At 46.3% G+C, this 126,818-nt stretch overlaps 7 protein-coding genes, 6 non-coding genes and 2 pseudogenes across 17 annotated transcripts; 9 read left to right on the top strand and 6 right to left on the bottom strand.

Annotated features, from left to right (window-relative positions):
- Positions 1-7,797: 7,797 nt before the first annotated feature.
- Positions 7,798-8,134, top strand: LOC123809510 (annotated as a pseudogene).
- Positions 8,135-17,108: 8,974 nt separating this feature from the next.
- Positions 17,109-25,372, bottom strand: ODF4 (outer dense fiber of sperm tails 4). The gene is given in 5 exon segments (XM_045824703.1): positions 17,109-17,161; positions 17,164-17,283; positions 17,452-17,586; positions 23,332-23,578; positions 25,289-25,372. Coding segments are annotated over 5 exon segments (639 nt in total).
- Positions 25,373-27,497: 2,125 nt separating this feature from the next.
- On the bottom strand, positions 27,498-28,840 carry LOC123809508 (thymosin beta-4, Y-chromosomal-like). The gene is made up of 2 exons (XM_045824702.1): positions 28,711-28,840; positions 27,498-27,565 (listed from the first exon to the last, which is right to left on the bottom strand). Exons 1-2 carry the CDS (start codon positions 28,838-28,840, stop codon positions 27,498-27,500), a joined length of 198 nt encoding a protein of 65 aa, XP_045680658.1.
- A 2,544-nt stretch (positions 28,841-31,384) lies between these two features.
- On the bottom strand, positions 31,385-42,303 carry ARHGEF15 (Rho guanine nucleotide exchange factor 15). Of its 2 annotated transcripts, none has more exons than XM_045824626.1 (16): positions 42,215-42,303; positions 39,613-40,274; positions 38,986-39,318; positions 38,687-38,741; positions 37,769-37,827; positions 37,475-37,686; positions 37,216-37,376; positions 36,940-37,092; positions 36,671-36,800; positions 35,279-35,353; positions 35,082-35,174; positions 34,835-34,995; positions 34,591-34,743; positions 34,355-34,437; positions 34,140-34,244; positions 31,385-33,366 (listed from the first exon to the last, which is right to left on the bottom strand). In XM_045824626.1, exons 2-16 carry the CDS (start codon positions 40,223-40,225, stop codon positions 33,221-33,223), a joined length of 2,532 nt encoding a protein of 843 aa, XP_045680582.1. In that variant the 5' UTR covers positions 40,226-40,274; positions 42,215-42,303; the 3' UTR covers positions 31,385-33,220. The 2 variants fall into 2 exon arrangements, with proteins under 2 accessions (XP_045680582.1, XP_045680583.1); XM_045824627.1 differs by lacking the exon at positions 42,215-42,303 and adding an exon at positions 41,677-41,709.
- Positions 42,304-50,752: 8,449 nt separating this feature from the next.
- SLC25A35 (solute carrier family 25 member 35) lies at positions 50,753-54,473 on the top strand. Of its 2 annotated transcripts, XM_045824558.1 has the most exons (5): positions 50,756-51,724; positions 52,591-52,656; positions 53,094-53,246; positions 53,575-53,709; positions 53,881-54,473. In XM_045824558.1, exons 1-5 carry the CDS (start codon positions 51,350-51,352, stop codon positions 54,052-54,054), a joined length of 903 nt encoding a protein of 300 aa, XP_045680514.1. In that variant the 5' UTR covers positions 50,756-51,349; the 3' UTR covers positions 54,055-54,473. The 2 variants fall into 2 exon arrangements, with proteins under 2 accessions (XP_045680515.1, XP_045680514.1); XM_045824559.1 differs by lacking the exon at positions 52,591-52,656 and having other exon boundaries at positions 50,753-51,724.
- On the bottom strand, positions 54,446-56,224 carry RANGRF (RAN guanine nucleotide release factor). The gene is made up of 5 exons (XM_045824560.1): positions 55,680-56,224; positions 55,474-55,590; positions 55,118-55,274; positions 54,942-55,027; positions 54,446-54,716 (listed from the first exon to the last, which is right to left on the bottom strand). Exons 1-5 carry the CDS (start codon positions 55,754-55,756, stop codon positions 54,593-54,595), a joined length of 561 nt encoding a protein of 186 aa, XP_045680516.1. The 5' UTR covers positions 55,757-56,224; the 3' UTR covers positions 54,446-54,592.
- Positions 56,225-66,513: 10,289 nt separating this feature from the next.
- On the bottom strand, positions 66,514-87,721 carry PFAS (phosphoribosylformylglycinamidine synthase). The gene is made up of 28 exons (XM_045824521.1): positions 87,607-87,721; positions 82,084-82,242; positions 81,863-81,998; positions 81,302-81,407; positions 80,320-80,509; positions 80,103-80,208; positions 79,611-79,751; positions 79,369-79,493; positions 79,067-79,195; positions 78,414-78,545; positions 78,153-78,281; positions 73,164-73,237; positions 72,889-73,045; positions 72,533-72,594; positions 72,218-72,379; positions 71,871-71,996; positions 71,596-71,727; positions 71,101-71,331; positions 70,748-70,928; positions 70,581-70,664; positions 70,185-70,340; positions 69,901-70,020; positions 69,422-69,567; positions 69,115-69,322; positions 68,889-68,980; positions 68,695-68,809; positions 67,819-68,142; positions 66,514-67,720 (listed from the first exon to the last, which is right to left on the bottom strand). The coding sequence occupies exons 2-28, from the start codon at positions 82,223-82,225 to the stop codon at positions 67,410-67,412; spliced, it is 4,017 nt and encodes a 1,338-aa protein (XP_045680477.1). The 5' UTR covers positions 82,226-82,242; positions 87,607-87,721; the 3' UTR covers positions 66,514-67,409.
- A 5,086-nt stretch (positions 87,722-92,807) lies between these two features.
- CTC1 (CST telomere replication complex component 1) lies at positions 92,808-113,246 on the top strand. Of its 3 annotated transcripts, none has more exons than XM_045824495.1 (23): positions 92,808-92,941; positions 96,376-96,539; positions 101,499-101,736; positions 101,877-102,088; positions 102,350-102,503; positions 105,428-105,718; positions 105,820-105,948; positions 106,518-106,750; positions 106,872-107,049; positions 107,145-107,345; positions 107,796-107,922; positions 108,485-108,599; positions 108,739-109,066; positions 109,154-109,243; positions 109,484-109,677; positions 110,518-110,606; positions 110,692-110,866; positions 111,141-111,218; positions 111,634-111,778; positions 111,870-111,934; positions 112,182-112,347; positions 112,451-112,577; positions 112,733-113,246. In XM_045824495.1, the coding sequence occupies exons 1-23, from the start codon at positions 92,909-92,911 to the stop codon at positions 112,870-112,872; spliced, it is 3,672 nt and encodes a 1,223-aa protein (XP_045680451.1). In that variant the 5' UTR covers positions 92,808-92,908; the 3' UTR covers positions 112,873-113,246. The 3 variants fall into 3 exon arrangements, with proteins under 3 accessions (XP_045680451.1, XP_045680450.1, XP_045680453.1); XM_045824494.1 differs by having other exon boundaries at positions 102,347-102,503; XM_045824497.1 differs by lacking the exon at positions 96,376-96,539 and having other exon boundaries at positions 92,831-92,941; positions 102,347-102,503.
- Positions 113,247-113,960: 714 nt separating this feature from the next.
- TRNAI-AAU lies at positions 113,961-114,034 on the top strand. Its single transcript has one exon. It is a non-coding gene; the product is annotated as a tRNA-Ile (tRNA).
- Positions 114,035-114,482: 448 nt separating this feature from the next.
- On the top strand, positions 114,483-114,564 carry TRNAS-AGA. The gene has a single exon. It is a non-coding gene; the product is annotated as a tRNA-Ser (tRNA).
- Positions 114,565-114,892: 328 nt separating this feature from the next.
- Positions 114,893-114,966, top strand: TRNAT-AGU. The gene has a single exon. It is a non-coding gene; the product is annotated as a tRNA-Thr (tRNA).
- Positions 114,967-118,066: 3,100 nt separating this feature from the next.
- TRNAP-CGG lies at positions 118,067-118,138 on the top strand. Its single transcript has one exon. It is a non-coding gene; the product is annotated as a tRNA-Pro (tRNA).
- An 815-nt stretch (positions 118,139-118,953) lies between these two features.
- TRNAD-GUC lies at positions 118,954-119,025 on the top strand. Its single transcript has one exon. It is a non-coding gene; the product is annotated as a tRNA-Asp (tRNA).
- Positions 119,026-119,228: 203 nt separating this feature from the next.
- Positions 119,229-120,109, top strand: LOC123809507 (annotated as a pseudogene).
- Positions 120,110-122,630: 2,521 nt separating this feature from the next.
- Positions 122,631-122,702, bottom strand: TRNAG-UCC. The gene has a single exon. It is a non-coding gene; the product is annotated as a tRNA-Gly (tRNA).
- Positions 122,703-126,818: the final 4,116 nt, after the last annotated feature.

Here is a 126,818-nt window from a genome sequence, read left to right as displayed (position 1 = left end):
CCTGGCAACCACTGTTCTGTGCTCCGCTTCTATGTGTTTGACTATTGATGTACCTCACATAAGTGGAATCGTGCAGCACTTGTCATTCAGTGACTGGCTTATTTCATTTAACTCGATGTCCTCAACTTTCATCCATATGGCAGCATTTCCTTTTTAAAGGCTGAATAACATTCCATTATATGTACACAACACATTTTCTTTATCATTCATCCTTCAGTGGACACTTAGGTTGTTTCTACATGTCAGCTATCGTGAATAATGCTGCAGTGAACATGGGTATGAAAATATCTTTTTAGATCCTGATTCCAATTTTTTTGGATAAATATACAGAAGTAGGGTTGCTGGATTATATGATAATTCTATTTTTAATTTTTTTGAGGAACCTCCAGGCTGTTTGCAATAGTAGCCACATCCTTTTACATTCCCACCAACAGTGTACCCATCCAAGATCCAATTTCTCCACATCCTTGCCAACACTGTTATCTTTGTTCATTTGTTTTTGATAATAGCATTCCTAACAAGTAGGAGGTGATATCTCATTGTGGTTTAATTTGCATTTCCCTGATGACTAGTGATTTTGAGAAATATCCATTCAAGTCCTTTGTCCAGTTTTAATTGATCTGTTTTTTGTTTTGTTTTGTTTTGCTATTTAGTTGAAGATGTTCTTCATATATTTTGGATATTAATCCCTTATCAACTATATCATTTGCAAATATTTTCTCCTATTCCATAGGTTGTCTTTTCACTCTGTTCACTGTTTCCTTTGCTTTGAAAGAACTTTTTAGTTTGATGTCATCCCACTTGTTTATTTTTGCTTTTGTTATCTGTGCTTTTGGTGTCATACCCAATGAAGCAGGAGACAGCATAGGAAGAACTCTGAGACTGCAATACTGTCACTGGCCAGCATTTAGCACCCTGGTTGCCAGGAAACACCTTTTACCAATTAGATAGAATAAATAGTAAAACAAGGCAGGGAGGAGGAAGGAGACAAGTCTCACATGCTAACTCAGCAGTCCTAAGCCTGGTCTGATAATATTGCCAGGTGTTCCAACATCACAAGAAACACTATGTTAGCAAGAAAGAAGAAAAGTCCTTAAAATTCTATGTAACATTTCCACTATCTGGGAAAAAGCCTTGAAACTGCGTTTTTATCCCAAGGCCTGAATGTGGGAGAGGGTCCCCAGTGCCCAAAGAAAGAGCCCATAAAACAACTTTGTGTCAGGATGGGCAGGGTAGGACAAAACAGTGGCTGGACTACAATTAATCATGGCGGCTGAACTATAACCCAGAAGAGGTGGCTAACATCAAACCAAGGCTCGAGGGGAACCACCAATGATATGTTGCCACTTTGTTCACAAAGGACCAATCCCCAGCTCCCACGGACAACCAACCCAAAATAAAACCCCGCCATTTTCCCTGCTTGGTGGGGCTTTCTTGGTCCCACTGTGCAGACGGGGAAACCTCACCCGGGAACGCAAATTCCAGTAAAGCTCTATATTGCCTAACTTTGTGGATGATTATCACTTATTTCCTCGGAGGAGCCTAAGAAAACCTTTCACTTTGGTTAATTGCCTACCTCTGGTCACTATCTGTTTTACGATGGAGTCCCTGATGCTTACAGAAAGAGCCCATAAATAACTTTGAAAAGTGCCCCAATTTTAATTAACTGCCTCCTGTCATGTATTTGTTTTACAACAAGATGACCTAATATAGTCTGGAGCAAGATAAAGAATTCAGGCTAACAGACCTCCACACATCCCTAAGTTTGGGTAATCACATTACACCAGGAAAGCTAGCGCCACATTTACCCGTAAATAAATATGTAACTTTTGTCCCCTCCTATCCCACCAACTATATAAGTCCTGAGAACAAAGGACTCGCTCTCGCTCTCAGGGGCTCAGGGTGCTCTTGGCTCTCAGGCCACAGGGCCTCTGGCCACCCGGCCTCAGGCAGCCCCGGGGCCTGCCACCCTGGTCTTCAGCCTCTCTTGCTTTTCTCACCCTGCTTTGCCCTGAAACTTTGCCTTTCACCCCCTACTCTACCCAGTCCTGTTCTCTTCCATGGGAACGGGCCACTAATAAACTGATTACATGCTACTAGATTTGCTGATATGTAATTCTTTACATGTGTCAGCAAGAAGAACCAGGTCTCTCCCATCAACACCAAGAAATCATTGCCAAAACCCATGTCATGAAGCTTTTCTTCTATGTTTTCTTCCCAGTTTTATCATCCCAGGTCTTACATTTGAGTGTTTAATCCATTCACTTCTCTCATTAATAGAGAAAAAATAATACATTTACTTTCTAGCAGGACTTTCCATCCCATGTGTGTTAGTGTTTTAAAAACTCCAAAAGGCTCCACAAATGCTGGGTGATGCATTGCTCTCTGAAAGGTTGCCAGCCACCCCATTTGTTAAACCCAATGGCCCAGTGGCTTTTTCTTAGTCCTAATCCAGCTTGACTGTTTTGTAATGTTAAATGCACTTCAACCCCCACCTCAGCCCCTTTTTGGTTTCCATAAAACCGAATTTGAGTGTTTTTCTTCTACTTATGACCACTCATTCATTCCTCTCTTTCTGCCACTCCCTCCTCCCTCTACTGAGATAATGTTTTACAAGAATTTTTTCTCCCTTTCTCATCCTTAACCATTTCTTCTAGTTGTTTCAACAGAAAGAATCTTTTTGGTGAAAGACTCCCTTAACCCTCTGCTGAGCCCCAGCCTTCTAACTATGTATGGGCTTCTGAGTGCCAATAATGACTGCAAACACACTGTTAAAAGGTAAAGTGAAGCACATTAAAAGTATTGAAGAGTTTATCTGGGCAAACCTCACTTTAGGCAGCAGGGCGGGGCCAAACTGATGGTGGTTAGGAGCACTCCGCCAATGGGAGCTGGGGGTAGGTTTTACAGAGAAGCTGCAGAAGCAAAGCAGGCACATTATTTGATTGGAAAGGCTCATGAGCTATTTGTGATGGTTGTTCTTAAATGTTATTTTCTCGGGTTCGAGTTCATTGACTCCTTTGCTTATGTAGGCTACCAAGGCACTAGAGCCCCCTCAGTCTAAGGGCTTCCTTGTTTAAATACTTTAACAAGACCCTTACTTCTGTGTTTCCCAATTCTTTGAGCGGCACCATAAAGTCACCACAGCCAGGAACCTCAGCCTCCCTCAGTGCCTCATTCTCCCTCACTGCCTGCCCATAGTCAATCATTTTCTAAACCCTGCCGTACTTACCAGTGGCAGATTACACTTTTCAAACAAGGATGTGCCCTGTGTCTCTAACACATGTCCTTCTGGAGTCCCATCAGGAGATGGGGTTTTCAATCACCTCTCCTTGAACCTAGGTAGACCTTTGTTCCTGCCTTGACCAACAGAGTACAGAAGTAGTAATGATGTTTGCCTCCTGAGCCTAAATCACAGATATACCCCCTTTCAGTCTTGGAATGCCCACTCTTGGCACACCACCACCATGCTATGAGGAACCCAACACAGCCTGTGAAGGGGCCACACGGAGAGGAACCAAGGCCCAAGCCTTCAGCCCTGGCTAAGCTGTTAGCCAACAGCCAGATGATGTTGTGTGGATTAGAGATAAGCCCTGGCTGAATCAAGATTCATGTGAAAGATACTAAGGTCTTACTAAGTTGTTTTAAGTTACTAAGTTTGGGGGTGATTTGTTATGCAATAGATAACTGATGTACTAATTCTGAAAAGTCTCTTAAATCTATTATATCTCTTGATTCTCCCAGGTCAGGTCCTTGTTACCTTACTCAACTGGGAAAAGCCTGCTTATAAATCTTCTGAAAGTAAAACTCTGCTCAAAATAATAGTTAACACTATTGAATCCTGATTTATTTCAGTGCTAAATGTTTTAAATTCCTGAGACTATTTAATCCCTACAATTCTAAATGGTTTGAAGCTGAAGAAATTAATTTAAATAGGTGAAGTAAGTTAAGGAATTAATATCCCTTTTTTATAGAGAAGGAAATGATGTTCAGAAAGTTTATTAACTAGCCCCAGATTCAAATCTAAGTCTCTCTAAGTCCACGGTCAGCATTTGTGAACACCTTCCCTGCTCAGGAATTTCCACTGGCTCCCATTGCTCACAGGATAACTACTGAACCCTGATTCCACATCTGATATCCAGTGGGTTAGAGTTTGGCCCCAGCTGCCTTTGCAACTTTGGTATTGTGGCCTCAGTTCTTGGCACATGAATTTTCTAGTCATACTTGTTTTCTGTGAGTGGTAGAAGAAACTGAGGCTCTCTGTTAAACTAGGCCCTGCCGTAGTCACTTACTCTTTTCAGGACTTGGTTTTCTCCTCAAAAAATGCGAGATGATTAAACAGCTCATATTAAAATTCTCTTCCAGAAATAACTGCGGAGTGTGGAAACTCTCCTGTACTTTGGTGCTTCCTGCTTCTCCTAGAACCCCAGCACCTGAGCCCCTCCTCAGGGCTATGTCCGCACTTCTGGGAAGGTGAGAGAAGATGGGAGACTCGGAGATTGGTGCTTTAGTGAATGTTCTCCATTTATCACATAATCAGAACTAGCTTTATGTTATGGAGTAGAATCTGTTTTTCCAAAACTCTAAGAGAAGAAGGAACATTTTCTTCTGATGTTCCTGAGATTCTGTTCCCAGTGGTTTTTTGAGGCTGAGCATTGGAATGTCATTAGTTAGCACTGAGAGTGGGAGTGTAACCGAAAAGATGTCACTGCCAAACCCAATAAGCAATGACAGCAATTGAATCTTTATAAGCGCTTTATTCAGATGGCCTGTGATCTGAGAAGATGGTGGGTTAATACCCTAACAGACCATCTTTTCTTTTCTTTCCAGGCCAGACCTTTTATAACAGTGGGGGGTGGAGGGGATAAACAAGGTGCAGTGAGGGCTTTAAGATTCAGAAGCTGCAACATTCCTGTCCTGGGCAGTTAGCTGTTCCCAGGGGAGGGTGGTCTGTCTCTCCCTGGAACACAAAGGCCTGGATGCCTCCAGTTGTCCCCAGGAGGTAATCTCTAGCAGCACCCCAGGAGGTCGGCTGTTTTCCTAGGAGCCAGGATGGGCCTTATCTGTAGTTTCTGAAACAAAGCTTTAACATACACATTACTTACTTGCTAGACTTATAACTTTTTTCCTGAACTAAAACTTTCCAAGTCTTCAGTCCCCTATTAGGGAGAGGAGGTATCTAAGAAGCTCAGACTCACACTCTTGCTTCCAAAATATGCATTTTGCATGCTTTCTGGGCACGGGCGCAACAGATCATTAAATCATGATTTGCCAAGGCCAGGTTTAATCACTGCATGGGTCAGTTATGTCTGCACACTTAACCTTAACCTTTTCAAATTCAGTGGCTTTGGGTTGTACAGTTTTAAGGGAGAAGGGGAGTTATTTTTAAATATGTGATTTAGACATCTTTCCATTTGTTTTGTGGAAGTTGTACAGAAATTGATTGGAAACCTGAGATATTCTTAAATATAAAAGAGAAAGAGCCCTGCCCTGACCTGGTGACTCCATTGCTTGAAGCATCTTCCCATACACACCAAAAGGTTGCAGTTTTGACCCCTGATGAGGGTGCACATGGGAGGCAACCAATCTATGTTTCTCTCTTTCTCTTTCTCTCCCCTTCTCTCTTTTTTCCTATCTCTCTCTCCCCCTCTCTCTCAATATCAATTTTTAAAAAAAATGTTAAAAAGAAAAAAAGAGCAAAAGCCCTCCCAGGATTCTGTTGTTCAAAAAATTAACCAATGGCAGAATAGATTTACACCTAGAATCTTCTTCTGGCCCTGGCTGGTGTGGTTCAGTGGATTGAGTGCTAGCCTGTGAACCAAAGGGTCACCAGTTCAATGCTCAGTCAGGGCACATCCCTGGGTTGCGGGCCAGGTCCCCAGTAGCAGGCATGTGAGAGGCAACCAATTGATGTATCTCTCACATATTAATGTTTCTCTCCCTCCCTTTTTCCCTCCCTCCCCTCTCTCTAAAAATAAATAAGTAAAATATTTTTTAAAAATATAAAAAAGAATCTTCCGAATGTTGTCCAGAATTCTGTTCCTTTGAATTTAATGAAACTTGGTCTCTATTTTAGTTTCCAGTTCTTCATTATTATTGTTATTTTGGTGCTAATCTTTGTTTACCCAGGTTTTGACATTTTTACCCCAGAATTAATTACCCCAGATGGTCTGCTCTACTGTGTTTTCCAAGCAAGCAAAGTGGACAGGAAATAGGAGCTTCCTGAGCAAACCGGCTTTCCGTTTTAATATGAGACTTTTCCTTTTAGAAGGTTGTTTATCTTATGTCTACTTATCTTATTTCTAATTGATTAAATACTTATTTTCACAGTTTGGATCTAGTTAGATATTACCTTTTTCCATGTAAAATTTGGTCCTGATATTTTTGCCTTTTGTTTCTCCAAGTCTCCTTTGTAGAATCCATTGTTCTATTTATTTTGAATTGTTAACTCCTTTCTGTTGACTAGCTCCTTGCTCAGAATAACCTCACCCACGGAATTTGGCCTAAGATTTCTTTTCACTTGTAGGCACTTCTCTTCACATTGCCAGGTGAGTGTTAGCAGATGAGCTCTTGTGAGCCTTTCCCCTTGGAATTTTGCAGACAGGTAACTCCACACTTTGGCAAGTCATTCAGTGACCAGATGTTTCCCTCCTCCCCCAACTCCACCTCAGTACTGAGTGTGCTGTTCTTCAAAGGATGTCACCTCTCTGTGTGCTTATCTTCCTCCTGGGAATTGGCTCCCTTAAATAGGGGAACCTCTAGGACAGGGGTGTCAAACTCATTTTCACCGGAAACCACATCAGCCTCACGGTTGCCTTTAAAGGGCCGAATGTAATTTTAGGACTGTATAAACGTAATTACCCTTTAAGCGAGAGCTCAGCGCTGCCTGCCGCAGGATAGAAACAGGGTGCTGGGCCAGATAAAACCAGGTGGAGGGCTGGATTTGGCCCGCAGGCCTTGTGTTTGCCACCTGTGTTCCAGGATCTTACCTGAACACATAACCCAGATCACCTGTAATAACCCAGCTGCTTTCCAGGCCTGAAACACTGCCTCACTCCTTGGAGAGGGGCGGAGCCAGTCCAGTCCCCTGGAAGCTGCCACCCTTCCTCCTCTCCAGATTCAGGTACTGTCTGTACCAGGAAGAGAGGCTCCTTATTGAGAAATCTATTGTCAATCTTGGGTTTCCCCATCCATCTCTCCTCAGCCACCCACTTCTCTAGCCTATCACTGTCATTCACTCACTCACCATTTATAAACACCAACTCTGTGCCAGGCATGGTGCCTGCCTTTCGGAATACCAACAAGCAAAATGCTGAAATAGGGCAGAAAGCAAAGTCTTCTGAGTCTGTAAAGGGGTGGGCAGTGAGAATGCTACACAAAGATCCCTTAAGCTGAGTTTTGAAGGACTATTTGCAGTTCACTGGCAAACATTCTCCATGCTGCCTCCTTCGTATTATTAGAGGACTTCTTGCAACAGAAATAGACTTGGCAGGATCCTCAGTAGAAAATCTGGCAGACACTACTTTAACCCAGTGGTCAAATTCATATCCCCAGTGTTGACCTCCTGATATGATGCACTGAGAAGAACATAACATTTCTGTGCTATTTCTACCAAAAATGCATTATATAAATATAATTACGAAGAAACAAAAGACAACCCCAGATTAAGGGGAGTCCTATAGAATAATTATCTTGTACTCTTCAAAAAGTCAATGTTATACAATGCAAGAAAGACTGAGGAATTGTTCTAGTTACAGTAGACTAAACAGACATGACGACTGGGACACCCCAGACTCTACGATGATGTCAGTCCTACCACTGAAGGAGAAGCTCATGGATGTCAAAGTAGGGGAGCCACCAAGCTGGATACTGATGCACTGCCAGAGCGTTTCAAGGAAGTTACTACTACTATTACAACAAGTATGTCAGTGTGAAGAAAGGGAGCCTTGGGAGCATTCCTGGGGTTCCTGCAGTGCTGGCAGCTTACATGATTTTCGACTACTGCTGTTCTTACAAGGAGCTCAAACATGAGTGGCGTTGCAAGTACCATGGAAGAGGGTCAATGTGGTGCCTGACCACACTCCTGACCATGACCTTTGCCCAGCACCTCCTAATCCTTTCATATTGTAATGAATAACTAATGAAATATATCTGGTACTGGGGTGGTGGGGAGAGAGAAAGAGAGATATGGCAACTGAATGCAATGCATGATCCAAGATTTTCTTTTGTATAATAGGCATCATTGGGACAATTGGAAATGCCTGAATGTTGTCTGAAGATTACAGTATTGTATCAATGTTACTTTCTTGATCTTGAAAATTATACTGTGGTTAAGAGAATGACCTTGTTTTTAGGAAATACGCACTGAAGTATTGGGGGGATACCCCTATTGTAAAGGGGTATCATGTCTGCAACTTATTCTCAGACCGTAGAAGGGAAGTGTGTGCAGAGGAAGAAAGGGAGGGAGAAAGGGAGGGATATGAACAAATGTGATAATGTCAACATTTAGGGAAATCTTGGTGAAAATATGAAGGAATTCTTTGTACTGTTCTTACAACTTTTCTATAAGTCTGAAATTATGTCAAGAAAAAAATTGAAATAGTGACACCAAAGAGGAAAGACAGCTTTGCCTTTCAGTGACCAGTCCCTTCAGCCTCAATACCTGTGGACAGGAGAAAACAGGGCAGCACCTTACAGTTGGCCTTGTGCCTGCAGGGGCAGGATTCCGTGCAAGCAAGAATCACTTGCCTCCGCCCTGGCATACCCCATGTTGCAGATTTCAAAAGGTGCTGAAAGTTCCCCAGTTCTGTGCTGTTTACCTTTCTGTACACGGGAATATTCCAGGGACTCAGTAGAATACAGTGGCTGACAAGTCCCTGCTCAGCTAAAGACACACGGAGCCCCAGTTTCTCACAAATACCAAGGACAGTTTCTACCCCACTGACTGGCTCCACCACAAACAGTGGTCCCATGCTGAGAATCATTCTTCCTTCCCATTAGTTGAATCCCTCAGTGACACTCCTTATTGCAAAACAGGGATTCTTAGCCTGTAATTGTCTAATGCTCTGTGAAGGCAGAAAATTATGAGTTTTGTGTTTTCCCCCTTGTAAAAAATTAAACTCTGTAGTCTCTTGACACTTGGTTTTTCATTTTTTAATTAATAGACTTTATTTTTGAAAGCAGTTTTAGGCTCACAGAAGAATTGAGCACAAAGTACAGAAGTTGCACCTGTGCACACCCCCACCCCACTGCAGGCACAAACAACCAACCCCACCATCCACATCTGGTGCCATTTGTTATAATCAATGAACCAATATAGATACATCATTATCACCCCAAATCCATAGTTTTCATTGGAGTTAACTCTTGGTGTTGTACATTTTGTGGGTTTGACAAATGTAAAATGACATGTATCTATCATTTTTATATTATACAGAATAATTTCGCTGTCCTAAAAATCCCCTGTGCTCCACCTATTCATCGCTCCCTCACTACTCCCAAATGCCTGCCAACCAATAATCTTTTTACTGTCTCCATAGTTTTGCCTTTTCCAGAATAGTATATGTTCGGAGTGATACAGTATGTAGCCTTTTCAGACTGGCTTCTCTCACTTAGCAATATGCATTTAAGTTTCCTCCAAGTTTTTGTGGCTTGTGATAGCTCATTTCTTTTCATCACTGAATAATATTCCATTATATGGACATACCACATTTTATTCATTTGCCTATTGAAGAACATTTATGTTGCTTCCAATTTTTGACAATTATGAACAAAGCTGATATAACTATGTGTGGGTTTTTGTGTGAGTGTAACTTTTTAATTCATTTGGGTAAATACCTAGGAGAATAATTCCTGGATTGTTTGGCAAGAGTATGTTTACTTTTGTAAGAAGCTGCCAAACTGCCTTCCAAAGTGGCTGTACCATTTTGCACCTCCACCAACAATGAATGAGAATTCTTATTGTTCCACATTATTGCTAGCATTCGATGTTGCTTTGGATTTTAGCCATTTTAATGGGTGTACAGTGGTATTTCTTTGCTTAACTTACAATTGCTTAATGACATGATGTTGAGCATCTTTTCATATACTTATTTGCCATCTATAACATATTTGGTGAGGTGTCTATTCAGATCTTTTGTCCATTTTTAAATTAGGCTATTCATTTTCTTATTGTTGTGTTTTAAGAACTATTTGTACATTTTGGATAACAATCCTTTATTAGGTATAAATATTTTGTATTTATTGCAAATATTTTATCCCAGTCTGTGGCCTTTCTTCCCATTCTGTTGAGGCGCCTCGTTTGTATTCACCCTATTGCTATTTCTGTTTCAGTGCTGGCTGCTGATTTTGCCAACAGACAGAGACTATAAGTTTAACCAGCAGCCCTGGCAGGTAAGAAAAAAATAAAAAATAAGTGTTTTTTAAGATAAAAATTTATTTACTTTGGTGCTGTGAAAATTATCATGCTGGCCAGTAAATCAGTTTAGAAAACTAATAAAACTAAAACTGAAGAGTTCTTTAAAAATTAGGTCAAAGATATAAAGAATATAAGTCCTCATCTGTGTTGAGTAGAAAGGATGCAAATGTCAAATGTATACCTGTGCTGTATATTACAATCTTTCCATTTCTTTTCTGTAAAGATTATTTATAAATTTAACTACCCAAGCTTTATAAACTTCTTATTATCTCTTGTAAAATATTACCAGCTTCTTCAAGTCTTGCTATCTGATTGTCATTCAAACAAAGGTCCTTAAATCCCAGCTATGTAAGTATTGGAGTGTCTTTATAAGACCAAACAGCTTTAAGTTCACTGTCTTTCTCTTTTCCGATTAGGGAATCTGCAAAGGAATTATGTCAATAAGTTATGCTGAGTTTGAACAACATTAAAATTTAAAAGATTAAAAAAAGAAAAAAGTTATGCTGAGTTATAACTCTCTAAGTTATAACTCTGTTATGCGGAAGTAATAAAGAACCCTAAAATCATAGTAGCTTGTAAAAACTAAGCTAAATTCTCACCCACACTACGTGTCTTAGTCTGCTTGGGCTGCAATAACATTCCATTGACTGGGTGGCTTAAACAACAGAAATTTATTTTCTCAAAGTTCTGGAGGCTAGAAATCCAAGACCAAATGCCAGCTAATTAGGTTCTGGTGAGAGCTGGCTTGAAGACAGCCACCATCTCACTGTGTCCTCACAGGACCTTTCCTTGGTGCACGTGCACAGAGAGAAAGAAAGAGAACAAGCTCTCAGGTGTCTCTTCTTATAAGGACACTAATCCTATTGGACCAGAGCCTCAGACTTATGACCTCATTAAACCTTACTTACTTGCAAAAAGCCGCACAACAATTAGGGCTTCGACATAGGAATTTGTGGGTGGCGGAGGTGGGGGGTGGTGTGTGGGACACAATTCAGTCCCTAGCACTATGTGATCAGCTATGGACCTCTGGACCCCATGCCTCCTCATCCTAGCAGTTCTAGGGTAACAGGTCAGCCACTGTCTTGAATGCTACCTGTTACTGTAGCAGTGGGAATACAATCTCTAGAGGATTTCACACTGGTGATTAAATGCTCAGGTCCAGAAATAGAAGTATGTCTCACAACTCATTGGCCAGAACTATTTACATGACCCCACCCAAACACAGGGGAGTCAGAAGGTGCAATCTTAGCATATTCCCAGAAGGAAGGAAGCTGGAAATATTTGGTGAACATCATTAATGACTACCATATTGAAAATAAATGGCTACTACTGAATCTAGCAAACTCTTTGGCTTAAAAATTACACATATGAGATTTATACACCAATGTTCATAACAGCACTATTCACAATAGCCAAAATATGGAAATAACCCAGTGTCTATCAGCTGATGAATGGATAAACCAAATGTGGTGTATACATACAATAGAATATTTTCAGCCTTAAGAAAAATTAAATTCTGACACATGCTATGATGTGGATGAACCTAGATGACATTAAGCCAAATGAAAAAAGCGGACACCAAAGGACAGATATGAATTTTTTAACAAGGATTTTAAAGTAGGCATCAAATGCTTCAGTGAACAATTACAAACATGCTGGAAACAAATGAAAATATAGAAAGTCTCAGCAAAGAAACAGAAGATTTACAGAATCACTAAACAGAAATTTTAGAACTGAAAAATACAAGCATAAATAAAAAAACCTCAAATTAAAAATTAATTGAAACGTTCAAAGCTGAGCCAGAACTTCTGAGGATGGACTGCCACATGTGTTGGTTTCTCACTGCTTCCAGCCTCCAACTTTGATGATGGGAGTACCCTGTAGGAGAAGCTTGTGCCTTGCATCATTGAACTGAACATAAAATTCACCCAGGAATTAGAGGGGTTGAAGGGAAATTTGGCAGGAACTGGCAGAACTGAGGTATAGGGGCTGCCCCAAGCCAACCAGATGAGCCAGCAAATAAATGACAAATGTGCATACACTGAAATAGAGCCTTGTTACTTGCCATTTCCAATCATGCTGTCCTGTTGCAAAATATTTCTTGTACTCAAGTGTAATGGTAATATGTTCACAAATTTGTTAATGCTCCCCCTCCAAGGGATGGAGCTGAACCCTGGCCAGGTAGCTCAGTTGGTTAGAGCATCGTCCTGATGCACTAACATTGCAGGTTTGATCCCTGGTCAGGGCACATATGCTGTATAAGAATCAACCAATGAACTCGTAAATAAGTGGAACATCAACCTGATCTCTCCCTCCCTCTCTCTCTCTCTCTCTCTCTCTCTCTCTCTCTCTCTCCCTCCCTCCCTCCCTATCTCAAATCAATAAATAAAAGTTGGAGTTTAATTACCTTCCTCTTGAATGTGAGCCGGAGTTCATGACTCATTTCTAACAAAACATCTGGTGGAAGTAACAGCGTGTGACTTTGAGACCAGATCATAAAAGTCATTTCAGCATCCTCATTGCTTTCTCACAGATTGCTTGCTCTTGGTTGCTATGTCATGAGAATGACCAAATGCTGGACAATCCTTTGTCAACATGTCTATAAATTTAGCGTGAGTCATCTAGGTGGGAGATCCTCCAGCCCTAATCAAGCCTTCAGACGAGTGCAACTCCAGCCAACACTTTGCATACAGCTTCGTGAGAGATGCTGAGCCAGAACTAACCAGCTAAGATGCTCTCCTACTAATAACCCTATTTTTCTGCCTAGAAGCCATTTTTTTCTAATGGAGTGAATCTCAATAAGATTCACAGTAAACTACACAATGACAGAATTGTGTTGTGGAGACACCACCAGCTTAGTCTGAAAATGGTAGAGACGGCACAAAAGGAAAAGAGCACTTTGGACCCCAAAATTCTACTAGCGGGAAGTAGGTTGAGGAAACTGCATAGCTGTAAAAATGGGCTGCCTTTCACAGAAAAGAAGGATGTTCAGAAGGTAGAACCAAAAGCATACCAGGAAGAGCCATGGAGAATGTACAAATTGTCAATGAGAACAAGAGATTACATCTTGGGGAAATGCATCAGGAAAATGCAAATCAAAATCACTTGGAGATATGACTTCACACTTACTAAGACATATGGAGTTAAAAAATGTACAATAACATGTGTGGCAAGAATGTGGAGAAACTTGAATCCTCCTGAATTACTAATGGGAATATAAAATGGGACAGTTGCTTTGAAAGCAGTCTGGCTCCCTGACTGGTGTGGTTCAGTGGATTAAGCACCAGCCTGTGAACCAAAGGGTCACAGGTTCGACTCCCAGTCAGGGCACATGCCAGGGTTGTGCACCAGACTCCCAGTAGGGGGCATGCAAGAGGCAATCACACATTGATGTTTCTCTCCCTCTCTTTTTCCCTCCCTTCCTCTCTCTCTAAAAATAAACAAAATCTTTTTTTAAAAAAGGAAAACAGTCTGAAAGTTTCTCAAGAAGTTAAACATAGAGTTAACATGTGAATCAATAATTCCACTCCTAGTTATACACTCTAAAGAACTGAAGACTTTTGTATGAAAACTTGTTCACAGCAACATTATTCATAATAGCCAAAAAGTGGAAACAACCAAAATTTCCATCAATTTATAAACAGATATACAAAGTATGGCATAACCATACCCTGTAACATTTATCCAGCCATTGAAAGGGATGGGGACTGAGGGGCAGCTCTGTGCATTTAAGAACACTGCCTGCAGAATTCGTGTTTTTTGCAAGACTGAAGTCATAGCAGGTCCAGGAACTGATGCCCAGTTCCAATTCCCTGGTATCAGAAAATATCTCAACTCTTACACTCTCATAGGTAGAATGAGTTGTGTACTAGCCACATATGGAAGCATTGCTTTGCTCATTTCATACTTCAAGTTAATGTCTAAAAAAATCCAGCTGTGAAAGCAATGGAAAAGGATTCTAAACTGTATCTTATCTGTTAACTTCCTATGCCCAGAGAAGCTAATGTCAACTCACCATGTGATATTCAATTTGTACAATAAAGTATAAATCTGGAAAAAATTTAAAAATTAAAAAGGAATGAAGCACTGACACATTTTATGATGTGAATGAATCATGGAATCCTTATACTAAGCAAAACAAGCCAGACTCACAAAAGGCCACATATTGTATAATTCTATTTATATGACATGTTGAGAACAGGCAAATTCAAGGAGAGAAAAGTAGATTAGTGGTTGCCAGAGGTTGAAGGGAATAGGGAGTGATAATGATGGAAATGTTCTGAAAATTGCATAGCAGCAATGGCTGTAGTATATTTAGTAAATATACTAAACCCCTGAATTGTGTAATTAAAAATGGCAAATTTTATGGTATGTTAATTATACCTTTAAAAAAATTATCCACAGAGACTCATTCCTGGACAGAAATCAGACTGAGTCCTAATGAAGGAAATTGCCACATTCCCCCGCTGGATTTGAGAACTGCTATGGACCCGTGACTTGGGCATACCACACAGTAACCCCCTTTTTAATCAGCAATGTCTATAATGGTTATCTTTTGACTGTCCCGCCATTGTGTTGATATGTAGGCAGTGGTTACTTGTCTCTTTAAGACACAGGAATTCAGATTGAGAGGAGAAATTATATACACCAACTTAAGAAATTATATCCACAGAGTCTCATCTGCACCTGGGTCTAATTTAGATGGTATATTAGTTTGCCCTGGGTGCCATACAAAATACCACAAACTGGGTGGTTTAAGCAACAGAAATTTATTTTCTCACAGTTCTGGAGGCTAGAAGTCCAAGATCAAGGCGTAGAGAGGTTTGGTTTCTTCTGAGACCTTGCTACTTGGTTTACAGATGGCCACCTTTTCACTGTGTCCTCACATGGTCTTTCCTCAGTGCACACTCATCCCTGCTGTCTCTTTGTGTTCCTCGTACCCCCTTCTTATAAAGGGTGTCAGTCAGATTGGATTAGAGCCCACCCTAATAGCCTCATTTTAACTTAATTATCACAAATACAGTCACATTCTGGGGTACCAGGGATTAGGGCTTCAACATATGAATTTGGGTGGGGGCAGACACAATTTGGCCCATAACAGGCAGCAAGTGTATTATATATTTGGTAAACGTTGTATTTTCCTGATGTTTCAGCATCCCCCAAAACAGGCTGTGAACACCCCACTAGGTGACCAGGTGCAGCAGTGTGATAAGGCCAGTTCCTGCAACAGGTTCTCTTCTTGCCATCTGCTGACTGTGACCTCTTGACATTCAAGTACGCCAACAAAATTCTCTTATGCCTCTTGCTTGTGTTCTCCACCCTGACCCGGTAAAAGGACTTTCACATGGGTCCTCATTCTCTTGGCTCTCCATCTGCTTGGTTGAGCCCACTCCCTCGGCACTCCTCCCTGTGGCCCCGTGTGCCAGACCTCCCTCTTCCAGGACCTGTGAATAAATCCTCTAATTTCACATACCTCCCCGAGTGTAATTTCTACAGCCTTGGTAGAATAATCCTAAAGACTCCCTAAGGGGTCGCACTCCCCAGTTCACAACACGGCAAGATTCTGAACTTTCTGCTCATTGATGAGATGAGAGGAGACTTTGGGGCCCTTGGGAAAGATAAGTGTATTTTTCATGTGGGAGGAAAGTAAATAATTTGTGACCAGAGGCAGACTGTGACAGTTCTTGATATTATTCCCTTAGAGAGGTAAAGCTTATTGCCCCTTCCTTTAAGTGGCAGATGAACTTAGTGACTTGCTCCTAACAAGTAAAATATGGTAGAAGTGACAGCATATTTCTTCCAAGACTAGGTCATAAAAGTCACTGGAGTTTCCTCACTTAGACTGCTCACTGCGTGGAAAGTTGGCTCTGAACTCTCAAGCAGCCTGTGAAGAGGCCCTGTGGCAAGGAACTGAGGCTTCCTGCCAAAAGCCACACGAGCAAATCATATTGGAAGGAGATCTTCCAGACTCATTTAACCTTTCAGATGACTGCAGCCGCAGCTGACATCTTGCCTATAACCTCATGAGAGACTCTGAGCAAGAATCATTCAGCTAAGCTGCTTCCAGGTTCCTGACCCCAGAAACGATGTGAGATAATAAATGTTTATTATTTGAAACTGCTAAGTTTTGGGTAAAACCATGCTCCCTATAGTGTTCTCATTGTTTAACCTGCCTCTTACCCAAGGGCTATTTTTCTCTTGAGTTCTTCACTGTGAATAAATTATGTCAATTCATAAGTTATATCTCTCTCCTGATCACTCCTCCCTACCTACTAACCAAAAAATACTGCGACGGGGGAAATAAAGTTTGAAGAGGCTTAGTTCTTGAGAGGTATTTGTTTGTGCACAAGTGTACTGCAGGAGAGGCTGGGAAGGTTTGGGGACCAAAGGGTGCCTAAAGGCTCCTAGGTAGAAAGAACTCAAAAACGAATTTGTTCTTTCTCCCTTCCTCTCCTTCTTCAAGTTGTCTTGTCTGATCAACTGCCAGACATGATAAATAGGAGACAATTTATTCCACATTACCCAAACTGTAGGCAAAGTAGAGACAAAGAAGAGGAGTGCAAAATAGGCCTAAAATCCCCCCTTTCTAATTATTTGCAGTAAGGAGGGCCAAATAACTTAAGGGTTGTGGGGAAGAATGAGGAGGGCAATTCAGATGAATGGACAGAACTTGGTGCCAGGAGTTCAGAAAAGGTTACAGAGATCCCTTCTCTTGCTCAGGATCCAGGACTTCTTCCTGGGTGACAAAGATGCTTGAGACCATTCATTCAGAGAAACTGATCTGGTACTGCTGCTCTAGGATACAGGGCCAGAGGGATGGCTCAGAATCAGACTGCAGACATTTTTATTGTCGAAGTAGCAGAGGACCGCTGGGAAAAGATAAGGGGTTGGGGGAGGTGAAAATTAGAGCGTGGAAAGAAAGTGGCAAGCAGGGTGAGGCCAAAAAGAAGTCTCTAAAACCCCCCTGCCCTCTTCACACTTTCTCTGCCCTGACCCACCCACGTCCCCTCCTCCTCAGGCCCCTCCAGACCACTCACCACAGGTGACATATAGGATAAACACCACCCAGCCAATGAAATAGCTCCACCCAATGGGGATCGATAAATTCCTTTTCAACTCGAAGATCCAGACGTTAACAGGAAACAACAGGAGGGTGGAGAAAATGAAGACAACTAGGAGACAGGAAGCAGAGATGTCCTGCCCACCCAAGTATCCCACAGGGACTTTTCCTCATCTGCTGAGCTACAGCTGCAAACCACAGTTCCCACCAGCACTCGTGCAGTACACAGCCCCAGAGGTTCATGGACATCAACCCCTCACCTCCACCTCTCCAGTGACCAGGAAATTACGGAAATCAGTTTTCAGTCAACAAATACCAGTTCTGTTCTGCCACCACCCACAAAACCGTTACCTCACTCCCAAAGAAAGGAAGAGGGAGAAGCACCTGGGAAGATGTGGGCTGGGAGAAACTAAGGACATTTTCCAGAGCTAGGGGGCACCTTCACAGAAGCTCATGAAAATCCCAATCCAGCCAAAGTAGGGCACTCTCTGAAGACCGGATATGTACAGGAGGTGCAACCAAAAGGTGAAGATGAAGCCCAGCACCAGCGTCAGGCTGAAGGTTATCTTGGCTATCCCAAAGACTGGGTGATTAGTCCACAGCTTAAAACTCTCTGGGGAAAAGGAGAAAACAGGATGAACTAAGGACTGACAATAGACAAAATGAATCAAATGAGCAAGTATGAGAAAATGTTCAAGCCCATTAATAAAGAAATGCACATTTGAGATAACAATAAAATATCATTTTCATTTATTAAACAGGCAGTGGTTTTTGATGGAGATTGTTTGATAATCCTAACCACATAAAAAAAAATTCCTTGCCCTGGCTGGTGTGGCTCAGTGGATTGAGCACTGGCCTTTGAACCAAGGGGTCTCCAGTTTGATTCCTAGTCAGGGCACATGCCTGGGTTGTGGGCTGGGTCCCCAGTGGAAGACGTGCAAGAGGCAACCACACTTTGACGTTTCTCTCCCTTTCTTTCTCCTTCCCTTCCCCCCTCTCTAAAAATGAATAAATAAATAAAATCTTTAAAAAACAACAATAAATTCCTCCATAGAAAAAATAGGCAGAGAAATTGAACTGCAATTCTCAAAAAAAGAAATCTGAATGTCCAATAAATACATGAAGCTCAACACAAAGAATTGCAAATTCAAAGTGACTTTTAAATCTATTAAATTAGCAAAGATCAAAACAAAAGTAATTATATCTAATGTAGGGAAGGATTTAGAAAAAAAAGAGGTGCTTTCACACCCTGCTAGTGGGCAGCATTTTCTGGTGAGTGATATAGCACAAAAACAAAAAAACAAAGTAAAACAAAACACCCTAAATGCTTCTTTTTGGAATTTACATTAAGGAAGTAATCCAAGATCTGTACCAAAATATGTATAGATCTTCTCTGAAGAGATATGTATATGTCCAACAAGAAATTTGTTAAATAAATTATAGTGTACCCATACATTAGATTATTATGTGTTAATTAAAAATGATGATGTCCTGGCTGGCATAGCTCATTGGATTGAGTGTGGGCTGTGAGCCGAAGCATTGCAGGTTCGATTCTCAGTCAGGGCACATACCTGGGTTGCAGGCCACGGCCCCCAGCAACCGCACATTGATGTTTCTCTCTCTCTTTCTCCCTCCCTTCCCTCTCTAAAAATAAATAAATAAAGTATTTTTTTCTATGTTCATAAAGCATCTATTGCATTTATTAAAGAATAAATTGGCCTCTCCTGACAAAAATGTAATACAAGTAACTGCACAGAAACTCCATGTCTTCAACATAACCCTTTCTCCATCCTGTTTTCTTCATTCAAACTGGCCTTGTCCGGCCTAAGGGCACCTCGACCACCTGGCCTCCTTTCTCTGGTATCCTCCCCACTGTGCACATACTGGCCATCCACGCCCTTCCTTAGTCATTAGACTCTGGTCAGCATCCACCGTCTTGCTGCCTTGGAGCCCATTCTTCATCAGAGTCCTCAGGGTCCTCCTCCTAGAGCTCAGTGGCCTGCCTGCGATGACCCATGAAAGCTGGTCGGGGGACCCTGAGACCTGGGCTGGTGAGCGCGTCCAAGTTCCACTTCACATTCCAGTACCGGCCTTTCTCCCCATTGGCAGGATGTTCGGAAAGTGGGACGCAGGCCCAGTCAGTCTCCCAGGTCCTCTGCCGGGCTGCCCACCTCGGCTGAGAGTCTTCACTAAATAAAATCTTTTAAAAAATGATGATGTGACAGAAGATTGTCTCCAAATAGTGTCTCTAGGAATAAAGGAGAAACTGGGGAGGCTTCCTGAGGTTGAAGACGCACTTCACTATGCAGATCTGTATTTTTTGAGTTTTGACTCACTACCTGATCAGGTAAATTTTAAACATAGGTGACATTCTAGAATAATTATTTAATGATATGAGCAAATGCTCACAACTGAAAAGTGGAATTTACAACATAGGGCATGTAGAATGATTCCAATTTTAAAATATACATATATTTATTAAAATAAAAATAAACAATAATCAAATTGTATGCCTGAAACCTATATCATTTTATTAACCAATGGCACCCCAATAAATTCAATAAAAAGTAAAAAAATAAAATAAAAATTATGTATCTATTTATATGTATTTATTTTATGTATATATATGCATGAAAGACTGGAATTATATACGTTATAATGTCAATTGTGATTATATCTGTGTGGGGAAATTTTAGGTGATTTTTATTTTCTTTCTTAAACTTTCTGCATTTCCCACAATAACTGTGTAATTTATTTTATTTTATTTTATTAAAGATTTATTTATTTATTTTTAGAGAGAGGGGAAGGGAAGGAGAAAGAGGGAGAGAAACATTGATATGAGAAAGCAACATCGATAGATTGCCTCATGTATGCACCCAACCAGGGACCGAACCTGCAACCCAGGCATGTCCCCTGACTGGGAATATAACTGGTGACATTTAGCTTCATGGGACAATGCCTAACAGAGCCACATTGATAAGGGCTGTGTGATTTTTTTATTAAAAAATTGTATATTTCATTTAAAAATATATAAAGTTAACAGTCATTGCTGGCAAAAGTGCAAGGAAACAAGCCTCATACATTATTAGTGGAAGTATAAATTGGTATTAGACTTTTTTAAAGAAACATGGGAAATGTTATTAAGGGCCTTAAAATATTTATACTATTTTTATAGTAGGCAGTTAGACAAGAGCAGAGCAAGGATGATGGGCCAGGTCAGAAGGTCACCATGGTAGAAAGCCCTGGGTGCCTAGCACCAGGCAAAACTGGGAAAACAGGGACCTCACCTCCAAGGTACCCTTTCCTCCCTTGGCATTCACTGGCCATGTGGTTTGGACCCTCCCCTGACCTTTCCTCCCCTAGTATGTTGCTAGTTATGTGGGTTAGACTCCCCCTTAGAGAGGGAAGAACAAGGAGGCTGGAGAGTAGCCCTTAAGCCCCCAGCACAGAGAGGTTCTGACCCACATCAAGTACATCTACATCTCAGCTGTGTTTCAGCTCCAGGCCCAGAAATGCAGCAAAACCAGTCAAGCAATGCCTTGGCTGACACCGACACCAGGACCAGCTGCACTGACTAATGACTTCCTGCCCTGGCACCAACGAATCAGTAGAGACCACAAGCCTGAAAGGACACACCTGGAAAACTGATGAATATTCTATTGGGATTCTCCCTGAGACTTCCAGATAAATACCATCAAGCCTAGGACCCAGCAGGGCTCTCTCTATGGAGCCCACCCATGCCTTTCCACACTCCCCTGCCCCCATGTTTTTTTCCTTGCCTCTCTCTTTCTCCTAAGCACCAAGGGCCCTTCTTCTGCCTCTGTCACTTGTTTCCTGAGCCCATTTCTTCTATGGCTCACTTCTTCTACCTCTGTGACTTTCTGAATAAACTTTCTCTTATAGTTTGAGTCTTGACTCTGAATTCTTTCCTAGCCAGAACTCAAGAACCAAGGTCCAGTCTGACTCCACTGGCCTAACACCTGGTACCTTTTCACCACCAACAATTTGATCCAGTAAACCCACTTTAGGAAATCTATACCAAAGAATTAATATTAAATACAAAGAAAACTTTATGATTAATAAATTTCTTTGCTTCCATTTTCCTCAAATATGAAGTTAGAAATAAATTTGTCAGGAATAGAAAAATAACATAGTCAGGTAAGAAGTGATAAATTTATTAAGTTGAATACTATAGTCACTTAAGGAAAAGTTTATTATACCCTGTAAAGATAAATTTTAAAATAATATAAATTAAATAATAAAATAATTTTAAATACATAAAATTATTTATGAAGAATAAATACAACTACATAAGTCATTTAAAATTTGTTAAATTAAAAAAACTTTTAATCATTTATTTTTTAAGGATTTCATTTGTTTTTAGAGAGAGAGGAAGGGAGGGAGAAAGAGAGGGAGAGAAACATCAATTTGTGGTTGCCTCTCACATGGCCCCCACTGGGACCTGGCCTGCAGCCCAGGCATGTACCCTGACTGGGAATCGAACTAACAACCCTTTAGTTCACAGTCTGTGCTCAATCCACTGAGCCATACCAGCCAGGGCCAATTTTTTTTTAAAGCCTGGAAAAAACTGAGTGCTCAACACACTGCTAGTGGCTGTCTTTGAATAGTACTACAGAGCAAGTTAGGTGCTCACATGAATTTTGGAGAAAGATACACCTGAATTATAATTGTAAACATGCCATTATTAGGTTAATCCGGATGAATTGCTCTTTTTTATAGGTGAAACATAGTCAAATGTTGGCCATTTCCTGTGGTCCAACCTAACATCCTTACGATCCTGAGCAAGGTACTTCATCTGAGTCTCAATATCCTCATCTGTAAAAAGAGGATAATTGCCCCATCAGAGTTGATTGAGGATTAAAATGAGAAAACAGAATAAGTGTGCGATAAATGATAGCTTTTGTTTCCCCAAATATATGGTAATAAGAATGTATTGACCTGGCTGGTGTGGCTCAGTGGATTGAGCACTGGCCTGTGAACTGAAGGATTGTTGGCTCAATTCCCTGTCAGGGCATGTGCCTGGGTTTCAGGCCAGGTCCCCAGTTGGGGGAGTGGGAGAGGCAATTGATTGATGTTCTCTCATACATCGATGTTTCTCTCCCTCTCTTTCTGCCTCCCTTCCCCTCTTTCTGAAAATAAATAAAATATTTTTTAAAAAATGCATTACTTTCATAATGGAAGAAAATAATAGCTATGTAAATTTTTTTAAATGTTAATAAGAATGAAGAAATGGGAATAGGTATGGGATGAGGGTCAAAGTCTCTGGTTTCCACAAGCTCTGAAAAAGGAGGCCCAAACCTGGAAAGTGAGAGGCCAGCAGGATGTGACATTAACAAGATGGCGAATGAAGCAGCTGCAAGAAGCCAGGAAGGAAAGGGCAGGAAAACCACATGTGGAAACCCATAGCTGGCCCAGAAAAGCAAAGCCTAAAAAGCCAAAAGGAAGAACAATGTCTGTGACTAGGGCCCGGGGGAGAGTACTCTGGGAACTCCTCCCAAAGCTGTGCTATGCAAGCCTCGAGAAAGGAAATGCCACCTTGATGGGGCTTGTCTCCCAGGATAATGGTTATGTGATTAATGAGTGATTCACATGCACTAAGAGGCCAGGCCCCTCACCACATTTTTATAAGTAGACTTGACTGCAAGCCTATCAAAACAGTAACACTTTCCATTGGCCAGGATGGGAGAGCAAAAATGAGCCTTGGCTCCAGTCTCAGTGCCAGTGGAGTCATCTTACCAGCCAAAACAGTGAAGATGACCAGAAGGAGGGGACAAAAACACCGGGGTATAAATGGAGAGGTGAAGGCAGGCTGGAGGCCAGGGTTAGAGGGTCTCACCTTTCCTCTCCTCTGAGGTGGGACATTTTTTGAATTTGCAGATCTGAAGGAGTCCCATGGACATGATAACAGCTGACGTGTACATTCTACAAGTAACATTTGTGGGCCAGCGCTGGTAGAAGCGGCTCGAAGAGAGGTACAGCCAGTTCGTGGAGAAGGTCATGATCAGCAGCAGGATGAAGGCAATCAGGCTGAGCCCTGGGGCCAGCTTCGCCCCCCTCCACTGCGAAGTGTGTTTAATTTTCATCTGAGGGCCAAAGGAGAGTCCCAGTTGTGCATCACAGGCGACTGCCTGTTTCTGTTGGGGGCAAAGACAAAGTTCTGAACCCCCTCTTCTTGCCCCAGGTTCATTACTGTCCCATCTACCTTTCCAACCCTCACCTTCCTTTCCAAGCTTCTAGTGCTCATTGCTTTCTCCTCCTGACCCAGGGAACTCACCCCTAATATCCCCTGTCCCCATCTTGAACATCCTCTTTATCCCATTTTATCCCCCACCCCATCTCCCCTTCCCCTCCTAGGCCTACTTGTCCCTCATCTTCTGAACATGTTCATCAGGCAGAGCAGTTGCCACCCCAGGGCCTGAGATCTGGAAAAGAACAACCTTTTCAGCAGGACAGGGCTCCTAACTGCCATGGAATATTTTGGGAGGGGGGGTAGGCAAGCGGGGGAGGGGCCCACAGCTTCAGCTCCAACTCCTTCTCAACTCCCTGCTCCTCGGGTCCCAACTCAGAGCTGTGGCTTTTACGCCTCCCTTCACCTAAGAACAATGGTCTCTGAGAGTCTCCTTTTCTTTTTCTATTTCGTCTGCCCTAACACCAACCCCAAATACTCACTGATGGAGCAGGAGGATGGAGAAGAATAAGTCTGTCCCCAAGAAAACACTTGCACATGTTTGCAGAGGTGTAACTGACCTTCTCATTACTTCCCCCAGCCCCTTCGCCTCTCTCACTGCCACTCACTTCCAGCCAACAGTTGCCTCCCTCTCTCTCTTTTTAGGTTTTTTGGCTCAGCCTCAGAAGGGGGAGGACGTAGGATAAGGACAGGGTATGTGGATGTGGTGAAGCCTGAGATTTTCCTAATCTCCCTTTTAAATTACAGGAAAAGAAATCTGAGTAGCCTGTGGCAGGCTGATCATAGTAGCTTCCAGACCTCAGTCAGCCCCTGGAATTCTTGTGAGGTGCAAGCCTTTCAGATGTGGGGTATAAATTTGAATCCTACCAGAGCTTGGTTTACTTTGTGGAGACAGTGATACATGTGGTCAAGCACACAGGCTTTAGGGTTCAAAAGGCAGAGGTGTGAATAATGGGCTTTCCTCTTAATAACCTTGTGAACCTAGATGAGTCATACAAGCTTCTTTGTGCCTCAGTTCATTCATCTGCAACATAGGGACAGCAACACTTGTCTCAGACTTGGTTTGAATGTTGAATGAGATCATGAATAAAAAGCACTCATTGGTTCACATTAAATTCCCAGAAAGTGGTGGTTATTATTGTTGAATTGTCATTTTAATTGTTTTCGTGCTCTCTCACTAGCAAATGGAGATGGAACAAAAAACATAGAGGTTTTTGGCAGACATCCTTGAATATTAGTGGTTACAAATGATAAAATAGAACCTAAATTAATCTAAGTAAAAAGGGAGTCAGTCATGAATCTTGAGGTCATGTGCAGAGCTGAACCTCAGAAATGATAGAACTCAGGAATTCACACACTAGCAGTCCAAGATCATGGTTCTGTCACGGTCAGCATGGTTGGGTGAGGCCCCACTTCCAAGTCACAGACTTTTTGCTGTGTGTCTTCACGTGGGGCAAGGGAGCTCTGTGGGATCTGTTTTATATGGGCACTAATCCCATTCAGGAGGGCTCCACCCTCAGGACCTAATCACCTCCCAAAGGATCACATCCTGATACTACCAACTTGGGGGTTGTTTTCTAACACATGGATTTGGGGGTACACAAACATTCAGACTCTGGTCTTGCTTCTTCTCCTTGAACATCTTGCTCTTCCTCTGCAGACCAACTTTCTCCTCTCCACTGGTCCACATAGTGAGACACTATCTACCTTTGGCCATCAGAGAGATGACTTCTCAGTCTCAAGTCTGAACACTCTTTGGCCCTGCCAGGGACAAGTGTCATCCCTAAGACACTCAGCCATGGTCAGGAGCACCTGAATCTGGAAGCTGACCCACAAACTAATGACAGGTAGGGAGTTTGCAAACAAACTGCCTGGCTGTGTCGGCCACAGGTTGGGGTAACTCTGAGGCATGTTCTGAGGCATGGAAGAGGGGGGTGTTGAGACTCCTGAAAATGTCATTCATGCAGAGCTAGTGATCATCGAGATTGTGTTTCCTTCCTTGGATCTGTTTTAGTTTTTCCTGGAGTTTCTAAGAGTTTCTAATCATAATAAATAGTTCTAACAGCAACACAAAACAATGTGGAAGAATCTTGGAAATACAATGTTTTCTGAAAAACAGAATTCCCAGAAAAATACACCATATACATGATACCATTTGTATAGAGCTCATAAACAAGTTACAAATCAACAAAACAATGTATGCATACATACTATTATGATTGCATGGTTTAAAAAAAAGCAGTGGAATGATAAACGCAAAAAAAAATAATACTGTCTGTTTCTCTGGGGAAGCAGGGAAAAGGGCCAGGAGGGTCCCATGGCACACACACATCGTTTGCAGTAGGGTATTGTTTCCTGACTTGGGTGAAAGGTTCATTACATTAGAATCATTTGTAACTAACATATGTTTCATATAATCCTGTGAATGTATAAAAAACTGTTTTTCAAAAGGTATTAAAAGAGTTCAAGAAAGGAAATGTAATCTTAGTGGTTACTAGCTCTGCACTGAAAGATATTTATAAGTCACAATACCTAAGCTAAACACTGTTAATTGAGTTTCATCTTTTAGAATCAACAAATAGACAAAGCACGGAAGATTTCATGATAGCTACAAAAGTAAACAGAGCTGTTATCAGCCTTGATGTTGCCCAAGTAAAAGCCTAGAAAAGGTAAAGTGGAAGGTGGAAACAGGAGAAGAGAGCTGAAGGGAAGGGAGGTGCGCCTGACAACAGGCTCTCTATATAAGGTCATACAAGATGCGCTCTGCACAAGAGCATACAGTGGAGGGGTGAGTGAGAACCAAACTCCAGTCCGCATTTTGCCTGACAAGCCACGCCCCTCTAAGAGTGCTCCCCTGGCCTTGAAGAAGAGGCACTTTGTTTTATATTTCATAAAGGTGCTGCTCCCCACCAAGCCATTCACTGCTCCATCTATTCAGAAGGACTGTCTTTTAACCACAAGGTGAAAGGCACAAAGGTGCCTTATGGACTAGCGGCAGTACTTGCCAGCTTTCTTGTAAGGCAGTGTATCAGTGAGAATTCTTCAGTTGCAAGCACAGACCTAAACTCGGTTAGGCAAAAAGGAATGTATTGGGGAACACTGAGTAAACACAGATTCAAAGAGGACTCTGAACATCTAGGCCTAGAGCTAAACAGGAACCAGAGAAACATGTGAAGTTGGATGCTCTGACTGACAACCCACTGGAACCACTTAGACTTGGGGAAGAATCGTTTCTCAACAGAAAGGAAGCCAAGCTTCTAAAATTAATGGTAACTTGCTCACACGGGTATAGAGAGCAACCAGAATGGAGTGCAAGGCTAGGAGGTGCCTGAGAAAGCAACTGCCCACCATTCCATCAGTGAGGACAGGTGACAGGTGCCTGGACATCCCTTCTGGGACATAGCCTCTCAGTGACAGTGGGCAAGGCTGACCTGGAGAACACCAACTTGGGCTACACAGCCTTATTGGTCACTCCCTGATTGTCCACGTGGACTTGCATTGCTGCCTGCATGACCCTCAGAAACAGTCCCACTCCAGCCCAACTCACCCCAGCACATGTGTCAGTGTGAATCTCCTTTGTGGCAAGCCCCCAGGCCCTGGCATTGCTAAGATACTTCCATAGTCAGAGTCCACAAGCTCCAAGGTTCCCTCTCTTTTGCGTCTGTGAAAGTGCGCATTCTTTCACGTGGGCCTGTTGGTGGTGGTGTGTTTCTTAAACTCTAATGCGTGTGCTGCTGACTTGGGTATCTCTTTACAATGCAGATGCCTCCTGGGTAACAAGCTCCCAGCTCGTGCCCATGCTGCTGGTCCGAGGATCACACACTGAGCAGGGAGGCTGTAGGACACCAGGGTGGCTGGGCCCTCTCCCCCAGAATGTCTCGGCCTGCAGGGTTTGGACAGACAGAAAAACGGTGGACAGATCTGCTTGTCGGTGGGTATCCTGCTTGCCTGGCTCTGCTTCTGCGGGAGGTTTCATTGCCTTTTATACACCAACTGAACAGAATTGAGAAGAAAAACAAATTTCTGCCAAAAGACAGAGCAAGAAGTGACCACAAAATTAAGAATTTCTGCCACAGACTGGGAAAAAATGTTTTCAAATCACATATCTGATAAAGGAATTATCCAGAATATATAAAGAACTCTCAAAACACAATAATAAGAAAATAAACCACCCAGTTTCTAGAAGGCTAAAAGATTTGAACAAACACTTCACCAAAGCAGATATTTAAGTGGCCAGTGAGCACATGAAAAGATACTCAGCACCACTGTCATTAGGGAAATGCAAATTAAAACCACAGTGAAATACCACTTTACACCTATTAGAATAGCAAGAAAAGCAAATAAAATTAATTTTCTGGGTATTTATGTTGTTCATTGTGTTAGCTTTTAAAAATAAGTGATTTATTATTTTTTGAGGTTTTAAACCTTTTTTTTAAGAGAGAGAGGGGAAGAGAAGGAGAAAGAGAGGGAGAGAAACATCAACATGTGGTCACCCCTCACGTGACCCCAAATGGGGACCCGGCTGGCAACCCAGGCATGTGCCCTGACCAGGAATCAAACCAGCGACCCTGTGGTTCAGAGGCCTGTGCTCAATCCAGTGAGCTACACCAGCCAGGGCAGGTTTTGAACCTTTTTATTTGCATGTTTAAAAAAATTGTGCATTCCAATAATTGAAATCATTTTAGCAACAACAACAAAAAAAGGCACTCTGATTAAACTGCATTCTACAGCCTGCAGGACACCTTGGACCAGCTTGGTTTTTCCTCTAGGTTTCACTGTCCTCCCACCAAACTTCTTCCTTCACCAACATGCAAGTTCTTTTCCTTCCCTGCCAGCCAGCCAAGCAGTTGGGAGAGGCAGGTGCGGCCTTCGTTGTCAGTAGTTCTCTGATGTGAAAAAGGGCCGCAGAGTCATTTAAACCGATCCAACTTCTTTGCATCTTATACAGTTAAACAGCTAAAAGAAGTAAAATAAGAAGGCAATGCTTGTGGGATGTACAGTGCATATTGGAGGTGTGGGCCTCATTACAATTTACCTGCTTGTTTCTCCTATCAATCGTTTCTTTGGAAGGCAGTGGAATTTTCTCTTGCGTTTCTGTCTTCTTCAGTTTCGACTTATCAAATTTCTCAATCTCGGCCATACCGGGTTTATCAGACATGTTTGCTGGGGAAGCCGAGCGAGGTGCTCGAACGAAGGGAGTCCCGTCTGCTCAGGGACCACCACCCAGAGGTGTGATTTATCATTTTGATCATTTTAAATAAAAACCCATTTTTGTACCATACTTTAAATTCATATTTTGTATTATTTTTCTTTAGAAGGACCCCATAAAATGAATTAAACCCCAACCCTTTCCCATCCAAGGCAGCTTCGGATTTCCAAAGGTAGATGGGGTGGAAACGATTTCAGAAGTGAAGGGCAGTGTGATCCCAGGGGGCTGGGGACAAGTGGGTGAGCCGACTAGTGAAAAGGAGAAAGTACAAAACTGCGGGCAAGGAGGAGTGAGATGAGACTCCAGGTCGGATGTGCTGGGTCCACCTCAGACCATGCGGGGCGGGGTCAGGGCAGGGCAGCAGTGCCAAGCCAGAAGGGCGTCCAGGTGGGATCAGAGGGAAATCCCCGGAGTTGTTTCTTTTTGCTCTCTTTGCTCCCCTGGCTCTGCCTCCAGCAGCTGGAGGGTGGAGATTGGGTAGTTTGGACGGGGCCTGCCGGGGAGCAAGTTCGGGTGGCCCTCGGGGCTGCCTCTGGCTGGTGGAGGAACTGTCGCAGAAGACGTACTCCTGCCTCGGGCGGTGTGCCTGCCGGCTGAACCGGCCAACCCGGAACACGGGAACCAGCAGATACCCCGGTAGCTGAAGAGAGGTGAGCCCTGCTAGGAAGGCGGGAGGAACAGAGAGACGCTTTCAGAAAGAGATAGAACCAGGCTGAAGGGCTCTGGGAAGGTCCTTCCTGAGAAGGACCTCAGGAAGTGGGCTGGAGCATCTGTGGGGCCAGCAGGAGAGGGGGGATGGCTAGTGAGCAGGCTGGGGGTGGGGGAGGATGCCTCTCACCCACCTGTGGTCATGATTGCATCCCCCCTCAGCTCACCAGTGATAATGGCCACAACGATGTTGACCCAGAGGCCACAGAAGGGCCAGTGCAAAGAGAGGTCATGCCCTGTCCCATCTGCATTATTAACAGCTCCCCATACATGGAGGCCACAAACCTGAGGAGCAGGAGCAAGACTATTGAGGGGGGAGAGAGCACATACTGACTCAGAGAGGGAGACACTCCCAATGGGGCCCAGCTTCCCCACCCTGTCCTCTCAGGCACCTCCCTGGAGACTGAGACACACCTGCACCTTTCCAAAGCCTGTGAAAAATACGAGTTTCTTTCACCTCCCCAGCATGACAGAATGTGAAAGATCGGAGTGATGGCAGCTCCAGGACTTCCCAAATGGGTCATTGAACCTCTCTACCAGCTGGGACATTTGTACGGACCCCTACCACCCCCACCAGCCAGGGAAGCACTGGGAGACTGATCCCTCCTCCCACACCTACCAGAAAGTTGCAGGTGACTCAGAGGAAGTGCGAGGAGCAACAGGGTGGCGAGGAGGATGGACGCTAGCAGGAGGTAGTACTGGGCTATGACAGAAAGGTAGGTACCTGGTGGAGGATGCGCAGGAGCAGGGAGAGAGAATTCAGGATTCACCAGATTACCTACAGCCCCCTGTACCATCTGCACCATCCCTGTCATGCCCCCTTCTCTGTCTTCCTTACCCTAGCCCCAGCCCTTCTGCCACCCACTTTCCCCATACTCACGGTGGTCTCATCCCCTCACATCCTCCCCTTTCCCACAAAGCTGTGCTTCATGCCCCTCAGCCCTCTCTGACAGGTCTGCAGAAAGACGGCACATGCTTACTTACATCACCCCACAATGCAAAGGGGCCTCTAAGACAACAGAAACATGACAGTGCCCTTTCTTTCCTGTGTTTTCTGTGTCTTTCGGAATGTGTGGTTGTATTTTTTGTTCCTTTAGATCCCCAAAACAAGTCTTATCTGGTCTTTGTCTTCTCGTTATCCCATATTGGAACATCTGAAGTGGAGCATGGGGCTTCTGCAGGGGAGGGTGAAGGGATGGGTGAGGAGCTGGGAGGCACCGTTTATGGGGCACGTGTGTAGCTTTATGTGGGCCTCTGAATGTCTCTGTCTGTCTGTTTCTCTGAGAGTCTCAGAGAGAGAGGGAGTTTGGTGGAGAGGGGCTCCCTCAGCCAGGAAACCTGAAGGAGAACATGCACCTCCCCATGACTGCTACCTTCTTTTCCTGGGCTCCGATCCCCTGCTGCCACCCCTGGAATGCCCTTTGCCCAGAGCTTCCCAGGGCTGCTTCCTTCTTGTCACTTGCGTCTCAGCTCAAATATTACCTCCAGGATCTTCCTCAAAGCTACACACAAGTGCAGTATTCTGTATCACAGACCTTAGTATATTTTCTTTGTAGCACTCAGGGCTCCCTGAGTTTATCTTACTTATTAAACTGTTTACAATTGGTCATTGTTCTCTCCACCTGCTCCCCCATCCCCAGAGCATAGGCTCCTTGAGGCAAGGTCCTTGCTTTGTTCATCTCTGCATCCCCATATCCTAGAACAGTGCCTGGCACAGAGAAGGCACTTAATAAACAGGTGTAGAATTGATTGAATTAAACACAGAGATGCTTGATTGGTCAGGAAAAGACCTTTATTGCCAACTGACTGCCCTTTTTGTTCTGCTCTCTGCATCTTCATCTCCTGCTGGAGCCCCAGCCATAACTGGCCCTGCCCTGTTTTCTTCCCCAGCCTGCAGGAGCCCCACACTCCAGCATCTGCAAATTCACCCCCAGCACAGCCTTGGATCCCTGTGCAGGTACGAGTGGGCTGACACACTGGGGCCTTGCACCTAGTCTCCAAGCCCTGCTCCCAGCAGAACCCATCTCTGCTCTCAAAGAATCCCTTTCTAACAAGCCCCGCCCACCTTATAAGACACATTTGGAAACCACTGCTTCTTTAAGCACACAGTCCCCTGAAGAGCCCCAATACAGCTCCACCAACATTTATTGAGGGTTTCTCATATGCCAGGCACTGTGCGAGGTGAATCTCCAAACGTCATGAGCATGCCAAATGCTGGTGCCTTTCTCTTTGTGAGTCTCCTAGAGTCCCTGCACCTCCCGTGGTCGGCATGGCAGTTTCTGTCCTGAGCAAGCTCCTATGTATGAGCTGAAGGGAAGGTGTGGTGGCCTAGCTCAGGAAAGACCTTGTGCCAGGGCTGGGCCCCACTTGCCAGCAACTGTCTGCTCCACTCTCTCTTGGTCCCTTGCCTCCTGTTGGCATCATGTGGGGGCAGTTTCTCTTCTGGAAGCAGACCCTCTGGATGGGATTGAACAGCAACATTGCTCTCCATTCTCTGCCACTGCTTGGCGCTGTGTTTCTAATGAGAGGAACCAACGAAGGCGAGAAAGTCCAGGAGGCTCACCAGATGGCCCATGATCCACAGCTTCTGTTTCTTCATCCAAACTTGAGGTCCAGAGTCTGATGTCCAAGGCTGAGGCTGGATGCCTGATTATAGTTTGGTTGGGGCTTTCCAGGCAGAGGTTATGGACCCCAAGCTTTGGGGCAAGGAGAAGGGATTGTGAGCTTCACGGGGCCTCGGGCCCCAGCTACTGGCCATCTTCAGTCCCTTGGGCTCCTCCGCCAGGCTGCTTGTCTACCCATAACATCACCCTCTACTTGCCAGGGACTCTGGCCTCTAAAAGACCCAGATCCCGGGACTCTCATCTCCAGTTCTGGCCTCTGGCTGCCAAGCCATGCTCAGCCCATTCTCCTTTGGCCCTCAGACCTAGAGTCTTTCCCAGAGAGAATAACAGTTAACATGGGGGCTGGGGGAAGAAACGGGGCACTCAGTCATCTGGGAGGGGGCAAGATCATACACACACCACATTCAGCGGAGACATGCACACATGCACACACACTCACAGACTCTCTGGATTCTTCGAGAAGAGAAAAAGTGGCCTGAGAGGACTAATGAGGCACCCTGAGAATGGAATCTAATACTTTGTAGGTTCAAAGGGCAGGAGTGGTTACTGTAGAACCAAGCAGGGTCACTTCTGATCTCTTGGGTCCAGATCACCATCTTCTGAGGCTGAATGGGTCCCTGCTCGTTGCCGTTAGCTATCTCAATCCTTACCCTAATCCTAATCTCCAATGCAGCCCTTTTTAACTGCATCCATCTACCTTCATTTTCCTAGGCTGTGAGCATAGTGGGAATACTCACTGGCCAGGGACTCAGCCAGCTCCACGCCTATTAACAGCTCTGCACTAAGCCTTTGTCTCCATTGGCAACACACTCAAACCATCCTCATTCTGTCCGGCTCAGACAACCCTGTTCTCATTGGCTGTCTTGTCATGAAGCTTGGTCCCTATTGGTTGCCACTAGAGGTAGTGTTTCCACTGACAGTGAATTCAATAGATGGATGAGCTTTGCCACACTGCCAGCTGTCCCAGCCTGTGCCCACTCTGCAGCCTGCATTAGGGTTAGGGAGCACTGGGGGTTCCTGAAGAGGGCCCAACAGCCTCAAGGAGCCTCTGGTGCTGGCGAAGGTGCCTTCTCCTTTCATGCTCCCCTGTGACTTCGCACACCAGCTGGGCAGGGAAGGCCCCAGGAAGCCCCTTCAGCCAGCCTGGAAAAAGAGAGATGGGGGCCTGAGTGGAGCCATGGCAGGACACAGGTCAAAAGGGAAGGAGGCACCATGGGGTCTAATGCCTGAGGGTCACGGTGAGTGTAGGAATTAGTAGAGAAGCCTGGAGCATTGATAGAAATGCCACTGGAGGTGGACATGACAATAATGTCAAAGCTGGTCAGGGTCACTCCTCAATTGAGTCCTGCAATGGCTGCTCGTCTCACTCAGAGCGAGAGCCAGAATCCTTACGGGGACCCACAGGATCTGGTCCCTGTTATCTCTATAACCTCATCTGCTTCTCTCCCTTCTCCTCACTCCCTCTAGCCACACTCAAACCCTTACTGCTTCTTCACACACACCAACCACAGTGCCTTTGCACTGACTCTTGCCTCTGACTGGAACATCCTTCTTCTAGATGCCACGTGTCTAAATTCCTCACCTCCATCAGGTTGTTGCTGACATGGTGTCTCCTCATTAAGGTCCACCTCAACCTCCCTATTTACTTGTAACCCACCCAACCCTGGGACTCGTGGCCTCCTTGACTCTGCTCCACTCTCGTTTTTCCATAGCACTTATCACCTTTGGATGCACTACATATAATTTACTTATTTATCTGGTTTACTCTTTATTGTTTTTCCTCCACTAGAATGTATACTCGCACAGCACAAGAATATCTGTGTGTTTGGTTCACAGTGCCTAGAACAGAGAGTGGTACCTCGAACATAGGTACTTAATAAATATTTACTGGGTGAAGAAATAAAAGAATCTCTCACCTTCAGGGCTCTTGTGCAGGTGCTTTGTGGGAGCCCGGGACTCTGGACTCTGTGCCTCAGCCTTGGCTGGTACATAAGGCTCTGAACACAGATCCTGGGAACAGTCTGGTAGGGTTGGGTGACATTACAGTAGGATCAAGGCTCTTTTTAGCTTCTCCCCCAGACACCCCTTAAGACTCACTTTTCCTTCCCTCCACCCTCTAGAGGTTACTCACCACAGTCCTCATAGATGGTGTCCGGGGAGCAGGGAAGGGGGCCAGGGGTGGGGAAAGCTCCCAGCCAGCGCTGCATGTCTGATCTGGTGAGACACAGGGAAGGCCACGATTGGCTCAGGAGCTCCTACTAGGGGTTGGGCAGGGGCCACAGAGGAGAGGGATTGGGGAGGAGGGTGGTAGGCTCTGAGAGGTCAGGTGAAGGTCCCAGGGGCATTTCTAAAGGAGACACAACTCACAGGGACGAAGCTTGGAGTAGCCGGTGAGTGGGGCGGCCCTGGTGGTTGCTGAGAAGGGAGAGGCGGAATGTAGGGGGTCCAGATGGGTCCGGAACCTGCTGGGCCTGGACTAGGGAGCGATGGGCATAGTCCAGAACCTGTAGTCGCTGCCCACTACCCAGGGAAGAGGAAGTTTAGAGAGAGAACAGAAGTCCAGCTGGGCTTCCCACCGCTGCCTGGGCTTCCCGCCCTTCCTGGGACCCACCTCTTGGGCTGAGTGATGAGCAGCAGGTCACTAAAGAGCAGCAGGCAGAGGGGAGTGAAGCGGGGGCGTGAGGTGAAGAGCACGCCCCCCCTCCGGCACCCTAACTCCGTCAGCTCCCCTTGCAACTCCAGGCGCCTTGACCAAGAGACCAGGGGCAGGGCCTGGGAGGAAGCAGGGAGGAGGTTCTGGCTTCTTCATAATACCACCATGGGGAAAGGGAAGATGGGGAGTCTGGGCAGAGACCAACCTTGACTTTGTGGAAGCGCAGCCTCTGGGTGAGCCGGATCAGCTCCTCAGTCTGCTTCATGCGTCCCACCTCAGCACTGCAACGCTCAATGATCTGGGTAAGGAGAGCTGAGTCACTACCCTTACTCCCTTCCACCCTTTCCCTCTCTCCCTGCCCCTTCTTCACCTCTCCTGGCCTCAGCATACCCTCCTGCCCACCTTGCTGATAGCACCCAGGGCCTTCTGAGCATTATCCTGGCGGCTGGACCCCTCCTCTGTCTGGTGCAGGATATTCTGAGGGCAAGGAAGAAGGGTGAGTGGGCACCTGCTCTGCAGCCCTGGGATTCAGGGGGGCTCCAGCTCAGGGGACCCTTGCCTGGTTTGGAAAAATGCTCAGTTTGGGGTTCACTTGGCTGAGGAGCCAGCCTCAACAAGGCTGAGACCTCACCACTCACTATCTGCCTAACCCTGAGTAAATCACATTACCTCTCTGAGTCTCAGTTTCTGCATCTGTCAAATGAGGACAATACCCACCTAGCATTGTTGTGAGCATTCAGAAAAGTAATACATGTAATGTACTTAGTATAGTCCTTGGCACACAGTAAATGCCAAAAAGAAGATTGCTATTATTTAAATAATTATTAACCACAGCCGCTAGCACAAACAATACATCACAATGGTTAAGACTGCCTGGATTTTAAGTTTGTCTCCATCAGTTATTATCTGGATAACCTGGGACACAGTATTTAGCCTCTCTCTGTCTCAGTTTCCTCATCTATAAAGCAGAGTCAATAATAGTTTCTACCCTTATACAGCCATTGGTTGGGTTAAGTGGGCATATAGTACTTAGAATCATGCCAAGAACAGAGCACTCAAAGCTGCTTGACTGTTCTGATTGTGATTATTTTGCCTACACTGGGGTGTATTAAACTGAATAAGACATAACAATGCTGATCATTTAGTTAGGAACTCTTCTCACTGAGGTCCCCACACTGGGTGACCTGGTTTAGGGAGAAGTTTCTATTCTGCAATAGAAGAGTGTTTCTCAACCTTTTTTTTTTGGGGGGGGGTGTCACTCTGCTAAGAAACGTTTTTAGAAATTTCAATAGCACAGATATCCTGTATATCTTTTATGTACTGTGGGCCTTTGAAGTAGCACAACCATTGGAATATTTAAGATTTTTTTTACTCTTCTAAGAATGAATTTTTGCCCACTTGGGGGTGATATCAACCCCATTGAGAAGGTGTGCAGTGAAAGATACAGCTGAGGAGACCTCAAAGACCACCCACCACATCACCCCTGAGACCCAGAGAGAGAGGAAGAGACTTGCCCAAGATCAGTCAGCCAGTTAGTGGCACGGCCAAGTCTAGAACTCCTGTCTCTAGCCAGAGCCTCATTTCCTGCACCCAGATTGCACTGGAGAACTTTGGGTAGCTCTAGGTGGGGCTTGGTTGGTCCTGGACTGAGAGGCCCAGACTAGGAGGTCTGATTTAGGGGAGTCCTGTATTTGTGGTGGGGTGGGAGACAGCAATGGCCAAGCAGGTGGCCCTGGGAAGGTACTCCTATGGAGTTGATGGGGCAGAAAACACCCCAAGCCTGGGCGGTGGTACCTGCAGCAGCATGCGGAGCCGTGTGATGCGCTGAAAGGGCAGCAGCAGGAAGGACGGCAGTGGAAGGCGCTCACATTTGGGGAGGCTCTGCAGCCGACGCAGCTCCGCAGAGAAGCGCACATTTGTGTCCCTGCAGAGGAGACCCGGGCCAGGCCACTGGTGTCTGCCTTGGAGGCCCTCATCCCCCAAGTTGCCCTGGCCTGGACCCCAACCCCGCTCCCAGCTTTCCCTCACACGCATGGCCTGGCCCCCACTTCTGGGACACTCACATAAGGCGGCTGTAGGTCTCCTCCTGATACTGCTGGTTCCGCACGTAATCCACATACACCGAGAAAGGACCCACAGCATGGGCATGCACTATGTCACAAAGGTCGTTGATGTGGGGGGAAGAGCGTACACGGGACAGTAATGTCCCTAGAAACCTGACGGAGTGGGGAAACAAGCAATGAGTGGGGAGAGGAGCCAGGTCTCCTGGCTTCTTGAGGTGCTAAGGGGTGCTCAGGAGCCTGAGGTCTGGTTTGCTGAGAGGGCAGGGCCCCACTGACCGCTCACTGACTTCCTGGACTCTCTGCACATTGGAGAAGAGGGTGTGGTGATCCCGGGGGGTGAGCGTGTCCCGGAGAGCCTGGCTCAGCACAAAGGTATCAGTCAGCAGCCGCAGGGAGCGCAGGTAGGAGGCCTCGGATGTCACCACCTCAAACAGGCTCTGAGAGGAAGGACAGAGCGGGAGTGGAAAGCCCAGTTTCCAGACAGCCCGGGACCCAGGTCACACTTCTGCCCTTGGCCAGACCCCAGGTATGCCACCTCCTGCATGCGCTTCTCCTGGGCGCTGAGAGTGTCCAGGAGGCCACTGGCTCGCACAGCTGGAAGCTCCTGCCACAGAGTGTTTCGAGGTCCAGGGGGCCGGGGGAAGGTGGGAGCTTCTCCGGGACTGGTTGGAGAGGGACTGCCATCCTCACTGACCCCCCACAGCTCCTCTGACAGCACGGCTGCTCGGTAGGTCTGGTACAGGGGTTCTGGAGAGCCAAGGTGGCACATCAGGGGAGTCCAGGGCCCCCGAACCCTTCTCCTGGCTTGATGGTCACAGCAGGGACTCACCATCCTGCAGGGGCAGCTCCCAGTTCTGACCCTTCAGCTCCTCCGGCACCCCATCATCCCTGTGGAGAGAAAAAGGGACGGAGTCCCCCAGAACCACTCCCATCGCACGCCTCCAGGGGTGCCGGTCACATGATAGAGGAAGGTTGTGTGTAGGGAACTCTGTTGGCTCCCCAGACCAAACCCGATTCTTTTCCATGTGCCTGTTGTACGGGAGGCCCTGAACTAAGCAGGCTCCCTCTACTCCTGTTATCTCAACTACTGTGCACCATGGACTTCTGAGTCTTCATCCCCAGCCCTCTCACGTAGAAATCGCTCCACTGTTCGAAATGTCCACCCACACCTCAGTGAGACTCAGTATGATCAAACCCAAACCCAAACCTCCTCTTCACCTGCAGCTCTGTCTTTGCTGTTCTGGTTATCAGCACCACCACATACCCACTCACCCAAGCTAAAAACCCAGGAGAATAAACATCAGTAAATGTTGAATAAACGAATGGGCTCAGACTAACTCTGCTAACGGTAGTGGATCTAAGATCATTAGTAAACCCAGGTGACATGGAAGAGATGGTTGCCAAATAGTCTTGCAGATAGTACCAGCGATAGAGGCTTAGGGTAGGGGAGCTAAAATGGAGCATTTACTAGGAGACTGGCACTTTACCAATGTTATACCCAACAACTCTATGAAGTAGTTGGTATGCTTACCCCATGTCACAAATGAGGACTCTGAGACTCAGAAAGGTTAAGTGACGTGTATAAGGTCACACAGCAGTAAGGGACAGAGCTGGGATTAGAAACCAGGGCTACTTGTCTCTAGAACCCCAGACCTTCTTCACTCCCCCTCTGGGAAGGTAGGACTTAACCGGACCTGAAGGTGAATCTGCCCTCAGGTAGGAGTAATGGGTGAGCCGTGTTTGGTACCTGCCCTCCACGGTTGCTGGAGGGGCGTTCTGAGGAGCTTCATCTGGTCTGTTTCCTGGAGAGAGAAACCAGAGTGAAGAGAACAAATCAGGGTCCCCAGCAGAGACTGCTACGATAAAAACCACAACTCCCATCTGCCCTAGAGCAGCAGCTGGTACTGGTAGAGGAACAACAACAACAACAACAAAAAAAAGCTCAGGGCCTATTGGGGGTTGTAGTTCATTTTTAAAATGCTTCCTATCCACCCCTTCCCTTCCCATCCCATTCAAAGAATCCAGTCCCCACCCCCAACCCTGTACCTGTTTGGATTCCATCTTCAGAGGGCAAATCGAGAACTGGCTGTGGGGGATCCCCAGAGATGTTGGCATCCTGCCTGACCCGAGTGGGTTTCGGGGGTTTGAGTGGTGGCAGGAGTTTGCGCTCAGCCGTGGAGCGGTAGGATGTGAGGACCACTGAGTGGTGACTGGTGCTGGGAGGGTTGGGGCGGGAGCGGGAGGTCCGAAGAGGGGAGGCTCGGCAGGGGGCCCTGGGACCGTCCTCACAGCCCCCCACAGGGACCCATCGGAGCTCCAGGCCTGGCCGGGCTACATGGCAGACACAGGGACAGCAGGGAGGGCAGGCCTGGGCAGCACCTGTGGGAGACAAGGTGTTCTAAGGCAAAGGCCCCTAGGGCCTGGCCCCAACCTGCCCAGGCCTCCTCCTTCTCCTTGACCTGCGCAGCAGCTGGAACGTGGGCCAGCGCCAGGCTTCTACTCTTCAACCCTGAATCTCCAAACTCCCAGAAATATGGACTTCAGATTTTCCAAACATAAAATCCATTTTTGAAAAGGTAGCCCCTGAAAGTAACCAACCTTAAAGTACTGAAAATTTAAAAAAAAAAAAAAAAAAGCTGGATTGAGCCCATTTTAGCTGGGGGAAGTACTTACCCTGAGCGCCATTCTCCTGGGACCCCCTTCTGGTGAGGATGCCCTGGGGAGTGTCTCTCTCCCCATTCACATCCACTCTCCCTTGGGGAGCTGGCTCCAGGACATCAGCAGCCTGGCCCCTGCCTTCAGCCCCCCACTCAAACCTGCCAGCCAGTCTCCGCACAGTGCCTGGGGCAGAGGCAGAGCCATCCTGGGTGGGGACCTGGGAGGCTGTGTGGGGTAGGGGCAGAGGTGTGCAGGGGGAGCCGGAGGGTTTAGGTGGGGGGACTGGAGACCTGGGAGCAGGTTCTGGGGAGATGGAGCGCCGAGACACTGGACTGGGGGAGCTGGAAGGTGAGTCTGGGGAAGTCTGGGAGTCGAGGCTGGCTTTAGAAGCTGAAGGGGGCAGAAGGGCAGGAGGCTTGAGGGAAGAGGCTGGGGGTTCCCAGAAGATGGGGGTGCACATTGGGGTTGGTACATCATTGGAGGTGACAGGAAGTTCTTGCGGAGAAGAGCCATTGTGGGGGGGCCCTGGGGACTGGGCAGCCCGAGGTCTAGAGGGGGGACGGGGACGGATGATCCGAGGGGGCTTCTGGGTAGGGGGTGTTGCTATAGGAAGAGACTGGTCTGACATCTTTCTCTGAGCTCTTCAAAGGAGTGGGGTGCTCTGCTGGAGTCATCCCCTGAAGAAAAGGGAGGGAGGGAGAGAGACCCTTAGTGTTACCCATGGCCTGCTGAGAGTAGACTGAGGCCTCTGAGCAGAAATAGTTTGCAAGCAAATCAGCCATGATTTGGGACTCAGGAGGGAAGGCTGGTGCACTTCCTCCCCTTCTCATTTGCAGCCTTCTGTCTTCACCTCTCACTCCTTCTTATTCCTGAGGCCCCTGGAGCCCCCTCTCCCCCAGGCAGCCTTTCTCGGCCCTCCCAGCCTCCACTTCTCTCTGCCTTTTGGCCTCTGCTGCCACAGTCAGGCCGGAGGAATCAGTGAGGCTAGGGTGGGGGTGCTTTGGTAGAGACCCAAGGTGGGGGGAGAGGGTACAAGAGAAGTGGACCAGGAAGGGGAATTCAGCTTGCTGTTATAGCCACTATGCATCTGCTTGATGAGTTGTGTTGTGTGTCTGTAATCGTGTTGTGAAGGTTTGTGACTATGGTTTAAGTGTGTGTGCTGTTTCTACTGCTCTAGGAAAGGGGTGTTGTATGATGTGTTTAAAGAGTGTATTTGCTATGAGTTTACTGGGTGGGCATGCAGTGGGGGAGTGGAGTACCCAGCATACGGTGTATGGTGGGAGAGGGGTGCAAGGGTTTGTGTGTGTTATGTGCTGTCTGTGCGGGAGTGTGTGTGTGTGTGTGTGTCTGCACACACACATCCACGCCTGGGCTGTAAGGGACGCATCACTATTTTCCTGCTCCGACTGGCCCTCCACCCCCCATTTCCCAGTTCCTCTCTCCGGACTCTCCCTTTCCGGGTTATTTTTAGTCTCCTTTTCCTGCCATGAAGATTCCTGGAACCTCTGACCCCAAGAGACCAGGAGGCCCCGGACATGGTCTCTCCTGCGCCATCCTCTTATCCCTGCGGGTCCCCATCCTGCCATCTGGTCACAGAAAAAGAGGCCCCAGTGGATGCCTGGGTGCTGCCTGGATACCTGAAGGGCGGTGAGGGGACCAGACTGAAGGCAAGGACAAGTGAGGCCAGCCATGAGGACCTAGGCTTCACCGCTCCCCCTGGGAAGATGACCATGATCCTGAGAAGGCTGCAGGGTCAGGGCTGGGAGACAGAGGTGCCCCCCAACCCCCTGCAGGAGTCAGCAGGGGACTCAGACCCCTCCAGGCTCCAGAGTGAGTTCTTGAGGAAGGGTGTGGAGTGGGGGTTAGGGGATGTAGGCTGTGAGTCTTGCAGCTCAATGGCCACCATATCCTGGCAGGAAGCCCCTTATCAAAATGACCCAGGCAATGGCCTCGCCAGCTCCTCCCAGCTTTGCCCCACTCAGGGATCCCACCCCCTTCTCAGGTACCTTTGTTTACTTCCTTCCCCGCCCCCCACTCAGGCTTGTCAAAGGGACCCAGGTGTTGAGCCCAAGCACTCACCCTTGAGTCCTCTCCATTCTCAGTCACCTCCTAGGGCTGAGTGAGTAGGAGCAGGAAACAGGAATCAAATCCTCCTCCCAACCGGACACCCCCCCCCAACCACACCACACTCCACATGCGCACACTGGAGCTCTGGAAGATGTGACAGACTCGGTGTCCCAGGATTTGGAGGTTAACAGGGTCTGGGGAAAGGCTGAAACTTGGGCGTGGACGGCAGGCTATTCTGCCTGTGTGAGTTCTGTCTGCATTGCTGCACAGGTGGGGGCGCTGGGGCTGGATGTGGATGGGGTGGGGTGGAGGTGGGATGAAAATGCCACAGAGCTGGGCTGCTGGTAGGACACCTCCGAATCAGCTAAGGGATGGTGTGTGTTCTTCCACAGTGTGTCTGACTGTCTCTCCCACACCTTACCCGACAACCTGTCCCTTCAGCTTCCAACCTCTTTCCCTGGGTGTGAGCCAGTCACTATTTCACACCAAGGGACCCCTCCCCAGATCTCCCCCCCAGCCCTAACTCCTCAGTAGCTCCCCCTAAATTTACCTTTATCGTTTTGGAAGCAGTTTCTATTTTCAGCCTGTTCCTGCCTGCCTCGTGAAGCAAGGAGTGTAGGGCCAGGTCTCCCAGTGTCTCCTGTGTTTCTGGGGCGGGAACTGAGGACCCAGATTGAGATCTCCGCAGAGGAAGCCAGTTCCTCAGCCCCACCCGGCCATTGTGTCAGGCATGCATGTGTGTGTGTGCGTGTAGAGAAGGGACAGAGGGCAGGGTGGGGGGGTGGAGGCAGGGAGGTGGGGAGGGAGATCTAGATATGTCTCCTTTAGGGGCTTGTGACTGCTGGGCCCCCCTGCCTGCTCATCGTTCTTAATCCCTGTCTCTCTGGTCCCAGCCTCTGACTTTCCCTGTCCCACTGGGAGGCTTTGATTGGCCTGCAGTCAATAGGAGGTGTGGGGGGAGGGGGGAAAGGGTGGAGGAGCAGGGGAATGGTGGGTAGGGGTCCTTCTCACCTCTAATTTGCTCTGTGTTTGAGGAGCTGAGTTCCAGGGCTGGGGATGTGTGTCATAAAAACAGCTGAGGGGGTGGAACGAGCCACACCCCAGTCTGGGAAGTAGGGTAGTAGGAGGAAGATTCGAAGAGCAGTTATGAACTGCCAGGACCTTTGCCCACGCCCAGGTGCCTGCCAATGCCAGACCTTCACTCACACTCACACACACACACAAGACATGGGAATAAAAGTCAGAAAGCCGGGAGAAATATATGTTTCAACCCCTTTTTCTTCAGAGTAAAAGCCAAAGTCCTTATAATGACCAACAAGACCCTTCACTATCTTCCCTCTTCCCTGCCTCCTCTCCAGCACAAGGCTGCCTCAGGGACTTTGCACTGGCGGTGACTTCTGCCTGGAAACCTCCTTCCCAAGACACCCACATGAATGGTTCCCTCACCTCTTTCAAGTCATTGCTCAAAGATCACTTTCTCATTGAGGCCTTCTGCACCACTTTTTAAAGTTGCAGCCCTTGACCTGATCGGGACATCGTCCCGTACACTAAAAGGTTGCTGGTTCGATCCCAGTCAGGGCACATGCTTAGGTTCTGAGTTTGATCCCCTGTTGGGGCACGTACGAGAGGCAATAGATCAATGTTTCTCTCTCACATTGATGCTTCTTTCCCTCTCTCTCTCTCCCTTCCCATCTCTCTAAAGTTAATAAGCATGTTCTCGGGTGAGGATAAAAGTTGACATGTTTATAGTTAATTATATTTTACATTTGAAAGTGAGCTTTCTGGAGGCAGGATCTTTATCTCTTTTATTCACCGATATATCCCAAAGTTCAGGAAAACGGTCGAGCATACAATGGTGCTTAATATTTGGTTAATTGAGCCAAATTAAATTGAATCTTCCCCACAGTCCACTATTCCCCTGACTCTCCTTCCCTACTTTCCATAATTCTGTTCATTCCACCAGCTTCCCAACACACACCCACACATATACACAACCCAGGACCAGGTGCCTAAACTCCCAGATCTCATGTCTAGATCATTTTGGGCTTCCTGGGAAAATAAATCTTTCTCCAAAAGTACTTCAGAGACCCTATCAAGAAAGATACAGCCCTGCCCTGGCTGGTATGGCTCAGTGGATTGAGTGGCCAGCCTGCAAACCAAAGGGCCACCAGTTTGATTCCTGGTCAGGGCACATGCCTGGGTTTCAGGCCAAGTCCCCAGTAGGGGGTATATGAGAGGCAACCACACATTGATGTTTCTCTTCCTTTCTCCCTCCCTTTCCCCTTGTCTAGAAACAAAATAAAAATTTAAAAAAAAATTTTTTAAAGAAAGATAAGCCCTGGCCAGTGTGGCTTAGTTGGTTGGAGCAGTGTAGATTCAACCCTCTTTCTAAAAGCAACATTGTCCTTGGGGCCCTAGCTGGTAAGGCTCAGCAGATTGAGCATTGGCCTGTGAACAAAAAGGTCACCAGTTCAATTCCCAGTCAGGGAACATGCCTGTTTTGCAGGCCAGGTCCCCAGTTGGGGGCAAGCTGGGAGTGTGCTGGGGGCATATGAGAGGCAACTGATTGGATTGATATTTCTCTCACAAATACATTGATGTTTCTCTCCCTGTCTTTCTCCCTCCCGTCTCCTCTCTTTGAAAATAAAATCTTTTAAAAAATGTCTTTGTATAGGATGAAAAAAAAAGATATACATGTGTAGCCAAAAAATCCTGTTTTGTATTGTTTTTACTGAAATGAGAATATCTTTATTAGTTTTGCTACTTACAGAAATATCATTCAAAAAGGTAACTAACCCAAAAGTGGTGGTTGTTAGCTGCAAACATGAGTGGCACTTGGTACTGCATGAACTGTCGCAGGTCTGAATGGGGAGGTGCGCAGAAGAGGCATTGGATGGAGCTTTACCTCTCCTCCTGGGCTGGTATGAGCTTATCTCATTTTCTTCTGTGTATCCCTGGCAGAGACCCACCTGGAGGCTTTTCACCTGTCTGTTGACAAATAAAGAGACTTTCTCCACTCCCAAAGGCAGGGCAGCATGTTCTGGGGATGAGAAACTCCCTGGAGCTACACTGAGAAAGTTCTAACATGCCTGACAAAGAGCATTTTTTTAAATCACTGTTTATGATTTTTTTTTTTCAGAAAGTGGAAGGGAGGGAGAGAAAGAGGAAGAGAAATATCAATGTGTGGTTGCCTCTCACATGCCCCCGACAGGGGTCCTGGCCCACAACCCAAGTATGTGCCATGACTGGGAATCGAACCAGTGACCCTGTAGTTCAGGCCAGCACTCAATCCACTTCAAAGGGATTTGAAGTTAGCCACACCAGCCAGGGCTATCATTTATGCTTTTACAGTTGTCCCAATTTTCCCCCACTTCCGCCCTCCACCCAGCCCATCTCTCACTCCCACAGTCAATCCCCACACTGTTGTCCATGTCTGTGGGTCTTGTATATATGTTCTTTGACTAATCCTTTCACCTTCTTTCAATCAGCCCCCTCTCTCCCTCCCATTTACACCTGACAGTCTGTTCCATGTATCTATTCTATCTGATTCCATTTTGCTCATCAGTTTATTTTGTTCATTAGATTCCACATATAAATGAGATCATACAGTATTGTCTTTCACTGGCTGGCTTATTTCGCTTAGCATAATAGTCTTCAGGTCCATCCATGCTGTCACAAAAGGTAAGAATTTCTTCTTTTTTACTGTTGTATAGGATTCTACTGTGTAAATGTCCTTTTTTATCCACTCACCTACTGATGTGCACTTGGGCTGTTTCCAAACCTTGGCTACTGTAAATAATGCTGCTATGAACATAGCGGTGCCTATATTCCTTTGAATTGGTGTTTCAGGATTCTTTTTTTTTTCCACATTTTTTTTTATTGTTGTTCAAGTATAGTTGTCTCCATTTTTCCTGGGATTCTTAGGATATATCCCCAGAAGTGGAATCGCTGGTCAAAAGGTGATTCTATTTTTAATTTTTTGAGGAAATTCCATATTGTTTTCCACAGTGGCTATACCAGTCTGCATTCCCACCAACAGTGCACTTGGTTTCCCTTTTCTCCACATTCTTGCCAGCACTTGCTGTTTGTTGAGTTATTAATGATAGCCATTCTGGCAGATGTGAGCTGATGTCCCATTGTGGTTTTAATTTGCATTTCTCTGATGATTAGTGATGTTGAGCATCTTTTCATGTCTATGGGTCATCTGTATGTTCTCCTTGAAGAAGTGTCCATTCTGGTCTTTGTCCACTTTTTAATTGAGTTGTTTGTCTTCCTGGTGTTGAGGCGTATAAGTTCTTTATATATTTTGGAAAATGAAGCTCTTATCTGGTGTATCATTGGCAAATATGTTCTCCCTTAAAGTTGGTTCCCTTTTGATTTTGATGATGGTTTCTTTAGCCATGCAGAAGCTTTTTAATTTGATACAGTCCCATAAGAGTTTCCAGTGGGCCCCCTGCTCAAAGCAAGCACAAAGATGGAAACCATGACTTTTCAGACCTATACAAACCACCACCTGTTTATGTATGCCCCACCCAGTTCCAAAAGAAACTGAGCTCCACAGACAGCACCAGGTTGCCGTTGCCATTGCCGCTGCCACTGCTGCCATTGTGTCAGCCCCTTGAACACAGAACAGTCAGGGGAGGCTGACGCTCAGTGGGTGAGAGGTCATCAAGGTCATTTCTGCTTTCGAGGAGCCTGGCCTCAGTATGCCTGGGGTCTATTGGGGTGAAGCAGGAGATGGCGTGGCCCACGACCTTCTCGTTAGAACTGTAGAAGCCATCACAAAGGTCTCAGCAAGGCTGGGTGATGCTCCAGAATGGGAGACAAGCCAATTTGGGAGCAGAATGGATCCAGCTTTATTGAATGTGACTACCAATTATTTGATAATGACAGAAACTAACTAGGCACAATTTACAGTGTCACAACATGCCTTACGTGGCAAGAACAACAATTGCAGGGGAAAGCTGCCATTGTGGAGAAGTTGTCTAGCCTTCCATTTCAGAAACTCCAGCACAGCATTGCCACGCAGGACCACCAGGCTACGCCAGATCATCTGCTGCATCATCAGCATGGTTGTGGGTCAGCTTAAGACCAGTGAAGACCCCACTGTGGGGTTTTACCAGACAATCCTATTAAAAAGCATCAACCAGTGACACGGTCAGGCTTGGTCTGCACAACTTTTGTTGACCTCCTCCTAGCCAGGCACTCATGCTGTTTCCTCCTCCTTCCCCTTCCCCACAGTATTCATACTCTTCCAGATGCTCCAAATATCACACACAAATAATCAGGGCCACAGTGGGGGTGGGTGCAGTTGCTGCTGCTACCTAGGTACTATGCATGATGTTTGGATGCCAGACTAATTGCATCTCACAGAAGTTTGTGTTGTACCAGTCCATGCCTTGGTACAAGGAAAGACTTAAGTAATGCAAAAGGTTTTTTTTTTCATCTTCACCTGACAATATGTTTGTGGATTTTAGGGAGAATAGAAGGAGGAGAATGAAACATCAGTCAGTTGCCTCCTATACATGCCGTGACCAGGGATCAAACCTGCAACCCAGGTATATGCCTTGACTGGGAATCGAACCTGTGTCTTTTGGTGTTTGGGAAGATTCTCCAACCAACTGAGCCATCCAGCAGCCAGGGCTGACTTTCTTTTTTGAAATATACTGACAAGTTGTTCTAGCAACCCAAAGAAGTGAAGGAGAAAGCAGCTGCCTCATCTTCCAGACATTGATTTGTTCAGATGTTTTAATGCCTAATGATATAATAAAACCACAAAAAATTTTCTTAATAATTTAAATTGTTTTCATTAGTTTAATAGTTGGCTGGGCATCAATAACTACCCTGCCTGTTGGCTCTCTTGTGTCTCACCCACTTACTTCTACCCCAACTCAGCAATACCTACTGCATGGAGTAAAGTGCTGAATCAGTGTTCCTGGTGGGCCTCGGGGGAAGTGAGCCACAGACAGGGAGAGCTCAGGTCTGGCCTGAAGCTTCCCTTGCACTGAAACTTCTGCAGTTCTGACACCTCTTGTGACCTCTACACTGCATAGGATCAGGACTCTAGTAACACGACAGATGACCCAGAGTCCCACTGGACATGGAGAGGCCTTGGCAGGAACTGGCCCATCAGGTTCAGATCCCCTGTACAAAGGGCCTAGTAAGACCAAGGATGAGCAGAGATTTGAGGGAGAGGAACCTATTCTACCTCCAGAAGAGTTAGAATCACATTCAAGCCAAGAAGAGAGCAGCTCAGATCTTGTACCATCTGCTTTAGACATTGCTGAAAGGCGAGTACCCAGAACAGCCAGACGCCAATGCCACAGATGCAGGCCTGCTTTTGTTGGCATATAGATTTAGAACTATGAAAGGCAATCTGAGTTTCAGAGATTTGGCTTTAGGATTTCTCAGCCCTCAGACCTCTCTCTGCAAGCCATCTTTAGGCCTCCCTCACTACACACCTCACTGTCTTCAAATCCCAGGAAGTCTTAGCTATTTGGGCAGTTTATGCTCTCAGTTTTGGAGATAGAGGACTTGCCCAGAACAACTCTAGCCCTTTGGCCCCAAGACTTGGTGGTGTAAACCTGGTGGCAAGGTAGCAACCACAGGCTAGAACCCAGGACTTGGGCTGGTGCCCTATTAGGGGTTTTAGAATTAGTGAGGGCATATGATCCCAGGTGCCAGCATGGGTCCCAGGTCTGAGTACCTACAAATGGAACCAATCAGTGCTTTTCTCTCTCTTTCTCTCTCTCTCCCTCCTATCCCTCTCTCTCTCTCTCCCTCTCTCTCTCCTTCTCTCTTTCTCTCTCTCTCTCTCTCTCCCCGCCCCTCCCTGGCTGGTGTGGTTCAGTACAGAGTGCTGGCCCAAAAGCTCACCAGTTTGATTACCAGTCAGGGCACCTGCCTGGGTTGTGGGCCATGTCCCCAGTAGGGGGTGTGGGAGAGGCAACCATTTGCACATCCATGTTTCCCTCCCTCTCTTTCTTCCTCCTTTCCCCTCTCTCTAAAAGTAAATATATAAAAATCTTTAGAAAATATAAATAAAAACCAAAAGTAAATGAAAATGTCCTCAAGTGAGGATAAAAAAATGAAGAAAATCTGTATAAAGTATGGACTTTAGTTAATCATAGTGTATCAATATTGGTTCAAAATTCCAACAAAATATCACATTAATATAAGATGTTAATAATATGGGAACTGGGCTGGGGTATATGAGAACTCTCATAGTAGCTGTACTATTTTTCTGTAAATCTAAAACTTCCAAAAATTAAGTTTATTTTTAAAAAAATATCACTTTATAAAGTGTCTATCTCTAGTTTGCCTGGATATTAAAGATAAAAGCCTTAAGCCAGTGGTTCTAAAACTTTAGCACACATCAGAATAACCGAGAGGGCTTATTAAAGTATATTGTCAGTCTCCACCTCCAGAGTTTCTGGCACAGGAGGTCTAGGGTGGGATTAGAAAATGTTCGTTTCTAATAGATACCCCAGTGGTGGTGGCGGTGGCGGTGGCAGTGGTGGTGGTGCTGCTGCTGCTACTTCTGCTCCAGAGACCATACTTGAAGAACTACTGGTATAAACCTAAGGATTAAAACAATGAGGAACTCTCATGCCATCCAGCAGGTGAAGGCATTTGGGAAGCACTCCTTGGAAATTTTTTGGAGACCCTTCCAGAGCTCAGGAGAAGCCCCATTATCTACTCTACCTTACCCTCCACCCTTCCTGCTTCTTCCTAAGGCTCAATGACTTAGCAGTACATCGGTGAGAGAGAAACGATTCAGACCAAATTGGCAGGGTATACAAGAACTCCTGCTGTAGCAAAGGAGTCAGAGAGTAAACAATTGTTAAACAAAATGAGAAACGTGGGTAAATATTTGAGGAGCAAAGCATAACTGGAAATGGCCTGAACATGGAGAATCTGAAAAACTTCAAGGGTTAGGAGAAATGAAGTTCAAGGTAAGGAATGATTTGAATGATTTAGAGATCACCAAAAGAAGAGGGCAAGGATATTCTCATCTGGCTGTTGGCACAGGACACACTAGGGCACAGGAGTATGACAGCTCTTGACTTTTCAAGAAATCTGTAAATTGAACACCTATTGGAAGTCCAACAGTTTCACGCAGGTATGTGCAATAGATAATTATCATTCCATTTTACAAAGGGAGCTCTGAAACGTTAAGTAACTTGCCCAAGGCCATCTAGCTGTTAAGCAGGAAGAAACAAACTGGAACTCAGAAGGTTCTCTCAGTCTAAATCTGGTGACCCTCTCACACACATGTGCCCTCTACCTCCTTCTGCAGCCTCAGATGACAGGCTCTATCCATCTGCCTTCTCCCAGCTAGCTTCATAGTTTCTTTTCTCAGAACTTCTTCCATGATTAACCATGATCAGATTCATGGGCAAGGGCAGGAGGCCAGAATCTCAAGATCTCTCCCACCACCACTTGCCGGCCCTGGGTAACCTAAGCCCAGAGATTTAAATCTCTGCCTTGGCGTGTCAGGTCTTTTCCTCCAGGTTGTTGAGGATCAAAAGAGCATAGGAACGAGACCACGCTCCCTCACCTTCCATCAGGTCCCCTTCCCTCCGGCCGCAGCCAGCTACATCCGGGGCAAGAACCTACAAGTCCGGTTCAGCAGGTGCGTCTCAGCTGCCCTGCGGACAGAGCCGCACCTTCCAGGCTGTCCTGGCACCAGAACCCATCAGGGCATGTATCTACAGTTGGACAATTCCACTGGGCGAAGGCCCGGGACAGAATGCGAAGGAGAAGAGCCCCAATACCCCAGTGGTAGACTGCTGCTTTCGCATTCGGCCTCCGCACACGTCCAGTAACCCAAGGTCCAACCTCTCCTCCCTGCCGGTGATGAAAATCCTCCGCTCTCCTGCTACCTCTCCCAGAGACCCAGGGCGCTAACCTGGCCCTGGAGCCTGAGCTGGGAGAGTTAATTCCAACCGCCTCTCGCCGGTTCCCCGGCGCCGCGTCGCCAGGAGCGCCTGCCATTGGCCAAGAAGCCGGCATGGCGCTGATTGGCCGAGGCACTCCCAGGCACCCACAGTGGGCGCTGCGCACTCCGACTAGAGTGTGGCGGCGCCTTCTCCGCAGGCTACCTCTCGGAGCTGCTGCGAACTCCAGCAGCTCCCTCTCGGAGCTGCTGCGAACTCCAGCAGCTCCCTGGGAACGCACAGTCTACGCCGGAGTCCAGACTTTCGCGATCCCGATCTCCTTGCTGTCCCGGGGACGCCACCAGATCTCCTGGATCCTTTTCCTGCATAATCTCCTGTTTTTGTTTTTGTTTTCTTTTGTCTTCCTTCCCAGCTCAGCTCCACTTTTCCCTTCCGTACTCCCGGACCCCCAGCAGCCAGCCATTCTCAGCATCTCACCTATGGTCCCTCTGACTTCTGTCCCTCCTTGACATCAACTCCTTTGACCAACAGAAGCCTGTCGTAACCTTCTCGCCAGACTCCCCTAACTTCTTTCTTCTCTTTTTGCCAGCTCCTGACTCCCAAATCCAGCTAATCTTTGACCTTCTGACATTTGACCCTGACACTCTTGACTCCGGAGACCTAAATTCCTACCTCCTGCAGTCTGGACTGCTGAAACTGAGGTCTTTCCTGATTTCTGACCCCGTTTCTGAAGCTCATTTTAACTTTCTTACTCTTGGGCCAGTTCTTGCTACCGCTACACCAGTATGGACTTCATGATGAGCGGCCTGGCAGCCTGTGGGGCCTGTTTGTTCACCAACCCCCTGGAGGTGGTGAAGACTAGGATGCAGTTGCAGGGAGAACTGCGGGCCCCTGGCAGCTACCAGCGGCACTACCGAAACGTCTTCCATGCCTTCATTACCATCGGCAAGGTGGACGGCCTGGCTGCCCTGCAGAAAGGCCTGGCCCCTGCCCTCCTATACCAATTCCTGATGAATGGCATTCGGCTGGGCACCTACGGGATGGCTGAGGCTGGAGGCTACCTGCACACAGCTGAGGGCACCCTCAGCCCGGTCCGCAGCGCAGCAGCTGGTGCCATGGCTGGGGCCATGGGAGCCTACTTGGGGAGCCCTATCTACATGGTGAGAAGGGTCTTGCCTGGGGCCTCCAAGGCAGACACTTGGTGTGGGGTGGGGACCTGGGCCTTCATAACTGATACTGAGATTGGAAGTGGATTTGTGTAGGGGTGGGTGAGGAGCTTGAGTAGCATACCTCAGCAAGTGTAAGGATCAGGAGCGGTCCTGGGCATCACAGAGTTACAATCTCACAGTTGGCCCTTTTGAGTTATCCAGGTTATAGACCCTTTGCCTGAGGCCTAGAGAGGGGAAGTGACCAGCTCAAGGTCACACAGCTGCTTATTGCTAGGACTAGGCCCTGCTTTGCACTTCTCCTGGGAAGACACTGAGAGGCACTAAGTTCTGAAGGAGAGGCAGTCTGATCTCACTCCTAGGATATGAGATTCAGGGACAGTACCCTCTACAAAGTCAGCTGAACCCATGGCCCCATGAAGTTTTGGGGTCAGGTGCAGATGACCCCTTACAACCCACCAGAGTCTGATGGGGAACCTGATTGTGCTGGTGGCTGGAGATCCTGACTGGGAATAGGAACTGGCATGAGAGGCTGGACACCCAGGTGTTGCCTAACGTGAAGAATCTTAGGAAATGTTGGCATGCTCTAACCTCTCCATCCCCATGCCTACTCACAAGGGAAGGAGGCTGTAGAGGGGGGTGGGGTGTCTTGCAGTGACATGAAATCCATTCCCCAGGACTGGAGCCAAGGGACAGAGTCTCATGACCAATTCGTTAAGTGGGAACAACAATAATTATCAGATTAAAAGGATATTCATTGTTGAACACCCTAAAGGAAGTATGAGGGGTTCAGGTGTTTGGGTTTCTGAGGTAGAAGGATGGTCACTAGGCCATAGGTTGTGATACTCTCTTGTCCTCAGGTTAAGACACACCTACAAGCACAGGCAGCCTCAGAAATTGCTGTAGGGCACCAGTATAAGCATCAGGTAAGGTGTTTCCAACCTCACTGGAGCCCCTGCCATTCTCTCCCATTTGGCCCCAACTTTCTGCCTGCACCCAGCAGCTCCAACCCAGACAAGGCTCTGCCCAGCCAATCAATTCAGCCTCCTTCTACCCCTGAAGTCCACCCAGATCCTCTTCCCCACATGTTCCCCAGTTCCTCTAGTCTTTTGCACCCGTTTCTCCTGCCCCATTCTCCTAGTCTGCTAATGTCCTCACCTCCATACTCCCTAGTCTGGGATGGCAAGGGAGGAGACAGCGAGGTGGTAGACAATCAAAGGGCAACATTCTGGTGCTGAGCTCACACACAAAGGTTGTCCAGACATCAGATGCCTGTTATGCACCCATCCTTAGCAGTGTTGGAAGATGGCAGCCCTTGATACCAATGTGACTAAACCCTTCCCCATGGTCTTCCCTCTACCAGGGCATGTTTCAGGCACTAACAGAGATTGGCCAGAAGCACGGTCTGGTGGGGTTGTGGCGTGGGGCCATTGGTGGGCTACCTCGAGTTATCTTCGGTTCCTCCACCCAGCTGTGCACCTTCTCATCCACCAAGGACCTCATGATCCAGTGGGAGGTACTGCCTGGGAAATGGGTGGGGCCACCATGGGAATGTGGGCAGGGGAGTGCAAGCTGAACTGAGTCTTAGAGAAGTCAGTACCAACACTTAATGTGAGGGAGTGGCAGAAGGGTTGGGGATCACCCTCTACAGCCTTCCCACAGCTCTCATCATTCCTCCCAGAAGGTTTATGTGAGTCCTTCACAGTGAGTGTCCATACTGTACCATAACTGATAGAGTGGAAGCTCCTTGAGTTACCAGCTCTCTACTGTATCCCCCGTGCAGGGCCTGCCCTTTCCTAGGAGTTGAATGATTGGCTGATTGACAAAGCTCTTCCTTCCCTTAGATATTTCCTCCCCAGAGCTGGAAAGTGGCTCTGGCAGCTGCTATGGTGAGTGGCATTGCAGTGGTCCTAGCCATGACACCCTTTGATGTGGCCAGCACAAGACTCTACAACCAGCCCACAGACACTCGGGGCAAGGTAAGGGAGTGCTCTGGGGTTCAGACAGGCAGGAAAAGCTGGAGAGGGAAGGGGGAGAGCAGATTCTGGCTGCAAGTGAGACAGCCCAAAAGGCAGCCTGCAGAAGTGAGGCCCCTGATGGGCTCTGACAAACTCCTTCCCTATTCTCTCCCTCCTCCAATCTGCTCTCAGGGCCTCATGTACCGGGGGATGCTGGACGCTCTGCTGCAGACAGCTCGGACAGAGGGCATTTTTGGCATGTACAAGGGTATAGGAGCCTCCTACTTCCGCCTCGGCCCTCACACCATCCTCTCCCTCTTCTTCTGGGACCAGCTGCGCATCCTCTACTACACATACACCAAATAACAGCGACTCTTCCACACTCTACCAAATCAGGACTCCTTGGTCACTTCTGCCTCCATTATTATATGTCCTGGTGATTTCTGACCAGTTGACCTTTCATCCATCAGAGGGGGACAGTCAATACCACTCCCCATCTGTTTTCTCAGGGTTAAATTACTACAAGAGAGTTTCCTTCCCTTCCTTGGATGTCACTTTAAATGTCCTCTACCTGGCCCCCTGTACATTTCACACCCTTCCATCAGGGCTGAACCAGTCACTCCGAAGAGACTCCCTTTCTCCACTGCCAGCCTTGGGTCCCTTCTGATCCCATGTACAACTTTAAACTCCCCCTCCAAGACCAAAGGGTACTGGGGAGACCCGGGGTCCTTTTAGATTCAAAGGCACGGAGATTATGTTGGTTATAAAGCAAGTTTATTTCTGCAGAGAAGTGTCTTATGTTTATGCACAGGGAAGGAATTTGGGGGATATATCCAACCCTTTATTCCCCTTGCAGAATGGGCTCCCCAAGTCTTCAGCAGCATCATGTAGCTTTTCAGCATCTTTACTGGGGACCAAAGATATTGGGATCATGAAGAGTCAGACTGGTCACCAGCAGTTCAAAGTCACCCAGGCTCCAGGGTGGAAGTGACTGATTTTCAGAGCCAAGAGATGACCTATGATCAGGGCTTTGGGGTGGGAGAACAGATGGGGAGATAACATCATCCAGGCCTCCTGTGTGGAAGCTCCCACTTCCTGATCCTTGGAGGACTTGGGTATCTGTGACCCCAAACCTCTGGCCCACTCCTACTTCCTTGGAGGACCCCACCAGCCAGCCTCTCGGCTCTGCCCCTCCCAGCCAATTTTCCTGGGGACCCCACTCATGAGCCACATGCCCTTTCTGTCCTCCTTACGGGGGCTGATTGAAGGTGAGCAGGAGATCAGTCTGGTACCGAGGCAGCCGCAGCAAGGCCTGGTGCAGTGTTATGTCCTTTGTTACCTAAAAGGATCATCATCAGGATGCTTACCTGATGCCCTAGGGCCAGCCTCTTCACCCCTCCAGGGTATCTCACACACCACCGACCCTTACCTGCTGATGTTCTTTAGCTACCTGCTGCTTGCCAGAGAGGACCCAGGCATCTTCACAGTAGCCCCTCAAGGCCAGATTCTCTAAAAGAAGGGGTTGCACAGCCTCCACTTGAACAGTCCTAGCGTCCTGCACCCCACCAACGTCCTCAAAGTGGTACCTGGAGTGTAGGAGCAGGGTCATGGAGGGGCAACTCTCACCACCTCCCCACAAGCATCTTTAAGTTTGAACTTAACTCGCTCACTTCCCGTGACAGGTTTGCCCTCCGAGTTCTTGTAGCCCAGGTTAACAGTACAGGCACAGGCCCCGCCCACTCATTCGGACCCGGCCTTCCCATTGGCCAGCCACAGGTCTCTCACCGCGCAGCCGCTTCTCCCTGCACGTGGGCCTGCAGCTCTAGAAGCTCCACGATCAGACTCTGGTCCGTCATGCGGTGGCAGAAAACTTCTTGATTGTCTGGGACTGGTCGGAGGTCGCTGGAAAGAGGCAAAGCAGGCCCTAGTTGACGCCAGTTCATTTCCGCCACCCACCGGATTGGCCTCCGTCCGCGCTGGGGCTTTCTAACCTTACGTCAATGGCCCCGGTAGGGAGTGTGGCAGAGAAGGCGCCCCCGAACAGTGGATACTCTCGCGTGGGCTCCATGGGTCTGGGACTAGAGAGATTTAAAGGAAACCTACAGGAAACCACGTGGTATCACCTCCCTGGGTTTCGCCGCAGCCACTGCCACCAACGGTCTTCCTTTGCTCCGGCCCTTTAAGATTTTGCCCCGCCCTGCGATCGCGCTGGCCCGTCGGCGCCCGCGCCTTCAGCCGCCCTCCACCGGTGCTATTCCCGGAAGCCACGTTCTTAGGAGGGCGCGGGGCGGGACCGCGGGGTTGGCTAGGAGTTGAAACCAAGGTTCGGGATTTGTGACGTGCTGTGGTTACTCACTTACGCCCGCTAGTCTCCTCCTTTTAAAGGGGGCACACGTTCTAAGAATGTCGCCTGAGACCCTCCTTAGGGGTCATTGCTCGTCCAAGTGACCAACGTCTAGGCGAGGTCCGTGAGTCAGAGGTGAAGATTTAAGTTACCCAGACTTCTTCTCGAGCCCTCTTGACAGAGAATGACCTGCCAACCAGATCGCTACTTCCTGATCCGTTGCAAGGAAGAGAACAATGGGACCAGGTGAATGAGCAGGTTAGGATTCAGGCCTCACGCCTTCCGGAAAGCGATACCCAACCCAAGGATTATATGTCTAATCCTTCTCAAATCTTCCGCCTTGGGAACTCGGTGAGGGAGTGGGGAGGAGGTGCCCTTATGGCCTCACGGGCCTCACACACACACCTGGCCGAAAGCACGGATTACACCCCCTATTGTGTTTCTTCTATGGGTTTTTAGAGTGTACTTAAAAGTTTCCGCTCAGTTATATCCTCCCAGCCGATTTCTTCATTCATCTTTGATCCCCAACACCTGGCAGAGTGTTTAGAGTAAAACAGACCCATTATGTACTGAGTGGTTGAATAAACCCAATAGTGTAAATTCTGGAATTCACTCAGAAATAAGGGCATCCTAGGAGTATTTTAGCCAGGGAAACAGCAGGAGCAAAGACTTAACACGAAGGAACATGTTTGGGGAAATCCAAATACAGACACCCCTTCAACTTCCCATGGTTCAACTTGATTTTTTCTTTTGACTTAACAATGGTGGGAAAGCCATGCGCATTCGATAGGAACTATACTGCGAATTTTCAATTTTGATTATTTGCTGGGCTAACTGATGTGCTGTATGATACTCTACAGAGTAGTCATTGTTAGATGATTTTACCCGCAATTGTAGGCTAATATAGGTGTTCTGAGCACATTTAAGTAGGCTAGTCTAAACTACAATGTTTAGTAAGTTAGGTGTATTAAATGCAATTTTGACTTATGATAATTTACAGTGGTTTTATGGGATGTAACTCCCAACATAAGTAGATGAACATCTGTTGTCACTTTGGCAAGGGAATGGGTGGCAGAGAGCTATGAATGAAAAGGCTGGAGAGGTGGCAATGTGCAGACTATTTATAGGGTATACTTAGGAGCTTGGACTCCTTACTGACTTCTGATAGCTAGCATCAGACCTCTCAGCCTCATTTCCTCACCTCTAAAACATTGTTAGGATTAAAGGAGGGTGGATGCAGCTGCATCTGACTCTGCTTCTGAGCAAAGACAGTGGAGAAATTCTAGAAAGGAGGGGAATGTCATAGACCCTGAAGGGAGAGAGGAGTCTGGACATGGAGAACCAAAGGATCCATGTCAGAGAGGTCTACCCCATGCAACTTCTCTCAGATGAGGAGTGGCAGATCTCTCTGTATCTTCCCCTCCCCATTTCTGCTGGCCTGTCTCCACCTCCTACTCACCAGCGGTAATACCAACTCTGTTTGCTTTGTGAGCATCAAGCAAATAAAGAGCCCTTGGAGACAGGCCTGCAAGGACGTAAGATGTTACGTCCTTGCCGCAAGATGTTAACAAGGCCCTAGCACTGGGCACAAGGGGTAGGGCCCTATTCATGGGCCAGGAGGAGGTCACACTAGATTGTGGAGACTAAGCAGAAAGCTCCCCAACTTCCCCATTTTGGGGTCTCTGGCATGCCAGAAGATGTGCTCTTCTATGAGTTCTGTGTAGCTGGGGACTCCTGAATTCTTGAGCTCTTGGGACATGGGTTAGGTATGCTCTTCTAGGTGGTAAGAAGCAGACCTCCATGGAGTGAGAGAGGTGCAAGACCAGACCTCTGGGAGAATGAGGTTGAAGGCCATCCTAACTTGGCAAATTCCTACTTTTCACTGAACTTCCTTCTCTCTTACCCTTCCTCTCTCTTTGTGTCCGTCCCTTTTTCTGGACCTCCCAACTGCTGATTCAACCATGTGTTTAAATTCAAACTCCCCAAGGGACAGGATGTAACTGGGCTGATTAGTTGACATTCAGTCTGAAAGTACCTATTTGGCCAGCTCTCATACTTAGCCACTTCCCAAACCACTAGCCAGACATTAGTGAGAGCCCTGGCTGACTGAGGCTAGGATGATGAGTATCATGGGACAAATCTCATTGGCTGAGATGGCCCACGGCCACTTTTCTTGAGGATGTGAGGGTATGTCAAGCTCTCAGCTTACTGGTTGAAATAGGCCCACAACTGATCAATTCTCTGCCCCTGGGACATACCCTTATCCAATGCCCTACATGCAGTTAATACAGTGGTTTGCTTTGGGAACAGGTGTCCCAGGGCCTTGGAGGGCACCAAGAGGTAGACCTCCTGGACTCAGATCAGAGAGATGATTCAACACCCAAAGTCAAGCATCCCTTTGAGAAGAGTTAGAGCAACATATATTTTTATTAAGCAGAAGTGTTTAACCTTATTTTCCTCCATGCACCCCCTTGGGCCACTTGGACCACTACTCAGAAAAAAATATTTTTAAATTCATAAAATAAAAGATAGATATACATAGAAAATGAAAACCCTTCAATACAATCATCAAAATCCCAGATTTTTGATACAGCAAAATGTGCTTCTTTGTTAGTACATTAACAAAATCCAGCTGTGGTCTAACAAGTGTAATGTCAAACCAGTGATGCTCATAAATCCTAGTTCAAGCAATCTGCAACGACTCCCACCTGGGGAGAACATCTATGATCTCAGTTGTGACGATCTCTGGTCTGTAGGACATAGATGTTAACAAAGCCCTAGCACTGGGCACAAGGGGTAGGGCCCTATTCATGGGCCAGGAGGAGGTCACACTAGATTATGGAGAACCACTACTGTGCTTTGTTATCTACAGTCACAAGGTAAGGAAATGCTAAATCTCAGTTAAGAGGTCATTGAAAATAAATGTAGTTGGGGTTTTTTGTTTTCCATCCTAGTTAGGTGGAGCTTAAGAAACCGTGCTATGAACTGTGTGCCCTAGCCATACACTAGGCTCTTTGGGAGGATATAAAAAAAACATGTAAAACATGGTACTTCTTTCTGAGCCTCCAGCCTGAGTGTGGAGAGCAAGGGCATATGGTTCACTTTTTAAATTTGATAGACATTAGTACCCCACACTTTACGTCTGAGGAAACTGCCTCAGAATGATGCCCAGGGTCCTGTGGCAATTAGTGATAGCTGCAGGAGGTTTCTAGACAAAGACCTGATATCATGAAGACAGTGTTTAAGAAAGACTAGTGTGTCCTTGTGTTTGGGTTGATGCTATAGCAGCCACTCAGAACCCTCCATATCTTACCATTCTTCCTTTCATACTCTGTACACAAGGCCCTTTGAACTTCCCATCAGCCCCTTGATTGAGTCAGCCTCTTTCATGCCTCTGGTCTTTTGCACATGTGCTCTCTGCCTAGAACCTTCTTTTCTCCCTCTTTCTTGGCTAGCTGCTCCTGAAGTTTCCCAAGGCTCTTGGCCTTTTGATCCCCACTACAGGCACCCCACTCTCTGATAATGCTAATCCCTAGTAAATTCTAAGCACCAGGAGCGCAGGGACCATATCTGTCTTTCATCTGTAGCTTCCCAGCGAGTTGTAAAGGACCTGGTCTATAAATATTTATTGAATGAGTGTTGCTTAAGACACTGGAAGTTATTTATTAATTAAGACCAGTTAAGAAATGTTATACGATAAAGAACTTGTCTTTCTGATTCCTAGGAAGGAAACTCTGAAATCCTTGGAATTTCCCTAGTGATAGAAGTTCTTTGTTATTCACAGTGAGCCCAATAGTTTATCCTAATGAAATGGCTAGTTTATGCAAAGGAAAGAATCAGGATGGAAGTGGGCCACACCAGAAAGACCAACCATGTGATTAGAGGGTTAGCACTTTGAGTCACTTGCTATTAATCCAACAAAATCCCAGTGAAGGTTCTGAACACTGAGGCTCAGGGAAACTTCTTGGTTGGTAAACACATTAATGTGCCGGGAGGGTGGAGCACTCTTACTCCTGAGGAAAAGGGCATGGAAGATGTACTTCAGAACTCTCCAGACCTTGTCGATATGCATCCTTTTGATGAAACAGGAATCGTAAGTACAGCACTTCCCTGAATCCTGAGAATTATTCTTGTAATTTTTTAATCTGTAAGCATCACAGGAACCCCAGAATATACAGCCAGATGGCCAGAAATGTGGACAGCCTGGGGACCCATGAGATTTATGGCTGGCACCTGAAATTAGGGCAATCTTATAAAAAACTGAGCCCCCTTACCTTGGTGGGATCTGATGGTCAGCACCAGAATGGTACTGTAGTATGTCCAAGTTGTTGTTAGAACATTTGGGGGTGAAATGGATTAAGAGCTCATTATAATATCCCAAGTTTAGTGTGATGAGGGTCTACACTAAGCTGGTAGAAATAGGAAAGAGATGAAGCCAGATAAGTGATAAGCAATGGAAACAGTAATATGGGTGATTTGCAAAGTATAAAAGAATGAGCATTTTGAAGACAGAGGCCTGGCCAAGAAGAATGGAGACACCAATGACAAGTAAGACAATGAACGTCTTGGCTGTAAGTGGGGCAAAGAGGAGAGAGATCTTCTGTTCTTGCCCCAAAGTCACAAGATTGGGCACTTGACCCTCTGTCCCCCACTTCCCAGCAGTGGAGTCCAGGGTGCAGGGAAGACTGCGCCATGTCTGTGCTCTGCAACATTTCTTCCTAAGGATCCAGTGTCTGGAGCTTGTGAACAGCACATGTCCCCACCACCCTCAGAGTGAGTTACATATTCTCACGAGGTTCTGAGCATCCTGTTTTCAACTTCTCAACAGACACATGCCCTCCTGCACCTCACACCTGTTTCTTAGCCCATATTCCACAAGTGTGAGAAGCTCTTTTCACCTGCTCTGTTTAGCCAAGGCCACTTCCTTATAATAGGTGAGGTATTTGGTAGTGGGGACAGTTCTCTGTAGTGTGTTAAGAAAGAATGTAGGAAAGAGTAGTTTGCCTCAGAGTGAAGACAAGGTCTTCAGAGATTCAGTGGTGAAGGAGGAAAACAGGCTGGTTCCCTAGACTCTTCTGTCACCCTGGATACCTTCCCAGGGGCATCCCAAGATACTCCAGTGGCTCAAGCAGTGGGAAGCCATTCAGCTAGTTAGACTGTAAAGTTAGTGGTGCCATTTCTTCTCAGCCTCCCCCATTTCTGCCAACCCCTTAAATGTTGGGTTACCAGGCCTAACACACTCTTTCTAGATAACCGTACCCATGCATACTGGTGCCTCCCAAATCTCAATGTCCCCCCAAGGACTTTTTCTGACCACCTCCTGGATACCTCTGATTTATGTCCCACCAATACCTCAAACTCAACAGGTCCTGAGCAAAGCACATTACCTTTCTCCCAAACATGCACCATCTACTGTGTTCCTACTACAGCTAATGAAATTATCACCCACCCAAAGATCCAAGCAAGTATCTGGACATTAGTTCTTCTCTCTCCTTCTCCCCTCACATCCAGTTCCTAGTGGTTCTATCTTCTCATGTCTCTCAAATCCTTCCACTTCTTTCCATACCCACTGCCACCACCCTGGTTCTGGCTAGCATTATTTCTACAAGAAGACTGCAAAGCCTTCCTATTGGACTCCCCACATGCGCTCCTGTGTTTCTCCTCGGTAGCTAGAATGATCTTTCAAATTGTTTTCCATTGCTCTTAGGATAAAATTCAGATTCCTTAACATACTCTGTTAGTGCCTGTCCCACTTCCCATATCTACTTAATGTTCCAGACACACCCACCTTTGCTCAATTCCTTAACTCACTGTGTCCTTGCTTGTGAAGCTTTGCAAATGTTGTTCTACTTTCCTAGGGTGCCTTACCTTCCTTTTCTTGTAATAAGCTACTACTCATCCTTCAGGTCTCTCCTAATCCCAGGAATCCGTCCTTGATCTAAAAGTCTGGGCTGCATCCCCTGCTGTAGGCTCCCATGGTACCCTGAGCTTCCCCATAAGATACTTCGTTGAAATTGCTTGTTCCAAGTCTGTCTCCATGTGTGCACCCTGGAAGGAGGCCCTTGCCCATTTTCTAACCTGAATGACAGACTGGGTGGGACTCTGTGTCATATCGTTTGCCCCATTCTGTAGTCACAGGCTGCTCCTAAGCCTGACCAGGCAGATGAAGCTGCACAAACCCCACCCCCACCCCCCTTCATTAGGGGAAAATGGCTCAAGTTAAAGAACATCGAAACGGCTATTGCTGGAAGTTGGATAAGGTGGAAAGAGATGGATTGGAGGAAAAAAATATGGCTGTCTCGATGACTTTGAGATCTGAGTACTGAAAGTGAAGAAGCAAGATGGGAGGTTATGGTCAACAGTAGGGTGCTTGAAAAAGTAAGTTTGGAGGTAGAGTCGATCTAGGTGATGTCAAAATCCAAGATGAGGAGGTTGTCTAGGTGGAAGGGAGGAAGTCACTGGAGAAAAGTTTAGGATGTTGAAAGTCATTGACATGGATCCAGAATAATGGAAGGGATCAAGGTGGAGAACAAGACTAAGAACCAGGGAACAATGCCCTTGAATGAGGGGGAATTAGGAAGGGCAGAATATGGTTTGGCTACAAGTGATAGAAAACATCCAAATTAACAGGGCTTGCCCTGCCTGGTGCAGCTCAGTTGGTTAGGCATCATCCTATGAAGCGAAAGGTTGCTGGTTCGAGTCCCAGTCAGGGCATATGCCTGGGCTGTGGGTTTGGTCTCCAGTTGATGCACATAGGAAGGGCAGCCAATTGATGTTCCTCTCACATCATTTTTCTCCCTTTCTTCCTCCCTCGCCTCTCTCTAAAAATAAATAAATAATTTTAAAAAGTATTACTGCTTAAACAAGAGTTTATTTCCAACATTTAAGACATCTAGTGATAGCCTGTCCAGCGTTCATATGTACTCCTCAGTGTCAAAAGATGCAGTCTCTTATCTTGCTACTCTACTCTGCATGATGCCAATTCCCAGCGCCACCTCATGCCAAAACGGTACTGGAGTTCCAGCCACATTTTCATTCCAGACAGCAGGAAGCAAGAATGAAGAAAAGCGTACGCCCTTCCTTTAACAACACTTGGAAGTTGTGTACATTGTTTTTCCTCCCACTGGCCAGAATTTAGTCATAGCTGTAAGGGAAGCTGGGAGATGTGTTTATTTTGAGAAACTACAACCCCGCTAAGATATTGGAGGATTCTACTTTTAGAGGGGGGAATCAGATATAGAGGAGTATTTGGCAGTCTCTTCCACAAGGAGTGATGGGTAAGTCAGCAGAACACAATGGCATAAATCTAAAATGGGCAAGATTTTCTTTAAAGAGGGTGAAGAATAGTCTGGAAGTGATAGGGAGGACCCAAACTCTAGCTCCCCAGCAGGAGAGAGAGGTGAGGTGAGGTTTGAGAATAAAAGCCACCACTTGGAGAGGTTTTCAGAGGATAGCTGGTTTTCTAAGAAAGTAAAGAGGGGCAGAAAAGAGCATGGAGGAGTTTGCTAGAGGGCCTTTGTGAGGGGTAGGGAGAGACAGGGGCTGGGTCAGGGCCCAGGAAGGACAGAGTTGTGTGGCTACTGAACAAAAAGAGATGAGAAGCTGAGTGGACTGGTGGTCATGGCAGTGTCTGAGGGTGGGTCTTGCTCGGCCAGGGTGATCCAAACAAGAAACTGCTCTACCACCAAAATGTATAAATTTACCTATCACAACCAATCATCAGGTAATCATATGCCATCCTATTTGTACATCAACCATTTAGTAAACTTGACATCTGAGCCTTTGTATCAGCCCCAAAAATGTACATTTGAGATTGTCTGTAAATTTTATATATACATACACATTTCTTCCCTGTTCGGGGCGGGGGGGGGGGGGTGTCCACCCACAGAGCCCCCTGTTGGGCACAGATGAGAATAAGTCTACCAAGACATGATCTGCTTGGGGAGGAAACGTAGTCAATCTCTCAAAGGAGAAGGGCCAGGAGCCTTTTCCTCAGTGGGCTTTTATTAGGTTCAATTTGCACAGGAATACAGGTAAAGCTCATCAATCATTGTCAGGCAGTAAGGATCAAACAATAGATAATATACAAAGAACTATGAGGGCTTATTCTGAGTCAGGGTCAGTTAGCTACAGGGCTATAAAACTTTTGCAAACAAACTCATTTCATGCTTGACCCTTATCAGAAAACTGAAGGCATCCTTAGCAAAGCAGGTTTCACAGGATTTTATGTATTCTTTCTTAGGCCTGATTGCCCTGGGGAGCCTGCTCTTTCCAACACAGGGCCACACCCACCTCTGGTATTATTTCAGGCTTAGGTGGAGCAAGGGAAGTAAGGCACCCAAGAGATTAGGAGACTTCTCACAGACAGAAAGAGGACTCAGGCTATGTCAAAGCTGAGGGGCGAGGGTCCATCACCCCCTTTTTCTATAGCCCCCCAAGTCCTTCCCTGAGGGCTCCTTCATGACCATGCCTGTCTTAGGTCATCCCTCCCTTGAGGAATCTTACCCGTCATTGGCCAACTGGTCATCTCCTTGCTCAGCCACTTATAAGCTGTGTGATCTCCAGGCAATTTAACCTCAATTCTTCCTTTTATTTAAATAAAAAAGAGGACTTCCGGCCAAGATGGTCGGAAGATATCTTTGCCTCCTTGCACAACCAAAGGACAACAAATGTAAAAACAAAAAAATAACCAGAACTACCATAAAATCTAATTGTATGGAAGCCCAACAACCAAGGAGTTAAAGAAGAAACATTCATTCAGACCAGAAGGAGGGGCAGAGACAGGCAGCAAGGGAGGAGAGGATGACTTGGCAAGGTGGCAGCTAGAGGACTGGGAGGGCAAGGCAGGGGCTGGTGGAGTGGGGGGTACTACATTTGTGTGCAGATAACTGGAAAGAACTGGGAAGTGAGACACACCGCACAAACCCAGGGATCCAGAGCAGGGAAATAAAGTCTCAAAACCTCTGGTTGTAAAAACCTGTGGGGGTTGTAGCAGTGGGAGAAACTCCCAGCCTCACAGAAGAGTTTGTTGGAGAGACCCACAAGGTCATAGAAAATACACAAACCCACCCACCCAGAATTAGCACCAGAAGGGCCCAATTTCTTTGTGGGTAGCAAGGGAAGTGACTGAAAACCAGCTGAGAGCTGAGGAAATGGCACTGTTCCCTCTTGAACCCCTCCTGAACATACAACACTACAACACAGTGAGGTGGGTTGCTCCACCCTGGATAATACCTAAGGCTCCATCCCTTACTACAGCTGCACTGAGACAAAAAAAAAAAAAATGGCCCTAATGAAAGAACAAAGCTCCAAAAATAGAACTACACAATGAAGAGACAGCCAACCGATCAGATGCACAGTTCAAAACAGTGGTAATCAGGATGCTCACAAAAATGGTTTAGTATGTCACAGAATGGAGGAAAAAGTGAAGGTTATGAAAAGTGAAATGAAAAGAAATGTACAGGGAACCAACAGTGACGGGAAGGAAACCAGGACTCAAATAGATGGTTTGGAGCAAAAGGAAGAAATAAACATGCAACCAGAACAAAATGGAGAAAAAAAGAATTAAAAAAAAATGAGGAGAGGCTTAAGAATTTCCAGGACAACTTGAAATGTTCCAACATCTGAATCACAGGGGTGCCAGAAGGAGAAGAAGAACAAGAAATTGAAAACTTGTATGAAAAAATAATGAAGGAGAACTCTCATCTGGCAAAGGAAATAGACTTCCAGGAAGTCCAGGAAGCTCAGAAAGTCCCAAAGAAGTTGGACCCCAGGAGGAACACACCAAGGCACATCATCATTACATTACCCAAGATTAAAGATAAGGAGAGAATCTTAAAAGCAGTAAGAGAAAAGGAGACAGTTACCTACAAAGGAGTTCCCATAAAACTGTTAGCTGATTTCTCAAAAGAAACCTTGCAGGCAAGAAGGGGCTGCAAAGAAGTATTCCAAGTTATGAAAGGCAAGGACCTACATCCAAGATTACTCTATCCAGCAAAGCTATCATTTAGAATGGAAGGGCAGATAAAGTGCTTCCCAGATAAGGTCAAGTTGAAGGAGTTCATCATCACCAAGCCCTTATTACAAGAAATGTTAAAGGGACTTATCTAAGAAAAAGAAGATAAAAAATATGAACAGTAAAACAACAACAAATTCACAAATATCAACATCTGAACCTAAAAAAACAAAAACAAACTAAACAAACAACTAGAACAGGAACAGAGTTACAGAAACGGAGATCACATGGAGGGTTTTCAGTGGGGAGGAGTGGGGAGAATGAGGGATAAGTTACAAGGAATAAACAGCATAAATGGTAGGTACAAAATAGATAGAGGAAGGTTAAGAATAGTATAGGAAATGGAGAAGCCAAAGAACCTATATGCATGACCCACGGACATAAACTAAGGGGTGGGAGGAATGTGGGTGGGAGGTCAGTGCACGACAGAGGGGAATAAAGGGGGTAAAAAATGGGACAACTATAATAGCATAATGAATAACATTTATTTAAAAAAATAAAAAAAGAAAAATATGGGGCTATCAAATACCTTGCTGAATTCTGAGAAATAATTTAGATGCATACAAACTGCCTAGCACATGCTTGGTTCATGGTAGATGCCATTTTCAGCTACTGTTTTAAATTCCATTAGACATACATTCCCTGCGGCAGTGACATGCTTGCACTGTAGCCAATCACCCAATATTAATAGAATGAGTGAATGAATGAATGAATACTTAAGGCTCAGTTTTAGGAATGAAAGTGCTAACCACTTCCGTCAGGAAGGAAGCTGTTAAATTAGGAGAAGCAAAATTAGGAACACTGAGTTCACAGGCCAGAGACCCTATCAAGGAAACTTCTGCAAAAAACTGCTTACCCTTAGCACAATGCTGTGTTGTTAATGAGGAATTCAGAAAGCTTCTGCTGTTTTTCAGATAAAAATGCTGACATCCTGACTTGCATGCTTTTGTATGGCTGGGCTCTCTAAACCCCAGTGATGAGGAAGGGGGACAGAAAACCCTCCAAACCCAGATGAGCAATGTGAAGCATCATGTGGTGATCGCTGCGTAAAAGGAAGTAGGTCAATGGAACCTGCTCCTCCCTGTGCATCCTAACTTTCCACTGCAGATTCTTTTCTCTGAACCACATGCTGCTTCCCAAGCTCATAAAGGTCAAAACATATTACAACAGAAGAACATAAAACAGACCCAACAGCATAAGGCAAAAGTGGGCAGCTTAATAATTAGCTGAGGTATTTTTGGCATTTTGGAACCTGTTTGTCCAAGACACATTTGAAAATACGGGGCGCTTCTGAAAGTAATGAGGAGAGGGCAGCAACACCAGGGATGAACCATGAGGCCCAGATGAGTTTCTTTGGCCTGCTCAGCAACCTCCTTCCTGGGTCCAGTTTCGGGCATTGATGAAGAGCTGGAGCCAGGGGGAGGTTGTCAGAGTGTCGAATGGAGGGGGTCGCCATGCCCACTGCCAAAGCCTCACAGCCCTCTCAGGGTGAGGCATGAGGGCCAGGTGGCGGCCATCAAGAGAGCAGACACCAGCCACTCCCCCTGGGGACCCATTGGGATTCAGAGGGTACTGTTCTGTGGGGTTCCCATCATCATCTGCCCAATGCAGTGGAGCTAAGCCCTTGGCTTCAATCTGGGCTTGGAGTTCCGGAGAAGAAAATGCCATGTAACCTGGGAGGGAAGGACAAGGCGGGAGAGCGCAAAGTTCCTTCATGTGGTCTACCCACCCCTGCCCTCAGACACTCCTCCCTCCCTTCCTGTAGCCTAACCTTCACCATGGGCACTCCACACGGGCAGCACGGCACCCTCCATCCCTCGCAGCATCAGGGCCGGCCCGGGTCCCACACGCACACTGGCCCAGCGAGACTCAAAACGCCCAGACAGGTTGTGGCGAAGCAGGAGGCCAGGCTGGGCTGTCCAGGAGTCCTGGCCCTTCTCCCCTTCCTCCTCACTGGGGCTGCCTCCCACCCAGCCCAGCAGAGCCAGCAGCTGACAGCCGTTACACACGCCCAGGCTAAAGGTGTCTGGCCGCTTCCGGAAGCGCCTCAGCTCAGCCCCGGCCTGTGGATGGAAGGTCACGGCAGCTGCCCACCCTGGAGGAAATGGGAACACTGAGGTGAGACTTTCCCTCCCAACATGCACTGTTACACAGCCCCAGGATAGCCCCCTCCCCAAGACCACAGAGCTCAGAGAAAGTGCAGGGGAAGAAACGGGTTTATCTGCTTAATTTAGACATGGCCTATGCCAAGTTTTTTGCTTAGCCAGCAGAGCATTTTCAAAATTGTATTTAATTGATGAATATTTAAAAAGAAAATTTTATATAAAAATCTGGATTTCTGGCTTCTCTTAAAAAACAGAAAGATTAAACCATGCTGAGCCAGCCTTCCAACAGTACAATCTGCTGGAGGTGAGTAGCAGCTGCCCTGTTAGGGCCTGTGCCATCCAGCCTAGGTGGCACAGCCCCACCCAGCCACCTGCCTCATGTAAGTTACCAGCAGGCCTTCTGCTGGCACCTGGCCCAGAATGAATACACTCTCCCCTGCCTTGTGGAGGCGAGAGGCCAAGGCCCAGTCAAGGAAGAGGGGAGCTAAGGCACCTCTTCAGGCATGTGTGGGTAGGAAGTGGGCAGAAGCCCGCACGCTGACCTTTGGCAGAGCCCAGGACGTCTGCATAGCTGAAGCCACCCACGAAGGCCACGCCTCGGAATGTGTCTAGCTTGATTGCCCCAACGCAGAGGTCTTGCATGGTCACATCCCACACCTGGCAAGATGAGGAAGGGAAGTATCAGAGGACACATAGTCTGAGGCCCAGCCCCAGCACTGCCAGGCCCACTGCCCACCTCAAATCCAGCCAAGTGAAAGGCATCGGCCATCTCCCGGTCTCCATTACTGCCCTCCTCTCGCAAGATGGCAACTCGGGGGGTGGGACCACCTTGGGGGAGAAGTGTCTCTGTTCTAGAGGACTATTTCCCCACTCCAACCCCACCAGACATTTTCCCCAGAGCAGGCCTGGGCATCCAGGCCCAACGTGCCCAGGAGGCCAAGCCTCTGCACATACTTCCTCACCAGGCTCATGGGGCACAGAAGCTTTGGGAAAGGTGGGGGGCAGGCAGTAGCGGGGCCCTGTCCGCTCCCTTAGCCCTCGTTCCTCCTCTGCCACACAGCTCGGCTCTGCCTGCAGCCGGTCCAGCTGGAAACTTGTGTCTTCCCAGAGGGCTCGCAGCTGCCCAACAGGCTCCTCTAGAACCACAGTCCCGTCCACTGACACCTGGACCTAGAGAGGGGCAAAACCATCAGAGGCTAAGAGCAAAGACAGCCAACAGGGGCCCCTTAGAGGCTCAAGGAGATGACCACACACCCCGTTCTTCCTCACCATGGCTTGTGGCCCAAAGTGACCTGTGCGACCCAGCTCCAGGCAGTGGAGGCCAGCATCCTGGTAGCGCTTCAGCACTTGGGCCAGGTCTGGCTCCTGCACCTCCAGTACCAGGCCTGGCTCCTCGGCAAACAGCACAGGCAGCACTGGGAGAGCAACGGGGGCGTCAGGGTGACTGGAGTACTGATATGGACTCAGAGGTGGAGTCAAGAGACTATGGCCAAGGACTGAGGGAGTGGATGCAGGCACTGGGGTCAGGTGAGGTCTGAGACTGAGACCATATTTGTGGTATCAAGGTATACAGGAGGTCTCAGAGGGACACGGCCAAGAACAGTGGGTGCTACCTGGTTCAGTGGTCAGAGAAGACAACAAGGGACTCAGGGGAAAAGGAGTTGGGACATTATACTCTTTAACAGGACATGGGGTCTGCAGGGTGGGACAGGCAGCCCAGGCCTCAGCCCAGACCCTAGGCTCCTCACCATCAACCCCAGAGGCAGGCAAGTCCACCTTTATCCCACAATTCCCAGCAAAGGCCATCTCTAGCAGGCAGGTGATGAGACCCCCATCGCTGACATCATGTCCTGAGCAGAGGAGGCGGTCTAGAGGAAGAAGAAAGTTCAGCAACCTCAGGGGCCAAACCACACCCCTTGTTTGTGGGCAGATAGTGTGTGTGAGAATGTGGGCACGCCCACCCTCACATGTTCAGCTGGGGAGTGCCTGCCACTCAGGCCACATACGCCACCTACCCCAGGGCCTCGCTCACCTTTCAGCAGCCCCTGGGTGATGCTGAAGGCACGCACCAAGTTGTCAGGAAGGTCCAGGTTGGGAGGCTGCTCACCAAGCTGGGAGAAGCATTGGGCCAGAGCTGTGCCCCCCAGCCGGTGCTGCCCGGGGCTCAGGGGCACATAGAGTAGATGGCCTGGAGAGACAGAGAAGGGGGCGGGGGAAGGGAAGATGGATGGCTCAGCCAAACCCCATCCTGTGGTGCTCATGATCATGTAAGTTCCCAACAGGTGGTGGCACACTCAGACCACCAGTTCCAGAAAGCACCACAGCCCAGTGCTAGACGGGGGTAGGGGGTTAGTACTCACAAAGGAGACCCCAAACAAAGAACCAGCCTCTGAATACACAATACAGTGAGGAGGGAAAGAACCCATACCTCTTCCTCCAGGACACTTGAGGTCTGGGGTCACAGTGGCTGTAATGTCTGGACAGACGGCATAGGCTGAGATGACCAGTGACCCTATGGAGCAAGGAGTTAAGAGAGTAAGGGGCCAGGCCAGTCCCGTAAGTCCCACCTGTCTCCCACTGGCCCCCAGACCTCACCAGGAGCCAACACAGTTTCAGAGCCGACCCGGGCAGCCATGCTCAAAGAGTCCTTGCCACCATCCACTGCCACACCCAGGGCCGCCATCACTGCCACCATGGCCTCACAGGCATCGGCCAGAGCCGCACCCTCCCCTGCGAGCTTGGCTGCCCACATCCAGTTCCCACTGCACTTCACATCCTAGGAAGTAGCAGAGACCTAGCATTAGGAAGGAAGAGAGATGGGGAGTCTGGGGTGGGGGCAGAGGCACTGGGAGACCACAAGCATGAAGGGCAAGAGGGATAACTGAGCGGTGGATGGGGGTATGTCCCAAAGACAAGGGGCTCCATGGCAGAGGCTGTGGGGGACTCACCCGGAGGTCAGTGACTAGAGCAAATACTAGGTTGGTGAGGGCCTCAGCCACAGCCAGCCGGGCGGCAACCTTGGGATCCAGCAGGCTCTTGATTGGCTGCTCCCCCAGGGCTGTGGCAGCCCCTACAAGCTCCTGGTGACTCAGTGCCACAACTGCCACATCTGCTAGAGGAGTCTGCAGGGGTCCAACACACTGCTGCTGTGCCACCAGGCCACCCACAGAGCGGTCCACCTGTGGAACCAGGTGGGGTTGGCAAGAACACAAGGGACAGGGGCACAGGGGTGGTGGGAGATCTGGACTGCCCCGACCATGCAGACAAGAGGTAGGCTCTGAGGATGGGTAGCAAGGAACCATGCCATTGAGGTGGCTGCCCACCCCTTCTCCCTCTGGCCTGGAGGACCCCCATACCAGTCCCTAAGGGTGAGAGGCCAGGGGTGGGTGACCTGAGGGAGCAGTGCAGAGGGCTGAGGGGCAGAGTAGGAGTACAGGGAGGACCTTGTTGGTGAGGTATCGCTTGCTGGCCACAGCAGGCAGCCTGAGAACCCGCTCTAGGGCCTGGCGCACACTCAGCCCCGGGGGCAGAAGCAGAGGCTGCAGCAAGGGACAACTCCTCTGGAGGAAGAACTCCTATAACACAGACAGCAATAGGGGTGTAAGCACCTCAGGGAGGGCTGGGCACACAGATGACAAAGCACAAGTAGGGTAAATGGGTCAAGAAAAGGAAAAACACAGCCTCCTTTCCCAACTCGCCCCCCCCCCCCCCAGTGTACCTTCTGAGGCATCTTCCCCAGCACCCAATCCAGTTCCAGGTCCACAGGTGTTGGGTTAGGCATCAAGGGAGCATCACCCTGGCAATTTCTTCCCACAGGACACTTCCGATCATCCACCAGCACTATCTATAGACCACAGGGACAGTGCCCATAGGGAATGAGATTATGACCACTCGTAGGAAGTACTTTAGAAAGCAGAGCAAAAATGCTCCTGTCACCCTGTTTGGCGCCCCCTAGTGAGTTCCTAGCCCTTTCCACCTCCCTCCTGCTTCCCAGAACATGTCTGCCACCAGCTGTACCCAGGCAGCTCAAACCCACCCACAGTGTCTGCTATGGGGGCCACTCACTCTCCTGTCTCCAGTGATGGTGCCCACAAAGCACGCTGGGCAGCGTTCCCGGGCGCTGACACGACTCAGGAAGTCCCGGTCTGAGGGCCTCAGCAGGAGTGCATTAGACTCCTGGTACTCAGCCCCCCAGATTTCCAGGGCATTCAGGGTTGGGTCCCCGAGCTGCACATCCGTGGAGGAGGAGGAAAGAGAAGGGTCAGAGACTACTCCCAAGTCTCATGTTCTTGCTGGGAGGGGGAGGGTGGTAGGTGGGCCAGCTGGGGCTGGCAGGGGCCGAGAGGCTTGGATGGCCAGACTCCAGGGGACGAGGCTCACCTGGAAGCAGCTGGTGTAAATAATGGCTCCAGCTGGGTCACTCAGCTCCTTCAGGACATTGCCTGGTAAAGAGGGTTGCAGGAAGAGGTGGTGATCTGGGTCTGATCAGCACCAGGCAAACAAAGGGCAGTCCCTGGCCTCCAAATTCTGTGTGTCCTTGTGTGAGTCACTGCCACACCCTCCCCACCAATGGCAGTGGGCCATCCCCCAACCCTGAGCCTGTCCAGAATGTGTAAGGGAGTGAAGAATGGGACCCAGAGCTGCATGGCTGGTTGCAGATTCTTGCTACCTCTCCCTAAACCAAACCTGGTAGGAGACCTGCTAGGCCAGTCCCTTGTCCCAGCCCCTTCTCTCACCATTGCCACCAGCGCCCTGGTCATGGAGGCTGCAGATGGGGTTTCCTTTGGAGGCATCCACACAAGCCCGGATCACGCGGTTCATCTTCTGTTCCATCTCCGGGTCTCCCCGCTGCACAGCCCCAAAGTCCAGGTCACTGGCATTGTCTCCCTGCACCTGTGGGAACATATGGCATAGCTCAGCTCAGCGGGGCTGAGAACTCTCACACCCCCACCCCCCATGCACAGGGCCTGGCGATATTGTGGAGTCTGCATCTGCAGCTATTCCTACTTACCTGTACAGATGAAGCAGCTCCACCTCCAACTCCAATCCTGTAGACAGGACCCCCAACCTTTACAACATCCATGCCTGCAAGGAAGGAGGGAAAAATCAGAACACTGGGGAAGCAAGCAGAAGCAGCATGAGTATGAAAATGTGTGAGGATAGGAAGAAGCTAATATTAGGATAGAGCAATGAAAATTACAAATACATGTATTCTTTGATTAGGTAAATACACTTGGAGGAATTTATACTCCAGATTTATTTGCACAGGCACAGAATCACCTACGTCCAAAATTAAACAATGAAATATTATTTGTATTACCAAATTTAGGAAATAATTTAAATGGTAACAACAGAGAACTGGTTAAATAACAATTATGGTATATCCACAAAACAAAACACTGAGCCACACACACACACACACACACACAAAGAATTACATATGAATATAATGAAGTGATATAACTTCATCAATATGCAATGATCTCCAGGATACATTGCTAAGCGAAAAAAAGCAAGGAGCAGAAGTATGCATACCCATTTTCTATATCATCACAAAGAATAAAATACTTAGAAATAAACTGAAATAGATCTCATGTTTATAGATTGGAAAGACTTATTGTTTTGGTAGTAATACTCCCCCAAAAGATATGTAGAATCAACAATCAGCCACCTTTTTCACAGAAATTGATCAGCTGATGCTAAAATTTCTACAGAAATATGAGGGACCTCAAACAGTCAAAACATTTCTGCTTTTTAAAACTCACTACAAAACTACAATAATCAAGACAGTGTGGTACTACCATAAGGATCGGGAGATATAGATGTACAGTCTATGTAGATCAATGCACTAGAACTGTTGAGTCCATAAACAAACCCATACATTTATGGCTAAGTATTTTTGACAAGAGTCCCAAAATAGCCCTAGCTGGTGTGACTCAGTGGATTGAGTGCCAGCCTGTGAACTGAAGGGTCACTGGTTTGATTCCCAGTTATAGCACAAGCTTGGGTTGTGGGCCAGGTCTCCTGTTTGTGGGTTTGCAAGAGGTAACTGATGGATGTTTCTCTCACACATCAATGTATCTCTTCTTCTCTTTCTCCCCACCTTTCCCTCTCTCTAAAATATTTTTTAAAAAAATTTAAAAAGCAGCCAGCCAAGATGGAGGCGTAGGTAGACACACTGTGCCTCCTTGCACAACCAAAAGAAGGACAACAACAATTTAGAAACAAAAAAAACAACCAATACTGACAGAAAACTGAACTATATGGAAGTCTGACAACCAAGGAGTTAAAGTAGACACATTCATCCAGACCAGTACGAGGGGCGGAGTCGGGTGGCAGGGCAGAGAGGACTCGAGGCAAAGTGGCAGCTGGCCTGGCCGACCCAGCGAGGCAGCAGATTGTGGAGGGGCACGGTGCTCAAGGTGGCTGGCAGACTGGAGGTCCCACATTCGCACACAGATAAACCAGGAAAAACTGGGGAGTGAGACAGATCATACAACCCGGGGTCCCAGCATGGGGAAATAAAGTCTCAAACCACTGACTGAAAACACCTGTGGGGGTTGAGGTGCCTAGAGAGATTCCCAGCCTCACAGGAGAGTTCATTGGAGAGAACCACTGGGTCCTAGAACATACACAAACCCATCCACCAGAGAATCAGCACCAGAAGGGCCCAATTTGCTTGGGGGAAGCAGCAGAAGTGACTGAAATCTGGCAGAGAGCAAAGCAAGTGCCACTGTTCCCTCTTGGACTCCTCCCCCACAAACTGCATCACAACTCAGGTGAACCTAAGGCTCTGCCCCTCACTACGTAACAGGCAAGTCAAGACAAAAAAAAAATGGCCTAAATGAAAGAACAGATCAAAGATCCAGAAATAATACAACTAAGCGACGAAGAGATAGCCAACCTATCAGATGCACAGTTCAAAGCACTAGTGATCAGGATGCTCACAAAAATGGTTGAATTTGGTGGTAAATTAGATGAACAAATGAAGGCTATGCTAAGTGAAATAAAGAAAAATGCACAGGGAACCAATAATGATGGGAAAGAAACTGGGACTCAAATCAATGGAGTGGACCAGAAGGAAGAAAGAAACAACTAAACAGAAAAGAAGGAAGAAGCAAGAATTCAAAAATACAAGGAGAGGCTTAGGAACCTCCAGAACATCTCTAAAAGTTCCAATGTCCAAATTATAGGGGTTCCAGAAGGAGAAGAGGAAGAGCAACAAGTGAAAAAGATATTTGAGCAAATAATAAAGGAGAACTTCCCCATTCTGGCAAAGGAAATAGACTCCCAGGAAGTCCAGGGAGCTCTGAGAGTCCCAAAGAACTTGGACCCAAGGAGGAACACACCAAGACACATCATCATTATATTACCCAAGATTAAAGATAAGGAGAGAATCCTAGAAGCAGCAAGAGAAAAGGCGGCAGTTACCTACAAAGGAGTGCCCATCAGAATGTCAGCTGATTTCTCAAAAGAGACCTTGCAGGCAAGAAGGGGCTGGAAAGAAGTATTCCAAGTCATGAAAGGCAAGGACCTACATCCAAGATTACTCTATCCAGCAAAGCTATCATTTAGAATGGAAGGGTAGATGAAGTGCTTCCCAGATAAGGTCAAGTTAAAGCAGTTCATCATCACCAAGCCCTTATTATACGAAATGTTAAAGGGATTTATCTAAGAAAAAGATTAAAAATATGTACAGTAAAATGACAGCAAACTCACAATTATTAACAACCACACCCAAAACAAAAACAAACTAAGCAAACAACTAGAACAGGAACAGAACCACAGAAATGGAGATCACATGGAGGGTTAGCAACAAGGGAGTGGGAGGAGGAGAGAAGGGGAAAAGGTACAGAGAATAAGTAGCATAGATGGTAGGTAGAAAATAGACAGGGGGAGGGTAAGAATAGTATGGGAAATGTAGAAGCCAAAGAACTTGTATGTATGGACCCATGGACATGAATTAGAGGGGGGGAATGTGGGTGGGAGGGGTGTGCAGGGTGGAGGGCAGTGAAAGGGGAAAAATGGGACAACTGTAATAGCATAATCAATAAAATATATTTTAAAAAATAAATTAAAAAAATAAAAAGCATTAAAAAAAAAGTCCCAAGACAATTCAGTGGAGTGAGAAATATCTTTTCAAAAAGTGGTGTTAGGGCAACTGAATATCCACATATGAAAGAATGAAGTTGGACCCCTACTATAAAAGTTAATATATAAAAGTTAATTTAAAAAGTCAGAGACCTAAGTATAAGAGCTAAAAGCTATAAAAATATTAGAAGAAAACATACAAGTGAATCTTCATGACCTTGGCATTAGACAGTGGTTTATTGGTCATAACACTGAAGTAACAAAAGAAAAATTAAATTATACTTTAACAAAATTAAAAACATTTGAGCTTCAGAGGATGCCATGAGGAAAGTAAAAAACCCAGGAAATGAGAGAAAGTGTTTGCAAACCATGTATCCATATGATGAGGGTCTAGTATCCAGGATATAAGAAAGAACCCTTACCACTCTATCAAAAAAGACAAATAACTCTATGTAGAAATGGACAAAGGATCTAGGCAGACATTTCTCCAAAGAAGATATACAAATGGTCAACAAGCACATGAAATGATGCTCAATATCATTCATCACTAGGAAGATGTAAATCAAAACCTCAGTAAGATACCACTTCATGCACACTATGACTGCAATCAAATAGAAAGCAAATAACAAGTGTTCGCGAGGATTTGGAGAAGCTGGAACCCTCCTAGGCTACTCGGGAGAATGTAAAATCACACACTGCTTTGAAAAACAGTCCGGCAGTTTTTTAAGAAGTTGAATATAGTTACCATATGACCCAGCAATTCCACTCCTAGTTATATACTCAAGAGACGAACATAAGCACATAGAAAAACCTATACACAAATGTGTATAGCAACTTTGGTCATAGTAACCAAAAAGTAGAAATAACCCAACTGCCTATCAACCAATGAATGGGTAAACAAAACGTGACATGTCTGTGCAATGGAATACGACTCAGCTACATAAAGCAGTGAAGCGCGGACACACACTGTAACACTGTAACAGGATAAGCCTTGGAGACACCCTGCTGAGTGAAAGCCAACACAAAGGGCCAAGCCTTGAGTGGTTCCGTGTGTATGAAACGTCCAGAACAGACAAGTCCATAAAGCAGAAAGTAGGTAAGCGGTTGCACAGGCTGAGAAAGTAGGGGCGAGGTATGGCTGCTAATGGGTACAGAGTTTCTTTCTGGGATGATGAAAATGCTCTGGAATTAGTGGTGATTGATGTGCAACTTTGTGACTATACTAAAAACCACCAACTAATACACTTTAAAAGAGTAAATTTTATGCTATGTGAATTACATCTCAATAAGTAGTAAAAGAAAAAGAAGTGTGTATATATATATGCTATTTTTTTCCTAAAGGGGCAAATATGCACATGGGTCTGTTTACACATGCAGAAACACCTCTGGCAGGGTACAAAAGTAACTAATTAACACTGGCAATCTCCAGCGAGGGAAACTGGGAGGCAGGAGGTCCGGGGAAGGAGAGTTTTCACTACCTAATCCTCTCTTGCTTTTGAAATTGACCCATGTGACTGGGTCACCCATTCAATAAATGGGACATGACCCTTATCTTGATTCCACCACAGCACCTAGCACGGAACCTCGCTCATGATGGGTGTTCAATTGATGTTTGCCAGATTAAACTGAGCTGGCAGATGAAAGCCCATGGCATACAGCAGGCACTGAGCAGACACTGGCTGCCTTGACTTAGCAGGGTGGGCCCTGCCACGCAGAAACAAATTGGGCAGGAGACAGAGGCACACAGAATGAGGTGGCCCCGCTGGCATAAAACCTGTGTTGGGGAGAAGAGACATGAGCTGGGAGATTAAAAACTAACCACTGAGGTGGCCTCTAAATTCCCCTTCTGTACTTGCCACATGCTGGAGAGAAAGCTGGCTGCATCTGGGAAAAGTTGGTGAGCTCTTACCTGGAGTGGGGGGCTCCTTTCTCACGTGCTCTGCTTCCATGGACCCAATGCCCCCACTAAACATGATGGGCTTGATCCACTCTCGCCGCTGGCTGCCTGGGAGCTGGAGGCCGAAGGAGCGGGCAAAGCCTGGAACGTGAACATCACAGGGAGAGGGGACAGGATCATTGCCCGGTCCCCTCAGTGCTCACTCAGTCACACACCCCACCCCACCTCTGGGACTAGGTGTCTGTTATCCCCTGTGCCCTCCCCCAGCCTCACCTGCTAGTACTGGTTCCCCAAACTTGTTGCCATAGTCAGAAGCCCCATTACTGGCCTCAATGGCAACCTCCAGGGGTCGGGCAAAGTTCCCAGGATACTGGAAGCTCGGATCCTCCCAGGGTAGACTGTAACCTGGGAGGGAAGGAGGAAGTTGCATAGACTGTAAAAACAGCCAACAGAGAAACCAGTCCTCTGGGAAGGGTCTAAGCCACCAAGGACAACCTGTACAGGTAGAATGTTCCATTTTAGGAAGTCCCATCCTAGGAAGGTGCAGTTTGCCATAAAGCATTGGTCTTGCTCCTCACCTTCCATACCAGCCTTCCCTCTGACTCTTGCGACCAAAGCTCTCAAGTCTTTCTGACACTGGATTTGGGGGCAAGCAGTGGTTGTTAAGTCCCACCCAGTATCACACTTTCTTGCTGAGCGGGTACTAGTGTATAAGAAAACTGTGGTGCTGCAAAGCCAGAATGGTGACCTAAGTCTTCCCTTGCCGATAATCCTCACAACCAAGGTTGGTGGAAGGCCAACTACTCTAGAGCCCTCCATCCCAAGTAAAGATAACCCAGGATGACCTTGGACTTAAGAGACAGAAGTGTTTGGTGCCTGCCAGGACAAGGAATCTGAAAGGGGAGATGGCTAGAAAGAGATGGGACCTGGGATGTGCAGATTTCCAAAGCAATAGCCAGCAGTGCCAGCCACCACATGGGCCCCACGGCCTGTGCACTGGACATCTCGGATCCGGCCCCCTGTGCCTGTGGCTGCGCCGCTGAAAGGGGCTACTCCTGTGAAGAGAGGGGGCAGAGGTATGGGTACTGAAGAGACAAACCCCAGCTCTGACTACCACATTGAAAATAAAAACTGGCCTGCCCTATGGATTTTCCAAGGACCAACCCAGGGACCCGGAGCTTCCCCGTACCCGACATTCTCGATTTATCCCTCCTAGGACCCAGCTCACCTGTGGGGAAGTTGTGGGTCTCTGCTGTGAAGACAACATGTCTCAGCCCCTGCTGTTGCTGGAAGCAGCTTGGCTGTGTGGGGTCCTTGGGCCTCAGGAACTGAACTTCCTTCCCCCAGATTGCACTGTGGACACAGCCGCTCTGGATCTGGCTTCTTCCTTGGGATCTGCACTTACCCCCCCAGGGCCTGGGGCCTTCCCTCCTCTAGGCCAGAGGCTACCCAGCCTGGGGCACAGCCCACCTGCTGTTATCACAGAACTTGAGGACGTTGTTGGGGTTGGAGAATGCCTGGGTGCTCATGATGGACTCAAACAGCGACTGTGCCAGCTCCTGCCCATCCACGTGGAGCCGGCCCTTGAAGAACCAGTGTCGGCTGTGCTCGCTGCAGGGGATGACATGGGGAGGGAAAGGCGGGGTGGAAACCGGGAGTCATGCCTCAGGCCTTGCCATGTCTTCTCACCAGCATTAACAGCAGAGTTACAGTCAATTCACACTTAGATAACAGGTCAAAATATATTCCCATAATCTTTGAACATTGTCACTGTGGATTGTCCAGCTCCAAAGTGAAGAGAAAAACTGAGATTTGAGTACAGACTACTAGGTGGATGGGGAGCCCAGGCCACAGACTCAGGGAGGCCCCTAAGGCAAGAGAGAGCCATGAAAGCAAGCCCCTGTGGTCTTCTCTTCCAGCTTCCACCAGCTCATACATCAGAACATCCCCCTTCTTCCCCACCTATTGGACTGAGCCAAGTCAAAGGCCTCCACAGTGCTAGGGTTCCGCTGAAGCTCCTGGAAGCGCTTGGTGTAGAAATCCAGGTCCCAGGAATCCAGGGCCAGACCTAGGAGACAAACCCAAGAAGAGGTGACCGTTGGTCTCAGGCCATCATTTCCTGGCTCTCAGCACCCCTGCAAGCCCAGCCTGGGCCTTCCTCCTAGGGAGCCCCATTTACCTAGTTCCTGGTTAGCTTTCTCCAGGGCAGGCCGGCCCTTCTCCAGTATGTTGATTGGGCCATCAAGGGGTACAGGGACGCTCCCAGGGGAGAAGCTCTGGATGGGACGGGGGAAGTGCTGCTCCGTCATCCGATCATACAGGGTTGGCAAAGCAATGGCCTCCATCTCAGGTGAAGGGGGGTGGGCAAACTAGGGGTTGGGATGCACACAGAGGACAAGGGGTGGAGAGCTGAAGAATGGACAAAACAGTCCCCTCTCCATCCTCCAAGCCACACAGGGCCAGCCCACTGCTAGCCCATATACACTGCTTTTCTGATTAGAAAATGACACCCCTTCCGGGCATGAGGGAAGAAAGCATAGATTAGTGAGGGAAGCACACACTGGATTTCTTTCTTTTTATTTTAATATATTTTATTGATTATACTATTACAGTTGTCCCATCCCCCCTTTATTCCCCTCCGCCCTCCATACCCCCTCCCACCCACATTCTGCTCCTTTAGTTCATGTCCATGTATAAGTTCTTCAGCTTCTACATTTCCCATACTATTCTTGCCCTCCCCCTGTCTATTTTCTACCTACCATCTATGCTACTTATTCTCTGTACCTTTTCCCCTTCTCTCCTCCTCCCACTCCCTTGTTGCTAACCCTCCATGTGATCTCCATTTCTGTGGTTCTGTTCCTGTTCTAGTTGTTTGCTTAGTTTGCTTTGTTTTTGTTTTAGGTGTGGTTGTTAATAACTGTGAGTTTGCTGTCATTTTATTGCTTATATTTTCAATCTCTTTTTCTTAGATAAATTCCTTTAACATTTCATATAATTCCTTTTACTCATCAACCAAGTGCCCTCAAGCAGTGAATAACCTGCAAACAGGGCAGGCTTCAAGCCAGGAGCTCCTCCCCCTGCTTCTGCCATTATAACCCAATCTCTTATCTCTGGCCCATGTCCTCCTCCTGGTCCCCTGTCCTGATTGCCTAGTGCCTCACCGACAGCAGGTAGCGCCGCGTAGTCTCCACACGGTCCACAGCCCCCAGCCCAGCAGCCTGGCACACTGACACGATGTTAGTGGATGTCGGGGTGGAGAAGTTCAGCCTGAGGAGTGGGCCAGACCATTAGGACCTGAGAGCCGAGAAGGTAGATCCTACCCACTGCTGTCCAGCCACTCTCCTGTCTCTACTATTCCTGCCAATGGCCTCCAGTCTCAGATCTGGGCACTAAGAAACCTGCTTTCAAAGGCCACTCAAATCAAACCAGAACTATCCTTCCAGCATCAAAATGCTTTGATTTCAATTTCTCCGAATGTAACCTGTTTTATTTTCAGAACATGCCTGGGAGCTAGCTCAGTCTTCAAAGACATCTTCCTGTAAGAGAAAGGCACAAGCAAGGCTTTCTAGGTGGGGAGCAGGAAGGGGCAAAGGAAGAACACATTTCCTGAGGATCACAAGAAGAGAAAACAAAGGAATGGAAGTGGAAGTGGTGGGCAATGTGTTTTAAAAGAGAGCATGTGCCTGAAACATGGAAGGAGTTGCCCTAGAGGAGACACTTGCCTGGGCCCAACCTCCAGCAGCAGGTCATTGGAGCCAGGAAGGAGCCAGGACTCCTGAGCCACATCGTCCAGTAACAAGGGGCAGCCAAAGAGCCACATCAGCTTCTTCATCTCCTCAGCACTTGGGAGAGACTCATCTGCAGAGAGACAGGGCAAGGATGCCTTGAGACACTGCCCTGGGCACCGGGGTACCTCCCTCAAGCATCCAATACAGGGCCCAACCTGTCCAGTTCACATTGTAGCACAGCTCGGTCTTGACACTCTGCAGCTCTGGCAGTTTCCCTTGCAGCTTCCTGCGGATGTGGCCAGATGCTGCACCTTCATGGCCAGAGGGACGGACGTAGAAGTGAAGGACTGAGGACATCTCTTCAGGTGTCCTTGCTGGAAAGATGAGTTATGTTACTAAAAAATAACATTAACTGTAGCCTATCTGCTGAATCGATTTCAAGTTTTAAGGGATTGATGGGGGAAGTTAAAGGGGCACTCAGCGAAACAAGGTAACCTGAAAACATAACCTTGGGGATTTTAACTAATCCTGCAAAATGTGGGCTTTAGTGATATGGGACCCGGGTGTACAGATACATCCTTGACACGTGGTCCTTGCGCACCTGCCCTTTGCTGGGTCCCAGGCAAATCCTTGGGAACACAACTGTGAGCAAGACAATTACCACTTCTGCCTTCATAGAGCTTATATTTTATTGAGGGTGACCGGCAAGAACCCATTTCCAGGGTACTTGCCTGTCCAGTGTGGTTACGGCCAAGGCACTGTGGGTACCAACCTAGTACTTCAGTAGGAGTCAGGAAAGACTTCCTGGAAGCAATGGCATCTAAGCATAAACCTGGAGTTTGAGCTAAACTGGACCTGACTGGTAAAATCGAATACTAGTTCCTTTACTTCAAAATATTACAGTACATCCCTGCTCAAAATCAATCCAAAAACTTTAGCCTGAAATTCAAAGGCCCTCCACAGCTATCCCCAACTACACTTCCAACTTCTGATCACATTGCTTCTCAGCAGGACCCTGGCTTTACTCACCAAACCCTGCCTGGCCTCCTTTCCATTCTTTTGCCCCTCCTGAAGTGTCTATGCCTAGTCTCATCCTATCCAAAACTTCTCTATTCTTCAAGACAAGTACAGGTCTCACCAACCCTGGGAAGCACTCCTCACTGCCCCAGTATTCGGGGCTTCTCATCTGTGCCATTCATTCAGCCCTGATCACTCACAGGGGCTCACAGGTATACACGGTCTCTTCCCAAGGAAGCGGGAGAAGGAAAAGCTCATTGCCCTACTTCTCCACTTGGTCTTAGGCATCTCAAACCTAACTTACTCAAAGCTGAATTTGACTAATACGTCAAAGTCACCAAGGATTGGAATGTTTTCAGTACAGAGGTCACTTAGCATCTCACTCAACCTCTAGGCAGCATTTGATTTATTCATTCCCTACCTCTTGAAACACCCTCCTCTCTTGGCTTCAATGACACCACTCTCCTGATATTCCTTTACCTTCTGGTTGCTACTTTCCAGTCACCTGTGCTGGCTCCTACTTCTCTACTCCACCTCTAAATGTTGGATGCCCAAGGGTGTCCTTTGTTCTCTTTGCTCTATATGCTTTTCCTAAGAGACCTCATCCAGACATGTGAATTTAAATACCAACTAATAGCCTGGGCTTTGTAGCTCAGGTAACTAGAGCATTGTCCAGATACACCAAGGCTGCATGTTTGATCCCCAGTCAGGGCACATACAAGAATCAACGAATGAATGCATGAATAAGTAGAAAGACGAATCGATGTTTGTCTTTCTCCCCCTCCCCCCTCTCTCTTTCTCTCTAAAAACAAAAGTAAATACATAAATAAATACCATATAATAGACTTCTGGCCAAGATGGAGGCATAGGTAGACACACTGTGCCTCTTTGCACAACCAAAAGAAGGACAACAAATTTAAAAACAAAAAACAACCAGGTTCTGACAGAAAATCAAACTATATGGAAGTCTGACAACCAAGGAGTTAAAGAAACATTCATCCAGACCAGTAGGAGGAGCAGAGACAGGCAGCGGGGTGGAGAGAACGCTGGGCATGGCAGCGGCTGGAGGACCAGGGCAGACAAGGCATGGCTGGTGGACCTGGTGAGGCTGTAGATTATGGACTGGGTGGTCCCACGTTTGCATGCAGATAAGCCAGGAGGAACAACTGGGGAGTGAGACAGACTGTAAACCAGCGTCCCAGTGTGGGGAAATAAAGCCTCAAATTTCTGATTGAAAACATCTGTGGGAGTTGTGGCGGCAGCAGGAGAAACTCACAGACTCACAGGAGTTCGTTGGAGAGAGCACAAGGTCCTAGAACGTACACAAGCCCACCCACCTGGGAATGAGCACCAGAAGGGCCCAATTTGCTTGTGGGTAGTAGGGGTAAGTGACTGAAAACCAGCAGAAAGCTGAGCAAGTGCCATTTTTCCCCCTCAGACCCTGCCCCCACATACAGTGTCACAATGTGTTCTCTGCCCTGGTGAACACCTAAGGCTCCGTCCCTTACTACATAACAGGCACACCAAGACAATAAAAAAAATGGCCCAAATGAAAGAACAGATCAAAGCTCCAGAAAAAAATACAACTAAGCAATGAAGAGATAACCAACCTATCAGATGCACAGTTCAAAACACTGGTAATCAGGATGCTCACAAAAATGGTTGAATATGGTGGCAAATTAGATGAAAAAAAAATGAAGGCTATGCTAAGTGAAATAAGTGAAAGCCACTATTCAAGTGTGTGGGGAAAATGTACAGGGAACCATCAGTGACCAGAAGTAAACTGAGACTCAAATAAACGATGTGGCCCAGAAGGAAAAAAAAAAACATTCAACCAGAACAGAGTGCAGAAACAAGAATTCAAAAAAATGAGGAGAGGCTTAGGAACCTCCAGAACATCTTTAAACGTTCCAACATCCGAATCATAGGGGTGCCAGAAGGAGAAGAGGAAGAATGAGAAACTGAAAACTTATTTGAAAAAATAATGAAGGAGAACTCTCCTAATCTAGCAAAGGAAATAGACTTTCAGGAAGTCCAGGAAGCTCAGAGAGTCCCAAAGAACTTGGACCCAAGGAGGAACACACCAAGGCACATCATCATTACATTACCCAAGATTAAAGACAAGGAGAGAATCCTAGAAGCAGCAAGAGAAAAGGAGGCAGTTACCTACAAAGGAGTGCCCATCAGACTGTCAGCTGATTTCTCAAAAGAAACCTTGCAGGCAAGAAGGGGCTGGAAAGTATTCCAAGTTATGAAAGGCAAGGACCTACATCCAAAATTACTCTATCCAGCAAAGCTATCATTTAGAATGGAAGGGCAGATAAAGTGCTTCTCAGATAAGGTCAAGTTAAAGCAGTTCATCATCATCAAGCCCTTATTACAAGAAATGTTAAAAGGACTTATCTAAGAAAAAGAAGATAAAAAATATGAACAGTAAAATGACAGCACACTCACAGTTACTAACAACCAAACCTAAAACAAAAATAAAAACAAAAACAAACTAAGCAAACAACTAGAACAGGAACAGAATCACAAAATGGAGATCACATGGAGGGTTATCAGTGGGGGAGTAGGTAGGGAGAGAGGGAGAAAAGGTATAGAGAATAAGCAGCATATATGGTAGGTAGAAGATATACAGGGGGAGGTTAAGAATAGTATGAGAAATGTAGAAGCCAAAGAACATATATATGACCCATGGACATGAACTAAAGTGTGTGGGTAATGTGGGTGGGAGGGGGTGTGCAGGGCAGAGGGGAATAAAGGGGGGAAATGGGACAACTATAATAGCATAATCAATAAAATATATTAAATAAGTAAATACCATATAATAGACTGAACCAATGAAATTGTCAGCATTCAACTATTTTTGACCAAAAATGGCAATTTCACATGATTTGAGTTACCAGTAATATCTGCCAACAGATTCCATAGCTTTATTCAATCCTGACTCTCCCTGAAACTCCAAACTAGTACATGCAAATGCTTACATGACAGCACCACATAAATGTCTCAAAAACATAGATGATAGCCTGTTTGGGCCGAAATAGAAATTTTGATTTATCACTTCTCCAGACCTGCTGTTCTCCCAGTCCTCTCCATCACAGTAAAAGCCACTATTCATTCAGTTGCTCAAGCCAAAACCCCAGGAGCAAACCTTAATTCTTCTTTTCCTGAGCCCCCTCTATATCTAATCCATCAGCAAATTTATTTCTAGACATATCCCAAATTTGTCTGCTTCCTTGCATCTTTGCTACCATCACTCTAGTGCAAGTCACTACTAACGTTCACTTGGACTGATGCTTTGGCCTCCTGACCAGTGTACTCCTGATTCCATTCCTGCCCCACCCACAATCCACTTGCCACATGTCAGCATAAATTAGATCATGTCTTCCCATCATGCACACACCAAAGAGTTGCCGGTTCGATTCCCAGTCAGGGCATAAAAATAAATACATAAAATCTTTTTTTTAAAAAAATGATGTTATTTGTTTTTAAAGAGAGGGGAAGGGAGGGAGAAAAGAGGGAGGCAACCTGTGGTTGCCTCTTGCATGACCCTTACTGGGGACCTGGCCAGCAACCCAGGCATGTGCCTTGACTGGGATTCAAACCCGCAACCCTTTGGCTTGCAGACCGGCCCTCTAGCCACCGAGCCACACCAGCCATGGCAATAAATAAAATCTTTTTTTAAAGAAAAAAATGTTTCTTTCTTTAAAAAATGAAATAAAATAAACAAAATAAAGTAAATAAAATTCCAACTCAGTGCTTTGGCTGACCTGGTCCGGCTACTGCCTATTTCTTCTCCTGCCCCTCTCCTTCTTACCCACAACTCACCACCACACTGGCTTCTTTTACTCTTCTGCCAAGTTCATGTCTGTAAGCACTTTTCTCACCCTGATATGGCCAGCTCCTTCTTGTCACTTTCAGGAGAAACTCCCCTTCTTGGAAAGGATTTCCTTGACCAACCACGCTGAAGTAGCCACTATCAAATGGCCCTATTTTAATTTGCTCTGTAATAGTTAAGGCTGACATTTTTTAGCTCTACTTTTCCCATTAGAACAAAATCTCCATGTGGTTATGGGCTGCAGCTGTTTTATCTCCATTGGATTATCAAGGCTTAGAACAATACTTGGGGCTTACAAAAGAAAAAAATCTAAAGCTTGTTGACTGACTGAACTATATTGGTTTCCATCACTCACCAGCACCCCCACCCCCACCCCCACCCCTCTTTCCGGCCAGGCCTCACTTCGGTAAACGGTGCTTCTGCCAAATCAGTAAGGATTCCTCCCTTCCACCCCATGCTGATCACCCTTTGTAAAGACAGGCCCCTCACGACTGTCCTCCATACCACTCCTTCACAGGAATATCACATCCTGAAATCATTCGATTTATTAAACCACTTGATTTTTGTCCTATGAAATGAAGCTCCAAGAGGACAAAGACAGAGCTGTCTACATCAGAACTGTATCCCCCAAAACTAGCATTGTGCCTTAAACAAAGTAGGGGTCGACCGGTTTTTTGTGTTGGGAGAGAGGGAATGAGTTTAAGTGCCATCTTTTCTGTCCGGCGACAATGGACGCCTATATTAAAGCAAACGGGCCGGCCCCACACAGACTCATGTCGGCCCGTTGGGGATACTGAAGCCGCCTGGACCAGGCTTGGGGTGGGCGGCGATGGGGTGCGGCAAGCAGGAGTACCCCGACCGGCGCGCTGGCCATACGCACGTGGAAGAGGTCCGCACGGTCCCAGAGGTCGCGGAATCGCGGCGCGGGAGAGAAGTACCCGGCCCGCGACGCAGGCGGAGGCGGAGCCTGAAGACACCCGCCCTCTCACTCTTCCTTCCTCCACCACACTCCGCTCCTCTCCCCGAGCTTGGGGCTGCAGCTGTCTTCTGTTCTGAAAGACGCGTTGGTTTATCCAGCAAATCTGTTTTGAGTTTCTGAAAATAGCTAGTTCCATATCCATGCCTTCCTCTCTTGTCCCTGAACAAACTGTGACGGAGACAGGTACTTCGAATGCAGGAAACAGAATGAGAAGCGTCACCCTTGTCCAGGACTGTTTCCCTACCTTGTTCCCTTTGCTTTCTTTCTATCTTTCCTGAATAAATGAAATCATTTAACTCCTAGAAGAGTGGGGGGCATGTATTTTTAATTTCAATATTCTTGCTTGTTACAGTAACAATAATAATGATACAGAGTATTTATTGAGCACCCATAAAGACCCTGAGGTTCATTGCAATGACTTGCTCCTTAGTTTTGTAACTCAAACACTTCTTAGCGCTTTCTACCTATGTATCAGTAGACAAAAACTTAATTTGGTTTTTTCCCCTGAGATGGCTCTAGTTGTCTTTAACTTCATTAGAAACAATTTTGTTATATCATATTGTGACAGCTGTCATGTAAGCGTGCATTTAAAAAAAAACATCAAAATTGGTGAATTTTTCTGTAGCCATTTTAACATTGAAGATGGAAGAAAACATCTCTGACATATTATGCATTATTATTTCAAGAAAGATAAAAATGCAACTGAAATGCAAAAAGAAAAAAAAAGATTTGTGCAGTGTGTGGAGAAGGCGCTGTGACTGATCAAACGTATCAAAAGTGGTTTGCAAAGTTTTGTGCTGGAGATTTCTTGACAAAAGATGCTCCATGGTCAAGTAGACCAGATGAAGTTGACAGCAATCAAATCGAGACATTGAGAACAATCAACATTATACCACATGCGAGATAGCCAACATACTCAAAATAGCCAAATCAATAAAGTTATTGGTGAAAATTTAAAATGTGTCTTTTACTTTACAGAAAAAAACTAAATGGACTCTTTGGCAGACCCAACACATTTTGAAATCTTCATGATACACAAATATATGGTTGTACTAATCAGGATCCTATCACAGAAAAGATGGCACACTGGAAAGAGATTAATCAATAAGAATTTTAATAGTCTACTTACAGGGATGAGGTCAGGATTAAGGGAACCAACAAAGTAGAGTGGGGCAACCAGAGCCTGGCACCAGCAAAAAGTGGCTACCACCTGTAAGTCTGAAGGGACAAAGGGAGGAATGGTGTTAGCAGCTGATAGAGATAGGGACCTATGAAATTAGGGCACCCAACAGGGCAAATGAAGCCACTGCCACAAGCACAGTGTTGAGGGAGAAAAGCAATAAATGCTGGGTTCCTCCCCTTCTGTCCCAGTGTCTCCCTACAAACTTCTTTCTTGTTCCCTATCACCCAAATCTAGCTTGAAGCCTGAGGGCCAGGAAGCTGTAGTGGTGCACCAGGTCAAACACGATACCCGGTCCAGTGGTCTTTTTAATGACTTGAACAATGTAGAAATGTTCCAAGTAAAAAGTGAAAGTCTTTATTCTCACCCCTGCCCTCTATTTCAGTCCCCTCTCCAGTACAGAGCCAACACTAGGGTAAGGCAAGTGAGGCACCTAGGGTGCAAAAGCCTAGGGTGCAAAAGCCTAGGGTGCAATATTTAATAAATTTTAGGTGCCTCACTTGCCTTACCCTAATTCCAGCCCTGCTGCAGATATGGCAGTTCTTACCTGTTGGGTGTGTAAGCTTCCAGGCTGTTGAAATAAGTACTCTCTGGCTTACTTCTGACAGAGGCCAAACGTCACTCCTGGGTTTCTTTCCCTCCAGGCACTCCCTGTCTCGTTCTCATACCTATCTTCCAACCCCTTCTGGGAGCCCCAGTGGTACAACTGGGAGTTGTGGTACAATTCCCCATGTAGTGACTTCTAGATTCATTCATTTGGCCCTGATCCTTCTCCTGACTTTGGTCCCATATCTCCAGCTGTCCTCTGGACAAGCATAGACTGTTCAAAATCACCAGGTCTGAGACACCTCCCAATCCTCCACACTTCCCTCTCTCTGTGACAGACCAACTACTCTTCTCCACATTTCCTTAACATCTTCCTACCAACACTTTCCTTTAAGACACTTACTAAATCAAGCCTGATTTAATTCAGTGGCCTCCTTTTCTCTGGTGCACCTCTCACTTGTTTTTGCATGCTGCCACCAGATTAAGCACCTAACCTGACATTTAAATTACGCCAATGGAAGTGTCCAGTACAACTCTCTCGGATCACTGCAGCCTAAAAATAACTCTGCTTTCTATAAACTATCAGAAGTAACTCTAAGGATATGGGGCACATCTTCATGGATTTAATAAATAGAGTGGGATATTCCAGAGTCGATAAAAAAGTAAAAGCAAAAGGAATAATTAGGTTTGGGACTTTAACTAGGCTTTGACTAATGTTCTAATAAGGGGACCAGTGTGGCTGGAGTGCGGTGAGAGAGAGGTTTCAGTTTCCTCTGGTGGATTTGTTTTTGTTTTGGGGGAAAGGGAAGAAACACATTGCTGACATGATGATGGAACATAATTGCAAACAAAGATTCACTTTATAAAGAACTCGACACCACAGTGCACAACTAGTTCATGCAATAAAGAATAGAGATGAGAAAAGAGTGAAGATGGGAAATATATAACATGGAGTCACTTGAACCAAGCTGCTAAAGTTATTAATATTATGAAGGCTGAGGCATGAAGAAAGACCCTATTCTTGTTCTAACTAGCCTGAGAACTTAAACTTTTTGAACTTCCCAGCCCTGTGACAATGCCTGCACACACATACAGACACACACCAGACCTCCAGTCACCCCTCTGATTAGCCCACAAAGGACTCACATATCCAGACCAGCTAACATCCATTCTTATAGACCACTGGATGTGACCAGACCTCCTGGTGCCCATCTTCCAGACCACTTGGCATCCATCATCCAGACCACCTGACATCTGACTGATAACCATTCTGGACCAATCCTAGGGCTAAGAATGTAGAACTGATAATTCTCAAGAATATTCTTTTTACTGTAAGAACTCTTAGCTTTTCTTTCTTCTTTAGAACACTTCTAGGTTTTTGTCTAGCTGTGTTTACAGTTTTCAAACACTAAGACCCTTGAATGAATCTTTGTCAGTAATTTCTAGACAAGCATCCTGACTCTTTTTGAGTATGTTTGACAGAGGACTTGCATCAAAAGTGAAATTGAATTAGGGGAAACCATAACTTGCTAAATTAAAGTCTTTATTTTTCTGGTAAATGACTAGAGGAGTCTTATTGTCTACAATGTTTATACTTACTATTTCATAATCAATGTTTACTCTATGTTAAACTGATTTGAAGCAGCTGTGTGAGATGGCCTTAAATGTCCCTCTGTCACTTTACCTCCTGAATCTCCCTCCCCTCCAGCCTCACTGACTTCATTACCTTTCTTCCACAGGGCCTTTGTGCTTGGTTCTCACTGGCCATTCTTTCTCTTTGATCCCCATCATATGAATTCTTGACTTTACTATATAGCCAACTTTTCAGTGAAGCCTTCTCTATAGGAAAGAGACACACCATCACCTGCAATCCCTGTTTCTCTATCGCACCTATTATGAATGTTCCACACATTTTATTTTATTTTTTTCACTATAAGTCTCCTTGTCCTACAACATAGGACATGAGAACAGGGATTTTTGTTTTTTCACTAGTGTATGCCCAGAGCCTAGAACAGTGCCCGGGCACATGGTTGCATGAATTCTGTACCTAAGCCAGGAAATGATGGGCTGGTTGACAGAATTAGGGAGAGCAGCTGCTTTCATTATTTGACAAATATTTATTTATCATGTTCTTATTTGGCAACAAGCACTGTTCTTTTTTATTATATTATACTATTATTTACTGATTTGAGAGAGAGAAACAGAAACATTGATTCACTGCTTCATTTATTCATGCATTCATTGGTTGATTCTTGTATGTGCCCTGACTGGGGATAGAACCCACAACCTTGGCATAAAGTGATGAATATCTAAACAACTGAGCTACCAGGCCAGGCCTACATCTATACCTTTTTATTATTGTTCAAATACAGTTGTCTCCATTCCTCCCCCCCATCACCACATATATACTTCTTTAACAGACTGGTTTTTGGAGACGTTTAGGTTCCCAGAAAAACTGGAAAAGTATAGAGATTTCCCATGTACCCTAACCTCACACACAGCATTTCTTACTATAAGCATCCCCAACAGCATTCACAATTGTAACACTTGTTACAATTGATGAACCTACATTGCCATATTATCACCCAAACTCCAGAAAATTCTCAGTGCTCTGACTATTCATCCCTGTCTCCCCACAATCTTGGACAACCGCTAATCTTTTTACTGTCTCCATAGTTTTTCCTTTTCCTGGATGTCATATAGTTGGAATCGTATAGTACTCAGCCTTTTCAGATTGCCTTCTTTCACTAAGTAATATGCACCTAAGGTTTCTCCATGTCTTTTCATGACTTGGTAGCTCATTTCTTTTTAGTGCTTAATAATATTCCTTGTCTGGTTGTAACAAAATTTGTCCATTTACCTACCATAGGGCATCTTGGTTGCTTCCCAGTTTTGGCAATTATGAAAAAGCTTCAATAAATATCCAAAAACCGTTTTGGTGGTGTGTTTTTGTATGTGTGTGTGGGTGGGTAGCTATACATTTTTCAACTTTTTGGGGGAACTGTGTTTGTTCCCAAAGGAGTTGGCACCAGAATACAACGATAAATAAAATACATAGGCTAAAGCTCCTAGCTAGGTACTCACACCCAAATTAGGTAAATAGTTAAGAATTACAGCAACGTATGAACGACGTACTCCAGCTGCATTAGGGAGGAAACACTTTTGCTTGGCAAGATCAGGGAAATCTAAAGATGCTGAGTTACCAAGCAGGCAGGCTTTGTTTGAGCTCCTGAGCTTCCCCGACCACCCCAGGGACGCCAAACAGGATGTTACAAGGGAACGGAGATCTGGGTGCCTCAGAAGCGCAGATCTGGGAGTGGCCCAGAGAGGTCCTGAGGACGTTGCACCGGGAGGAGCCAGAGGTAGAGCGGAGACCGCGCCCGCTGATGACGCCACAGACGGGCCCTTCCGTGAGCTCTCGCGCCAACGGCGGTTTGCTTACCTCCCGGGGTAAAGTCGTTTACGCCCGGGCATGCAATGGCGGCTTGCCGCCCTCAGGCTGTCGACTCCGTGAGTGCTGGTCTTCGTTCCTCGTCCTTTCTCTTGTCTGCCTCGATTTCCTTCCTTTTCCTGTTCTACCCACTGCCTCTTTGCCTCCCTGACTTCGCTGGCCGCCCCCGGGCGAGGGGGAACTTCTGCAGCTGTTTGCCCTACCCCTCTCACTGGTTCTGCAAATATATTTATTCATCCCTGAGGCGCTTACTCTGGTCCCTAAACACGTTTCGGTCCACGCTCTAGGCTTCAAGCCCAGTGGGAAGCCAGGAGCAGACTCACGGCGAACTGCGCTGTGGGCTCTTGGGGAGACCCCTGACGCAGTGTAACTGGTCATCAGGAAAAGCGTTTGAGACCCGATGCGTTTAAGAGTTAGCAAGCAAAAAAGCACTGAAGGGAGGTTACAAGGCGGAGGTAGAGAAGGTGTCTTTGAGAAATTGAAGCAGTTGAGTGGTGATGGAGGGGTCAGAGCTGACAGTCCTTTTTAAAAATTTTTTTTACATTTATTTATTGTTAGAGGGGAAGGGATGGAGAAAGAGAGGGAGAGAAACGTCAATCGGTTGCCTCTCACACGCCCCCAGCTGGGAATCTGCCCCTCAAACCCAGCCCTCAATCCACTGAGCCACATCAGCCTCTGCTAGTCTTGTAAGTCTAGCTAAGCAGGACTTTAACCTGAGGATAATTGGGAGTTAGTAAGGATTTTAAGCAGAAAAATGACTGGATGTGAGATTTGTGTTTTTATTTCCCTAGGTAGTGGTGTAGAGAGTGGGCTGCAGATTACCAGTTAGAAGGCTGTGGTTGAAATGTAATGAGAGAGGATGGTAATCCCAACCACGGCAGCAAAGTTGAGGTACCAGAGGTGAAGGCAGAGCTAAAAGAAATATGTTAAGGAAGCAGATCTAAAGGACTTGGGTCTTGTGTAGGGAAAGGAAGGGAGTTAAGGAGATGTCCAGGTTTCAGGATAGAAGTGTTTGGTTCAGGTTGCTATTTGCTGAGTAGTGAACACTGGAAGAGAGTGGATTTTGTGAAAAGTCAGCGTTGAGCAACTGTGGTGCCTGCAGGTAGGCCAGGTGGAGAATCTAGTAGACAGGCATATAACTAGAGCTAAAGTAGAGATTTAGGAACAGTCAGCATCTTTCAATGGCATCCAGCGGGTGAGGTCATTGAGAGGAAAATGGAGAGTGTTCTCCAACATCAGCCTATGCCAATATCAGCCTGGGGAGCTTATTTAAAATACAGACTCTGCCAACCTCATTCTGATTAGTAGATGAGATCACCTAAAAAACCACCTGCATTTTTAATAGAACTGATTATTCTGAGGTATGACTTTGAGAAACAGTAGCGTTCAATGTACCAGGCAATTGGCAGGCTTTCAGAGGAGCAGGGGCTAAAAAAGCCCCATTGACCAACTGAGGAAGACAAAAAGTATGAGCTGTGATTATGTTGATGGGCAGTTCTTAATGATGACCTGGTCGAGTTTGACAACCCTGACCATGAATGAGTGTTCCACAGAGGTGAAGATGAAAGTCAATGGTAGGGCTGTCCACAATGATAGGAAAGTCATCTAGAAGTTGAATACTGGTTTTTGCTAAAGATTAACTGAATGTGAAGGATTGACCAGAGGGCTAATGGGGAGCATTGGAGGAGCAGGGATAGAATTATAATGGTTTAGAATTATCAATGGGGATGAAAAAGGATAAAGACCCTTCTCCTAAGTACTAAACTCTGTCAGAATTATAAAGTGAAGCTGCCTAGCACTGGGAGTATGCCAAGCTGGTACCATGCCCTAGGGTTACCTACATCAAGACAGCTGTGCATTCAGAATCTGTGGCAAGTATACAGAGATGGTTCATGTCCTTAGAAAGCCCACATCTTGGCTGAAAAGACAGAACAGGAAACAAACCCAGTGGGATTGTATTATTTATGTGTGTGTGTGTGTGTGTGTGTGTATGTTTGTTTGTTTGTTTGTTTATTTATTTATTTATTTATTTATTTATTTTAGCTTATGGGAACTCAAATGAACAGATGACTCAGAGTGTCATCTTACCAAAAGGTTGTGGGTTCGATTCCTGATCGGGGCACATACCTAGGTTGCGGGTTTGAGTCCCAGCTGGGGTGTATACTGGAGACAATTAACTGATCGATGTCTGTTTCTCCCTTTCTCTCTAAAAAAAAAACAGTGAAAACAAAACGTATCCCTGGGTGAGGATTTAAAAAAATTATACTCTACTTATGTCCTTTTTGTGTACTATTCATTATTAGGCGTATTTCTGTTTTCATATATATTGCTATATAGTACTATATCCTATTCTCTATGAACAATATAAGAGATTTTTTAAAGGGTGATTTTGACCAATCTTTTTTTCAACTTGCTGGCTTTACAACCAGACTCTGCATAAATGGGTTCTGTTCTCTGTGGTGATCATCGCTCTTAATACAGGTATGTGTAAGGTGCTGTGGGAGCTTCAAGGAGGGAAGAGCATTTTTCCTGGGGTGGTCAGAGAAGGGTTCACAGAGGAATAAAAATTCCAGTTGAGAACTTTAAGGGATGTTGCAGGTTACTGAAGAAAGAGATGAGCCCTGGCTGGTTCAGTCGTGGCTCAGTGGGTTGAGTGCCAGGCCAGCCAAGGGGTTATGGGTTTGATTCCCAGTCAGGGCACATGCCCGGGTTGTGAGCCAGGTCCCTAGTAGGAGGTGAGTGAGAGGCAACCGCACATTGATGTTTCTGTCCCTCTCTTTCTCCCTTCCCCTCTGCCTCCCTTCCCCTGTCTATAAAAATAAATAAAATCTTTAAAAAGAAAAGAAAGACAAGACCAAAGCTGGATGGCCAGCTGTCTGAGTTGATTATATAGCTGGACTAAAGACTTCTAAGTTTTCTTTTTTCTTTTTAAGATTTTATTTGCTTATTTTTAAAGAGGAGAAAGGAAGAGTGTGAGAGAAACATTGATCAGTTGCTTTTCTCATGCCCCTAATCAGGGACCTGGCCTGCAACCCAGGCATGTACCCTGGCTGGGAATTGAACCAGCAACCTTTTGGTTTACAGGCTGACGCTCAATCCACTGAGCCATACCAGCCAGGGAACTCCTAAAGTTTCTTTAAGCTCTGAACTCCTTTACATTTTCTCTTCATTTACATGCCCTCTTGATGTTTTTTCTATTCCTTTATTCTTTTTTTTAAGAGATCTTTTTTTTTAAGATTTTATTTATTTATTTTTAAAGAGGGAAGGGAGGGCGATAGAGAGAGAAAAACATCAATGTACGGTTGCTGGGGGTCATGGCCTGCAACCCAGGCATGCACCCTGACTGGGAATCGAACCTGCGACACTTTGGTTTGCAGCCCACACTCAATCCACTGAGCTACGCCAGCCAGGGCAGATTCCTTTATTCTTTTAAAAATTTCCTTGGTTGGCAGGATTGCCATGACAATGTATTAACTAGGTTCACTTTCCTCAGGAACAAACCTGGCTTGAGGCTGCTCAGGCTTTCATCCAAGAAACCCTGTGTCCAACTGGCAAGGAGCCTAATGTCCAGTTGACTCAGTTGGTAATTGACTGTGTGAAGACTACCTGGTTGTCTCAGGGAAGGAACCAGGGTTTTACACTGCCCCTCAGCTACAGGTAAGGAGAGGTGGGGCTCAGGGGGTTGTTCGATTTGGAGTTGAAAAGGAAGGCCCTGAGAAGAGTGAGTGTAAACTTGCTAAGGGGAAGAAAAGATGGCATAAACACAACCCCCTTCTACCAGACTTTTTCATTCTCCATCAAGCTGCTTTGGTTTTTCCATAGTTTTCAAAAATTGGCTTAAGTGAAGTTTAGAGACAAGAAAATGAAAGGAGAAGACAAGAAGAAGATTGAAAGAAAATTTGAAGAAAGAACTCTTAAAGTGGGGAGAAAAGCTGATACTATTTCATTTTGTGTGTTAGGAAACTATGATTCACCAAGTGCAGATAGGAGTGTTTAAGAACACCTGAGTTTAAGGTCTTCTGAAGGTAGTTTTGGCTTTTTGCTTACTAGTTCTTAAACTGTTCTAGGGAATATTAATAAAGTAGCACAAGAAAAGGGCTCTGGGGGCACACTGTCCCTCCCCAGAGCACACCTGCGCCTTTCCCCTTGCCCTCTTCTCCCCCCACAGGTGCGCGTCTCTAAACTCTAAAAGACCCCATGAGACTTGCAACCAGGGGAGCAATGGGAAGTAGCAGCTCGTCCAGGGCTAACCCCCTGAGCCTGTCCCCAGGCCCTTTTCTCTGACTTCCCTGTGAGCCAAAGCAGCCCTGCCTAGGCTCTCTCTGTTGCTTCTTCTGTCCTAAGCCCTTCCTTGTTTCACTGTGCCCAGTGTTAATAAACACACTTTCAAGCGTTTATTAAATAAACGTAAATAAAACAAGTTTTTTTTTAAAAAAGAAAGGCTCATGGCTAAATAAATTTAAGAGATGTTGAATATGATAAGCTGTTCTAGAAGAGTCGTGAGACTCATTAACATAGTAAAGGCTCTGAAAATCCTACAAAAAGACACCTCCTCATAGAAGTATCTACTACCTAGAAAATGGGGCATATTATTCATGTGGATATCTTTATAGCATTTTTACTACTCATGTATTTACCCCTAATCAATATACAGTAGTGTTGCATACCTTTAGTCTTTATATGAAGACCATTATGTATATCCTTTGAAATTTGCTTTTTGTCCTTAACATACTGCCGAGATTTATTATTATTGATAGCTCTAACTGCCCTGTGGATTCTATAATACGTGAATATACATATCACTGTGTATTTATCTTTTAGAACATAAAAAGGTAGAAATCTGTTTAGTTTTGTTTAATTTGTAATTTCCCAAAATTGAGAACAGGATACTTTTTCCCTGGCTCTCCCTTCACCTGCTTACAGTTTGGGAAACACCTCACCCAGCCTGGCAGTCATTTCAGTCAATAAAGGCAGGGGATCTTTGGTGAGAAGACGGCGTAACCTTACTTACTTTATGTTATCCAAAACACCATTTCCAGAATTCTGGGCAATTTTCTCATCCATGGACTTCATTATGAAGCAGTGGTGAATAACAAGTGTTGGAGAAGATATGGAGAAAAGGGAACCCTTGTATTCTGTTGGTGGGAATGTAAATTAGTTCAGTCACTATGGGAAACAGTATGGAGGTTTCTCAAAAAACTAAGAATAAAACTACCGTATGATCCAACTATTCCCCTTCTGGGTATGTACCTGAAGAATATGAAAACACTTAGATATAAAGGTACATGTACCCCTGTGTTTAATGCAGCATTTTTTACAATAGTCAAGACATAGAAACAATCAAAGTGTCCATTGATGGATGATTAGATAAAGAAGATGTGGTATATGTACGTACATACACACAATGGAATACAGCTCAGCCATAAGAAACATGAAATATTACCGTTTGCAACAACATAGATGGATTTTGAGAGTATTATGCTAAGTGAAATCAGTGGGATGGAAAAAGGACAAAAACTGGATGATTTTACTCCTGTGGAATGTAAAACAAAAATTAACAAACCAAACCAAGCAAAAACAAACTCATAGATACAGACAACAGAATGGTGATTACCAGAGGGGTACCAAGGTAGAGGAAGAGTAAAGTGGGGAAGGAGTCACATATATGGTAATAGAAGGACATTGGACTTTGTGTGGGGAGCACCTAATAGAGTACACAGATGTTGAATTATAATCTGTACACCTGAAAGTTATATAGTGTTATTAACCAGTCTTACCCCAATACATTTAATTTTAAAAGATTAAAATCAACAAGGATGGGGGGGAATTCTAAAGTCGAATACTGAGAGAAACAAATGTACTAACATAACTACACAGAAGGGTGAAACATATACTTCAACTATATAGCTTCAAAACAAAGACAAAAACAATTACAAACCAAATAAATAATTAAACCAGTGGTAAGTAACAGTGTTGGCCCACCAGAATGTGAATCAGCATGCTACTGTCTTCATTGAGAAAGTCTTGCCTGTGAAAAAGAGCTGACCTGAGCAGTAGTGTCCTTATGGACATTGTGGTAGCCAGGTACTTAAGGTTCAACTTCTAAAAACCTCAACATTTTGCCATATTTGCTTCAGTTCTTTTTTATAAGAAGTAAAATGTTACAGACTTAGTGAAGTCCCCCAAGTGCTCTATCCTGGTCCGGTTCTCCCCTACCCCTTCCCCGTAAGTAATCAGTGTCCTGAAGGGAAGGGCAGGCTGCCTGGTGTGAACACCCTCAGCCTCTCCAGCTGTTTTCGCACTGCTCTCCAGTGGAGTCGCACCAATTGACACACGTACCGACATACATCTGTATCCTGAAATTTTTCTTACTTGGTTTTTGCCTTGTTTATTTATTTATTGCCTACTTGATGGTCATTAAATGATATTTTAAATCCAAAGTAATTACTGAGGGTCCTCTTACCTGGGAACATTTTTCTTTTCCACCTATGTAATGCTTCTCATTTAACTCCATTGGACTCTGTTTTTCCTTTCTTTTCCTACAATTCATGTTCATAACTTTCAAAATTGCATTGTTTATTTAAATACAGAATGAGATCTCATTTGAAAGCTGCCCAGCTAGTGTGGAAAACATCTTGGGACAGGAGAACTGCTTACCAACTAGTAGTTGAAGGAGCTGTGATTTCCATGAAGTCTCTCCTGTGGGGTTGGGAGCTTCCACTGGTGGTACCTAGTTACCTCAGTAATCACAGTGTAATTACAGGAAGGTCCAAATCTCTAAAAATTTTGGCATTACTAGGAAAATGGAAAAGTGGTAAGCCAGCAATTTTTAGGAAACGAGAAACTTTAGGTTTCTTGTTATTCAAGGTAAATGCAAAGTTGATACAGAAATTTGAAAGATACAAATATCTTACTATTTTTTTCATTCTTAAGTGCCTGCTGTGTGCCAGGCACCATGCTAGGCCTTGAAAGTTGAAGAGCAATGACAGATGCAAAGGATTTCAGGTTACCACCTTCAGTCCTGACCCAGACCCTAAAGAATCTGGGAAGAGTGATCCCCGTTTTTACAGTTTTCTGTCCTGAAGGGTAAGGAGACAGCTCTCTCCCATTGCTTTTTCCTGGGCCTTTAGAGAAGTAGGGAAGCAGAAGGAACATGGACTTTTGAGTGAGGCGCACTGGCTCTGCCACCTACTTCACTGTGTACCTGAACCTCTCTCTCTTTCTCCATTTTGTGGTTTTATGAGGGGTTTCGGTGAAGGTTCGATACAATATTGAACGTGTACAGACCAATATAGTATATGCATAATGGGCTCAGCACAGGTTAGTTTGTGTCTTTGCTTTTTGTCTGCTCCGAAGCCATTTGGGAAAGAATGAAACATGTGGCAGGGGAGTGGGCCACCTACAACAGCATTCCCACGCTTCAGCACTCACACATGCATGATGTTTATGGTGCGACAGGGGTGAATTGTGATGTTTTGTAAACTTGCCTGCTTCACTTCTACTCAAAAATCATGGAGATGCAAAAGTGTGGAATAGTGATATGCAAAGATGTTAGTCTACCACAACTTCAATAATTTGTTATTTATCAAATTATTTATAATATGCCTTACAATTGATAGTGACTCAGCAGTGTTGCAACACTTTAAGAATGACTGGTCTCATATATCTCTTAAGATTTGGAAACTTTTTTTTTTTAACTGTTCAAATTTTTATTTTGGTGCACAGTATGAGAAATGGACTTTTAAATCAACTAAATGCTATGGAAAATGAACAGCATATAAATTAGACCCATGTTAAAGTAAAAGGTCAGCTAAATGACCAAACTTAAGGATATAAGAACCACTGATAAACTTCAATTCCAGTCATCTTTTTTTTTTTAAGATTTTATATATTTATTTTTTAGAGAGGGAAGGGAGGGAGAAAGAGAGAGAGAAACATCAATGTGTGGTTGCTGGGGGGTTGCTGGGGGCCGTGGCCTGCAACCCAGGCATGTACCCTGACTGGGAATCAAACCTGCGACATTTTGATTCACAGCCCATGCTCAATCCACTGAGCTACTCCAGCCAGGGCAATTCCAGTCATCTTTAAGAAGTCAAAGTCTTCCGAACAAGATTTGGAAACTCTTGATGCCAACTTCCATTTCAGCCTCAGCTCCCTGGCCAGGCTCTAGTACTATGACATTCTAGACCAGGAAGGAAACCTGGCTGGGGCCATTGGGGTCGAGCCGTTAGGCAGATGCCCATGTGGCCTCATTGACATTCTGTGCTGCAAGGGAGCTCTTTGTGGTACCTGTCAAGTGTTCTCCCCATATGCATCTCAGGCCACTCGTGCACTCCTACTTCATTTCTCTGGTCCTCTCTTTGGCACTATCTTGTTCAAGATATTATTCAGCACAGACTTTCTGCCCTACTTTCTCCTTGGGTACTACCCAATCTTTGAACCTATATCCCATCATTTTCTCAGGCTCCTTGCCCCAGCTTTTTCCCCTTCAATCAATCAAACTTCTGTCTTAGTCCATTGACCTTTCCTTGGGATATTGGGCTATTTGTCAGGGTTGAGGGTAACTTCTTAGTCTTGCACACAGCTTTACAAGACTTTGCCCCCTTCGTTCTGCAGCTTTGTCTCAGTACTGGACCTCAGGAGCCACCAGCGCCTCCCATGTTGCAGCCACCTGTCCTGGAGCAGCACTGCATACCAGGCATGGGCCCAAGAGGCTGGACTAAGTGGGACCCCCTTGCCCCGGGAGCGGCTATTACTATTAGGGACGCTAACAGACCTATCAGGGGACTTGGAACAAGAGTGCAGGAATGGAAGCCTCTATGTGAAAGATAACACTGGTACCCTGGGCTGCGAGGTGAGTAGAAAGGGGAAAGTCAGATGCCTAATACGACTGGTATCTAGGGAGTGAGGCAATTAAGTCCCAGGGAACAAAGGTGAAGGCAGGTGAAGAGGATGCTAGGATCCTGACTAACCCTGGGTTTTGGTGTTTTCTAGCTCATAGATCTGGATCTTTCTTGGTTGGGCCATCTCTTCCTGTTCCCCAGTTGGAGTTACCTTCCTCCTGCCAGGTGGAACTCCTCAGGGAAAGGGCACTTGGAGCTCTGGGGTGTTCCTGTGCCCGTGTTTCCCTTGACCATCAGTACTGGCCCTCCTACCCCTATTCCTGTTCTCTACCCGGAGGCTGCTTCCCGCCTACTCAGGCACAGGTAATCCTTCCCTCTCTAGGGGAGAGGGAGCACTGTGAAATGGGAGGGTGATGGTGGGTCAGTGGAAAGAAGGAGACAAAGGTATTGAGTAACATTGATGGAATGTTCCAAATCAGGGAACGATAAGGCCTCTTTGGAATAGCTATAGAAAAATAGCAATTTTACATCACTATTGGATTATTCTTTACAGGGAAGGGGAAGCATTTGTAGGGACAGACGAGAAACAATGACTTTTTTCTCTCTTTGTTCTACCTTTAGTAGCAAGCTCAGAACTGTGCAGCCAAACCTAGCTGGGAAGCTGGTTCGATTGAGCGCTCTGGTGAAAAGTCAAAAGAAAGCCTACTTCATCTTGTCTCTTGGTGAATCAGCTCCTGCTGGCAGCCAAGCTGGCAGCCACGTACCTATCCTTGTGCAGGTGAGGGTTAGGGTCAGTTCTGGGGCATGGGGATGTGGGAGGGGTGCTAGCACTTTTAATAGGAAAGATAACATCATATGAAGAACCATGAAGGAAAGGAAGGCAGCTGGGGAGAGTTGTTTTCTGGAAGAGTTTATGTTAGGGGACAATTCGGGGTAATGTCATTCCTGTGTGCAGGAGGTAGGAAATAGACTTTCCTGCTGTGCAGGTAATTTGAGTAGACAACTTTTTTTTTATCATGTGACATTTCGAAAACCTGTCAGAATCACTTGTTTTACCCCCTCATTGGAAGGATGACCAAAAAAAGTACTTATCAGAATACTATTAAGACATTGAATACATACACTTTTTAAAAACTTGGTACTTATTTTTGACTCTATCAATTGGTACAGTTTTAACATCATTAATTCTTACACTAATTATTTGTATATGACTTATACAATTACCTGAATGAAGTTCCAAATAGATTGAAAGCAAAGGATGAAAAGGCTTTTAAACATGCATATCAAAAAAGGAAACTGAAATTTATTAGCATTGTTAGAATTCTTAACCGTGTCTATGTGTATCATGAATTAGAATAAGAACAATTAGACTATAATGGAACTAAAATTACTAAAACTAAAAATTCATAGAAGCCACTCAAATTCCTGATCTTGCTTTTTCCTCCTGGGTTACAGAGGTACTTATGCATTGCATTTTCTTTGCGTAGAATATTTTGAGTCTCCTAGAGACCACTCAGGCTGTGCTGGGCAGGGTTGTCTCATTCATGTACTATGTGTCAGGATGTCAAGGGAGAAATCTCAGAAATCCACTTGGAATTTCTGCAGGGTGGTTAAACTAGGACGAGCCCCTTGGGTAGTTTATAATCTTGTAGATGTTACATAGTATTGATTTATAAAATTAGTATAGAATAACACAAAACAGTATATAAGTTCTAAGATGTGTGGTATACTTTGTAACTGCTGTAGCAGGTCAGATAGTTTATTATGTGGTGTGAAGCCTTGTGAGAGTTAAGACTTGATCTGAGTCTTGAAGGATGGACCAGCTTTAAATTACTAGAAGAGAGGGGAGGATATTCAGGGCTGGAGAACCACCTGTTCCAAGATTTAACCTTCATCGAGTGTATATGGTAATGCTGGGCACTTCGGTCAGTTTATAGCACAGAGTGAATAAGATAATGGCTCTTGTCCCTGGAAGCTCTTAACAGTTACTGTTCGGGTTCATAAGTGTTGGGGTGGGTGCGTGCACATGCACAAGACCCTGTGAGGGCGTGTGGGTGGGCTTTGGAATAAGCCTGGGAGTTCGGGGGAGGAGTGGTCTTGGTATGTTTGTGGGCTGCTAAAGACACAGTGGAGACACACTGTCACTCTAGATGACCCCAGTGAATTTCTTCTGTGTTAGAAGAGTGAGGTCATTTCCTGAAAATAGAGAACTGGACTCTGAAGAGAGGAATAGAGGCTCAGGGTACTTGCTGTGCTAGGTCGTTGGGGTTGAGGTTGCTAAGCAGTGACAGGGCCCAGATGGAGAGGGTCAGTGTCAGGGTTTGGCACTGGGTGGCATGGGTCTGTCTTCCTCAGGTTGAGTTTTTGCCTTAGGAGAAGAGTTGAGGGAGTAGTTGTGGTGATGCAGTATTGCAACAGAGGAAAGGAAGGATCTCATTGTCTGATTAAAGAAAGAGCTGTGATTTGGGGAGTTCTAGAAGATATGTGGAAGGACCAGCATTTATTCATTTGTTTGTTCAGTCAAACCATTATTAACTACTTATTTTGCATAAGCAATAAGCTCAAATGAGATCTTAGCGATAATATCTTATGAGTTGTGATGTCCAAGGTCAGACTGAGGGTCCTTAGCTGGTTTTAGAGTAGAAATGAAGGTCTGTGAAGTTGAGCACAAGAGACTGAAGTTCAAGTGTCTTAACCGTCACTGTGTTTTGAAGCCCCTGACATGGTGGCAGTAAGGTTATGCCTGTGGGAGGAGCCTGCCCTAGAAGCCTGCCGAGTTTGTGAACAGTCCCTTTCCTCCCTGGCCTTAAATTTCTTCCAGCAGCCACCCTTCTCCATTCTATATGATGTCCTACTGTCAGGTGTTTGTTTTTGTTTTCCTGCTTTGATCTTTCTCATTTTCCTATAAAGTCTTCTGCATGTCATTTCTGGGGTTTTTTTTCCCCTTCATCTTGGTTCTCCCATCTTGTCTCCTGCAGCTCCCAAGAACATTCCTTTTTCTCCGTCCTGGTCAGTGTTTTCACTGCCTTGCTTATTCTAAGGTCTGAGCATTTCCATGTTGCCTCCTGCTTGAGTCACCCTTCTCTCTCCACTTCAACAAACCAGAGGTGTCCTTCAACTCCACTTCTTTCACTTGGCCTTCCCGATCGTTCCAACCCATCCTGACCTCTTTCTTTCCCTGAGACCTTAGCAAGTGTCTGTTCTTTCTGCTACTTGACCACACATGGCTCCCTGTTATTACCTGGGTTTATGTCTGTGTTTCCCTCGTGGCTTGAAATATTTTGGAGAAGAGGGAGCAGTCTTTTATATTTCCCTTAACATCCATCCTAATACTGGATACATAGATACCCAGTGCATAGTGATTACATTAAGTGGAAATTGCTTATTTGGTACAGGGTGGGATAGGAGAAATGAAAAAAGGGCATAATTTTCTGAATGATATTTATGTATTTGGAAGGAAGTTTTAGGGATGGTTTGTATCTTGGGGGAGGGATTGGGAATCATTGGGCATCTCCTGTGAGAGAGGAGAGATTCTGAAAGTTCTATGGCTTAAGATTTAATTGGCAAACAAGGAAGATGAGGCAAGGGAAGCTCATGAGGAGCAGGGCTTTGAGGTCCAGTCATGAGGGAAAGGGACTCTGACAGAGGATAGTTTTGTGAGAAGCGTCTCATGTACATGTCGCCTGCCTCTGCACAAGCCAGGTCCCCGCCCAACTGGTTTGGCACCGAGCCCTTTGGCCTGGTAGGGCCTATGTGCTGACCAAGCTGCGAGTATCCAAGATTCACGGTTACCATTACCGTGTTTGGACGACCAGCTCCTCCTCTCACCTGTTGCCACTGAAACCAGAATGTGTGCGAGAGCTGGACCTACAGCTGGAGCTGGGAGGACCCCTCTTGGAGGCTGACCCCAAGCCACGCACCAGGACAGGTAACATCCACGACAAGAAGAAGCAAAAAGATCTTGTCCGGGACTCCAGACTCTTATCTTATACGGTGAGCACAAGGGACCGGTCCTAGAGCCCGAGGGGCAAGGGAATGTGCATCTCTAAAGAGGAAGGAAGTGAGCATCAACTGACCCTTTGACCTCTTTGCAGGGAATGGTCACTGGCGTGCTGAATCAGGCTGCTGGCCTGTATGAGTTGGATGGGCAGCTGGGGCTCTGCCTTTCCTACCAGCGAGTCCACAGTCTCAGGCATGTGCTGCGACCTGGAGTCTCTTTGGAGGTGTGTGAGGGTTTGGAGCTGGTGGCAGAAGAAGCGTCTCAGCAGCTTCTCTGACCTTCATACACTGGTCTTTTTTTGCAGCAGCAGGGTGGGAACCTTTAGAACAAAAATATAAAAGCAATAAGTGCAGGCATGTGTGTTTGTTACATATGATTTGGATGAGAGCTCAGATCAGAAAGTAGAGTCTGGCGCACGGGGAGGAGGGGTTGGAACCGGGGAGGAAGAGTTGGAACCAGAGCATCTCCTTCACGGAAGGGCCTTCTGACTGGAGGAGGAGATGGTGAAGCACATGTGTACTGAGGGCCAGAGTGATGTCAGGTGGCCCAGTGAGAAGGTAAGCCACACCCACCAGGAATCCCCTGGCCCACAGAAAGACTTAGTGGAGCTGCTGAGAGGTGAAGGCTTACCCCACGGGCAGGAGGTTGTGATGGAGGCTGAAAGGAAATCACCTGTGTAGGGAAAATTGGGTTTCTCTGGGAACCCAGGCAGTGGAAAACTACGGTTAACTCTGCCTGGGGTCATTGAGTTGGCTTCAGCTCTGCCTTTTCACTTTTTCTGCTTTCCCCCAGCTCCAGGATGTTCACCTCCTCCAGTCAGTGGGTGGAGGGACCAGAAGGCCAGTGCTAGCCCCTTGCCTCCGTGGTGCTGTTCTACTTCGGAGCTTCTCTCGTCAGAAGCCTGAGACACAGTCTTCCCCACAAGTCTGGGGGGCTTCCCTGTATGAGCAGCTGGTATGGGAACATCAGCTAGGACTTCCCCTCTACCTGTGGGCTACCAAGGCCCTGGAGGAGCTGGTCTGCAAGTGAGAAGGATGAGGGCCTGGGCTGGGGTGGCAGTGGGAGTAGGATACTTCCACTGTAAGGGAAACAGGACCCTGGAAGAGGCAGGGTCTTTGGGGGAAGTGACTCAGCTTCTTTCCCAAGGCTGTGCCCCCATGTCCTGAGACACCACCAGTTCCTGCAGCACCTCTCTCTTGGGAACCCCAGCCTGGGACTACAACTCCTGGCTCCTACCCTGGAGGCTCTAGCTCCAGCATGCATCCCTAGTCGGAATGCACACAAGGAGATCCTTGAAGAGCCGCATCACTGCCCACTCCAGAAGGTAGGAGGACATGGGGGAAAGATGAGTGCAGCACTGATGTATGGGGGCAGGGAGCACATGGGATACCCAGTCTGACTTTTCTCCTCTTCTGACAGTATGCCCGGCTGCAAACTCCCTGTTCCTTCCCCACCCTGGCCACCCTGAAAGAAGAAGGACAGCACAGGGCCTGGGACTCCTTTGACCCTAAGACTCTTCTGCCCTTCCCAGAGGTTTCTCACCTGACCAGTTGCCAACTCAATCAGCGCCTGGCCTGGTCCTGTCTCTGTCTGCTGCCCTCCACCTTCCATCCAGCCCAGGCAAGTGGGGCTCCAGCAGGGCTCAGGGCACTTGCTCTTCTTGCTATCCACACTACCACTGTCATCGTCACTTCTTGTCATTTTGACTGACTAGCCTAACTAGACTACAGTTCCCTGCAGCAACTAGAAAGAGCAAGGTAAAATGTAACTTGGATTATAAAACTCTCTTGCTTTAAATCCTTTTCTTGTTTCTTCCAGTGCACATAAAATAAAACCCAAACTTCTTGTGTCTGGTGAGATCCTCTAACCTCAATTTGAACCCTGTCTCCCCTACTACCAAATGTGTGAACCCATGTATGTTTTTCATGTCTGTCTTCCCAACTTTGAGGACAGAGACCAGGTCTTTTTTGTTTATTTTGTAGCTAACATTTAACACAGTTCCTAGCACATTATAGATGCTCAATATTTGCTCAATAAATACTTAATACCTTGGCTTTCATCTCCCTGCAGGTTTTACTTGGGGTTTTGGTGGCTTCATCTCATAAAGGTTGTCTGCAGCTTCGGGACCAAACTGGTTCCCTCCCCTGTCTCCTCCTGAACAAGCACTCGCAACCCCTCACTGACCCCCGGCTCATAGGTTTGGAGTTTGGAAGTAGAGAGAAGGTGGTGATGGAGTAGACAGTCTCAGAACAGGAGGTGTGGGGGGAACACCTGCTGGGATTTTCTAGAGATGCTAAAGTGGCATCAAGTTCATCAAGTCCAGGGAAAAGTTTGGGAGACTGGTGCAGGCAGATGGAGAAGAGGAGCAAGGGGTCCCCTAGCCAGACTCCCAATTCCCAACAGCCATTTCTCCCTCCAGAACACCTGACATGTACACCAATATGGTGGCTCCTGTTTCCTACATTTTGTTTGGAAAACTAATCATCTTTTGTGGACTTACTGAGATTTGTAGACAGGGAAATCCTGGAAAGCAAAGTGTTTTTAGATCTAGGAACAGGCATTTATAGATTTCTGAGAAAGTAAAATTGAGGCCTTTCAGTCAAGGAGGCCAGGGGTGGGACTGGACATGCGGATGGAACGGTATCTCCCGTGGCGGTGTCATCCTCTGGGGTGGGGTCAGGTCAGGCCTTGGTTGGGCAGCAGGATCTGCAGGGGGTCTTCTTCACTTCCCACTGTCAAAATAGAAACCTTTCCTCTAGGCTGCTTGATGCGGGCAGAGAGGTTCCAGTTGATCATAGAGAGGCATGTCAGAAGCAGCTTTCCTTCCTGGAAGGAGCTGAGCACAACAGGCTTCATTCAGATGCAGGAGGCAAGGTTGGCTTCTTGGGGCAGTGGCTGTCCTTTGGGTGTCTGAGAGAAAGGGGAAGGGCATGGTACAGGTGTTGGGACGCTGGGGCCCACGACACCCAATTCTTGTTTCGCTAAGAGACCTATTCCTTGTCTTTCCCAACAGGGTCTATGTCCAGTTCTTTCTGGCTGATGCCCTGATCCTGCCTGTGCCCAGACCCTTCCTTCACTCAGCCACTTCCTCAACGTCTGCTCAGACAGAGCCCAGCCTCCCCGAGAGTCCCCACACAGGACAGAGCCGGCTGTTCTTGCTGTGCCACAAGGAGGCACTAATGAAGAGGAACTTTTGTGTCCCTTCAGGAGCCAGTCCGGAGGTGCCCAAGCCCACCCTTAGTTTCCACATATCAGGGACCTGGCTTGGGGGTACTCAGAGGAAAGAGGGAACTGGATGGGGCCCACCTGAGCTCAAGGGAGATGAGAAGAAGGATCAGAAGGTAAGCCAGGACTGGAAGGACCTAGGGCTTGACTTGTGCTGCCGGCTCCTGTCTGGAACCCCAGTACCTTGCTCTCCTCCCTCACAGGTTCTCCTCATCTTTCTTGGCTCCTCAGTTCGCTGGTTTGAGTTCTTGCATCCTGGGCAAGTGTACCGACTTGTGGCTCCTGGTGGTCCTGTGAGTGCCCTGCTTCATTGTACCCTTCCCTGGAAAGCTTTTTCTCACTCAGGGGCCTAGAGAGGAAGTGCCAGTGCCTGGCCACTCTCTAGGTCTTCTAGATTAGATAGAAGTGTTGTCTGTGTCTAGGTCACTTCTTCACCAGGCTCCAGAGAAAACAAAATTGGGCCGTAGTGTTTTGTGAATCTGTCTCTGGACTAGAACTCACTCAGGGATCGTTGTCTTCTCATTTTGTGGCAGACACCAGTGTTGTTTGAGGCAGGTGGTTCATCCTGCATATCGCAGCATCCTCTGGAGCTGGCTGGCTGTACGTCCTGCCTCACTGTCCAGGATGAGTGGACCCTAGAGGTTGAGAGCTCCCAGGATACCCCAGATGTGCTGGGTGTCAACACGGCACTGCCTAAATCCTCGCTGACCGACCTGCTCAGTGGCAAGTAAATGTCCGCCAGCTTCTCCAGCTCGTGTGGGCTGCTCTCTCCTCCTCGGCCATGGTTCGGTTTGGTGAACAGTCTGTTCTCTGCTGCAGCGTGTTTCTCGTGTGATTTAGCTCCTAGAGGAAGATGTAAATTGTGTTTCATACCTGCTTTTCCCCTCAGTGTGCTATTGTTTTGAAGTGACCATGAGCAGCTTTTCTCACAATTCAGGAAAAGTCTTAGCAGTAAGAGGAAATGTAAGATACATAAATGTAAGGATAAAAGCTGAAAATCTATAGAGAAAAGCCTTCCTTTACTACAAGAAGTGGGCGGCCTGTGGCTTTAGGAACAACACTACTTTCCTTGTGTAAGCTTCTTGCTGTAGCTACAGTGCAAATGAAGAGGCTGCAGAGACATTTCCCCCCACCTTACACAAACAAACAAACCCCACTGGGTTGTGCGTGTAATTTTCATGAGACTGGCCTGTACTAGAAGGGTATATTTCAAGAACCTATGATGGGGAAGGAGCGGCGCTGACCTCCAGCATATAAAGCTGTGGATGATGGGCTGACTGAAGCTCCAGGAGTAACACCAGTGGGAATTTAATTCTGCTGTTGTACTTCTTGGTAAGGCCTCTGATTACAAAGTTATATAGGTTTTGAGTGATCTGCCACAACCCTATTTTTCCCATAAGCCCGGTTACTTTTAGTGTATGATTCAACACAGTATGAGGTTTTTCAGGACCTTATAGATGATGTTCTAGTGATAACTTGAGCTGCTTTTTCTGTCCTTGAACCTGACTCCATTCTCTCTCTGCTTTCTTATGCCTCCACTTTCACTGTATTTCTCTGATCCCTTCAGCTCCACCGACTCCTTGGTGTCTTTCTCAGCTGAGATTCTTTCACGGACACTGTGTGAGCCACTTCTGGTCCCTCTCCAGACAAAGCCCGGTAATGACAGTTCCTTTGGGGGAAGGTATAAAATAGACCTTGCGATCCAGACAGATACTGCTGACCTTTCCCTTTCCTTCTGTAGGGAGCACAGGAGCCAGGAGAGGGTGTGTGAAGATAACTGTAGCTCTGGAGATTGCTGACTGTGAATTCCCCCCTCACCTGGACATATATATTGAAGCCCCACACTTGCCTCCCCCACTGGGACTTCTTCCAGGAGCCCGAGTCTACTTTAACCAGCTGGAGAAAAGAGTTTCCAGGTAAAGATCCATGTAGCTGGCCTTGCCTCTCCTCTCCCTACTGATGTGGTTCTCTTGAGTGTTCACGCCTCTCTACGCTACAACACATCTCCTTTTTTGATATTACATTTGATATGTTACTCTGGCATTTATGTGCTCTACCCCCACGAGATAGAAGGACTGGTCTACCTGTCCTTCCCTCTGCTTAGACAGAGCCTGGGTTAGGGTGCATCCGTCAGAGGAGTCCCAGCTCCATCCTCAAATTGACTTCTTTCTCCTCCTCTTCTACTTGCAGATCCCACAATGTTTACTGTTGTTTCCGGCCATCCACTTACACACAAGTCCTGAGTTTTCCGCCAGAAACCACAGTCAGGTCAGTGCCCCAGGCCCTGCTGCCCAAACTTCGGAGCCTCACATCTGCATCCCACACATGTTTCTGGCTTTAGAATTCTTTCCATAACTATAGTCTCCTCCAATCCTAGCAGGATTTGTTAAGTCAGAGTCCCAAATAAAAAATGCCCAACACCTGTCATTTTATCCAGAAGTGTTCTAGGCTCTTAAAAGGCTTTTCAGTCTAAAATGCAACTGTCTTTTCTTGGCTAACATCTTGTTTGTTCAAGCCTGAGAAATAATTGATGACATTTGGAGACTAGAAATCAAAATGGGGAGCATGGGGCTTCCAGCAGGTGTGGAAGCCACTATTATCCCCATTCCTCTGTCAGCTGAGTCATCCCAAACATACCCTGCCTTCAGAACCCCTTTGTTTCTCAACCCCTCTCTCTTTTTAGTGCTCCTCTGCCCCACATCTACCTGGCTGAACTGCTGCAAGGTGGTCAGGCCCCATTCCAGGCCATCGTCTCTTGCCATATTGTTTCCGTCTTCAGCCTTCAGCTCCTCTGGGTGTGTGCTCACTGTACCAGCCTCTTCCTCCAGGTAAGAGAGAGGACAGGCTGAGTCTGGTACTTGGTGACAGAGGGATGTGTTGGGACCAAGAGAATTTTTCTAATCACTGTTTTTACCCCAGGGAAGGTGTACTCATCAAGGTTCCACTTGCCCCACTCAGACGTCAGTAAGCCAGGCCAGCATCAGGTGAGAGCACAAAGTGGGTGCCCACCACACCGTTTACTTCCCTGTTACATGACTTCCCCTGTGTGCTCTCCCTTTGTTAACGTGATTCTTGGCTTGTGGGAATTGCTTGATAAATATTTTTTAATGAATGAGTGAGGATAAATGAGTTAAAAATAAAACAGTGGAGAGGGAGGCATGTTGGGTTCAAGTGACTAGCACCTGTGTTTGCTCTGAGAGTTCTGTTTCTCATTCTCTGCTCCCACCCCAGGATCCTTGTGGAGGATGGGACTGCTGAAGCTGTGGTGACCTGTAGGAATCATCATGTGGCAGCAGCACTAGGGCTGTGTCCTAGTGAGTGGACCTCACTCCTAGAGTTTGTCAGAGGGCCAGGGAAAGTGGCCTTGCAATTTATAGGGCCTGGAGCCCAACCAGAGGTGAGATGTGGCTGGAGGTGGGGCCCAGATGCCCAGGTTCCTGAGGGTTTGGTGGAGGGTTTAGGAGTTTGAGTCCTGATTAATCCTGAGTTTCCCTTTCTAGTCCTCAGCCAAGATTGATGAGCCCTTGACCCTCTTCCTCCGGACACTTTGTACCAGCCTCTCTGTTCTCCGCCCGATTGTGCTTGCTTTTGAACTTGAGAGGAAACCCTCCAAGATCATTCCTTTAGGTAAGGATGGACAGGTAGGGATGTAGACAGATGAGTCCCAGGAGGAAGAGCCATGAGGGATTGATAGGGGATTTCAGGAGTTGGGGTGGAGAATGGTGGATGGGGACTAAAACCCTCTTGCATAAGATATGTATTTTCCTCTCTTCCTATCACAGAACCTCCTAGGCTACAGCGATTCCAATGTGGGGAGCTCCCTCTCCTGACTCATGTGAATCCCAGGATCCAGTTGTCCTGTCTGTCTATCCAGGAGCCAGAGCACTCCAGCTCTCTGGGGACATTTGCTTCCTGCTGCTAACCAGAACTGCAACAATGGCCTGAAAGTTCTTCCTGCCCAGTTGGAACACTTGAGGCCTGGGCCCCAGCTTCTCCCACTTGTCGTAGCCCTTACCTTGGTGTTATGAACTAAGCCCCCAGATCCCTGTAGAAACTAATTGCTACCCTACTATAATTTCTCCTCCTTCATATTCTTTCTGGTGCCAGCCTGCCTTGGGGACATCGTGGAAATAGGCAAATTATTGTATGTAGATATTTCCTCTCCACTTGGGATCAAGGTACCTGCACTTACAGGTAGCCCGGAGCACCTGTCTGGTTTCTGTCTTTGTGGCATGGCTAGAGGAACAAAAGCCTTGCCCCTTCGCCTGCAATAAAGCTCTACTGATATTTTTTACACTTGTGCCGTCTGTGAGGTCCCGGCTCTCCTGACCTGGCAGCCAGCCCATTGTTTACCATCATTTTTGCCCTTGTTTTCCACCAATGCCAAAACTGGTTTTAGAGCCTCTAGTCCACCAGAAGAAATGATACCAAAAGTCAGTCCTAAAGGGAGTAAATGGGCGCTAGTTGGAGGCAGGGTAAATAACATCCCTACTATGGTCCCAGCAAGATTGGGCTGGGGAAGAAATCAGTATACAAGCCTGGATTTGTTGGGAAGTTCAAGATAGGTATAAGGGGGTGGAGTTAGGGGGAGTGCCAAGCATTAGGAGTCATACGAGAAACCTATACCATGGAACCCCTGTAAAGTCATTGCTGTGCGTTTCCAATGGGTCGGAGCGGAGAGAGATCCCTGATCCACACAGTAAGACAGGTAGGAATTCCTAAGTCAGAACCGTAGGGGTTACAGGATCAATTAAAGGTGCTCATGCATTTGTTCGGTATTCTCCCATTTCTTTCCTGGGAACTGTTTGCTCATTGAAGAGGCAGAGAGCATCTTACAGGTTTTCAGAGGGCATTCTTTTCTGGCCTTTTGGAGATCACTTCTAATTTGTATTCGGAAGACTTTTAGAGCCTAACAAATTCAATATCAGATTTATTTGGTGATGGTTTGAGTTTGCCTATGTAATTTAACGATGCAGATAGGGACATTTGAGAACCTCAATTTGCATCCCTGGCCGGTTAGCTCAGTTGGTTAGAGCGTGGTGCTAATAACGCCAAGGTCGCGGGTTCGATCCCCGTACGGGCCAGACTTCCAGCTCTAAATCCCCCCTCCATGCTATGTATACTGTTACCAGGAACTTTCCGCCCAGAGCCAGTTGTTTTTCTGACCGCAAACGACACAAGACCCAATGCTTTTTCAAAACCTGAATTGCTAGTCACTCCAAGCTTTGGAAGGGTGCTCCCTGGTCTGGGGCTCAGGGAGCGTTCGTTCCCCGGAGGCTGCCGTGTCTTCTCTTCCCTGGGAACGCATTGTTGTAGGCCGGTAGGAGAAAGTGGAAGATCCGGGACAAGGATCCCAGAAAGTCGGGTGTGAGGCAGAACCGCGAGCGTAGGGTAGATTCTGATTTTAACCTGCCCCGGTGTTCACCCTCGCCGACCTCCTAGCCCTGGAACCATGTATTTGTGAAAGAGGGTTGTTGTTGCCTGGGAGAAGAACGATGAAAACCTTCAGACGAGCAAACGCGCTACGTGTAAGTAGTCGTGGCCGAGTGGTTAAGGCGATGGACTAGAAATCCATTGGGGTCTCCCCGCGCAGGTTCGAATCCTGCCGACTACGTCTACAGCTTGTGTTTTTTTCTCTTCCCTGGTACATCCCTCTTGCCCAAAGTCAGAAGACTGATTCAATTGGTACGTAAGAAATCCTCAGGTCTCAGGAATCTTTGATTCAGGGTAGCTCCCCAACCACGCACTTTGGCGAGGGTTGAGTTTTTCCGTTTACTCTTTTCGGCATTGGAGGTACGAGGAAGTCCCATGGGTGGATATTTGACTCCAAACCTATTTGGTATGTCAAAATTAACTTTAGAAAAATTCCGGAAAAGTTGATGTAGCCAGGCTCCAGCCTTATTTTCCTGTAGTGTGGGATGAGAGAGATCGTTGCCAGCGTCGGCGCCGTGGCTTAGTTGGTTAAAGCGCCTGTCTAGTAAACAGGAGATCCTGGGTTCGAATCCCAGCGGTGCCTTTAGTTCCAACTCTAATGCCACTTTTACTTTTGTCGTTGAATCCATATCCACTAATTCATTAATCAATTTCTTTTATACCAGAGGACACAAGGGTTACACAGTTTCGCACTCGAGCATCCAGATTTCCTGCTGAGATGAGCTGCCAATCCCGTGAAGTGATGGCTCCAAAATTTTGATCTGTGACCAAGCTGGGAATCCCGAGGAGACCTACGCCTTCTTTTTCCCTGCTGATGCCACACCCGCCTAGTGCTGGTGGGCCAGACCGAGCGACCACTGCCAACCCCGCGCGAGGAGCTGCTCCACCTCCCAGACCATAACCCAGGATGTAACAGGATGGAGGGTGAATCTTCTATGTGCAGTTATCTTCATTTGCCTCCACAGGATGGTAGTCAGGGTTAGGAGTTAGCAGGGATGACTGGCCTGGCAACTTCTAGTTTCTTGCAGTAGGCGATGAAGGGCTGGGACCTTGTGAATGGGGTGGGAGTAGAAGAGTGAGCATTCTGGGTGGAGTCTCCAGACTCCTTGGAAGGGCAGGGCCCAATTGTGGAGTATTAAAGCTAGGCTGGTGAGGGTAGAAGTAAATGCTGTGGAGAAGGAGACAAGAACTAAAAACTTGGGCTGTTGGCAGGACCTAACACTCCTTGGAAGATAGGCAGAAGGTCTAGACTCCATTCCTTAGCCTGAGAACCATGTCTGAGCAAAAATGTTGGCTTGAAGGAATCACTATGCGAAGGTGACAGATAAAGTAAATGCTGCAGCACCACTGAGACCAGGTTTATGCCAATCAGTGGGCTGCACACTGTGTGTAAATAAGTAAAGAAGGCACAGCTCCTTTTCTCAGAGAGCTCATAGGGAGGAAGACACAGTCACATCACAAAGTAAAGGTGTTGTGAGAACACAGAGAATAGAAGTGGCCTCTTACTGAGCCTGAGAGTGGAGATTAGTCAGGGGAGGCTTTCTGGAGGAGATAAGCAAAGTCTTAAGGAGACCACGTGGAAATGTGCCATATGTTCTATTAAACAACTAGTGTACTACGTAACAACCACTGTTCTAGGCCCTGGGAATTCAGCAGGGAACAAAAAACAGAATAAAAATGTTTTAAAACTTAAATTATATAATATACTCAATAAATGCTACATAGAAGAATAACACTGGAATCAGAGTATGGAGTGAGGCGCGGAGTGGGGGGGTGGGGGTGGGCCGGGATTGGTTACAGAGATGTCAAAGGCTTGCACCAGTGGAGTTGTAGGAGAGATGGAGAGGAGAGGATGAATTTGAGACATGTTTACTATTAAAAAGCAATAGGACTCAGTAACTGACAGAATGTGTAGTCTGAAGGAGAAAAAAAAAATCAGGATGATACCAGGGTCCCAATTTAGTAAAAGTGCTGGAGGTGTAGGGTTGCTGCCATTGCAAATTCACCAAAAATATCATTTCATTTTTTCCCACTCAATCTCTTTCAAACAATTGTTACTATTCAAAGCTATACCTTACAGCTCAATCTTTGTGTGCAAATTTTTGACTCCTGTCAAAATGTAAAATACATGCAACAAATGTTGAACAATGATCAGTTTTTTACATCTTAGTTCTTGGATTCCAAAAGTGGGGTCCATGGATGAGGGTTTCAGGATACCTGTGAATTCCCTGATATTGCATGGACTTTTCCAGGAAAAGTGTCCATAGCTTTCCTCATGATCTATAAGGGATTTAGGCCTCCACCTTTGTGAAGGTTAAGTGCCTGAGACCAAGGAAGAGAGAGGTGATGGGAAACTTGGAGGAAAGCTGGGGCAGAAGAGGTGGGAGACAGGAATTGGAAAAGGGTAGAAGGAAGGTGATGCCAGAAGATGATCCCTGAGTGCTTTTTTGCATCCACCTGAAAGCCTTGGAACACTGCCTGGAAAGGCCAAGCTGCTCTCTACTGCTCTCCCTGCCCCCCACATGGCCAGGAACCCCGAGAAAAGAAAAAGCAAAAAGCTGAACCCTTCATTGAAGTTAGCTCCCAACCAAAGTATCTGTGGGTCAGTAAAGTAGGAAGGGACGGACTAGCCCCACAAATTACAGCACTGGGAGATGGAACGAGATGGTTCGGCCGATATGCTTCCAGGCTGTCGAGTATTGAACGTGTCAGAATCCTGCTGGGAAGACTCCCTGGAGCTGGCAAGGAGCTGAGGGAAGGCAGACCGAAGGGCCTGTAGCTGAACCACCAAGTCCCGCCAGGACTCTTGGCAGTTCCCGAGTGAGACCATGGCAAGTGTATTAAGCAGTCAGGTTCTAACTGGCTTTGAACCATACCAAGCAGGCACTTACCTTCTGGGTGTCTTAGGTGGCAAGTAAGGCGGTCTCTTTTCCGGTCACCCTAGGAGAGAACTGAAGAGTGGAGGCTAGACGGGAGAGTAAGAGTAATCTGATTTTACAGGCGGTAAGTCCTCGGACCAACACTGGTAGGAGTGTTAGGCGTCAGGGACCGTCCTGGGTGCCCGGCCTGGTGCCCCGCCCCACTCAGGCAATTTGGAAAGCTGATTCCCCTACCCCACCCCGCCAGCCTCTTCCGTGGGTCTTCTTGGCCCCAGGAATTATTCCACTACCATACAGTCTGGGAAAATTGGGTTACTAGATGATCCTGCCCTTTACTCCAGGAGGATGGACAGATGCAGGAAGAGAAAAAAGGGGCTGGAGTTCACCTAGGGATTTCAGGGCTCATGAACTGTCCCCAACCAGGCAACCTCATCTCTGTCTTCAAAGCTACGCGCCCGGGCTCTGGGTCCAAGGATGGCTGGCGGAGGCGGGAAGAGTCAAGGCCCCAAGTTATGGAATGGCAGCGAGACATGGACTGGTGGGAGCGGGAACTCGGGTGCTCAAGGCAGCCCTGGAGGGCTGCCCGGGAGTGAGACCGAAACACTCTCTTCCACTTCCTCGATGTTATTTCCTGGGAAGAGTCGGAGCTCGGGGACCCGCAGAGAGATACCCAGACCCCTGCACCAGCAGGGCGGAGGATGACTGAGCACACTGCTTGGGGCGGTTCCACAGAGACTTGCGACCCTAAGATCGAAGCAAGCCTAGTGCGACCTCTAAAGGTGTCCGCAGTCACCCCCTCGCGCGGGCTCGTTGGTCTAGGGGTATGATTCTCGCTTCGGGTGCGAGAGGTCCCGGGTTCAAATCCCGGACGAGCCCTACTTTGAATTTTGCGGACACTAGGGTATTCCTAGGTACTTGCTACAATACTTGTACGTACTTGGTACTTCTACGCCTCTGGAATGGAAATGCAGAGAGCACTTTTGTTCTGAGTGGACACCCTGAAGGCAGGAAGAAGCTAATGGTGCAGAGTCCTCCTGGACTTGCCAAGAACACCGCAGACACATCCGGAGTAGACTGGACAAGACAGGATCTCTGCTCCCCTCTTTTCTGCTTGGTGCGCTTTCAAGTCCGCGAGGGCCTGCTTCCGGCTCGATTGATGCTAGTCAACCTATACCTGTGGATAACAGCAGAAAGGGGTGGGGCTTATTCAGGGGTGTTTTGGAGAGAACCCAGGGACTCAGAACTCAGGTCTCTGCAGCCTTGGAGGCTTCTGTCTCGGTCGCCCCTGGTCGTTTCTGTCCTTCTGGGGATTCGCCCTCAGTTGTGGTTTAGAACATCGGTCCCCAAACTTTTTGGTAGCAGGGACCGGTTTTTCCAAGGACTAGCGGGGGAGGCGGCGGGGGGGGGGGCGGCGGGGAACAGTAGGCAGAGCTCAAGCCGGTGTGGGTCAGGGGCGGAGTTCAAGCGAGGTTCTCTCACGGCTCTGTTCCTAACAGGCTACGGACTGGAATCAGTTCGTTGTCGGGGGTGTGAGGGGGCGGTTAGGGACCCCCGGTTTAGAGCGTGGCTAGGTTTCTGGTCTGTATTTCTCAGCGGTTAGTAGGACAGAATCCTCGGGAACCTCGCTTTAGCACACTGAGCTCAGTGGAAAAATCATATCAAGAATTTGGAAACCCACTTTCCTGTAGTCTTCCTCGTTAGTATAGTGGTGAGTATCCCCGCCTGTCACGCGGGAGACCGGGGTTCGATTCCCCGACGGGGAGATGTCTGTTTACTTTTTCTCATTTCTTCAAATCCTACTTATTTAAAAAGTACTCTTCATCCTGAGCCCTGAGATGGAAGTAAAAAGAAGGCGAGAAAGAAAATAAAGAGACTCGGGGCGGTCTTTAGTACCAGTGGCCACAAGAATTGGAGGGTGGCAGGAGCAAGTTGCGCTGGGTGCTAATCCATAGAAGAGACAGCGCGCATGGCTGCAACTCCCGGTTGCTCACACCTTTCACTGGACGGCGTAGAAGACCTGCGTGAGGGTGTGAGCGGAGGTGAACCAAGAGTGATAGCAAAGAGGAAGCAGTGCAGTGGGCCTGCTAGCTGGGATTTGAGGAGTGCATCATCTTGCCCTCCAGCACCAGCAACATTTCTCTATCCTGTGATCTATGAGGAGGGGGTAAGGTGGTCAATTTTGCTCCACATGCCTTTGCACCAGGCACCCTAGTAACTGTTAGGAGTTCTCGCCGTCCTAATAAGTGCCATTCTTTCCTCATACTTTCTAAACTAAAGGCTTAATCTTCATGGGAAAATTGGGTGTTTGCTAAGTATTCCAGGATCTGCAGTTATGGTCATTCACGCTCCAAAAGAAGAGGAGATGGAGACTTTAAATGAAATGTCTCACATGCTCCGGAATCCAGGTTTTGTGGTATTTGCGACACTTATGGTCATTGTGTCTTTGATATTAATTTTCGTGATGGACATACAAACATTCTCTGTACATAATCTGTTTTGTGATTGGAGCGTTTTCTGGCTCCTGTGTTAAGGGCCTGGGCATTGGGATCAAAGAACTGTTTGCTGGGAGCCTCTGCTGGACACCCCCATCGCCTGGGCTCTGCTGCTGAGCCTCACGGTGTGGGCGGGCACGCAGATCAACTACCTGAACAGGGCGCTGGACATACTCAACACTTCCATCGTGACTCCAGTCTACTAGGTCTTCTTTACATCAGCTTTAACTTGTTCAGCTTTTCTTTTCAAGGGGTGACAGGGTATGCCTGTTGATGATGTCATTGGTACTTTGGCTTTTGTGCAATCATTGTGGAAATATTCATGTGGTATGTCCTTAAACACCTCAGCTTTTAGTCTAGCAAGTCGTCCTCAAAGAGTTGAAAAAGCAATGAATGGCAATCTCACTTATATGTATGAAGTTACTAATAATAATGAAGAAAGTTTAACCTGTGGAATTGAACCTGGGAGAACTGATGAAAACATCTCCCAAAGAATGAAAATTTGACAGCTTTTTAAGAAAGATGTAATTATGTCCTGGCTGGTGTAGCTCAGCGGATTGAGTTTGGGCCTGCGAACCAAAGGGTCACTGGTTTGATTCCCAGTCAGGGCATATGCCTAGGTCGCAGGCCAGGTCCCCAGTAGGGGGAGTGTAAAAGCCAACCACACGTTGATGTTTCTCTCTCTTTCTCTCTCCCTTCCCTTCTCTCTAGAAATAAATAAATAAAATTTTTTAAGAGAAAAAAGAAAGATGTAATTAAAAGTTTAATTTGTAACTGTTGTTATAAGGTGAATTTGAATTTCAAAAAACCCCACAAAATAGTATCCATTATGTTTTTCAAAAAGTCTTTTTTATTGATTTATAGGGAAAACTATTGTGTTTATGTCATTTATACTCAGAGTAAAACTAAGATAAATATATTGATAATTTCTTATAATTTAGTATAAATAGTAGTTCGATTTAGGGTACAAACACTAGTTTTTGGATAAGGAGAAAAGTAAGTCAAACTAGAGTAAAATAATGCTTCACAGGGGAGCAGGCATTTGTCCTGTAACTTTAAGAATGCATACAGCCCTGGCCAGGTAGTTCAGTTGGTTAGAGCGTTGTGGCAATACACTAAGGTTGCACAAATGAGTGGAACAACAAATTGATGTTTTTCTCTCTATCTCTCTCTTTAAAAAGTAAGTTTAATTAAAATTTTTTTAAACCGTACATAGTTTCAGTGGTGAAACAGTTATGCCATTTCAGGAATAGGGTCATTATCAGGAAAGGCAAGCTTGAGTGAAAGTTGTGGAAAATCAAGGGTCCATGTCACTAATGTCATGGGAGCAAGCTTGATAGGGTGGGAACCTTTTGAAAATCAAGACTCAGGTTGTAAATTGGTATTGAAATATGGTGGGCACAGAATATTATGCTGAGAGGTTTTACAACAGGTAATCAAACCATTTTTTTTTTTACCCAGATAACATTATCATATCTGTGCTTCAGCAAGTTATCAGTGCCCACATGAAGAAAGATTTTGAGACAAATTGGGGCAGAGGATAACATTTTTAATAATCTAAATGAGTCGACATGAGTATCTGTAGCAATGAAAAGGGAAGTAAAATAAAAGGGCCTTTCAGAGGTAGTATTTATGGGATTTGGTTAAAGATGTACTATGAGGTTTGAAGATATGGGAAAATTGAATATTGTTATATTCAATTTTATTTCTGCTTTATTGAAAGTACATTGATATCATCAACTGGGAGGAGTATCAAAAAAAGAAGCAAGTTTTAGGAAAAAGAAGAAAATTTGTTAGAGATAAAATTTAACTCTAAAGAGACTAGACTTTCTTGTCACATAGTTTCTTGCTCCTATGATGAGAATGGAGAAAACTGTCACAGGAGGGATGATAGAATAGAGAAAGAATGAGTTTTGTGCTTTCAACTTTGAGAAGCACCTACATTTAAGATATTCCTATTGACTATTGGAGGAAAAGCTCAGTCACTGAAGAAGACAAAAAAAATTGACCACATTAAGAGAAGAATCAGGAAAATAAAATGAACATAATTTTAAGGAGGAATTTTATGGCCAAATGATACAGAGAGTGTACTTCGAAATACTGAAAAATAATCTAGTGTTGTGAAATTCCATCCAACTAAAGGAAATTGGATAATAGGTTTGACTTGATATTTAAAGAAAATCTAGTGGTGCACGTGTTAAATTAAAATACTATATATAATTTCCTATTTAAATAAAGAAAAAAGAAAAGAGAAGAGAGGAGTATCGATAGTTTGTCCTGACCCTTGAGCTCACATTCTAAATTTCAAGTTTATGTCTTACTTCGAGTAACTTGCATTGTGGCTAAATTGGCCATTATATTTTCCATTCAATATGTTCATTAGTCATTATTCTCACCGTTCCGTAGGCTTATTAGATGTGTTCGTGGACGATAAATTTAAAAAAACAGATGGGCAACAGCACAAAACTGTACAGCTCGTGTAATCCAGCTGCCAGCTTTGGCCTCCTGCGTGGTGCTTCCTCCCTAGCATAAATACGCGTTTCCAGTCTTAGCTTGAAATTGAGCAATCAGCTTTTTGCCCACAGCCACGCGCGGTCCCGAACCCGCGCTCGGCACCAGCCAGGGAGTTGAGACCAGGTTTTTCTATTCCTTTCGCCTCCTCTCTTTTGTATCTGTGGCTACGGCTATCAACACAGAGCCAGAAATCCCAGGCGGAGATTACAGCTCACTCGTTTAAGTGTGGAGCGGTGAACGGGCCATCGCACCGGGGTCTCGGAGAGCTGCACACCTTAAGCAGCTCTCTTACGCTTGGAACTGGGGCCATGAAACGTAGGGGAAGAAAATTTTTTTTTTTTGTTCTTTTAAAACGCAAAGTCTGCGTTGGCCGGGAATCGAACCCGGGTCAACTGCTTGGAAGGCAGCTATGCTCACCACTATACCACCAACGCCAACAAGCAACTAGTTTTTCCTAACATACTTAAGGCTTATATAGATTGTTATAGTTGCGGCCTGTGAAATGATTCTGGAGTTGAACTGGGGTGTAGTCAAATGTGGGTACGAACAACGCCGAGACAGAAGAGAGACGCCTGTTATTTTCGAAACACGCACGAGTGAGAGGCTGGACTCCATCACCGCTAGTGCACTCCAATTACACCATGAGAGACTACGTGGTTATACCCCGTCTACAGATGAGAAACCTAGGTAAAGGGGTTTTCTGAGTCTCTGGCAGAGTCGGGATTAAATCGAAAATTAGTCTAAGGTGCCAAAACTACGGCGACACCGTAATGGCTTTATGATCCCCAGAAATAAATCCCGAGACACAAAATCGCTTCTATATTGAATGAGATCAATATGTTCCAAGGTCAAAAAATTGGGCTTTAACCCACGTGTTACTTAAGAACACTTTGTCCGGAGTAGGAGGCTTAACTCCTTAGTGAGGGCATTTAACTCGGAGAACCAAGCTGACAAAATCTTAGGGGAGGGGCTTGCCGCGTGTCTGTCCACTCGACCTGTCAAGCCGCGCGAAATGAAAGCTCTTCTGATGCGATGGCAATGTGCCTGAGCCCAGGTAAGAGGGCTGCGATGTTCAAATCACGAAATCACAAAAGCTAAATGTGTTCAGTATCTAGTAAGTTTGCAATAACTGTTTTCCGGAAAGGGGGACAAATACAAAACTGGTTTTATTAGATAAGAACTATATAAACCTCATTGTTTCTGTCATTTTCTTTCCTAAAATGCCTGAATTTTCTGCTAAAGTACAAACTTTGGAACTTTTATTTTCATCTTAACTGTTTCCGTCAAATCAACCAATTACAATAATAATATCTTTAATCTCATAGATATTTTAGATATTCTAACACAAAAATTGTTCATGAACGGTTCCCAATTCTGTTCACAAAATGTATTTGGAGCAATAAGTGTTCTATATGGGAAGGAATAGAGCAATAATGAATAATTTTAAAGTCCAGTAATAGTAATTTATACTCATGTCCTAAACCAATTTAAATTTTGGCAATTTAACTCCCAGTAGTGTCCATAATCTTGTATTCCAGTATTTTAATTATTATCATAATAGAATATAATTCCACAGTCCTTATAACTATAATTTTAATAACCACCTAAAATTCAAGAAACTGTATAAACTACAGTGGTTCCACCTTCTCCACAGCTTTGCTTTCTGAAGGAGATTTCAGATAATCGCTGTCAACTGTGGTCTGAAAATAATAAATAGAAAATTAGAAAAATATTGGGTTGGCCAAAAAATCCATTACATTTTTACTGTGAAATAAAAGACACATTTTCCATTTTCACTGATAACTTCATTGATTTGGATATTTCGAGTATGTTGGCTATCTCCTGCTATTGGCTTCTAATGGGTAGAGGCCAGGGGTGCTGCTAAACATCTTCCACTGTGTAAGACAGCCCCACAGCAAGTAATTATTTGGCCAAAATGTAAATAGTACCACGAAATTTCACAAACCACTTTTGACACGTTCGATCAGTCACAGTACCTTCTCCATACACTGCACAAATTTTTTTGTGTGTGTTTTAGTTGCATTTTTACCTTTCTTGAGACAACAAAGCATATTTCATTCCATATTCAATATTAAAATGGCTGCACAAAAATTCACCAATTTTGATAAGTTTTTTTAATGTACACTGATATGACATGACAACTGTCACAAAACATTCTAACACAATTGTCTGTAATGAAGTTAAAGACAACTAAGCACTATTACAGCCATCATATGGAAAAAAACATTATGGACTTTTTGGCCAACCCAATATAAAAATTCATAAGTTGTTGTAGGATTGTGCACCAGAAACCTATATAATTTTGTTAGTCAGTGTCACCCCAATAAATTCAATAAAAAGGAAAAAAGATAATAGGCTTTCTTTTAAAAAGATTGATAACAATCTATGAAGAGCTAAAAAAATTATCTTTTAAATTGTTCACAGTTCTGACTAGCTTAATGAAATTTGGTGCCACCCACTTTGTCCTGCTGGGATGTGAAACAACGCTTTGTCATCCCTTGGTGTCTGAGGAGGATTGGTTCCAGGACCCCCTTGGATACCAAATCTTCAAGATGCTCAAGGGTATATAAAATGGTGTACTTGCATATAACATGTGCGCATTCTCCCATATACTTTAAACTATCTGTAGATTACTTATAATACCTAATACAATGGAAATGCTTTGTAAATAGTTGTTATACTGTATTGCTTAGGGAATGATGACAAGGAAAAAAAGTCTGTACATATTCAGTACAGATGCAACCATGTAATCATCTTGTGCCTAACTTCATAGTACATTCAGCAATAGCATAATTTTTAAAAAGATTTTACTTATTTTTAGAGAGAGGGGAAGAGATAGAGAGGGAGAGAAACATCAACATATGAGAAAAATCTCAATCAGTTGCCTCTCACACACAACCCAGGCATGTGCCCTGACTGGGAATCAAATCAATGCCCTTTCAGTTTGCAAGCCAGCACTCAACCCACTGAGCCACACCAGCCAGGGTGACAATGTTTTTTAAAAATCATTTTGATCTGCATTTGGTTGAATGTGTGGATGCAAGACCTATGGATGTGGAGGGCCAACTGTATGTATTAATACTATGCTATTCCTATACATACATACATACATACATACATACCTTCTTCACTTAAAGGAAGCACCTTTCAGCTTCTCTTTGGCAGATCTGAATTGCTGGCTTCACTACTCTTATGTGTTGGGGCCATTATAAAGTACAATAAGGGTTATTTGAACAGTTGATCTGATAATCAAGATGGCTACCTGTGGGACCTGTGGGTGGACAGGGTCCTAGAGGAGTGGGGCCTGGAGCTGCAGCAGGATATGGCAGGGAGAGAGAAGAGTATGAAGGCCCAAACAACAACAACAAAAAACATTTTAGATGTGATGTCTAGGCTTTCATTGCAGTTTGTTTATGTTTTTTCTTGTTTAGATACCTATCTTTTAAATTCTTGCATTTTAGTAAGAAAGCTACCTTTGTATGGATATTAGCAGCTTATTGACCTAATATGTGTAAATGGTCTATTTGGGCAGGTAAAATTGTGTAATGCAGTGTTTTGAAATGGATTTTTTTTCTTTTTATTTCCTTTAAAAAAAGTAACTGTATAATGTCCCTCAAGTTATGGCAGTGTACCTTGTGCCACTGAATTTCCAAAGCGTACCTTTTTTTTAAACTGTGCTTCAAATAAATAGATAAAATAGTTTAAAAAATGATGGCTACTAAGTGACTAACTGGTGGGTAGCATATATATATATATATATATATATATATATATATATATATATATATACACACACACACACAGTTGGCCCTCTGCTGAAGGGTTTTACATCACAGATTAAACCAACTGCAGGTGATATCTTGATCGGCTGGCCACCACTGGGAGCAGCTGCTTTGCCCAGGTAGTAACAGCATTGTTCTGGTCCAATTTATAAAAAAATGTAAAATTATGGACTTCTGGTCAAGATGGAGGCATAAGTAGGTAAACATGCCTTGTTTCCACACACAACTGTAGCAAAAAAAATACAACTACACTACAACACAAATATCACCCAGAATTGTCAGGAAATCGAAATGTGTGGAAGTCCAACAACCAAGTATTTAAAGAAGCCACATTCATCCAGATGGGTTGGAGAGGTGCAGAGAGGCATGGAGATGGGAATGGGTGGTCCCACATCATTGTGTGGTGGATAAAAACTGGGAGGGATACCTCCAGAGTGAGAGATCCCGGCTCCAGTCCAGACCACCCAGCCCAGGGTTCCAGTGCCAGGAAGATACATCCCCGTGGCTTCTGGCTGTGAAAACCAGTGGGGGTTGGGGTGGTGGAAGAAATTCTGGGATTCTCAAGAGATTCCTTTTAAAGGGCCCATAAATACTCACGCACACCCACCCCCTCTGGGATTCAGCACCAGGGCAATAGCTGTAAGGGCACCAGGGGCACATGTGGGGAAAGTGAAGTACAAGTGCCAAGAGACACTTCCTCCTGGGCAAAAGTGCAGAGGCCAGGCGGCAGCATTGTCCCCTTTGTGA

Source organism: Phyllostomus hastatus, unplaced genomic scaffold (genome assembly GCF_019186645.2).
Source record: "Phyllostomus hastatus isolate PE091 unplaced genomic scaffold, TTU_PhHast_1.1 phas_scaffold_55, whole genome shotgun sequence".
NCBI classification, from domain to species: Eukaryota; Metazoa; Chordata; class Mammalia; order Chiroptera; family Phyllostomidae; genus Phyllostomus; species Phyllostomus hastatus.
The sequence above is the reverse complement of the archived record's forward strand: the minus strand, read 5'-3'. Positions and strand labels throughout refer to the sequence as shown.

Coding starts and splice junctions, on each gene's coding strand:
- ARHGEF15 (XM_045824626.1), bottom strand. CDS start 40,225: ATGTCAGACCAGTCTCTTCCTATAGCAACACCCCCTACCCAGAAGCCC. Junction 38,742..38,985: donor TGAAGATGGAATCCAAACAG/GTACAGGGTTGG, acceptor TTCTCTCTCCAG/GAAACAGACCAGATGAAGCT. Junction 35,175..35,278: donor CCCTGGGTGCTATCAGCAAG/GTGGGCAGGAGG, acceptor CTCCTTACCCAG/ATCATTGAGCGTTGCAGTGC.
- RANGRF (XM_045824560.1), bottom strand. CDS start 55,756: ATGGAGCCCACGCGAGAGTATCCACTGTTCGGGGGCGCCTTCTCTGCC. Junction 55,028..55,117: donor TAGCTAAAGAACATCAGCAG/GTAAGGGTCGGT, acceptor TGATCCTTTTAG/GTAACAAAGGACATAACACT. Junction 54,717..54,941: donor CTCACCTTCAATCAGCCCCC/GTAAGGAGGACA, acceptor CCCACCCCAAAG/CCCTGATCATAGGTCATCTC.
- PFAS (XM_045824521.1), bottom strand. CDS start 82,225: ATGTCCTCAGTCCTTCACTTCTACGTCCGTCCCTCTGGCCATGAAGGT. Junction 70,665..70,747: donor TGAAACTGTGTTGGCTCCTG/GTGAGGTCTGGG, acceptor CTTGCTCCATAG/GGTCACTGGTCATCTCAGCC. Junction 69,568..69,900: donor GCCTGCCTCTGGGGTTGATG/GTGAGGAGCCTA, acceptor TTGCTCTCCCAG/TGCTGCCTGTGCTGTTTGCC.
- LOC123809508 (XM_045824702.1), bottom strand. CDS start 28,840: ATGTCTGATAAACCCGGTATGGCCGAGATTGAGAAATTTGATAAGTCG. Junction 27,566..28,710: donor GAGAAACAAGCAGGTAAATT/GTAATGAGGCCC, acceptor CAAACCCTGCAG/GCCGAGACATTCTGGGGGAG.
- CTC1 (XM_045824494.1), top strand. CDS start 92,909: ATGGCGGCTTGCCGCCCTCAGGCTGTCGACTCC. Junction 101,737..101,876: donor CTGGTACCCTGGGCTGCGAG/GTGAGTAGAAAG, acceptor GGTGTTTTCTAG/CTCATAGATCTGGATCTTTC. Junction 105,719..105,819: donor CCAGACTCTTATCTTATACG/GTGAGCACAAGG, acceptor ACCTCTTTGCAG/GGAATGGTCACTGGCGTGCT.
- SLC25A35 (XM_045824558.1), top strand. CDS start 51,350: ATGGACTTCATGATGAGCGGCCTGGCAGCCTGTGGGGCCTGTTTGTTC. Junction 51,725..52,590: donor TGGGGAGCCCTATCTACATG/GTGAGAAGGGTC, acceptor TCTTGTCCTCAG/GTTAAGACACACCTACAAGC. Junction 53,710..53,880: donor CCACAGACACTCGGGGCAAG/GTAAGGGAGTGC, acceptor ATCTGCTCTCAG/GGCCTCATGTACCGGGGGAT.